Genomic DNA, 144,179 nt, shown 5'->3' on the forward strand with positions numbered 1-144,179 from the left:
CACAGATATGTATGTTTAGCAGAAAGATTTTAAATGTAGAGTCTGATGAAGGAATAGAGATGGAAGCAAGTTTTGATATAGAAGAAAAGAATTGCTGAGCCAGTCTTACTGGATAACCAAGAAGGCAAAGGAAATGTTACTTACAAGGGGTTTTTATGGTTTAGAGCAAAGGATAAATCCACCCCAAACAGAAGATGTTTTTACCAAGCAGAAAGGTAGCACTGGCAAACAAGTTAGCAAAGTTGCAAGTAGAAAAAAAGTCTCATAATTTTCCACTGCCAAAAAAACTGAATAACAACTTCTAGCTTCAACTGTAATGTACTAACTTTTAGTGACTGGAGAACAGTAACCAGAATATGGTAATGATAGTAGTTATGATAGGCTATATATAATAATTAAGGTATAGATTGGTTCTGCTGTATGAAGATGCTCAGCAAAGAAAAGTATATAATGCATATTACTGCAGCAGGATCCCCCTGGGGCAGCCCATGAGATGAACAGGTTAGCAAAACTTGGGAGTCCAGCAATGCTTGTGAAGCTGGGCAGGCCATAGGGGAAGCCGCCAGCAGAGACAGTGACTTAGAGGCTGTCTGCCAAAAAAATAATCTGAACAGTGTTTGTTTCTTGCTGCCTCAGGTTTCAGATACAGAAAACATCCTGGGGATTGTTCAGGCTGAAAACATCAAAATCTCTGCAGAGGTCTGTGATGTTTCTCTGAGCACCGACATGCCTGAAGGTCAGTGGGTGCCTCCCAAACAAAGCAGTCCAGGTGGAGCAAGGAAGAGGAAAATGTCTGATCGTGTGTGTCCTCCCTCTAGCCAGGCCTGGGCTGTCACCCTTGGGACTTGGTGGCCTGTGGGCATGGCAGCCATGCTTGCAGAGCAGTGTGTGCTGTGCTTAGGGATGTGTCAGAGTGTTTCCCTGGAAGTGCTGGGATGGGGAACTGCCTGGGGAACTCCCTGCAGAGGGAGGAAGGCTTGGAGCTAGGAAGCCTTGAACATGCAGGTGTCTGTGCACCTGAGGGGGGCAGGTGGAGCTCCCTGCATGCTGACATGCCTTGCTCTCCTCCTTAACAGCTGTCAGAGTGAATCACATCGACTTTGGGCACTGTCCTGTCGGAGAGCCCTGCTGGAGGGCCTTGACCATCAGCAGCCACGCGCAGACCAAGGCCATGCGCTTTGAGTGGGAGGCAGACGCCCCATTCCACTTCTCCCCCAAGGTGAGCATGGACTGCTCTGCCTCTCCCCATTGCTCAAGCCCTGCCCTGCTGTGCCTGGCAGCTGGCAGGGAGTCCTCACATGCCACTGACAGCCCATTCCAGCGCCATGGAGGAGATGCAGTCCCTGGCTTGGCTGGGCCAAGGCTGCCAGCCTTGCACAAAAGGCTTCGTATTATGGCAGGTGGCACCTTCTGTCACACTTTTGTCTATCAAACTTCACATAAATCCACTCTGAGGTGCAGATTCCTGTTCACCACATCTGTCCCTTCTGCTGTCACTCCTGCCCTTGGCAGTGCTCCCAGTTTGGTCTTGACTCCCTTATTCTCCCTAGGTGGGACACCTCCATCCTGGCTGTGCCAAGGACATCACAGTGACCTTGAGATCAGATGTCCCAGCCACCTTCAGAAGGCACCTGGTGAAATGTAAGGTGACCACAATCAACTTGGAGCTGCCACAAAGGAAGGTTCAGGACTGGGATGACCAAATGACCATCACCATGTGGAAGAATACCACCGGGAAAGACCCGGCAGCCAGGTGGCCTCAAATAGAGAGGGTAAGGAGCAGAACAGCAAAAAAAGCCAACCCAGCTTTTACAAGAAGAACCACCATAACACCATCACTGCTGGCTGAGCAGCTCCTGCTTCCTCTGACATTGGACAGCCGTGAGCTTCACCAGCAGTGCATTCCAGGGGAGAGGTGGATGCACAGTGACCAGATACACTCACACAGGATGGGGAAGCCTTTTGACAAGAGACCTTTAGCCACACACAGCTATCAGTCTGGGCCACGAGCACAAGTGTTGCAGCCCATGCTGAATGGAAGGCAAGGCTTTATGATTTTATCCATTTGATGGTGTCAGAAATCTCTTCATCTGATTCACCTTTTCACCAACAGAGTTAAGTCTACTGCACTCTGCATCTTCTTTTGAAGTGGAGGGAAATCCACTTCTCCTGCATATGCTGGTGAACTGTGAGTTTTGTCTGCATGAGGATTTGGTTGTGGTCTCTGTATTGTGTGGGATATCTCATCATGGAGTAGCCCAAGCACTGTGTGACTCTATGGAGGAGTCCAGAGAAGGATCATCTCCAGAGACTCTTGCTTTTATTGTCATTATTGCCAAACACACTCATCTTGGGTGAAGGTTCTTTCCAAGTTCCTGGACCCTTTTTAGGCCTCTAAACCGTCCCCCTTCCTATCAGAATGTCTGCAGTTGGAGACTTTCCCAGTGAGATCTTTCCCATCCCAAAATGCCCATCCCCAGCTCCCAGCAGTGTGGCTGTTGCTGCAGGCATGACATATGGAGAGCACTTTCTCCTAAGACAAGAAGAACAAGGTGCATTCTAGAACTCTTCAGTCTTGGGCTTCTCCATCCACAGAGCTCCAGCAGGGCAACTTCAGCCTAATTTTGAGACCTGCTGGGTATATAGGGGAGCAGGAAAAAAGCCAGTCCCTCTACAAGGTTGAAGGACAGGGATTGGAATGCAGCTGTAGTCTCCATGGGGATATGAACAGCTGTGGTAGTGACTGCTTGGATCAGTGGCTAGAAATAGCTACTGTAGCAGAACGGTCCCAATTTTGTCATCTTTGCAGGGAAGTAAAAGGGAATGGTTCTTTCTAGTCCCTCTATGAGGCTGAGCTTGGAGGCCAGAAGATTGCCCTTGTGAGCCTGACTTTGTGGGCTCTGCTCAGTGATTCCTCCCTCGTGTGTTTGCAGGTGGTCAAGGCAGTGCCAGAACCAGCTCACACTGTGCTGGAGGAGAGCAGCCAGGAGGTCGAGGTGTACCTCAGTGCCGTTGTTGCCCACGCCCAGTTCCAGCTGAGCACCACCAGGGTTCAGTTCAAGGACACCTTGCCCTTCCAGACAAGGACAGCCACGTGAGTGCTGGAGGCCAGGCACAGCTCCTCCTGGGAGCAGGAGCTGCCTTTGCCCAGGGCTGGCCCAGGGCCTGCTTGCCACAACTCTCTCCCAGCCAAAACTGTCACTGCCTGGGGCTCTATGTACAAATCACAAACGGGATGGGAATGCTGAGGAACACACCTCGAGCTGTTTAATTTCCAGCATCAGTCTCATTACATGGTTATGACAATGGGAAGATGCCACCAGCTCACATCTCCAACAGTAGATAAAGAACTTCATATTACAACTCACTTTCAAAGTTCTTTGACCAATCACACAAAGCAAAAGCACATTTACAGTATTCCATCCAACCACTACGAGCACATGTACCTTTGGTTTAAACAATGCTTGCTTATTTTGAATACAATACCTGCTTGTAAGCCTTAAAACACAACGCACAGAGCTCCGTTATTAAGCTTAGAACTTCCTAATATCTCACTAGCTATACTTTTCTGTAGCGTAGGGAGTTATTCTAGACAAGCATTAATACACAGACCATTGTTCTATTTGTCTTCACTTACTTTCTGCTTCTATAATTTTTCTGCTGACAAATCCTATGGCTACTGCTTAGCTCTAATCACAGTTCTGCTGTCTCTGAGGCTTGCCTTTTGTAGCACTCCCAAAACACTCTGATTTTAAGGATTCCCACCAAAACCAGCACAGGTCCCTTTACGTGCACACAAGGCCAAGCAGGAGATGGTGGTCAGGAGAGGCTCAATGCTGCCGTATCTTTGTGCTGAGAACAGCCATGGCTTTGCTTTCACTGCATGTCACCGGTCCTCATCTGCTCAAGAAGAAGTTTGCAGTCAAAGCAAGACCTAAAGTCCAGAGGAAGCCCCTTAGCTTCAGTGTCCTGGGCACCCTGTTGGCCCTTTTCTCCTAAACTTGTAAACTGTGAAATACTTTCTTGGGCCAGCCAGATCAGCAGTCTGAGCATGGCAGGGTTGCCTGGGGAAGAAGATGCTCCTCAGGAGAAACTGGTACCAGGAATCCATCAGACAATATCACTGTACTCTTTGCTTTATACTTAAAGGACTTTTTTTTTTAATTCTCCTTCTTGTTTTTCAGTTTCATGATGCACAACACAGGGGAGGTAGCCCTGAAATACTCCTGGGAGAAAGCTCAAGAGAGTGAACCAGTGAAGAAGCCATTCCCAACCACTCTGATGCGTAAGAGCATTTCACTTGGTAGCTGAGGGCCTGGGGAGAAGACCCTGCCACTTGACTGCAAAACATGAATTGCTTTTTCATCCTTGTCCCCACATCCACTTTCATCAGGATCTTCCCAGCCGCAGCTCTGGAGAGTTTTCTCCAGGTCCCCCTCTGCCTTTCAGCCCCTTCTGTTCTTGCCCTGCCACTTCTGCTGTGCAGAGGAGCTGAGCCAGGCTCTGGGGACAGCCACGTGCTGGGTCAGGACTGGCAAGGGAGACATCAGGTCATCTCTTGGAGAAGTCTGAGAGTGGGAAAAACAGTGGTGTAAGGAGTGAGCTGCCCTGAAGTCCTTGTCTGTGTGCAGTTCTGCACTCCAGGACAAATGCAAAGTCAGTGTCTAAAACCAGCTCTCCTGCTTTGGCACAGGAGTGTGTGCTGCAGGCAGAGACCCTGCTCCCAGACGCTCTATTTCCTGCTAGAATAAAGGACATGGCCAGAGATGCCCCAAGTGCATCCCAGCTCTCTCCCACCCACCTGCAGCAGGAGGCAGAGCAGCTGGGAACACAGGATTTTGTCTTTGAAAGGTGTCCTCTTCCTCCCTGCAGGTCGGTTCCTCTCCTACAATCCCGTGAAGCAACAGAAAAAGCTGCTGTGTCTTTTCTGGTCAGAGCAGGACCATCCTGCTGAGAGGTCTCCTAAAGTGTGGCAGCAGCCGGATTCTGGGAAGCAGCAAGAGGAGCAGATTTCCAAGCAGCAGGAAGAGCAGGTTTTCCAGGAGGAGAAGCCTGAGCAGCAGGACTGCTCCAAGAATCTGCGCTGCTCAAAACAAAAGAACCTCTCTCCAAAGCGTGCCAGCTCCTCCCTGGAAGCCTTCCCAGATGATTCCCATGACCTGTTCTCCATCAACCCCTACTGTGGCAGCATCCCTCCTGGCCACAAGCAGACCTTTCACCTGCAGTTCTCCCCAAAGCACACAGGGAAGTTTAAGGCCACCCTGCTGTGCAGGTGGGAAACGTTGAGGCACTTGCCAACTCCTGCTTCTGATGGGTGTCACTGAATGACGGGGTGGGACAGGGTGGAAGGGAGCACAGTAGGTCATCTGGTCCCACCTCCCTGCTCAGGTGGGCTCATCCCAGAGCACATGGCACAGGGTTGTGTCCAGAGGGCTCTGCAATAATTCCAGTGGGGGACACTCCACACCCTCTCTGGGCAACTCATCACCTGCACAGGAAAGTTCTTGCTCAGGTTCAGGGGGAATTTCCTGTTCAGGTTCTGCCCATTGCCTCTTGTCCTACTGCTGGGCATCACGAAGCACAGCCTGGTTCATCCCCTAACACCCTCCCTTCAGTCCCTCTGACTGGGATGGGGAGGTGGGAGACAGGCAGCCCCAGAGAGGCAGCAGAAGCACCCACAGGAGCACAGCAAGATCATCATCTGGCCTTGGTAGGGAGGCACTGGGAAAAGACACTGCATGGAACAGTAAGCTCCTGGAGGGTTGCTGTCAGTTTCTCTGGGTCTGGATTGAAGGCACTTGAGATGGTAGTTCATGTTTGGACTCAGGTGTTTATTATTTCTTATCAGTAAAGCAGTCTCACAACCATGAGTTCAGCAGCTTCTCATTAGCAAGGCACAAAATGGCTATCTCTTGTTACAAGGTCTTTTAAGACTAAACTCTCCAATTAAGACCTGACTCCTCGATTATTTTCCCTTTTAACCCAAGAACTGATCCCACAGAGCCTGCAATGCAGACTTTTCTGTCCAATTACAAAACATCACCCAAAGCCATGAAGAAGAAGGAAGAAGCAGCATGAAGAAGAAACTCAGGATGACACCCTGTGCCCTCCATCTTCCTTCCATCCACAACATGCTAAAATCCCAAAACCTAAATTTCTCACAAAGTGATACACCTACACTACTCTGTACAATCTCTTTCACTCTTTTGTGGATTCTAGTCTATCTTGAAGGCTAGAAAACTTTCTCCATGAAGGAGGGTCAAAGTCAGTGCTCCCCTGGGGGTCGGGACACCCCAGAGCAGACAAATATTCCCAGTGCCCTGGGTTTCCACAGTTGCAAAATCTGGAACGAGAGATCCAGGGAGCAGCCAGTCCCCAGCTCTGCTTCCTTTTGGGACAAGCAAGGCCTGCTTCTCTCCATGGAACCCCACGTGCTGTAGTTGGTCCCCAGGCATTGAACTGGTCATGTTCCTGCCCTTGCACCTCTGCAGCCTCCATGCAGCCAGTGCAGTTGTTGAATTTGCTGCTCGCTGCTTGCACAGAGAGAGGATGCAACACTGTGTGCTCTGCAAGGAGACAGAGAAGGGGCTGGCTGGAAATGTTTGTCTGGCTAATAGCAGTCCCTTTTTTCCCAGGATTCCTAACCTGGAGCCAGCTCAGAGGATGGGGCAGGTGATTGTGGAAGGCAGAGTCCAGGAGTGGAAGAATCTTGATGAACCATGAGAGTAGAGGGAGAAAGGCCAGGGAGCCAAGAAGGAGGCACTCTGGAGAGCACCACCCGAGGGACAGCGCTTGTGTCAGCTGGAGCATCTGGCAGGAGTCGGCGGCATTGTGCCTTCTGCTGCTGATGGTCTCCCACCCTTCACCAGAGACCTGCCAAGCTCCAGCTTACCTTTTAGTTAGCTACGTTAATTAACTGTTTGTTAGATAGATAAGTAGTTGATAATTGTCAGTTAATTGTTAATAAACAGTTGTTAATAAATTGTTCATTGTTGGCTTGTCTTGGTTTGAAAGGCAGGTGTCTGCGTGACCTCTCTGGAATGGAGAATGTGACCCCCTTCCCTCCAAATTGTTATAACTTTGAAATTAAGGGGCTTTCAGGCAAAGATGTGGGAAAAGGAGTAAAAGTTCTTTGCCAGTACAACAAGGCAAACAAACACCACCACCGGCAGCAACAACAAACAGAACCAGATACCAAGCACAGCCTTCCCTCGGCTGCAGGCACTTTCCCTTTGGTGTCGTTCCTGTCATAACCAGGCAGGGAAGGCAGGCAAATAATGAATAAAGTGATTACTAGAGAAACCTGAATTATTATTGAGGGCCCAGAAGGGGACACAGCACTCGAGGTGAGGCCTCACCAGCGCCCAGCACAGAAGGACAATCACTGCCCTTGTTGGGAAGGATGAAAGTTTGACAAAAAAGTCTCACAGATATGGATGCTTGGCAGAAAGATTTTTGAATGTAGAATCTGAAGAAGGAATAGAAATGAAAACAAGTTTGGATAGACAAGAATTGATGAGCCAGTCTTACTGGATAACCAAGGAGCCAAAGAGTGTGTTATTTAGAAGGGGCTTTTATGACTTAGAGAAAAGGATAACCCCACCTTAAACAGATGATTTTTTTTTAGCAAGTAGAAAGATAGCAATGGCAAACAAACATGCCAATGTTGCAAGTAGAAAAAAAGGTCTCACAATTTCCCACTGCAAGAAAACTGAAAAACAACTTCTAGCTTAAACTGTGACATCCTAACTTTTACTGATTGGAGAATAGTAGCATGAATATGGCAATGATAGTAGTTATGATAGGCTACAGGAAAAAGTTAAGGTATACATTGGTTCTTCTGTATTAAGATGCTCAGCAAAGAAAAGTCTATAATGCATTGTAACCAAAACCAAAGGGTCTCCAGGCCTGCCTGCAGCTGGAGCTGACAGCTGTAGGCACAGGCTCTGTCACCCACAACCCTGGACTGCTGTAACCTCTTGGATAGAATAAACTGCATTTTGGAGACTGCCTGCAGTCCCACATCCCTCATTCAGGCTCTTACTGTCCTGGTCCTGCTGGCTGCACTATTGCTGATCCAGGCCTGGTGCTATTGGCCTTCCTGCCCACCTGGGCACACCTGGGCTCAGGTTCAGTTGTTGTCAATTGGCTTCCCAGCCACTCTTTCCACAGCTGGGAGCTGCAGAGGGTTCATGTGGCCAAAGTGTACGACCTGGCAATTGGTCCTGTTTAACCTCATGCCAGTGGTCTCAGCCCACGGATCCAGCCTGTTCAGGGCCCTCTGCAGCCTTCCTGTCCTCCAGCAAATCCGCCAAAAAATATTATTGCAAGCACTGATTGGCGAGGGGCGGCATGTCCACCGCCAGCAGTCCCAAAGCCCAGGGGTGGGGAGAGAGGATCTTTATTTTCCAGCCAGGCTCCCAGCCAAGAGCAGCCAAAGCCGAGGGAGAAGAGAGATGTTGTGAGGTGGCCAGGAATTCAGGGCAAAGCTTCATTTTCTCCAGAAAAAAAACCCAAACAACATTTAAACTGTAAGGGGAAAGTCTTGTTCCAGCCCCAGCCTCGGCCAGAGAGTGTATGTGCCATATCGTCCGGGAATTGAATGTAAGGAATCCAGATATGCCGTGTTATCCAAGAATCACATGTAGGAAATCCATGAGTGACCTGTTATCTAGGAATCACACACTGGGAGCCAGACACAGCCTGTTGGACAGTGATTGTATGCAAGGAATCCAGATGTGGCACATCAGGTGGGGCTGGATACAAAGAATCCAGATGTGGCACATCAGATGGGGGCTGGATCCAAGGAATTCATATGTGCTGTGTTATCCCAGAGCAGCACAGGGGGTGTGCCACAGGCAAACACACAGAGGCTGCACCTTCTTTGGGAGTGCTTGACCTCTGAGCCAGCTTGGCATCATCCAAAGATGAGCTTGGAGCAAGTGCAGAGAAGAGAAAGGAAGTTGATGAAGGGTCTAGAGAAGAAGTCTGATGAGAAATGGCTGTGAGAGCTAAGGGAGCTGGGGAGGGCTCAGTCCTGAGCAAAGGAGGCCCAGAGGGAACATTGTCCCTCTCTACAGCACCCTGAGAGGAGGCTGGAGTGAGATGGGGATCGGGCTGTCCTCACACACAACCAGGGACAGGACAAAAGGACACAGCTTAAGCTGCGCCAGGGAGGTGAAGTTGGACATCAGAAGGAATTTCTTCACAGAAAGGATTCTTCAACATTGAAGGCACTGCCCAGGGAGGTGGTGGAGCCACCATCTCTGAAGGTGTTCAAGGACCAGCTAGACGTGACACTCGGTGCTCTAGTCTGGTTGACAAGGTGGTGTTTGGGCTAAAGCTTGACACAATGATCTCAGAGATCTCTTACAACCAAATTGGTTCTGGGATTCTCTGAAATGAACACCTGGTAAAGACAGGAAAGCCATTCAAGTTAGGTATGAAAAACGATAAGGTTTTGTAAAAGGATTTCACAGGAGCTCACCTATTCCCCTGACCCAAGTATATGATAGACATATGTCCCTAGAATTGTTAACTGTTCTCTGGTCGTTTTATCCACAAAGCACATGGTATTCTGTGAGGAGTGACTCAGGGACTTGCAGTTGTTTATCCTGGAGAAGAGAAGGCTCAGGGGAGACAGGGCAGTGTCAGGGCACAGGTTGGACTTGATGATCTTCAAAGTCTTTTCCATCCTTGCTGTTTCTGGGATTCTCTGGAACCACCATGCAGCAGTTGCAGGATGAGCCCTGGGCCTCCTCTTCAGAAGCTCCAGCAGCCCAGGTCCCTCAGCTTCTCCTGCCAGCCCCAAAGCCCATCCTGTCAGTCCTGCAGAGCCTCTGCAGCTCCTCCTCACTGCCCAGAACAGGGAGCTCCAGAGCCAGACAGAGCAGCCCAGATGTGCCCCCCTGGCCTGGGGTGCCTCTGGCAAGGGAGCAGCACCAGGCACTGCAGGAGCCTGTAGACAATTCCTGCAGCACTTGCAGGATGATCCTGCTGCCCAAGGGACGTTCCCATGGTGCCAAGGCAGGAACTGCAATGGGGAGTGGGGCCAGAGAGGAAAGGGCAAGCAGGGGTGGGCTGTTTGCAGGGCAGGGAACAGGGGTGGGCAACAGGAAGAAATTTCAACCAGGGAAAGAGGAAAGAAAGCAAAGGTGAAGCCAAGGAAATGCTTGGGGCAGTTTGGGGGTGGCTGCCAGGCAGCCCTGCCTCTGAGCAACAGCATCTGCAATGGGACAGGAAACTCCCAGCTGATGGGAACAAACTTTCTGCCTGACTGCAGAGGCCACGACAAACCTGGGTGGTTTCCCTGGTGTCCCTCATCCCTTGCTGGCCCCAGGGGTTGATGGCATTTGTGCTCCCTCAGGTTCATGTCCCCACACCAACAGCATGGGGGTGCTCCCCCTGCTCTGTGCAATGCAAACAGGGGCTCCTGAGCCAGTGCTGCCGTGGTGTCTGTGCCTGCAAGGATGGGGCACCTGTGTGAGCTGGGGAGAGGCCAGGGCTGCAGAGGGGGGATGTTGTTGGCAGCTCCATGAGGACGCTCTGGGACGCTGCCCTGGGCTGTGCAGCGCACTGGGGATGGATCAGCCCCTGCTCTGCTGCTCCTTCCCGTCTGCCCCAGGGCCCTTGCAGAGCCCCAGCCATGCTGTTTGCCCCCAGCCTGCCCACGGCCAGCCTAGGGCTGCTCACAGGGCTTTTCTGTGCTGAGCATTGGCCTGGGTGTGTTTTGAGAGAGCCTGGGCAAGGAGCCTGGAGCCCCCAGGCCCTGGGCTGAGGCGTCAGCGCTGCCCCAGCAGTGCCCATGGCCTGTCCCTGCTGCAGCCCGGGCACTGCCACCTCCAGGGCTGTGCCCGGCCCTGAGAGCACTCAGGCCCTGCAGCAACACCAGGGCCACCAGGGCAGTGGGGCAGGGACACGGCAGCAGCACTGGCAACACCAAGTGCTGCTGCTGCTGGGCACAGCTGCTGGGCCAGCACTGATCTGCCCCCAGCTCTGCACACAGACATTGCTGCTGCAGCTCCAGAGAGGGCAACCAAAGGGGCGTCTTCAGTGAAAACTTTGCTGGGAGATCCTTTAGTTCCTTTACAGCCACCAAGAACGCAACCCCTCATTGACACAGTCTGTGGCCACAGGGAAGTGGGAGAAAGCAAAATGAGAAATGGCACAAACAATGACATTTCTTTGTGGGCAATATGAAAAAAACTAAAACAAAGGAAAAAAACCACTACCAAACAAGAAGTATCAAAGATTAGTTTTATTACAAGTGATTTGCAGAAATTGGCCGGCAGTTTAATGTTCCTGAAAGCATCCAGTCATCAGTCTCTACACTGCAGCCTTGAGCTCCTGGTTCCTCAGGCTGTAGATGAGGGGGTTCAGGGCTGGAGGCAGCACCGAGTACAGAACTGACAGGGCCAGATCCAGGGATGGGGAGGACAAGGAGGGGGCCTTCAGGTGAGCAATTGTGACAGTGCTGAGGAACAGGGAGAGCACAGCCAGGTGAGGGAGGCAGGTGGAAAAGGCTTTGTGCTGTCCCTGCTCAGAGGGGATCCTCAGCACAGCCCTGAAGATCTGCACATAGGAGAAAACCATGAACACAAACCAGCTGAGTCCTAAATAGGCACAAACTGCAATGAGGTCAAGTTCCCTGTGGTTTGAGTGTGAGCAGGAGATCTTGAGGATCTGTGGGATTTCACAGAAGAACTGGCCCAGGGCATTGGCCTGGCACAAGGGCAGGGAAAATGTATTGGCTGCGTGCATCAGAGCATGGAGAAAGGCACTGGCCCAGGCAGCTGCTGCCATGGGGGCACAAGCTCTGCTGCCCAGGAGGGTCCCATAGTGCAGGGCTTGGCAGATGGACATGGAGTGGTCACAGCACATGATGGTCAGGAGGGAAAGCTCTGCTGAAATGAAAAAGACAAAAAAAAAAAGAGTTGGACTGCACATCCTTTGTAGGAGATGGTGCTGGTGTCCCAGAGGGAATTGTGTCTGCCAATGGCAGCAGGAGGAAGTGCCTGATGGAGCTGCTGTTGGACATTTGCTGTGGCTGGGCATTGGGTTCTGCCATGGGGAAAAAAGGCAGTGAAGGGTTAGAGGAGATAACTATACCCAAAATCAAAGCCATTTCTCCATCTCATGGCTCAGCAGGAGTTTCTCCAAGAAAGAAACAAAGCTTTTGTCTGAAGCTCCCACTGTGCCCATGACAGGAACCCCTGTGAGTGTCTGGGACATCCCGGCTCTTTGGCAGCCTGGGCACTCCTGGAATGTCACCATGTAGCCCCCATGGGTGCCTGTGACAGATGGGTGCCTTTGCAGACCTAGGTGCCCTGGGATATCACCATGGAATGACTGTGACTGCCTCTGACCACAGGGCTCTTTCCCATCCCCAGAAAGCCCTGGGAGGTCTCCATGGAGCCCCTGTCTCTGTGTGGGACATTCCAGGTCTTGAACAGCCTGGAGATTCTTGGAAAGTGCCCATGGAACCCCTCTGAGGGCCTGTGGCAACTCAGTTCCTAAGCAGGTAAACAACACCAGGCCCCGCTGTTGCTATGGTGTGTTAGTTTTGCATGGGAGGCACTTACAAAAGGGATGCAAAGAGAAGCTGCTAGCAGTTTCCTCCGTGTCTGACACAGAAACCAATCAGTAATTAGCTTTGAGAAATGACAATCTGTTAAACCGCTGAGAAAGCCAATGTGCCTCTGTGAACATGCATATAAAAAGCGAACAGTTCTGGGAAACCCCTCTCTCTTTTCCACCTGGCACAGAGGTCACTGGCCATCCTGGCCCCCGTCTTGGCCGGGGCGGGCTGGGCTGCCCCTGCCGCGGGCTGGGCCCTTCCTGGGGAGCCCCCAGGCCCCATGGGGTGCTGGGCAGGGCCAGGGGAGGCCGTGGGGCCGAGGCCGGGCTGGGCCGAGGCTGGGGCTGCTGTCATCTGGCCACTACTGAGCCCTGCCCTGCTGCCAGGCCAGGCTGAGCCAGGACCTGCAAGGCCCCAGGAGCAGCCCCAGGCCGGGCCAGATCAGCCAAGATTCTGCCTCAGTTGAGATTTGTCCATGTGCTCGGGTGACGGTATGATGATTGTATCCCCAGTCGTGTGTTCTGTTTATGATGGATATTATATTCTGTGCCTTCAAGACTGGCTGAAAGTGAAGGTGGGGATAAGAAGCACAGAGTTTGTTATCAGGGTCTGGACTCACTCCTCCACAGTCTGCTGGAACACTGCTGTTTTCGGGGCACAGACAGGGCAGAGCACCATGCTCCTTTTGCTTTTGAGTTAGTTTAGCTAGCTGAGGCAGTCCGAGTTTTCCCTGCATTATTTTTTCTTTCCATTTTCTCGGAACCATTTGAACATTTCCCTGCAGACCAGGACCCAGGGAAACACCAAGAGCTCACACTTTGCATCCTGCTGGAGGCCTACTCTGGGCAACAGCCTTTGCCAGCACCGGAGGGTCTGATAACAGAGCAACCACTCCCCGGAGAGACTTTCTGAATTTATCATCTCTTCAGAGCAGTGAATGAGGTTTGTCATCCACGATTGTTCATTTTGTGTGCTGGGGAGTGCTTGGCCTGTTAAATAAACAGGTTCTTTCCACTTCTCCCCCAGGAAATTTTTCCCGAATGCAGTGGGGGGAGAGGCCGCATGTGTTGGCTTTCTGCAAGAGCCCCTTTTGGAGGTTTTCTCCCAAATTTGCCCTAAAAGTTGGGAGAAACCCTAAAACCCAAAAAGGACAGTCCAAACCCACCAGGCAGGTGGAGGAGAAGCCAGCGGCTCCTGGCCATGCTGCTGCTGTGTTCTGGCCTGGCTGCTGAGATCCTGGCCCTGCCCCAGCGCAGCCCATCCTGACACAGCCCCAGCGCAGCCGCTGCAGAAACCTCCATCGTAAAACAGCTGCGGCCGCAAGAGCTGTGCCCCTCTGGGGCTCCATAGACGGACATCCCAGCTTAGTTCTGCTCTCAGAAGAGGTTTTGGTGTCAGCAGCTGAATCCAGCACCTGCTGTCCTTCCCATGAGCTCAGGACACGTGTCAAGAGAACAAGAGGTTTAGGCTAAACACATCTTGACTTCTGCACTTTCAGGTTAAAAGACACTTGAGTCCAATTGAATTGGTTCAGGTCATTGTTTCCTCTTGCATGATGTTCTCCATGCCAGCTATGTCCTGGCAGAGAGGAAAGAGTGCTTGCGAAGAGTTGGTAGAGAATGGCTTTTGCCTAGGAAGAGAGAAATGAAGGGCTGAGCTGGGATCAGAGAGGTTTGCAGTGTCCTGATCCTCCCCCTACCTTCCTCCGAACTGGTGAGGGGACACCAGGTCTACCCCATCTCCAGGAGGAACCCAGGTCTAGCCTGGCTCCGGAGAGACACCAGGTCTACCCCCGCCACCGCAGACGGCAGCAAACGGGCTCCCTCGCACCGCGCTCCCGGCAATGGCAGAGCCGCCGCCGCCGCCTGCGCAGCCAAGCCCCCGGCCCGCGTCTCGGGGAGCCGCGCCGAGGAGAGCGCCAAGGCGGGACCGCGCTGGGTCCCCGTCGGCCCCGGCCCGCCGAGAGAGACCTCGGAGCAGGAGGAGGAGGAGGCGGAGCGCGCCCGCAGGCCGGAGCGGCAGGCCGGCTGCTGGTGCAAGAGAGAGAGCGACAAAAGCTTGTGTGGAGGGCTGATTGTCAATAGATGGCAGCGAGGGAGCTGCTGTGCTCCGTCCGAAAGCCTGCGGCAGAATCAGGTGCTTTAGGGATGATTTAATCCGGGTGCTCCAGGATGATGCGGTCCGCGCCGGGGCAGAGGCGGGCCCGGAGCCGGCCGGCCCGGCGGTGCCAACCTCCTAGGGTGACGCAGCCGGAGGCGGCCGACAACAGCGACCCCTTGGTGAACTTGCGTAGCCGGCCATGACAACAGTTCTACCCGGCACCCGCCGAAATTTGACTAAGTCCCGCCGGAGCGAGGTAGACCTGGTGTCCCGCCGGTGCTGTGGTAGACCTGGTGTCCCCGGCCAGCGCCTGCCACCAGAGGGAAAGGCTGACTCCCGGCGGCTCCGGAGCCGGGGTAGACCTGTTGTTTTGTTTGCTTGCTCAATTGTGCCTGTCTCCTGTCATCTGAATCATCTGCTGCAAGCATGGGCTACAGGTGCACAGCCTGAAAGGCCAAGAGGGGCACGAGAGCTCCTTGATGCCCTTGAGCATGCTGAGGGGGAGCCCCGGGACATTGCCATGTGGATCTCAGCATTCAAGCAAGTGTGCCTGACTGAGGAACTTTGCCCGCAGTGCTGCCCTGAATCCAAGTGTCCCAGGTGAGCTGTTGGCACTGGGGTTCACCATTTGAGGAAAGTGAAGAGAGACGACCACATCCTGATTGATGAGCATCGATCTCCGATTTATTGATCCCACTTACACACTTTTATAGTAGTGTTAATTTTAAGTTCATACATATTGCAAAACCGGAGCTCATCATTGGTTACAGATTACACACCAACCTCTCCTTGTCAATACCTGTGGTTTCTTGTTGAGGCTAATACTTGTTTTTCTCATCCTGCTGTTGACTTGGTATTGACCATTCTCAAGGCCTCCATGTTTTCCACCATGTTTTTCTCATCACTTTACTCAAGGACATGGTGTTTATTGTTTTTAAGGAAAAAGCCTGAGAACTTGCTGCTTACAGCTGCCTTTTACTTTTTAACCATCTGTATGTAATCATGGCCTTTTCCTATAAGCCATGTCTGAACAAAACTCTGCAACACACATCCAGGAAACACTGCCGGGGCCCCCGGAGCCCTTCTGAGGTGGGGGAACCAGGCCTGCCCCATGGCATGTGCCCGGGCAGTTGAGATGCTGGGGATCAGGGTGCACTTCAGCCCAGCCTTTGGCAGCAGGGACACAGCTGCCAGTGCCAGGAGAGCCTCCTGCTCCTCTCCTGGCCCAGCATGACGGGAAGGAGTGGAGAGTGGTGCTACCAGAACTAATGCACAGCCCCAGCTAAGCAGGGCATTCATTTCTTGATCTTGGCAATGGATAGAGCGTGGAGCAGGGGGTACCCACAGGGGATGGGTCTGTGCAGGACCTGGGGCAGCTGCAGACTGTCTCCCTGTCATTTTCTCCTGCCAGGCAGCGCGTCCAGCTCCTAAGCAGGAACATGCACGCATGCTGAGTGATTCCCTCCCTGCACAGCCAGTGCCCATCAGCTTTGGGCCAAGGCTGCCCAGCTGCCAACACCATGACACGCAGAGGTTCAACAGACAGAATCCGCCTTGCCTCTAAAGGCCTATTCTGCCGTGAACCTCCACTCTCCACAATGTCCCTTTTGCCACAACAGCTTCTGTTTCTTCACTTCCCAATCCTCCATGCTTCCACAAGTCTCACCAAGATGTCGTGCTAGAGTCAGTGGTCATCTCTCTCTTCCTGCTGGCTGCAAGGACCTCTTTGTTGCTGAGGGAAAGGTGAGTGATTTGTGGAGATGGAGTCTGGAGTTGCATTCTGCTGCAGGGCTGTTGCGGTCTGACTGCTGCTGCTTTAGGATGGCCAGGTGCTTAGGCCATTTGCCAGGCAGCTGAGTCTCTCAGTCTTTTCTTTTCTTACCTGAGGCATGAAAGCTGAGAAGATGAGAAAGACTTTCTCCAAGGGGTGACTGCCCTCCAAGAGGAAAGCAGGGAGGAGGAGATCAAGTGCAGCCCTGTGCCAGGCACACGTTGGCTTCCATGCTGTGGGCACAAGAAGCGAGGCTCTGAGCTGGCTTGAACGCAGCCAGCACAGCTGCTGCACACTCTGGCTGCGCACAGCTGCTGACAGCTCCTGGGAAAGGGCATTTACAGTTCTTTCTGCTGGGCTTGGAGAATCCCTGTGCCAGTGAGGTGAGCGGGTTCAGCCCATCATCTTGACAGAAGTCAGAGCACAGAAGGGCAGTATTGTTTCTTCTCTATAAAATTCTTTGTCTGGCCTGCCAAGGTCCATTCAGCAGGTTAGACAGAGGCACTCTGGCTGCCCTCAGGGTGGTGGTATTTTTTATACTAAGAACTACGTGTACAATATTTACAATTACTTTCCAAGACCTATCACCTATGTTAGACAGTGAGCTTCTACTCTAAACCAATCCAAAAGTGCCACCATAACAGCAGAAGTTGGAGGCCAAGAAGAAGAAGGAGGAGGAAGACTGGACACACCCAGATTCCTCCACCTTGCTTCTCCAATCCCCATTCTAAAAACCCCAACAATTTATTTTTCACCCCATTGACAAACTATTATTTTACTTAGAATTTCGTAGCTTTCAGATCCTCATAGAAGGCTGGTATTTTTTTTTCTGCATGGGTCATAACCAAAGTCACAGTGTCTTGGGCTCTGTGCCAAGGTATCTGAGCCCCCCGGGCAGGGCCTGGAGCCCTCCAGGGCAGCCAGAGGAATTTCCTGAGTTCTGACACTTACCAGGAACTCTGTGTGGGGGTTTGCATCCCTTGTCAATAACCCGAAGAAAAATAATTTAAATGATGCCTTCACTAACGCCAGGGATCTTGCCTCGAGTCCCTGAAGGGGTAAAGTTGAGGTTCCCCCTGAAAATTCCTCAGTGCTGGTTGGAGATCCGTAGATTCAGTGAAGTCTAGGCTGATCTTCTGGCTGGCTCTCCAGTTTACTGCCACAAAATCTCTTTTTGTGACTTGGCCTGGGTCTGACTGCTGCCATAGACCTGATGCAAGACAGAATCATCCACAGCAATGACCCCACAGGGAGGGTCAGAGTCTGGACACAGAGCCCAAAACCCTTTCCCCAACTGTCTCCAGGCAGCAGCAAGTTCCCAGCCACGAGGCTGAAGTGATGACAATGAAAGACAGAGTGAGTACTGTCACAGGCACCTTTGCAGAAAAATCCTTTCCTTAGTATAGCTTTAATATAAATATATTATATTAATATAACATAAATATATTAAAACTATACTAAAACAATAATATAATAAATATAAATAATAAATAATATAGAGATAATATAATAAATGTATCATATTAATGTAACATAAATATATGAAAATGATACTAAAACAACAATAATATAATAAATATAAATATTAAATACTATAAGAATATAAAAATTATAATATATATATAATATTAATATAATATAAGCATATTATGTTAATATAATACAAGTATATTATATTAAAACTATACTAAAAGAATGGAAGAAAGGATTTCATCAGAAGGCTAGCTAAGAATAAAAAAGGAATGGAAGGATAACAAAAGCTTCTGTCTCAGACAGAGAGTCTGAGCCAGCTGACTGTGATGGGCCATTAATTAGAAACAACCACATATATCATAGAATAATAAATCAAGCCTTCTGAAACAGGGAGTCAGATCCTCATTTCTTCCCTCATCCGCAGACTCCTGTGAACACCGTCACAGAGTTCCACCTCCTTCCTTCAGGTGATGCACAGAGCCCTCTGTCTCTGGGAGCCAGTCCAGAACCTTTCCCAGTCCCACATACAATCTCAGCAATTCCTGTCCAGGTGATATTTACAGAACCGCTGCCCATTGCACGAGGGCAGTGTTTTGGAAAATTAAAAGCCAGGGACCAAGACCATAAGTTAATAAAAGAAGTTCTTAGTACAGTTCAAGATAAGCGTCTTTAGCTTTCAGTTGTATACAAGCACAGTTATGGAGAAAGCAACAGCAGCTCTGATCATATAGGAAAGGGGTGAAAGTAATTTTCCCACTGAAATTCAGCAAGTTGTCTAAGATAATGCAGTTGATTTTGAAAAGAAGTTTCAACCCCAGTAGACTATAGTAAATTTCACCTATGATCCTGATTCTAATGTAGCCATTGTCTTTGTGCTTACCATACATAATGCCACTGTTTACGTTATCCACTCCATCATTGCATTAAGATTAAATCATGAAAAAACAGCACTCCTACCCTTCAGAACATAGAGCGTGTGGAACCCTGGAACATTTCCACTCTGCCCCAGCAGATCTCTCCCAAAGCTGTTGCTCTGTTTCCTCCATGCATGCACAGCCCAGCTCGTGCTGGCAGAGGAAAGGTGACAACAGCCCAGAACCAACGCCATGTGCTGGTAGAGTCTGTCCCCACATGCTCTGGCCCCAGGCTGCAGCTCAGCCCCTGTGGCCTTGGGCATTTTCCTCCTCTCTGCTTTCACTTCTCCTTGATTTCCACTCTAAAGCAGAGGGCAGCAGCTGAGGATGTGGGGACATGGATAGGCTGGAGGGGAAAATCTCTCCTTGTTGATTCTGAAACCAGGAACTGCATCAAAGATGTGGGGTGAGATTTGGGGGAAACAGGGCTGGGATTTCATGCCTAACTCAGTCCTGACCCCAAGGGATCTGCTGGGCAGGCTTTGTCCCTCCCAGAATGGAAGCAAGGGCTCACTTTGTGCTTTTTGCCCCCACCAGGCTCCAGCATCACCCACACTGCACAAAACAGGGTGAGCTGAGGCACAGAATCACAGAATCACAGAATTTCAAGACTGGAAGAGACCTATAAGATCATCTAGTCCAGCCGATGTTCTAACTGTTCAACTAGATCATGGCAGCAAGTGCCACATCCAGTCTTTTTTTAAATTCTTCAAGGGATGATGCCTCCACCACCTCACTGGGTAAATGATTCCAGTTTCTGACCACTCTTTCTGTGAAGTATTTTCTTCTTACTTCTAACTTACATCTACCTTGACGCAACTTGAGACTGTGTCCTCTTGTTCTATCCGTTGTCGCCCGGAGAAAGAGGCCGACCCCCAGCTCACTACAGCCACCCTTCAGGAAGTTGTAGAGAGTGATGAGGTCACCCCTTAGTCTCCTTTTCTCCAGGCTGAACAACCCCAGCTCCCTCAGTCGCTCTTCATATGGCTTGTGATTGGTGCCAAAGCAGAGAGCAGGTCCCTGGGGACAGGATGTGCCTGTCAGGGTCTGTGTTGGTGGCTTGGGCTGGGGAGTACCACAGGGCCCCCAAAACTCCTATCGAAGCCTTTGCAGATATAAACATTTATTAGATATTTTTTCCTCAAACCATTTTGTAATTTATTTTCTCAGGATCTTCTGCAAATTAATTAGCTATAAAAATGTTACATACTGAAATTTGAAATTTACAATTTTCGGTGTCTTCAAGTGGGAAAGAAAATCAAACAAAAACTGAAGAGAAAAGGTCCAGCTACCTGCAGAATTCCTCGAGCCCAGGTCTTTCTTCTCTCTCTCATCCTTGAAGGCAGTCAAAGAACAGCATTTTCTTGGTCCATTCTAAGAGGAAAGGCCCTGTGTCACTAGTGGAACAAGACCTAACCTCAGGGGAGGAAAATTCATCTTTCTGAAGGTCAGTGTGTCTCTACAGGCAAGCTGACCAAAAAATCCTTTGGCTTTTGTCAGAATGGGTAGAACTTCCTTGGGAGCAGCTTTTATGTCCCAGTCACGTGGAATACCTTTGATGCTGAGGTGATAACTGGATGTGGTCAAGTTCCTCTTCTCTCCCTTGTTGTAGAAGGGAGTGAAAGAGCAGCAACTTCTTGGTCCTTTTTAAGAGGAAAGCTCTGTGTCATTAGAGGGACAAGACCTCAGCTCAAGGCAGAAAAAAATGATTGTCCCAGTGACACCAGGAAGGACAGTGGAGGCAAGTGTCACAGGTTCTGTGAGGATGATAAACCTCTTTAGTTCATTCAATGATTTCCCTAATGCAGCAAAATGTTGTTGTATTTCTTGATTTCCAATTTGTTCCTTGGATCCAGGGAAAGCTGCAACAGAATGTGGTTTCCCAAACAGCAACTCATACAGGCTCACTTTCAGACTAGTTTGAGGTTGTGTTTTAATTTGTAACAATGCTAATAGTAACACCTGTGGCCATTTCCTGACAGTTTCCTGACATATTTTACCAAATTGGCTCTTTAAGTTTGATTCATTCACTCAACCTTTTTGTTAGACTGAGGTCTCAACAGAGATACAAATTGGGATATAAATCCCAATTAATACCCGACTGTTTACTAATTGATGTAACACTTCAGATATAAAGCTGAGTCCCCTTTAAGATGGCATCCCCAAAGGCACCCCAAACCTGGGCATGATTTCTTTGAGAAGTGTCTTGGTTACTTCCCAAGCCTTGCTGGTGTGGCAGGGGAATGCTGCCAGATCAGAATCCGGCAGATATCAGAAAATATATCCACTAATACCAGGAGATGCCTGTATCCTTGCTGGCGTGGTAGCTCAAAAATCAATTTACCAGTAACCTCTGGGAGTGTTTTCTCTTTTAGTGATATCTGAAGGTGGCCTTTTTAAGTTCAAAGCATTATTTTCAAGACATATCAGGCCTTTTTCTGTAACAGACTTGACAATTTTTGTCATAAGAGCACTGGGTGTTTGAGTCCACAGACTACTTGCCATATCACCAAAATCCCAGTGGGTTTGCTGGTGTTTCAGCTTGAGAATTTGCAACACCAGTTGTGGTGGGACTCTGACTGGATTGTTGGGAGTTACCAGCCATTCTGCTCTTTATTCTGGGCTTTGTAAACAGCTAATTTTAAATCTGCTTGACTCTATCCAGGGCTATGTTCTGGGAGAGAAATGGCTTTCTCAGGTATTAACACCAGGTTGTGCAACCTCTTGTGCAGCTTTATCTGCACATCTGTTCCCTGCATGAATCTGGGAATCCCCTGTTGGTGTTGTTCTTTGTAGAGTAGTGCAGCCACTTCTCTGGGCAGCTGAATAGCATCTAGGAGGAACAATATTTCTTTTTTGATATTTAATTGGAAATCCAACTACACACCCATAATCCCAGTGCTATTAATCAATTTTGGAAATTTTCTCCACAGCCCCAGGTCAAATGCAGTGTTCTCTTGCGAGCCTTTCAGCACAGAAAGTTTTAAATTCTCAGCATCCAGGATTCCAGCAGCCAGGTGTTGTCATGCCACCCCTCCTGGTAACAGCTTTCCCTCCTCCCAAATGCCAATGCCAGGGGTACAGGTACACAGCCTCCTTCCACCTGTCCTGGCTACCAAAATCCTCTCTGGGCAACCATTTGGGAGGGAAGGGGACTGTGGAGAGAAGAGAAGACATCTAAACAACAAATCACAATAACATAACTATACATCAATAAAACTTCTCCTAACATTCACATAATATCCATCCTTTAATTGCAAGAGCCAGCCATGGCATTACCCATCCCATAACAGCAATTCATTCAATTTCCCTTCTCTTCTACAAAACAATGTCAGCTGTAAAAGTGTCTTATAAACTAAGGTACCATCCTCTGGCCACTTAGCCTGGGAGTTGAGCTTGCATGCTGACCACCACTGATTACAAGATTGGAGTAGGTTTAGTTAGTGGGTCTTCTCCTATCTGTTTCCAGTTTTTCAACAAACATTTCAGTGGAGAATTTTAAATATCATCTTCCACTTTGGTTTTAGAAGAAACTGACCCCATATTCAATAATTACAAATATACAAGTTACCTTTGTAAGTTGTAATGGTGTTTCCAGCTTTGCAATGGAGGGGGAGAGGGGAAGAGGAAGGGGACTGCCAAACCTGCAGTCACTAAAACTGACAAAAGAGGGTGCTTATAGTCCACAAATGCCATCTCAGCCAGGCACACAAAAATAAAGCAACTCCAAACCACCAGCAAACACTCAGCCATGCTCCAACACTCTCAACACTCTCTCTGCAAATGAATTTTTATATCAAGGGCATCCCCATGTGGATATGCTGGCAAACTCACATTAAGCTACCACTCTCACATGAGCACACTCTCAGAGTTGAAGAAGAATGCAGGGAATGGGAGGAATGCAAAGGAATTAACCAATCTTCATCACAAAAGTGGCTCCAGAGGAAGCTGTGGCCAGGTTTCGGTTGTAAATGGGAATGTTGTTTGTTTGTTTTTCTTCTTTCCTCCATCCAAGTCAAGATGGAGGCAGCCTATGCTACAAGACAGCAGAACAAGGATTTTTCTTTAAATATGATCTTGGCCTGGTACAACAATTCCGGATACTGTTAGCATTCAGGAACACATAATCACAGAATGATTATATGCAGGTGCTTTTATTAAAGACCTCTGGGTGTCAGGAGACGCTAACCCAAATCTGATTCTGACATGCTTTGGGACAAAACATGGTTTATATTCAATCATTATATAACTTACATATCAGTTATTAAACTTACATTGTTCTATTGTGTACATTGATATCATCCAGGCATGGATTCCTCGTGGATCCCTCAAACCTCCAACATAGTTTCTCATGGTTCTTTAAACAATAATTATATCGAATCACACCTAACAAGTATATAATTTATCATACACTGACTACACAGGAGCAGTTTGACATCATCTAGCAAATACAAGGTCTAACATTTCCCAGGGCCTACCTTTAACATTTTCCCAGGGCCTACCAAGCCTAACTCCCTTTTGAGCTCCCCGAATTTTGTGATTTTAAAATCTTTTACTATCAATACCTCCCGGGGACAACCTCTAGTATTTCCTAGGGAACTCGTACCCCTGATAATTCTTGGGGACTTGAACTCCAGACAGTGGAAACTCTGACTCCCTGAGGTCAGGAACTCAAACTTCTGCCTGATAACCTAACCCAGGGACTCAAACCCCCCTTAGCTCTCAGAGTCTCTGCTGGGCAGAGTGACCCCAAGATAGGTTAGAAAGTCTCTTTTCCCAGCCTGGTGGTCAAAGAAGGAGTCAGAGCTCTTCAGTTATTATTCTCAAGGTTGTTTATTGTTTCTTATTTATAAAATTCTTTCTCCTGGCCTGCCGAGGTCTGCTCAGCAAGACAGAGGCACACTGACACCCTCAGTGTGGTGTTATCTTTTATACTAAAAACTACATGTACAATATTTACCATAACTTCCCAATACCTATAACCTATGTTAGACAGTGAGTTTCTACTCTAAACCAATATAAAAATGCCAACATCATCCAGAAGATGGAGGCCAGAAAGAAGAAGAAAAAAGGACGAGGCACGCCCAAATTCCTCCACCTTGGGACCGTGAGCCCCATCCTAAAAACCTCAGAAATCGATTTTTTACCCTTTATGAATTCACTATCATTCTACTTAAACTTTCTTGACTTGTAATTCTTCCTATAAAGGTTGGTAATTTTTTCCATAGGTCAAGATCAAAGACATGGGGGTCTTGGGCTCTGTGCCAAGGTCTCTGAGCGCCCCCCTCGCCCAGGCAGTAACTCTGTGTGGGGATGTGCATCCCTTGTCAATAACCCGAAGAAAAATAATTTAAATGATGCCTTCACTTACGCCAGGGATCTTGCCTTGAGTCCCTGAAGGTCTAAAGTTGAGGTTCTCTGTGAAAATTCCTCAGTGCTGGCTGGAGATCTGTGGATTCATTGAAGCTCTAGGCTGATCTTCTGTCTGGCTCTCCAATTTACTGCCACAAAATCTCCAAAATGTTGGAACACAACTCCTTAACACTGATTTGGTTTAAAAAGGCATAATTTATTCAGGCCTGAGGTCACACAAAGGATACTCCTAACCATTTATGCACACATGATTTTGCAAATAAGCAATTTACACATTACAACTTACCCATTAACCAGTAAGCCCAGATTCAGTCCTTGTTTTGTCTATTCCTACATTCTTGAGCCAGATGTCTTCTTCTTCTCTTCCAGCTGTTCTTGCTGGGAAAGCAGTTTTTGTGTGCCTTGTTTCTCTGTTCACAGGCACAGTAAAAACTAAATTAATTCCTTTGCAGTCACATAGCATGGCAGCCTCTCTCCAGCTTCGTTCCCTGAGCACTCCTGCTCCTGCAGAACCACCCTGATAATGGACCTCCATGTGTTGGACATGGTGGCTTCACCTTGGCGTGGCCAACACTCACCTGGACGGGCTCCTGGCAGGTGTCCAGGGTGACGTGGCAGCACGCAGTGCTCCCGTTGGTGGTGAAGGACGTCCTCATCTGGGACATGTGGCTGTAGGTGTCCTCCAAGCTGCCCAGGTGAGCTTTGAGCAGGGACCAGGCCCAGCTCCATGGCAAAGGGGTTGTAGTCCAGGGGGCTGGAGAAGAAGATGGCCATGGTGAAGGTGGTGGCCTCATAGACCAGGACTCCACAACAGGCGCGGAACAGGGGGCTGGAGAGCTGGCAGGTGTCAGAGGAGCCTGGGGGCACAGGGGGCCTGGGGGGGACGAAGCTGTGCCCGCTGTAGAACTAGGTCCTGGGGAGGAGAAACGGGGCTGTGTCATCAGGGGAGCATGGTGAGACCACCAGTGCCACAGACATTTTTTAATGAAAAACTCTTTCTTTAGGATTTTTCCTCTTGAGAAGCTGAGAGGCTCAGGAACAAAATGTAAACAACGATTATCTGCTGCTGTGAGATGCAACAGGTGGATCTGTGATTGGTCTCATGTGGTTGTTACTAATTAATGGCCAATCACAGTCAGCTGGCTCGGACTCTCTTTCCAAGACAGAAGCTTTTGTTATCATTCCTTTCTTTTTCTATTCTTAGCTAGCCTTCTGATGAAATCTTTTCTTCTATTCTTTTAGTATAGTTTTAATATAACATATATCATAAAATAATAAATCAAGCCTTCTGAAACATGGAGTCAGATCCTCGTCTCTTCCCTCATCCTGAGACCCCTGTAAACACGGTCACACACCAGGAGATCATTGTGGAGCAAGTGGCGGGTGGTGGAACCAGCAGGAGACAGTCTCACCAGCAGTGGGAGGTGCTGGGGGCATTACTGGGAGGTGATGGGGGCATTACTGGGAGGTGATTGAGAACCACTGGAAGGTGCTGGAGCACTGGGAGGTAATGGGAGCACTGTTGGGGGGCACTGAGAGCACTGGGAGGTGCTGGGGGCATTGCTGGGAGGTGCTGGGAGCACTGGCGGACAAGTAAGAGATGGACCAAGCTCTAGGAGATGCTCCCATCGTGGGATGATGACCCCACACTCTGGTGGTGTTTGCAGGGGTCTCAGGATGAGGGAAGAGATGAGAATCTTGACTTTATATTTCAGAAGGCTGATTTATTATTTTATTATATATATTATGTTAAAAGAAAATGATATATTAAGAGCTGCTAAAAGAATAGAAGAAAAGATTTCATCAGAAAGCTAGCAAAAAATAGGATAGAATGATAATAAAATCTTGTGACTGACTAGAGAATCCGAGATAGCTGGACTGTGATTAGCTATTAATTAAAAACAAGGACATGAGACCAAAGATGCACTTGTTGCATTCTACAGCAGTAAATAATTATTGTTTACATTTTGTTTCTGAAGTCTCCCAACTTCTCAAGAGAAAAAGTCTTAATGAAAAGATTTTTCATAAAATATGTGTGTGACACCACCCTGTCCTGGTTTGGAACGGGAGGAAAATTCAGGGAAGTGATGCAAAGCTTTTTGTGTAACTGACGGGCTGCTGAACCACTGAGAAGCTGGGCAGAACTCTGTGAAACACACATGTTAAAAACCAAAAAACCCCAAAACTCTCTCTTTCCTTTCCAATCAACAAAAAAGCAACAAACTCCAACCTCAACCCCCATCTTAGCCAAACCAAGCCAAACAGTGTCACTGTGATATTTTATGGAAAATTCCCTCACTGGGATTTCTTCCCCTGGGAAGCTGGGAAGCTTCAGCTTCTCCCTGTTTTGCTGCTTTGGAGAATTGTTTACCCAGCATGTGAATTGTTTTAATTAATGACCAATCCCAGTCCAGCTGTGTCAGGACTCTGGTCAGTCACGGGTTTTTATTATTCATTCTATTCCAGCCTTCTGATGTATCCTTTCTCTTTCTTCAGTATAGTTTTAGGATATAATTTCTTTTAATATAATATTGAGGGAACCCAGGAAATTGCTCTGGCTGCCCTGGAGGTCTCCAGCCCCTGCCCGGGGGGCTCAGAGCCCTTGGCACAGAGCCCAAGACCCCTGTGCCTTTGATTTAGCCTTTGAAAAAAACAATTACCAACCTCTATAGGAAGAATTTGAAGACAAGAAAGTTTAGGTAGAATAATAGTTAGTTTGTCACTGGGTAAAAAATAGTTTTTTCAGATTTTTAGAATGGGAACTTGAAGTCCCAAGACAGAAGAATTGTCCTCTTTCCTTCTTCTTCCGTACTTCCTTCCCTTCCTTTCCTTCTTCCTCCATTTTTTAAGTGATGCTAGCACTTTTAAAATTAGTTTAGAGGAAAAACTGATTGTCTAACATGGATGATAAGTACTGAGAAGTTCTTGTAAATACTGTACACATAGCTTTTAGTAGAAAAAGATAACACTACCCCAAGGACAGGCAGTGTGCCTCAACCCGACCTGCCAGACAGACTTTGGCGAGTCAAAAAAAGAATTTTATAGATAAAAAAACCAATAAACAACCTTAAGAACAAGAATAGAAGAGTTCTTACTCCTTCTTCAACTGCTGGGCTGGGAATAGAGACTTTCTAACACATCTTGGGGGCACTGTGACCAGCAGAGATTCTGAGATAACAGAATATCATAAAATAATAAATCAGCCTTGTGAGAACATGGAGTCAAATTCAGCATAATGTTAACCCTTACACTGCCTCAATCCTCCCTCAAATAGGAAAAAAACTCCAAAATACCAACATGTAAAAGAACATGAAAAAGACATCAAAGTCAGTGTCGAAAAAGTTAAGTCCCAAATAACAAAGAAAAATAAAAACCTTGTTTCTTAGAGCTGAAATCCTCTTATAAGCTATAAAGAGAAGACTCTTTTTCCTTATAGTACATAAAACTATAAAGAGATAAAAGTGTTCTAATTGCTATCAAACAAAAGCCTTCATACTAAAAGAAACAAATGCTAAAATAGCTGTAATCCCATATAAAGTTAAACAGAAAAAAAGAGCAGCCCTTTGCTTCCAAAGAAAAGAAAATCTCTATTCTCAAAAATAAAAATAGACAATAAAGAGAACTTTTGCCTTTAAACAACTCATCTTTAAAACAATACCCCATAAATCAACATAACCCATCAACAAGCTATAAAAAATGCTTATAACAATAAAAAAAACTTAATCATAGCAACATTCCCCAAAGAACTGCTGTTTGTAACAAAGTAAGAACCACAAAAAACATGTTTTCTTTCCTCTTATGAAAAAGTGTCCATAACCTTAACAAAAAATACTACTTTCCCTCAATAAACTAAAGAAAAACTACTTTAAAAGTCATAAACTAACTAAAAATCTTAAATGCAATTTTTTACATTATCAGTGAGGAAGAAAAGTTGTGAGAAGAGGAAAAGTGTTCTAAAAGGCTTGTTTTCATTCTTTCTTACTACTTTTTTCCTTTTAATTACCTCTAATAAAATTTTCTTTATACCCTCCTAAAGTTTTAAACCTGCCTTACCTTTCTTCTAATCCTACCTCACAACAAAAAGTAAGTGTATCAGTAATCAGCCGACACCAAACCTACCACATTCTTGACAGCATCAGCCAAAAAACTTCAAATTAAAAAAATCTTAAATTAGCAAACCTAAACCACAACACAAAATTAGTGTTTCCACCCAATTTCAAACTAAAACCACCACACACCCTGCACCCCAGGGGCTCTCCTGCACCTTCCCCTCACCTGGGGTTCTCCAGGGTGACATTCCGGGTGCTGTTGGATATCTGGATCTCCACGGTCCTCTCCAGGAAATTCCACATCTTGGCACGCGATTGGCTGCTCCAGGGGGACAGAATCTACTCCTCCAGTCTGGGGTGTGCTCAGCTCTGGGATTTTCTCCCTGGAGACAGAATTTTCTCAGCTCTGGAGTCTCCTTGAATCCGTGATCTTCTCATTCCAAGGTCTCCTCCTCAGCTCCAGAGTTTCTTTGTTCCAGAATCATCTTCTTGGATCCAGGATCTTTTCCTCAGCTTTGGGGTGTCTCCTTGGATTCAGGATCTTCTCAGCTCTGGAATCTTGTTCCTGTCTCTGGAAATGTCTTGGATCCACAATCTCTTTGCATCTGGAATTTTCTCAGATTGGGTGTCTCTTTGGATCCAGGGTCTCCTCAGCACTGAAATCTTCTCCTCAGATCTGGGGTCTCCTTGGATTCAGAATCTTCTCAGCTCCGGAATCTTGTTCTTGTCTCTGGAAATTTATTGGATCTGGAATCCTCACAGATTGGGTGTCTCTTTGGATCCAGGGTCTCCTCAGCACTGAAATCTTCTCAGCTCTGGGGTCTCCTCTGTCCCAGGCTCTCCTCAGCACTCCTTGGATCCAGAATCTCCACCTTGGTCTCCTTGGATCCAGGTAGACCCTGGATCCAGCATCTCCATCCCAGCCCCCAAATTTCCCTGTGGTCTCCCGCTCTGAGCACCTTCTGGGTCTCCATTGGTGCTGGGAATGTCCTGGGGCAGACAAATCCCTCCCATGCCTGGAAAAATCCTAAATTACAACTTCCTGGTGGTTAAACAGACCAACTTCCTGGTGGTGAATCCAGGGCAAAATCCCCCAGGGCCTGGCACCTTTAGCTGGGGTAACTGGTTTAACTGGCTGAATTGTCTAATTGATTTCTCTAATTTATGTAATTTAATCCAGTCTATCTAACTCAGCTGGTTTAAATGTTTTAAATTATTTAAATGGTTCCACAATGAGTTTATAACTGGTTCAACTGGTTTAATTCGTTCATCTAATTGAACGAGTTTAATTGTTTATCTAGTTAAGCTGATTCAATTGTCTCACTGCCTGAATTGGTCTAAGTGGTGTAGCAGACAAGAGTGGGGGTGATTTGTGGAAAAAAAAAACTCCACAACTTGTAAAAGTTGTAAAGCTGGAATTATTTATTTCATTGCTGGACATGCTCCCCAAGGACATGAGCACCCCCAAAATTCCTGAGTCTACTTTATCCCCTAATGTTGCATTTGCATAATGTTGCATTTGCATAAAATCATGACTATGTATTAAACGTATCAATTTTATGAGCCTGTACAGTTTTTCAGTCCCATAGTTGTAATGCGGTGTTTATAACCCAGATTCAGTTTTTCTGTTTGCTTCAGTCTCAAAGTCAGCAGGGAGCCTCTTCTCATCTCTCTTCAGCTTGTCTTTCTTGTCACATTTCTATTTTCTGAAAAGTCCCTTCACCCAGAATTTTTCTCCTGAGAAGCTGAGAAGCCTCAGAGAAAAAAGAAAACAATAATTATCTGACTTGCTTCTCCAATGTTTTGCTGCTTTGGAATGTGTTTGGAGATTGTTTATCCAACAGGTGATTCATTGTTTTCATGTGAATTGTTTTGACTTATTGGCCAATCAATGTCAAGATGTGCTGGGGCTCTGGAAAGAGTCACAGGTTTTCATTATTATCTTTTTAGCATTCAGTATGTATCCGTTCTGTATTCTTTAGTATAGTTTAGTATAGTATTCTTTAATATAATATAGTATTATAAAATAATAAATTAGCCTTCTGAGAACATGGAGACAGATTCATCATTCCTGACCTGCAAATACAATATTTTCTGAGTAGCCTCGAATCTCCTTTGTTCTCTCTCTGCAGGCGTTTTGGTGAGCACACAAGTTAAAAGACTAAAGAAAAAAAATCCAAAATTGCTTTCTACCCTGAGTTAAATTTCCAATCCCCTGTTTCATTCCCCCCTTTTCTAGAAACAAGTAAATTATTTTACTTAGTACAAATTTCTACGATCATAGGTGTCCCTTAATGCTTTGCCATGTACATTTGATAATGAGGTCAACACTGCTATTTGCTGCAGTATTCTCCAATTCCAAATTACCACTATAAAAGATAACCCTAAACTCACCCTAGCTAATACCAATAAATTTGTAAGGCTGCCAACAAGAGTCTCCTTGGTTCCACAGTGTTACAATGGACCCTTTGCTCCATGACGTTCACTAGTGTAACATGGACGCCTTGATTCCATGAGGTTGTGTAGTGTCACAATGATCTCCTTGGTTCTGCGGCCCTGCCGTGGCTGCTGTGTAACAATGGACCTGTGGTACCATCACGTTCCATAGTGTCACCATGGTCCCTTTGGTTCCACAAGGCCTTGCTGTGCCACAATGGCCCCTTGGTTCCATGAGGTTCTGTACTGTCAACAATGATCTCTTTGGCTCCCCAGTGTCACAATGGCCCCTTGGTTCCATGGGGTGCCTGGCTTCCCACAGCCCCTCACAGACCCTTATGGCCCCTCATGGCCCCTCACAGCCCCTCGCAGCTCCCTCACAGTTCCCCATGGTCCCTTATGGCCCCTCACAGCTCATGGCCCTTCATGGCCCCTCACAGCCTCTCACAGCTTATGGCCCTTCATGGCCCCTCACAGCCTCTCACAGCTCATGGCTCCTCATGGTCCCTCACAGCGCCTCATGGCTCCCCCACAGTTCCCCATTGCCCCTCATGGCCCCTCACAACCTCTCGCAGCTCATGGCTCCTCACGGACCCTCATAGTTCCCCATTGCCCCTCATGGCCCTTCACAAACTCTCACAGCTCATGGCTCCTCACGGACCCTCATGGTCCCCCATGGCCCCTCATAGTTCTCCCCGGCCCCTCATGGTTCCCCGTGGCCCCTCACGGCTCCTCATGGCCCCTTATAGCTCCCCATGGCCCCTCACGGCCCCTCACAGCTCCTGGCCCCTCATGGTTCCCTCACAGCTCCCCAAGACCCCTCACAGCCCCTCACTGTGGATGCCATGCAACAGAGATAAACAGCGAGCATTTCTCACAACAGGTTGCGAGAATTTTTAGGCAGTTGTAAGGATGTGAGAACTTGTTCTTCTACTTCATCTTTCTCTTTGTCTCAAGGACGGTGTGTAAAGAATGTGTTTTGTTAACTAGCCAATCAAATAGAATATCTCGTCTCACTCTATAAAAAACCTGATGGTTCTCTTGAATAAAACTTTCTTTTACTGTTTCTGCAATACTGCCTCCTGCCTGTTCCTGTGTCATTCTCGGCGCAGGAGTGACACCTCACAGCCCCTCATGGCCCCTCTCGACCCCTCACGGTCGCCCACAGCTCAAGGCCCCTCACGGCCCCAGGCGTGAGGCAGCTCCGGCCCCGCCATTGGCGCCGCTCTTTGCTGCCCGCCAATGGCGCCCCGAGTCTTTGGTGCCATCATCGGTCGCCGGGCAAAGGGAGGCCTGGTGGTGAGGTGCCCCGGGCTGGCCCGGAATGGGGTCCAGGGGTCCCCGGGCTTATGGAAACGGGGGATCCAGGGGCTGGGAGAGTAGGATACCCGGGAAAGGGGGTGCAGGGTGTGTCGGGGCCGAATAAGGGGGTGCAGGGGGTCCTGCAGCTGGGGAAGGAGATGCGGGGGATCCCAGTTCCCAGGAATGGGCATTCAAAGGGGTCCCCGGGAGGTTCCCCAAAGCCCCTCCCGGGGGGCAGCAGGAGCTTGCTCAGGAGCTCTGAGCAGAGAAAAGAGGGTGACCCCGGCTTGGGGGCACATGAGGGACTCACACACACTCCCGGGGGGAACGACCCCGGGGACCCCCCCTCACCTTGTCCCGCAGGGGAGGCCGAGCCCCAGCCCGGGCAGACGAAGCCCCCGAGCCCCGGCAGCATCCTGGGGGCGCGTGCGGGGCCGGGAGGGGCAGGATCCGGGAAACGGCGGCGGCTGCCGGGGGCCGCGGTTGCCTGGGAACCGCGAACGCGGCGGCGGCGTCTGTGACAGCGGCGCGGCCTCAGTTGCCTGAGAACGCGGCCCTGGCTGGGTGTGCGCAGCCTGGGCTCCTACAGGCGGCTTCCTACACCCGCAGAGTATTGGCCTCTGCAAAAGAATTCCTACACCCGCAGAGTATTGGCCTCTGCAAAAGGTTCCTGAATTTCCTTTGAAGGTAAAGATTAACTCAAGTTGAACGTTTTGGTTTTGTCTCATCTGCACTCTGAGAGAGAATGCCAGAGGGAAATACAGGATGGGATAATGCCCGTCCTCTGGTGCAGCAGTTCAGTGGTATGCACTGTCACAGATATGTTTTATGAAAAATCCTGTGCTTGGGATTTTTTCTCCCGAGAAGCTGAAAGGCCTCAGGAACAAAATGTAAACAATGATTATCTGCTGCTTTGGAATGCAACAGGTGCATCTGTGATTGGTCTCATGTGGTTGTTTCTAGTTAATGGCCAGTCACAGTCAGCCAGCTCAGACGCTCTGTCCAAGACAGAAGCTTTTGTTATCATTCCATTCCTTTCCCATTCTTAGCTAGCCTTCTGATTAAATCCTTTCTTCTCTTCTTTTAGTAAAGTTTTACTATAATATATATCATAAAATAATAAATCAAGAGTCAGATCCTTCCTTATCTCTTCCCTCATCCTAAGACCCCTGTGAACACCACCACAATGCCCAGCTGAGAGGATGAACAGTATATGCTCTACTGATTGTGCTTTTTTTTGCACTGGAGAAATGCAACATTTTCTAAATGTACTGGTCTATACATTTTCTTTGTCTATAGTGATTGCTTAAACTTCTTAAAGGTGAATGAATTCTGTTCAAGTTTCAGTGAGTTGTTATCATCTGGGTACTAAAATGATTAGGGAGATGCCTCTGAATTGAGGTGCAAACGAGACCATATGCCAAAGTCAATAGTCTGGATTTTATGTGACAGTAAATGTGAGGAAGAGAGAGAGAGAGAAAGGAATAGAAAAAGAAGCGGGGGGAGAAAGAGAGTGACAGAGACAGATTAAGTAAAAAATATCATCATTCCATGGATCCCATTGGCATACCATAAAATCCTCTTCTGGTCTTCTCTGTCTTGTCTTAAGTTCCCTTGGGCAGCTTAACTCACAGTGCCAAGTTCCAGTCAGGGAATTTTCTGGGAAGGGTGGGCTTGGGTGGTCGCAGCTTCTTTATTCAGTTTTGTCACAATGGGCAGAAAGTCCTTTATAGCAATATTTAAGCCATTAGCCATAACATTCCAGTCTCTCCCAAGTCCTGTGAGGAGCAGCTGAGAGAGCAGGGCTGCTTTAGCCTAAAGAAGAGGATGTCCACTTTAGGTATTTTCAAGTAATATTTAAGCTGCAGCTTTTTCTGGTCTAACAGCTATTAGTGTTCAGATTTTTAGCTCCAGGTTTCAGTATGATCCATCTTAGAATTGCACAAGGTAGCCATATGGTTCAAATAAAGTCCAGCTAGAGGCCTACTAGCTGCTTACACCAAACAAGCACTCAGCTACTTTCAAATCATAGAAAATTTTTAGCACCAGTATATCTCTTGACTGTGGCATGCATCGGGCTGTGAATTTTCAGACTTCCATTATTGCTTCTTCCGGTTTTGTTGAGGTGTTGTCACTCATCTGGGAGATCCTGCCTTCAAAATGCCTTCTGCATTCCCAAAGAGGACCTCAACACCCTGACTTTTGTCCAGGGAAAGACTGACATCTTTCAATGTAAGTACCCACTGGGCTGTGTTAAGGCTGGAAATTGCCCTGGTGTCCCTGCTCTCCCTGCCCCAGCTTTAGTGCAAGCAAGAAAATTCTCTACATAGGTAATAAGCAGAAATATTATAGTAAGGCTACGAAATGCAAATAATAAACGACATGGTTATGAAAGCTTCTTTTTAGGTGAACAGAGAGGGGGAATTGTGGAATCTATAAAATCAGAGGGTTTTGGGAGAGCTGCAAAAGGCAGGCCCCAGAGACAGCAGAACTCTGATTAGAGCTAAGCAGCAGCCATGGGATAGGTCAGCAGAAAAAGTATTTAAACTGTAGAAAAGCAAGGACAATTAGAACAATGGTCTGTGGATTACCACTTATCTAGAATAACTCCCTAAGCTACAGAAAAGTTTATCTAGGAAGTTTGAAGCTTAGTAATGAAGCTCTGTGCGTTGTGTTTAAGGCTTACAAGCAGGTATTGTATTCAAAATAAGCAAGCATTGTTTTAACCAAAGGTACGTGTGCCTCTAGTGGTTGGATAGAACTACTGTCAATGTGCTTTTGCTTTGTGGGATTGGTCAAGAAGCTTATAAAGGAAGTGGTAACATTAATTTTTTTTTCTGCTGCCTGAGATGTGAGCTGGTGGCATCTTCCCATTGTCATAACCATGCAATGAGACTGATGCTGAAAAATAAAACAGCTCGAGGCACATTCCACAGCAGCTCTGTCCTGTTTGTGATTTGTACAGAGCCCCCTGCCACTGTCAAGACCAAGCTGCCCTTGGGCGCCTGGGCATGTGGGGGGGAAGCTGAAACTCTGCCCAAAGCCTTGTGAGACAGGGCTGGTCCCAGCTGGAAGAGCTTCCAAAGCAGCTGTTCTCTCTCAGCTCCTGTGTGGGCACAGATCCAGCCCTGCTGACACAGTGTACAGCAGAGCAAATTATCTGCTGCAGCACATCCAGAAGATAATGTCTCAGCACCTTTGTGTTGCAGACATCTTTTATGAAAATTTCTTTCCTTAGGATTTTTCCTCCCGAGAAGCTGAGAGGGCTCAGGAACATAATGTAAACATTGGTTATCTGCTGCTGTGGAATGCAACAGGTGCATCTGTGATTGGACTGTGTTGGATGTTTGTAATTAATGGCCAATCACAGTCAGCTGGCTTGGACTTTCTGTCCAAGCCACAAGCCTTTGTAATAATTCTTTCCTATTCTATTTTTAGCTAGCCTTCTGATGAAATCCTTTCTTCTATTCTTTTAGTATAGTTTTAATACAATATATATCATAAAATAATAAATGAAGCCTTCTGAAACATGGAGTCAGATCCTCGTCTCTCCCCTCATCTGCTAAGACCCCTGGGAATATAGTCACTCCTTTGTTCTGCAGGATGGTGGAAATCTTCCTGTGCTGGGAATTCTCCCCTGATTTTGGTTGGCCATGTGTTGATGGTGTCTATCCCAAAGGAGCTGGCTTCTCTTGAAAGCTCTGGATTGGTAGAAATGTTGAGGGCTGTGCAGTTCTTGCCTGCTTACTGGAGTCAGGGCCACAAAAGTCCCTTGGTGTCTGCAGCTCACTTGACTGAAGATGCCCCACTGCTGAGGCTCTGTCAAGGAGATCCTTCTGTTTTCTTCTCTGGGGGTCTCTGTGAGCCCAGACAGAGAAAACAAATGCTAATTAACAGAGAGAACTAAAACTTGGACACATTCCTGTGCTCCTCACTCTTGGTACAACGTTCCTTTCTTGTGTCTCTTGGACTCAGCCAGCAGTGATATCTCCTTGCTGTGAGTTCTCAGTGCTGTACAGGGATGGAGTCAGGGCAGTTCTGAGAGCTCTTCCCACTCTCTGAAAAGGTCACTGCCTCAATCCAATGAAACTAAAGAGGAAACAAATGCCCAAAGAGCAGAAATCCCCAAACACGTCCCATCAAATCATGGAGAAGCCAATGGGACAGAGCCATGTGGTTGGAGTATGTGCATTGCACTCTGTATTAATGATTTATTTGTGCTAAGTATTTCAGCAAGTAATGTCCAGGGCTTCCAGGACTGTCCTGGACAATTTGATCACAAGTTGTTCACCAGTGGCACTTGTTCAAGAAACGCCATTCTGAACAAGCACAACTCTGAGGTTTTTGCTGTTTTATTTTTGCCTTTCAGCTGCTTCCCTCTAAGTTCCAGTGGGAGAAGTTTCTCAACATGAAGAAGGCCATCCCTGGGACGAGTTTTCTGCCCAGAATTGGCCCATGTGTAGACCTGGGGGTGACTCATCCAAAGGTGCCTTTTCCTGCTCTTTTCCTTTCTGTTTGATGTGAAGTTGGAAGAGGGTGTGTGCTTGTGACAGGCAAAATACCTCAGTGTCCAGGTCCTGCTGTTATTGCAAAATGCTGGGAGTGGTGAACTGGGGGTCCTGATCTGCACTACGCCAACCCAGATAAGCTCTGCTGAAGCTGCCATTGCTAAAAGAATGGGGGGAAGGCTGGGGACACAAAGGCACAACATTGCCCTTTGCCATTCTCCTGCTGAAGGAGGCACCTCTTGCTTTGGTGTGGTCGCCATCAAGTGCTTGGGGTCACAGGATTCCTTCCAGAGTGGCAGCGTTGGCCTTTGAAGGCCAAGGACCTGCAGGAATTACTTCAGATTTAACAAAACAAATTGCCTTAATGCTTTGGGCTGGAACAACATGTGGTACCCTGATGGGGTGTTAGATTTTGCAGGCTGCCATATGTGCAGGGGACTTGCCCTGGGCAGAGGGGAATGGATGTGCTTTATCTGGATCAGTGCCTACTCAGAGGTGTGTTCAAAGCTGCTTTTCTGGCAGGACTGGCTCAGTAGAAAGCACAGTCCAAACGGGTGGGTGACTGAGGTGGGCTGTTGTTATGAATGAGGTCTCTATATGTCTAATTTAATAAACCAGCATTAGAATTTAGCAGCAATTTTAATTGAGCAGCAATCAAATATATATATATATATATAATATAATAATGCAATCAAATATAACCAAGCAGATACAAAATAATTTGGCAGTGGTTTGGATAAAGCATAAGCAAAACCAAAAGAATCCAAACGCAACTTATATACTGTATGCTAATACATATTCATCAATAATTTTCTGTAAACCTCCTCCTATTTTTGATTCTTGAAATCGATGTCACTACACTGCACATTGCATGCTCTGCTTGTTTCTAAGGGGTCTTTTGGCTTTTGGTGGTTGCTTCCCATGAAGGCTCCTCCTCATCATCACTGTCCTTTGAATACAAGCTGCAGATGCACCCCAAGTCTTGTGTTATAGAAGCCAGCATTATATTCTAAAAATAAGCCTTATTATTTCATAGATGCCTGGAATTATCCCAATTTTGTCCATTTCAAGGCCGATTCTTGAATTATCCCCAGGCCTATTGCGTTTTGGGATGTTACTTATCTCAAACTACATCCTGCATCCTGTTTTCTCATGAACATCTGAAAACATCTGTTTTGTGACACAAATCACATTAATTTCTCACACTGTTGAGCAGGAAATTGGCAGCAAGAGCCATGTAACACACTGGTTAAGGATTGCCCAGACAAAGCAGGGCAGTGTTTTCTCCAAGCAATGCCTCTGCTCCAGAAGCAGTTGCTGTTGTTGTGTCATTCCAGACGTGCCTCTGCCATGGTATCAATAATACAGGGATAATTACAAGATAGCAATAATTACAAGAAAGCACCCATTTGAAGCACATGGAAAACAGAGATACCAACTCTACTTTTACCCAAGTGTCTGAGAAAATAACTGAAGCTTTTCCTCATTCAGCATTCATTCACCTCATTTGTCTTTTTCTTGACTTCTGTGTTACTTTATTTCTGCCTTTAGCTCTGTTAGAAATGCACTAACTTTTGAATACAATTAAAGGGGACAAAATCATCGAAGCAAAAGGAAACTTTTGTAATGATTCAGCTTTTTTTTTTTTTTTTTTTTTTTTTTTTTTTTTTTATGGCGGACAAGACAGTGTCCCTGCGCTGAGTTGTGCCGCGGAACTGTGCCGCGGAGCTGTGTCGCCGAGCCGGGCCTTGTAGCTGGGCCTCGGAGCTGGGCCGCGGAGTTGTGCTGCGGAGCTGAGCTGCGAAGCCGAGCCGCGGAGCCGGGTCTCGGAGCTAGGCCGCGGAGTTGTGCTGCGGAGCCGAGCCGCGGAGCCGGGTCTCGGAGCTAGGCCGCGGAGTTGTGCTGCGGAGCCGAGCCGCGGAGCCGGGCCTCGGAGCTAGGCCGCGGAGTTGTGCTGCGGAGCCGAGCCGCGGAGCCGGGTCTCGGAGCTAGGCCGCGGAGTTGTGCTGCGGAGCCGAGCCGCGGAGCCGGGCCTCGGAGCTGGGCCGCGGAGTTGTGCTGCGGAGCTGAGCCGCGAAGCCGAGCCGCGGAGCCGGGCCTTGGAGCTAAGCCGCGGAGTTGTGCTGCGGAGCTGAGCCGCGGAGCTGAGCCGCGGAGCCGGGCCTCGGAGCTGGGCCGCGGAGTTGTGCTGCGGAACTGTGCCGCGGAGCCGGGCCTCGGAGCTGGGCCGCGGAGCTGTGCCGCAGAACTAGGCCGCGGAGCTAGGCCGTGTAGCTGTGCCGTGGGGGTGTGCCGCGGAGTTGTGCTGCGGAGGTGAGCTTCGGAGCTGTACCGCGGAGTTGTGTCGTGGAGCTGTTCTGTGGAGCTGTGCCTTGCTCCCTTCCCTGCATTCTGCATCCCTTGAAGAGTCTCTGTTACTACCTTAGCAGCTTTGTGGTGCCAACTTGCTGCTGGAGAATTCCTGGAACTCTGAAACACCGGATTTTTAAATCCTTAATTTCCAAATCTCTGTATTTTTAAACCCCTAGACTCCTGTAACCTCGGATTTTAGAATCCTTGGATTCCTAAACTCTCGGATATCCTGAATCCCCGGATTCCTGAACCTCCGGATTTTGAATCCCCTGCCGTCTGGTTGTTTCTGGGGTGTTTGTTAATAATGGTTTCTACAAGATCAAAAGCTGTGGCTGGTGTAAGTGATCAAGTTGGGCCCTCCAAAAAGGACGTGAGTGTACAGACGCACCCCTGCTCAGAATGTTTGAGTTTATTGGTGGCATCAGGGAGTGCTGTGGAGGAGAACTGTTTACGCTGCGAACAAGTGAATGACCTCCTTTTAATGGTGGCTGAGCTTAGGGAGGAAGTAGAAAGATTAAGGAGTATTAGGGAAAGTGAAAGGGAAATAGATTGGTGGAGTTCAGCCCTATCATCTTTAAGGGAGGTTACTAACCAAGAGACTGAGGATTTATATACCTCCCACTCTCAGACGCTAGAAGGGCATTTGGTGGATGAAGAGGAATGGGAATGGGTCCCTGTGAGGGGTAAAAATGGAAAAATCTGTCCCCCTCCATCATCCAGCCAAGTACCACTACAGAACAGGTATGAGATATTGGATCCAGAGATACAACTAGATGGTTTAGGAGAGAATTGTCTGCCTAGTGAACCTCCTAATTATGTTTCACCTGCAACACGAGTTATTACCTCTAGTACCAAGAAGAAAAGAAGGGTAATCGTCGTAGGTGATTCCCTCCTGAAAGGAACTGAAGGTCCTATATGCCGACCAGACCCATCCCACAGGGAAGTCTGTTGCCTCCCTGGGGCCCGGGTACAAAATATTACTGAGAGACTTCCTGGACTGATTCAGCCCTCTGATTATTATCCACTGCTGATAATTCAGGCTGGCAGTGATGAGATCGAGAAGAGGAGCATTAAGGTAATCAGGAAGGACTTCAGGGTACTAGGTCAGGTAATTGACAAGGCAGGAGCACAGGTAGTGATGTGCTCAGTCCCTTTGGTGGCGGAGGATAAAGATGGAAGAAATAGGAAAATTCGTATCATTAACAAGTGGCTTAAGGGTTGGTGTCATCGACATAATTTTGGATTTTATGACCATGGCGAGACTTTTACAGCATCTTCTTTGCTGGAATCAGATGGGGTACACCTCTCCGTTAAGGGCAAAAGGATTTTAGCTCATGAACTGGCAGACCTCATTGAGCGAGCTTTAAACTAAGCTCGAAGGGGGAATGGGAACCAGCTGAGCTAATTGGAAGCAGGCCCAAGAATTGTAAACGTAAGATAGGGGTGAACTCAGTTGCCCAGATGAAGTGCATGTATACAAATGCACGAAGTTTGGGCAACAAACAAGAAGAGCTGGAGGCCATGGTACAACTGCAAAGCTATGATGTAGTTGCCATCACGGAAACGTGGTGGGATGACTCATATAACTGGAGTACTACATTGGCTGGATACAGACTCTTCAGGAGAGATAGAAAAGGAAGAAGAGGAGGTGGCGTAGCTCTTTATATTAAGCAAACCTTCGATGCCATTGAAATTGAAACAAAGGAAGAAGGTGTCGAATGTTTATGGATAAGAATTAAGGGGAAGGCTAACTACGCCGACATCACATTGGGAGTCTGTTATCGTCGACCTGATCAAGAAGAAGAAGTCGACGATCTATTCTATAAGCAGTTGTGCAACGTTTCAAGAGCATCAACCCTTGTTCTTGTTGGTGACTTTAATCTACCAGATATCTGCTGGGAATTTAACACAGCAGTCAAGAGGCAATCAAGAAAATTCTTAGAAACTATGGAAGATAACTTTTTGTTACAACTGGTAGATGAACCCACCAGGGAAGGGACTACATTAGATTTGTTATTTACAAACAGGGATGGGCTGGTGGGGGACGTGATGGTTGGAGGTCGTTTAGGGCAGAGCGATCATGAAATAATAGAGTTTTCAATACTTGGCGATGTTAGGAGGAGCACGAGTAAAACTCGTACATTGGACTTCCGGAGGGCGGACTTTGGCCTGTTTAAGAGATTAATTCAGAGTGTCCCTTGGGAAGCCGCCCTTAAAAATAAAGGAGTTCAGGAAGGGTGGGCTTACTTCAAGGCAGAGATCTTGAAGGCGCAGGAACAAACCATTCCTGTATCCCGAAAGATCAGTCAACGGGCCAAACGTCCAGCCTGGCTGGGTAAGGAGATCTTGGAAGAGCTTAGGAATAAAAAGAGGACGTATCAGAGTTGGAAAAAGGGTCAGGTCTCCAAGGATGTATTCAAGAGGGCTGCTAGAGTATGCAGGAAAAAAATTAGGGAGGCCAAAGCCCAGTTTGAACTCAGGATAGCGACCGCTGTTAAGGATAACAAAAAATGTTTTTATAAATATATTAATAGTAGGAAAAAAGGTAGGACCAGCCTTTGTTCCTTAATGGACACAGGTGGGAATTTAGTATTTACAGATGAGGAGAAGGCAGAAGTGTTCAATGCCTATTTTACCTCGGTTTTTAAAGAGAAGATGACTTGCCCTCAAGACTCCCGTCCGTCTGGACTGGTAGATGGTTTTAGGGAACAGAATGGTCCCCACATTATCCAAGAAGAGGCAGTTATAGAACTATTGAAATGTTTGGACATTCACAAATCTATGGGACCAGACGGGATCCACCCCAGGGTGATGAGAGAGTTGGCAAATGAGATTGCAAAGCCACTCTCTATCATTTACCAACAGTCGTGGATTACTGGTGAGGTTCCGGATGACTGGAAGCTGGCCAATGTGATACCCATTCACAAAAAGGGCGCAAAGGATGATCCTGGCAATTATAGACCAGTCAGTCTAACATCTATACCTGGCAAAATAATGGAACAGTTCATATTACGTGCCATCATGCAAAATTTGCAGGATGGCCAGGGTATCAGACCCAGCCAGCACGGATTTAGGAGGGGTAAATCATGTCTAACTAACCTGATCACTTTTTATGACCAGGTAACCCGGCTAGTGGATGCAGGGAAGGCTGTAGATGTTGTTTTTCTGGATTTCAGCAAGGCCTTCGACACTGTATCCCATAGCATACTCCTACACAAGCTAGCTGGCCGTGGTCTGGATAGGAATACCCTTTGCTGGGTTCAGAACTGGCTGGATGGCCGGGCCCAGAGAGTGCTGGTGAATGGTGTCACATCTAGCTGGCGACCAGTCACCAGTGGTGTCCCTCAGGGGTCTGTGTTGGGACCAGTTTTGTTCAATATTTTTATTGATGATATGGATGAGGGCTTAGAGTCTTTTATTAGTAGTTTCGCTGACGATACCAAATTGGGAATGAGTGTAGATCAATTAGAGGGGTGTAGGATTCTTCAGAGAGACTTGGAAAGGCTGGACATATGGACAGAATCAAACGGGATGAGCTTCAATAAGTCCAAGTGCCGAGTATTGCACTTCGGCCATAATAATCCCCTGTACCGATACAAGCTGGGGATGGAGTGGCTGGATAGTGCCCAGGTGGAAAGGGACCTGGGGGTGCTGGTTGACAGTCGATTGAATATGAGCCAGCAGTGTGCCCAGGTAGCCAAGAGGGCCAATGCCATCCTGGCCAGTATCAGAAATGGAGTGGCCAGCAGGAGCAGAGAGGTCATTCTTCCCCTGTACTCGGCACTGGTGAGGCCTCACTTAGAGTATTTTATCCAGTTCTGGGCCCCTCACTTCAGGAGGGACGTCGAGTTACTTGAGCGTGTCCAGAGGAGAGCAACGAAACTAATAAAGGGCTTGGAACACAAGCCATATGAAGAGCGACTGAGGGAGCTGGGGTTGTTCAGCCTGGAGAAAAGGAGACTAAGGGGTGACCTCATCACTCTCTACAACTTCCTGAAGGGTGGCTGTAGTGAGCTGGGGGTCGGCCTCTTTCTCCGGGCGACAACGGATAGAACAAGAGGACACAGTCTCAAGTTGCGTCAAGGTAGATGTAAGTTAGAAGTAAGAAGAAAATACTTCACAGAAAGAGTGGTCAGAAACTGGAATCATTTACCCAGTGAGGTGGTGGAGGCATCATCCCTTGAAGAATTTAAAAAAAGACTGGATGTGGCACTTGCTGCCATGATCTAGTTGAACAGTTAGAACATCGGCTGGACTAGATGATCTTATAGGTCTCTTCCAGTCTTGAAAATTCTGTGATTCTGTGATTCTGTGAGTCTCCCTCCCCCTGGAGATGAACAAACACAGCCTCTGAGAAAATGGCAATCTTTCTGTCCCCTTTATACCCAGCCAGGGCTGCCCCTGTCCCCTTTTCCCTTGGATGGGTACTTGGGAACTTCCATTCTCTCAGCTCTCCAGCTTTTCTTTCCCCTCTCCTCTCCCCTGGCTTCCTTTTGGTCAGGTCTTCAACCCTGTCCCTCTCCCAGCTCACAGCAACACCCAACAAAGCAACCTGAACAATTCCAAACAATCCAAACAACAACACACAGAGCCAACAACTTTCATTTTTTGACTCAATAACCTTTTGGCTTCTGCAAAATATCACCTCATCTCTCACATCTCCTCTGGTACTGCTCTCTTCTTACTGATGCCTAAGTTCTAGATCAAAATGGATATTTGCAGTTGTGTGGGCCTTGGTTTCCCTGTCTCAGAGTAAAGGACATCCCAAAATCATTTCCCATGGAGTTTGATGTAAATTTGTGGGTTTTTCTCACTCCACGAGTGCTCAGGCAGTGCCCCAGAGCTCTGTGACCACATGGGCACAGGGCTGTGTTTTAGGAAAGTGCAGCCTGGCATTCTGGAGAAGAAAACCTGGAGAAATCCATGCCAAAAGAGCAGCTTGACTTGAGCCTGCTCTGTGTGGCCCAGCAGCTGTGGATGAGCTCAGAGCAGAGGTGGGTGAGCCACTGTTTGCCCAGATTTGCTCACCCAGAGCCTGTACTTCAGTGGGGATCAGTGTAAGGGATCCTTCATGAACCTTCCTCCTAGCAGCTGAACCTCTCCCTGCTCTCTCTGTCCTCTCCAGCTGCCGTCAGATCCCCTGAAGCCGAAATTGTTGCAAGTTTCCCCACCAGAGGTGGAATTTCAGAACTTCAACCCTCGTGGTGTCTCTGAAATGGCTCTGTCTCTCACCAATGTGGGCAAGGTGAGTGCTGGGACGTGGAGCTTTCTTGGTTTCTCTGGGTCTGGATTGAAGGCGCTTGAGATGGTAGTTCATGTTTGGACTCAGGTGTTTATTATTTCTTATCAGTAAAGCAGTCTCACAACCATGAGTTCAGCAGCTTTTCATTAGCAAGGCACAAAATGGCTAACAATCTCTTGATACAAGGTCTTTTAAGTCTAAACTATCCAATTAAGAACTGACACCTAGATTATTTTCCCTTTTAACCCAAGAACTGATCCCACAGAGCCTGCAATGCAGACTTTTCTGTCCAATTACAAAACATCACTCAAAGCCATGAAGAAGAAGGAAGAAGCAGCATGAAGAAGAAACTCAGGACGACACCCTGTGCCTTCCATCTTCCTTTCATCCATGACATCCTAAAAATCCCAAAACCTAAATTTCTCACTGTGTGATACACCTACACTACTCTCTATAATCTGTTTCACACTTTTGTGGATTCTGGTCTATCTTGAAGTCTGGGAAACTTTCTCCATGAATGAGGGTCAAAGTCAGTGCTCCCCTCGGGGTCAGGACACCCCAGAGCAGACAGAGAAATATTCCCAGTGCCCTGGGTTTCCACAGAGCTTTAACACTGTGCTGAAAGAGGAGAGAGGTGTAATTCCCAGAGTGTACAGCAAAGCAAGTTATCTGCTGCAGCACGTCCAAAAGAAAATGTCTCAGCACCTTTGTTCTGCAGGATGGTGGAAATCTTCCTGTGCTGGGGATTCTCCCCTGATTTTGGTTTACCATGTGTTGACGGTATCAATCCCAAAGGAGTTGGCTTCTCTTGAAAGCTCTGAAATGGTGGGAATGTTGAGGGCTGTGCAGTTCTTATCTGCTCTTGTGCTTTGCCTTGAGTCTGTACCTCATCCTGTGTCTCCTTGGTTAATCTTGGCTCCTCTGCCTCTCTCAGCCTGTTTGGCTCACTTTGTGCAGCTCACAGCCAAAGCTCAGGGACTGAGCCTTCTGCACTTTATGCTGGAATCACTGTTCATTCATGGCATTGGCACTGCAGGAGGTGTGTTCTGAAACAGCCCTGCAATCAGACTGATGGAGCAGAAGCAGTGAGAGGCCTTTAGGTGCCACTCCAGGCTCCTGCTCAGCTTCATCCAGCTCTGCTCAGCTTTTCCAAAGGCAACACGGTGCTCTGCTTTCCCTTTGCAGAAGCACAGCACATCCAAAGCCATGTGCTCCTGGAGGTTTCCACCTTCACTTGAACAAATTTGGATTATTTTGCAGTTTCCCAAGAGAGCTGAGAGGGAGAATGTTGAAAAATGTCAGCAGTTGTGTTCCACTCTAAAGAGGAAAACAGAGACCACTGGAATTTCAGTCCGGGAAACATTTCCTCAAATGAAGCTTGTGCCAAGAGTGGGCTGGTGGGAAGAGACAGGAGGGAGTCCAAATCATCTGGTTTAGACTTTTGGAGAGCATTTTGGTTCTTGGCGGTGGATATCTATGTGCTAGGAAATGCCTGTGTGCTGTGTCTGTGTATCCCAGAGGGCATAACCTGGCCTGCTGGCTGCAGGCAGGAATGCCCAGCAGCCCAGCTTGCCTGCACAGGCAGCAAGAAGCCCTGGAGAGCCAAGACTGGCTTTTCATACTGGAACCACACTGTCAGTCAGTGCTGGTCCTGTTTCTCCAGGCAGAAAATGCCTTTAAAGCCCATGGTGATAGGCACAGCCTGTCTGTGTTTCTGTCACTTTTGGCAAGCTGGTTGCTCTCATGGTTTTATGATTCTCCCTTGCCGCTTTACTGCCCATTTAAATTCTCTTTGCCATCTCCTTGTTTTAGGGGATGTCTTGCTTTCTTCCTTCGTTTGCTTTTCAGGTTTGCTTTTATTCCCAGCAAAGCCACAGTGTTTGGTCTCCTGTCTGGCTGCTCTGCCTGCCTGACTCTATTCCCAGAACGTCCCTACCCAAACCTGATCTGCCAGAAGGGAATTTCTTCCTTCTCCCACAACAATGTGCTGGTTTGCTTTCAGGTAGCACATTCCCCCTCTGGAACACGACTGCATGGCTGTGTGCAGGCAGAAGCCAGCAGGTTTCCTGGCCTTGTTGAATTTGCAGTTTACCACCAGCCAGGGGCTATGTACAAATCACAAATGGGACGGGGCAGCTGTGGAACGTGCCTTGAGCTGTTTTATTTTTCAGCATCAGTCTCATTGCATGTTTATGACAATGGGAAGATGCCACCAGCTCACATCTCAGGCAGCAGACCAAGAACTTCATGTTACAACTTCCTTTATAAGTTTTTTGACCAATCCCACAAAGCAAAAGCACATTGACAGTAGTTCTATTCAACCACTAGAGGCACACGTACCTTTGGTTAAAATAATGCTTACTTATTTTGAATACAATACCTGCTTGTAAGCCTTAAAACACAATGCACAGAGCTCCATTATTAAGCTTCAAACTTCCTAATACCTTGCTAGATAAACTTTTCTGTAGCTTAGGGAGTTACTCTAGACAAGTGCTAATCCACAGATCATTGTTCTATTTGTCTTTGCTTTTCTACAGTTTAAGTAATTTTTCTGCTGATCTATCTCATGGCTGCTGCTTAGCTCTAATCAGAGTTCTGCTGTATCTGAGGCCTGCCTTTTGCAGCTTTCCCAAAACCCCCTGATTTTGTAGATTCCCACAGAGATGACTTGGTTCAGGTGCTCTGTCTCCATTCTGCTGGTGCTGACCTGCTCAGCCCTTCCTTGCCACCGGGCACTGCCCAACTGCCCCTGGCCAAAATGCTGGAGCCAGACAGAAGGGGTTTGAGTTCACCCATGTGAAAGATGTTCCTGAACCTGCACAGCGGAAAGTGCTTTGGAAAAGGGGTCAAGGAGGGATGTCAGCAGGGCATGCACAAGTCTCCTCTCGTCCTGTTTCCACCAGTGGCAAAATCATTTTTTCATTGTTGGGAAGGATGAAAGTTTGACAAGAAAGTCTCACAGATATGTAGGCTTAGCAGGAAGATTTTTAAATGTGAAGTCTGATGAAGGAATAGAGATGGAAGCAGGTTTTGATATAGAAGAAAATAATTGCTGAGCCAGTCTTACTGGATAACCAAGAAGGCAAAGGGTGTGTTACTTAGAAGGGGTTTTTCTGACTCAGAACAAAGGATAAACCCACCTCAAACACGAAGATGTTTTTATCAAGCAGAAAGATAGCACTGGCAAACAAGTCAGCAAAGTTGCAAGTAGAAAAAAGGTCTGAGAATTTTCCATTGCAAGAAAACTGAATAACAACTTCTAGCTTCAACTGTAATGTACAAACTTCTAGTGATTGGAGAATAGTAAGATGAATATGGTAATGATAGTAGTTATGATAGGCTATAGGTAAAAGTTAAGGTATAGATTGGTTCTTCTGTGTGAAGATGCTCAGCAAAGAAAAGTATAGAATGTATTGTAGCCACAATTAAAGGGTCTCCAGGCCTGCCTGCAGCTTGACCTGGCAGCTGTAGGCACAGGCACTGTCACCCACGGCCCTGGACAGCTGTAACCTCTTGGATGGAATAAACTGCATTTTGAAGAGCTGCCTGGAGTCCTGCATCCCTCTTTCAGGCTCTTACATTTCATGTCTTTGCTGCAGGTTCCTCAGGTGGTGAAGGTCTCCATGGAGAGCTCCCCTTACTTCCAGCTCTCGTGCTCCAGCGATGTTTTCCGTCTGGTGCCGCCGGGCGCCTCTGCGTCTGTGCGCATCCGCTTCACTCCCAGCGAGAACAAGGTGGGACTGGAGGAGCCAAAACACAGAATGATCTTGTCTTGGTTTGAAAAGACAGGAGTCTGCTAAGGAAGACAGGAGCCTCTTCTGAAATAGAGAATGTAAACCCTCTGCACCCCTCCAAATTGCTATAAATTTTAAATTAAGAGGCTCTCAGGCAAAAATATGGGAGCAGGAAATAACAGTTCTTTAATAGGGAAAAGAATGCAGTTCACTAGAACAACACTGACAGAGTCAGAACACAACCTGACACCCTGTGGGGTGTCTCAAAATGTCTGGATTATATCTGGGTAGCAATGCTTGCCTCCTCCCTCTGGGCAGAGCATCTCACAATGGGATGTCTGTTCTTCTCAGTCATGCAGTGACATTCAATAGTCTGTTATCAGCAGATGTCCCCTCCTGAGGGAGGTGTGAATGTGGTCACTCAAAGAGAGAGATAAAGCAAACTGCCCACTTGACAAAAGTAATCTGCCATACAGATGGTAATTGAAAACATCTTGCATTGCAATCTTCAACATATCTCCACAGCCACTGTTCTCCCTGCACTCTGGCTCCAGCCCATTCCATGCTGCGAGCCGGGCTCCAGTCCATGGGCAGGCAGCCTGCAGCCAGTCACACCTTGGCACTGCTGGCGGGCACTGCAGCCAGGCCTGACAGGCTCTGCTTCCCTCGCTGCACATCCCTGAGCATTGCCAAGGAAAGATGCACAGGGAACAGGATGAAAGTGACAGAGGGCTGTTGATAGATCTTTGGCCATCTCTAGGTGTGACAGTGTTCACAGGAGTTCTTGGATGAGGGAAGAGACAAGGATCCGACTCCATGTTTCAGAAGGCTTAATTTATTATTTTATGATATATATTGTTTTAAAACTATACTAAAAGAATAGAAGAAAAGGTTTCATCAGAAGGCTAGCTAAGAATAGAATAGGGAGGAATGATAACAAAGGCTTGTGGCTTGGCTCTCTGTCCAAGCCAGCTGACTGTGATTGGCCATTAATTACAAACATCCAACATAGTCCAATCACAGATGCACCTGTTGCCTTCCACAGCAGCAGATAACCAATGTTTACATTTTGTTCCTGAGGCCTCTCAGCTTCTCAGAAGGAAAAATCTTAAGGAAAGGATTTTTCATAAAAGATGTCTCTGACAGCCCCATGTTCCTTAGAAGGGACTTAGGAATTCTTTAACATCATTAAAATTTAGAGTAAAAATTGTAGTAGCCTAGGGCAGTTCTCTGGATGACCCAAGTGACACAGGAGTTGAATGCCACTGAGACAGGTTTTGCAAAATGCACTGGTACCTTTAAAATGTGACATATTAGTAGAACTTAGTGCTCATTTGAGGGTGCAGTAGGTAAATTTTTGCCCTTGAAGGGTTATAGAAATGGTTTTTCTTCTACCACGGGGATGGCACTATATGTCCTGTGCTGAGCCAGTTTCTTTTCCTGCAGGATTATTCCCACGAACTCGTCTGTGTCACTGAAAATGAGAGGACAGTTGTGCCAATTCGGGCCATTGGTGCCCGAGCTATCCTGGACCTCCCTGCCCAGCTGGACTTCTCCAAGTGTCCGGTCAAGGTCAGCACCCAGCAGACTCTGCTGGTGCGCAATGTCGGTAACCAGGCAGCTCGTTACCAGCTGAGCACCCAGAGGTGAGGATCTGTCCTTGTGCAAAACACCTTTGGTGATAACAGGGCTGGGGAAGAGCAACAGAAGGAACTAGGCTTCTCCATCAGCCAGCAGTGATGTTCTTACCAGTGGGAATGGGAACAGGTCAGGCCCATCATCGCAGCAAGAGATCCTTAATGAGCTGAACGTGCAGCAAGTTCATCAGCTGTCACTGCTGACATGAACAAAGCTCAACTTGCCAGGTGTTCTCCTTATTTTTATGTGTGATGGTTCATCACCAATCTCTCCAGAAGACACTTTTGAGTGACAGAGTGACCACCAGCAAAGCAGCAAGGCACAACAAAAGGAACTTTTGTTTCCTCAGCGGGGTAGAAGAGCACAAAGCCCAGCAGCTGCTGGGCGGGAGCACATTTCCCCTGAGCTGTCCCTGAGCATCAAAGCACAGAGTCTTGTGTTAGTCAGGCAAGAGCTGCTCACCTGGTGACAAATCCTGATTGCTCCTGTTAAATCCAAAGTGCACCAAGACATCTGCATCATTATTTCCAACACATTGCACAGAGTTTGTCTGGTTGGCAAGCAAACAGTTACCAGCCTGCATGACAGCCCAGAGTCCCTGACTGCATTGCTGGTAAACACACAGAAACCTCCGGTTCTGCTTCCTTGATGTGCTCCTGCTCATGGTGCTTTATTTAGCTGGAATTGGACCCTTCAGACTGTAAATGGCATCCTCCTTTTGGGTTTCCCTGTCACTGTATTGCTCTAATCTGCATTTGCACTCTCTCAGAGTTTTGATTGCTCCTTTCCTTAGAGCTTTCATTGAAATGCTGATAAAATGTGCCCTTTTTAGGCTAAATCGGGATGTTTTCAAGGTAAAATAAACCAAAAGAACCACACTGCAAATTCAACAGTAATTTTTCCTTGGTCTCCAAGGAAAAGTTCCTTCTACCTGTCTGATTCCTAGGCTGTAATCTCCCAAGACAGGGAGTGCTCTAACATTTGCATCTCTTGAGTTGAGCTTTATAAACAGCAGGAAAAGAGAAATTCCTGAGGCAGTCAGTGTCAAGTTGTGCATGCAGATGGCTCTGATGCCTCTCTGTGCTTTTCACAAACCATTCTCTGATGGGACTGCTGGCAGTGGGACCCTTGAGTCTCCTTGCAGAGGGCTGGATGCACAGTCTGGGGGAGGTGAGGTCATTTTACCCCACAGCATCTTCTGAGGGCTGGATCTCCTCAGCAGTGGCTCAGTTGCCCTTTCTGACCCTGCCCTGTCTTCTGCTGACTGTGGTTGGTTTGCTCCCTGCTTGCTCCACTGTGAAAAACACCAATCACTTGTGTTAAAATTTTAAAAGTTTAACAGTAATAAAATAGTTATAACAAGAGTAATAAAAATTAGAGTGATAAGAATTTAGACAATCAGAGTAAGGACAATAAAAAAGCAAAGAATTATGGACATCCAGGCGTTCTGCTCCGGCAGAGAACATGTTTTGCTAACAAAGGATTAATCCTTAAAAGCAATTGCCTGTTGCATATTCATATATCTGATATGTGATGCAAACATTCCTTTCAAATTAGGGATTTTTCTGTTTATTGTCAGCTTCCCCCCCCATCTTGTACATCAGTCATCTCAGTCCCCACAAAGTCTAGTTCTTCCTGATAAGGAGGCAATAATTCTTCTCTTGAGGTTTTGGGTGTCGTGTTGCTGTTATCTCTGTGTGAATAATTTCTTGATTATCTTATCCAGTTCATAAGCTAGTTAGAACAAGTATCTTACAACACATAGTTTCTATTTTAATATTATGTTCCAGCCTAAAACGACATTTAGCACACTACTTAAAAAGGATGAATACAGTACTACAAAGCACCTTCCCAACATAACATATATAGTATGTGTTATGTTTATTTAAAAATACAAATTTATAAATTTATAGATATAAAAATATTTTAAATATAAATTATAAATGTATATAAATTTTAGTGTAAAATTTAAATAATTTTAATTATAAATTAATATAAAATTTATTTAAATATATAAAATTTTAGATTTTTATATACATTTTTATAAATTATATAAATATATAAAAATATATGTATTTAAAATAAAATATATTAAATAATAAATATAAAATATATAAAATTAATTATATTTAATTTTATTTATAACTTTATGCATTTTTATAAAGATAATTTTTAATTTTATTAAAATTATAAATATAAATTTTAATATTTGCAAAGAGCCAATCATATAGTATGCATTTTTCACACCAAGTGAGCTGAGGTGAGTTGCACTGAAGAAGGAATCTCATGCCCAGGTGTCCCCCCAGCCCTGATCCCTCTCTTTGTGCTGCAATCCTTTCTCAGTGGTGCATTTTGGGTGTCTTGTTGCTGTTAGCTCTGTGTGAATAATTTCTTGATTATTTTATCCATTTCTTGAGCTAGTTAGAAAAAGTATCTTCCATCACATAGTTTCTAATTTAATATTATGTTCTAGCCTAAAATTACATTTATCACACTACTTAAATGGATTAATAGAGTACTACAAAATAACTTCCCAACATAACCCACATAGTATGTATTCTGTTTATTTATAAAGATAAATTTATAAATTTATAAATATAAAAATATTTATAAATATAAATTTTTATATAAATTATAAATGTATATAAATTTTAGTATAAAAGTTAAATTTTTTATTATACTATTATATAAAAATATATAATTTATATAAATATAAATAAAATGTTTAGATATTTATATAAAATTATATATGTAAAAATATATTGAAAAATATATAAATATGTAAAATTAAATATATTTAACAATAAATATATAAAATTAAATAAAGAAAATTAAATTATATTTAATAATATTCATATTTTTATATAATTTTATAAAGGTAAATTTTTATTTTTACAAACATTTTATAAATATAAGAATATGCAAATATATAAATATAAATATAAATATCAGTATAAATATACATATACATATACATATACATATACATATACATATACATATACATCTCATGCCCAGGTGTCCCCCCAGCCCTGATCCCTCTCTTTGTGTTGCAGCCCTTTCTCCGTGGTGCCAGCCATAGGAATTCTGGGTGCTGGTGACACTGTGCAGGTGACAGTGGAATTTCACCCGCTGACCAAGGGTGACCATTGCAGCCTCCTGAGCTGCAGTGTAGGTGAGTGCTGGGCCCTGCACTGTGTCTTGGTTTGGAAAGACAGGAGTCTGCTAAGGAAGGCAGGAGCCTCCCCTGAAATGGAAAACGTAAACCCTCTCCACCCCTCCAAATTGCTATAAATTTTAAATTAGGAGGCTCTCAAGCAAAAATATGGGAGCAGGAAATAACAGTTCTTTAATAGGGAAAAATAAAAAAAAAGGATAACATCAACAATACAGTAAACTAAAACAACACTGACAGAGTCAGAACACAAGTTGATACCCTGTGGGGTGTTGGTAGCAATCCAATTGGAAATGTGGCTGCAGTCCTCCTGCAGTGTCAGGTGTGGTTCTGTTGGAGCAAGTCAGATCTGTAGAGAAGGATGTATTCTTCCTCCGAAGGTCCAGTGGAGGAAGAAGCAGCTGCTGTTCCTCTGGGAAATCCAGTGCAGAAAGTGGTGCTGGTGTCTCAAAACCTCTGGATTATATCTGGGTAGCAATGCTTGCCTCCTCCCTCTGGGCAGAGCATCTCACAATGGGATGTTTCTGTTCTTCTCAGTCATGTAGTGACATTCAATAGTCTGTTATCAGTAGATGTCCCCTCCTGTGGTAGAAATGATTGTGGTCACTCAAAGAGAGAGATAAGGCAAACTGCCCACTTGACAAAGATATTCTGCCATACAGATGGTAATGGCAAACATCTTGCATTGCAATCTTTAACACACAGCTAAAAGCTGTGAGACTTCCTTCTGTGCCCTGTGGTTTGCTCTGTTCCTTGTGCTTCCATCAGCAACTGAGCTGAGCAAAGACTCTCCTTTGCTTTGTTCCAGGTGAAGAAAATATCCACACAAACCTGCATGGAGAAGCTGTAGATGTCAATGCTGGCTTGAGCACAAATTCTGTGGAGTTTGACAAGACTTTCATCACCATGTCAAGCCACAGAACCCTCTTCATTGAAAACAGGAGCAACATCACAGCCCACTTCCAGTGGAAGGCTTTTCCTACTGAGGAAGAAGAGAATGAAGAGAAGAGGAGGTTGGTTTGAAAGATGCATTTCAGTGAGACCCATGGCCCAAGACTAAAACTGATGCGTGGCCTCAGAGGGGTGTTGGTGCTTCTGAATGGTTTAGGCCAAATAAACCATGCCTGGCACTGGGGCGTGTGTCCCTGGGCTTCAGGAGCTCAGCACTCAGCATTCCAGTTCCATTTATACTCCAGCCAGGGATGAAAAGGGATTTTGGGAAGGAAAAGTTGGTTGCAATGACTGGATTTCCTCAAGTTCTAATTGGGCTTTTGCCTCTCTAATCTTCTTCCTGCATGACCTGGCAACATCCTTGAACAATTCACTCTCTTTCCATAGGTGATACACCCTCTTTTTTCCCTTGGTTCCTTCAAAAGCTCCTTGTCCATCCAGGCTGGTTGTCAGCTTTATCTTTCCACACACAGGGACAGTCTGTTCCTGTGCCTTCCAGACTTCTTTCTTGAAGTGTGTCCATCCTTCCTGGACCCCTTTGTTTTTAAGGCTGTTGCCCAGGGTACTCTCCAAATCAGTCTCTTGAACAGGCTTCCCTCCACAAGTCCACAGTGGAAGTTTTCTTGATGCCCCTCCTTGTTTCACCCAATATTGAGAACTCTATTATTTCACAGTCACTGTACCCCAGACAATGGTGAACAGATGAAGTTCATTTAGTCATGAGGGAATTTCCTGGTGATATCCAGTACCTGGAGCCCAGGGAGGCAGCAGACTGCCCTGTGGAATGGATCCAGTTGACACCCAGGGCCCTCAGTTCCCCTTAGAAGGGACTCACCTACTACCACTCCCCTTCTTTTCTTCTCAAGACCTGAGGCTGTGATCTGTGTGACAGACTAAGTGCAACTGGGAACCTCTGCAGACAGAATTTGTTCTTTAGTGTCATCTGCCTGACGCTCTGGAGCCAGGGCTGTTCTGTCAGGGCGCCTGGGCAGGTGATGGGGGTCAGGATTAAGAGCCTGAATGAGGGATGCGGGACTCCAGGCAGCTCTCCAAAATGCAGTTTATTCCATCCAAGGTGTTACAGCAGTCCAGGGTCATGGGTGACAGTGCCTGTGCCTACAGCTGTCAGCTCCAGCTGCAGGCAGGCCTGGAGACCCTTTAATTGTGGCTACAATGCATTATATACTTTTCTTTGCTGAGCATCTTCACACAGAAGAACCAATCTATACCTTAACTATTATCTATAGCCTATCATAACTACTATCATTACCATATTCATGTTACTGTTCTCCAATCACTAAAAGTTAGGATGTCACAGTTGAAGCTAGAAGTTGTTTTTCAGTTTTCTTGCAGTGGAAAATTCTCAGACCTTTTTTCTACTTGCAACTTTGCTGACTTGTTTGCCAGTGCTATCTTTCTGCTTGATAAAAACATCTTCATGTTTGAGGTGGGTTTATCCTTTGTTCTGAGTCAGAAAAACCCCTTCTAAGTAACACACCCTTTGTCTCCTTGGTTATCCAGTAAGAGTGGCTCAGCAATTCTTTTCTTCTATATCAAAACTTGCTTCCATCTCTATTCCTTCATCAGACTCCACATTTAAAAATCTTCCTGCTAAGCCTACATATCTGTGAGACTTTCTTGTCAAACTTTCATCCTTCCCAACAAGGATGGCATTTTATTACCTCTCCAGCAGAGACCCATTTCCATTCTCCACTGTCTCCTAGGTCTCCTCCTTCTGCCTGATCCCAGGAAGGGCAGGGCTCCTCTGGCTCCTGCTGAGCTTCTCTCAGGGTTGGTTTTATTTCTGTTTCACTCTCCCTGATGCTCCTGAGCCTTTCCACTGCTTCCTTAAGCTCTGCCACTGGACAGAGCAGAGCATGCAGCTGCTCACAGCACACGCAGGTGTCTTTGGCACTGTCCTCTGATCTTAGCACCAGGCTCAGAGCCTCCCTGCAGCCAGGGGCTGGACAGCTGTGTCCTTCCTAGGGGTTCTCTTTGAGTTATATACTCCTCCTGGCAGCAGCAATGGCTTTGCATAATTTGTGAACCATAGCTGGGAAAGGGGAGAAGGAGGGAGGGAGGGGAGGAAGGGAGGGGGGGGAAGGGAGGGGAGGAAGGAAGGAAGGGAGGAAGGAAGGGAGGAAGGGAGGGAGGGAGGAAGGGAGGAAGGAGGAGGAAGGGAGGAAGGGAGGAAGGGAGGAAGGGAGGAAGGGAGGAAGGGAGGAAGGGAAGGAAGGAAGGAAGGAAGGAAGGAAGGAAGGAAGGAAGGAAGGAAGGAAGGAAGGAAGGAAGGAAGGAAGGAAGGAAGGAAGGAAGGAAGGAAGGAAGGAAGGAAGGAAGGAAGGAAGGAAGGAAGGAAGGAAGGAAGGAAGGAAGGAAGGAAGGAAGGAAGGAAGGAAGGAAGGAAGGAAGGAAGGAAGGAAGGAAGGAAGGAAGGAAGGAAGGAAGGAAGGAAGGAAGGAAGGAAGGAAGGAAGGAAGGGACAAGCACCTCAAAACCAGCAAAAAGACACAACCCACTACACAAGGAGGGTGGGTGGCTGCAGCCTTTTGGCTCAGCCTGCTTGTGCCAACTGCCACGCAAAACCTGACAAACACCGTGCCAAAACTGCTGTGCCAGAACTGCTGTGCCAGAACTGCCAGGCCAGAACTGCTGTGCTAAAACTGCTGGGCCAAAACTGCCGGGCCTAAACTGCTGTGCAAAACTGCTGTTCCAAAACTGCTGGGCCAGAACTGCTGGGCCAAAACTGTCGTGGCCAGCCCCTGTTTGCTGCGGGCCAGGTTGCTTGCACTCCCCAGAGCCATTTTAAATTGCCTGCAAAGGACCAGGAGAGTGACCCTTGCCCACCTGAATGGCTGGTAAGAGGGTCCTTTAGTGCCCTGGGCTTCTTGGTTTTCCACTGTTCTCCATCTCCTTACACAGTGTCTGACTCCCATACAAGCTCTGTGTGTTAAAAGAAAACTCCATGACCTTCTCTGGCTACTTCCCTGGGCTGTTTATTTCCATTTTTCCCACTTACCTGCCTTAGCCTGGACCCCAGGTGATCCATTTTCCCCTCAGAAGCAACTAGGCTTCCCAAAGTAAACTTCAGCCTGGTTTTGGTTTTGTAGGTTTTTTCCCAATTCCATCAGTTTTCATGCCAGTTTTTGTCCTAGACTGTCACCAGGACATTTTGTTCTTCCTTATTTCCAGTCTTAGGCATGGCTGTAGCTCCGAGGCCACTGCCCTGTTGTCAATGCAGCTTTAGAGATCTCAGAGCAGAGCAGAGAGGACTTTTTAATGAGAGGAGATAGTGTAGGATCCTTTCCCTCTCAGGACCTTCTACTGCCATGCACTGGGATGGGAGCCAAAAAGCTCTGGCTCATGGAAAGGTCTCTCCAGGAGTTTGCCATCTCCCTCCTGCACAACAAAGTCCCTTCCCCTCTCAGAGCCTCTGTTTTCATGCATATAAAACCTTGAATGTCACTCTGAAGGGTTGTAGTGCCTGAATTCATCAATTTCCTTTGGAAGTGCTCTGGGATGCTCTTGTGAAAGGTCCAAAATGGAAGGAGCAAAGAGTGATGCTTGTGAAAAATGCCAATCACTTGTTTTCAAATTTTTAAAAGTTTAACAGTAATAAAAATTAGAGTAATAAGAATTTGGACAATTAGAGTTAGGACAACAAAGGGACAATAAAAAAGCAAAGAATTTCAGACAGCCTGTTGCATATTCATATATCTCATACATGATGCAAACATTCTTTTCAAACAAAGGGTGTTTTCTGGTTATTGTCAACTTCTTCCCTCATCTTGAAAATCAATTGTCTTGGTCCCTCAAAGTCTGGTTCTCCCCAGTAAGGAGGCAATAATTCTTCTCTTGGGATTTTTGGTGTGTTGATGCTTATCTCTTCTTGAGCTAGTTAGAAAAAGTATCTTACATCACATTGTTTCTGTAGCCTAAAACGATATTCACCACACTACTTAAAAAGATTAGCACAGCACTACAAAAAAAGGATTAATACAACATAACTTTCCAACATAACACATATAGTATTCATTTTAATATTTGCAAAGAGCCAATCACATAATGCACATTTTTCACAGTGCTGGTAACACGTAGCTGCGACCCAGCTTCGTCTCCCCTTCCCAGGGAAGTCCTGCTCCTTGACCATTTGTCCTAGTTCAGAGCAAATTTGGCAAATTCAGAGCAAATTTATCTGCCTCCCCCAGGAGCTCAGTGGTAGGAAAAGCCTGACATGGCTGGTGGATTCTCCCTCAGTTTTTTGGCAGAGGCTTTGAGCCAGGAGGTTCTCTGGAGGGACGCTGGCTTTGGAAACCTCTCCGGAGCTTGCAGGTGTGGAGTAAAACTCCCTGCTGGGCCAGTGAACAAGTTATCCTCTGATCCATCTGGAACCCCCATGGCTGGGGGTCAGCCCTTGCTGGGGAGCTGCTGCTTGGGAGAAATAGCCACTCCCTTTTTATAAGTTTAGAAAGGTTTATTCAACCTTATCAAAAATACAAGAGAAGACTGAATCGAGAAAATGTTATGGCGCCTGGAGCAAAAGATTTTTCCCACCATGTGCTCACCCACACAATGGAGGTTTTGCCTTTTAACCCTTTAGCCCCTCCCAAAATTCTGTCCATTGACCCCTTCTTCACTGTCCAGTGGGGGAGTTTACTTCCTCAAATCTTGATTGGAGGTCAGATGTCACTGTAGTGACAAGCTGACCCTCCCAAATATCCCAACCCCAGCTGTCCCTTGATAACAACTCAGGGTTTAAAAAAAATTTTCTTAACCTCTATACATGATATTTGTCTGTTAATTGTGAGAGTCAATCATCGTGGTATTCACATTCTCTGAACAGAGAGACATAATTCTCTCTCGCAGGGTTTTTTCCTGGATAAGCACAGAGAGAACAAAGAGAAAACAATCCTTATCTCTACCTACTGCTTCTGTTGTTTTTGCACATGTGGAATGTATTAGGAAGATTGTTTACCTGAAATGATTTGTCAGTTGGGTTCTGCTGAGGATTGTTTTGTTTCCTTGGCCAGTTGGAAAAAGCTGTGTCCGGGCTGTCTGGGGACAGTCATGAGTTTTCTTAGTATTCTTTCTGGTATACTATGTATCTTTAATAAAGTATAGTATAATGTGTGGGAATCTACAAAATCAGAGGGTTTTGGGAAAGCTGCAAAAGGCAGGCCCCAGAGACAGCAGAACTGCGATTAGAGCTAAGCAGCAGCCATGAGATTGGTCAGCAGAAAAAGTATTTAAAGTGTAGAAAAGCAAAGACAATTAGAACAATGATCTGTGGATTAACGCTTGTCGAGAATAACTCCCTAAGCTACAGAAAAGTTTATCTAGCAAGATATTAGGAAAGCTGAAACTTGATAATAGAGCTCTGTGCATTGTCTTTTAAGGCTTACAAGCTGGTATAGTGTTCAAAATAAGTAAGCATTGTTTTCACCAAAGGTACATGTGCTTCTAGTGGTTGGATAGAACTACTGTCAATGTGCTTTTGCTTTGTGGGATTGGTCAAAAAACTTATAAAGTAAGTTGTAACATGAAGTTCTTAGTCTGCTGCCTGGGTTGTGAGTGGTGGCATCTTCCCATTGTCTGATCCATGCAATGAGACTGATGCTGGAAAATAAAACAGCTCAAGGCACATTCCACAGCAGCCCCGTCCCGTTTGTGATTTGTACAGAGGCCCTGGCTGGTGACATCATGAAATGTATTATAATTTAATAAAGCAACTGTTCAGCACTGTGAATCAATAGAGTCAGCTGCCAATCATTCCCTGCCCTGGGGCATCCTGCTTTTCCATAAATCATCTCCTTACTTATCTCTCACACATTGCTGCTCCTCCCCAGGTGCTTTGCTTTCCTGCACTCACATTTCTCTCTGCTGGCTTTGTCCCTCCTGTGGCTGCAGGCAGCATCGATTCCTGCAGACACAGAGAGAGCTGTGGCTGGAAAAATTAAAGGAGAGAGAAGCAGGGAAGGAGAAGGGCTCTGGTGAGGATCGCGCTGCCCTCCTGAGGCTCCCGGGGGAGATGGCAAAGCTGCACCAAGACCCCATGCTGTTCTCCGATGACATTTTTTTCATTGAGCCAATGGTAAGTGATCGCTGATGTTATTAATCAGAAGCTTGACTAGGCCAATATTCAAGCAGCAATCAATTTATTAATTAATATGGAAAAGTATGAGCAATACAGCGCTGGGTACAGTGGGGGAAGTTTTCTCTCCAACTGCACAATGATAGTTGAGGCTTACAGGTATTTATGGGGGTACTCAAAAGCTCTCTCAGCAATTTCTATTCCAATTTTTACTCATCAGCAGTTTCTATTGCCAACATTTACATCACAATTCTATACGCTATTGTGATTTAGTTTTTCTCAGGATGTATCCCAAAAGGAGTATTCCCAGATAGTCGTGGTCCAGTTTCTGAATGAAGGAAGATGAATCCCATCTGGTGAGATCCAGCTCCCCAGATGTGTGTCCACCTTTTGATTGCAAGGACTATAAATCTCATAACAGTGATGTCCAGCGTCCCTTGGTCGAAACTATAAATCCATTAGTTGATGTTCATCTTCCTTTCTCAAGCTTTTCTCTGCTTTATTAAGGTGTGAGATAAGCATATTTCTTTTATATGTATTCCAAAGCTATAGTTTCAAGAATACAAGCAATATTCTAAAATTGTACTTCAAAAGGTTATTATTGCAGAACTCTTTAAGGATTAACTACAAGCATAAAGCAACATCCTTAACGCTTTAATTCCAATGCTCCTAAATCAGCCAAAGTTAATTGCAAACAAAAGACATGTTCAAAGGCTTTCTACCATGCTTTACTTTCCTCAGTTATTATTAGGATTTGTCTTTATAACTGTCCCATGGTTGGTTTCCACACATATCACAATCAGAAATACACACATTGCTTGTATGCACCTGACACGAAACACAGCTTTGTATTTCACACTGAGAACCCCATTTTCCTCCTCTTCTTCCTCCTCTTCTTCCTCCTCCTCCCACCCACTCTACCCCTGGCTGCGGTCACTGGGCAGATCCTCAACTAGCTCCATGTGCTGGGAGGGAGGACATTGAGTTTCTGGTGCAGCTGCAGAGCTCACCTAAAAATGCTAAAATGCTAAAAGCATTTCTGCCCTGGAGGCTCAAGGCAGGGCTGGGAGCCTGACAAAGCCCAGCTCTGCTGCCAGGCTCGAGCTCAAGGCACTGCCTGCGTGTCCCTGCAGTGTCACAGGGAGCAGTTCTTGTAGGGAGGGGCTCCCCACACATGTGGGGTTCAGCAGAGGCTGTTGGAGCACTGCCAGCTCACACACTGACCTGAAGCTTGCAATGGTTTGCTGGCAAAAGGAGGCCAAATGTGGGCATCTACAAAAAAATCAGAGGGTTTTGGGAAAGCTGCAAAAGGCCCCAGAGACAGCAGAACTGCGATTAGAGCTAAGCAGCAGCCATGAGATAGGTCAACAGAAAAAGTATTTAAAGTGTATAAAAGCAAGGACAATTAGAACAATGATCTGTGGATTAACGCTTATCGAGAATAACTCCCTAAGCTACAGAAAAGTTTATCTAGCAAGATATTAGGAAAGCTGAAGCTTGATAATAGAGCTCTGTGCATTGTCTTTTAAGGCTTACAAGCTGGTATTGTATTCAAAATAAGCAAGCATTGTTTTAACCAAAGGTACATGTGCTTCTAGTGGTTGGACAGAACTACTGTCAATGTGCTTTTGCTTTGTGGGATTGGTCAAAAAACTTATAAAGTAAGTTGTAACATGAAGTTCTTAGTCTGCTGCCTGGGTTGTGAGTGGTGGCATCTTCCCATTGTCATAACCATGCAATGAGACTGATGCTGAAAAATAAAACAGCTCAAGGCACATTCCACAGCAGCCCTGTCCCATTTGTAATTTGTACATATACCCCCAACCAGCAATAGCCAAATTCAGCCCAAGGTTAATGACAGAAATGCCAATCCCCTCCTGTAAGCATGCCTTGCACTATTTCTGAGTGTCCCTTCCAGTGTCCTCTGTGAGCCTGGACACGAGGGTGGAAGGTTCAAATGGGCCTTTGGAGTTCTCCTGCACATAGGGACAGAAAACCTTTTCCTTTTCTGTTTGTGCAAGCAAACCACTATTTGCTCCCATCACCCTGAGCCCTGATTCTGAGTACTGGCATTGCGAGAGACGATGAATGCCTCGTGTCTCACAGTGCAACATCCCTTCTCATCCTGGAGTAAAGCCCAGAATAATGCCAAGCTCTGCTTTCTTTCAAAGGAGGTTAAACTAATATTTGTATTTCCAAGGAAGGGGATCATGTTCTCTTCTTGTGAAGAGCCAGCAGTGCACAGTGGCAGTTACAACCCACTGTAGCTGACAGCAGCATGATGTGAGCAAGAGCTTGTTGTCAGAGCAGCAGGAATACTGTGGAGAGTGGGCGACGCTGGCAAGGGGTTTATTTACAGATGCAAACAGGACGGGGCTGCTGGGAAAGTGCCTCGAGCTATTTATTTTTTCAGCATCAGTTTCATTACATGATTATGATAATGCGAAGATGCTAACAGCTCACAATCCAGGCAGCAGGCTAGAAAAATTACTTTATAAGCTTCTCGACCAATTACAAAAAGCAAAAGCATGTTGACAGTAGTTCTATCCAGTCATCATAAGCACACGTAGCTTTGGTTAAAACAATGGCTGCTTCTTTTGAATACAATACCCATTTGTAAGAGACAACCCACCGAGCTCCATTCTTAAGCTTAAACTTCCTAATATCATGCTAGATAAACTTTCTGCAACTTAGAAAGCTATCTCGACAAGCATTAATACATAGGCTATTGTTCTATTTGTCCTTGCCTTTTCTACAGTTTAAATAATTTTTCTGCTGACCTATCTCAGGAGTGTTGCTTGAGCACTGTTCACAATTCTGCTGTCTCTGAGGCCTGCCTTTTGCAGCTTTCCTAAAACCCTCTGATTTTATGGATTCCCACAATTCCCCCTCTCTGTTCACCCAAAAAGAAACCTTCATAATTGTGTCGTTTATTACTTGTGTTTTGTAGCCTTACTATAATAGTTTTGCTTATTATCAGCTTAAAGCATGTTCTTGCTGGCACTAAGCATTGCTATATTACAACACAGCAATTTAATGCTGTGAAGGTCTAGTCAGTGGAAAGGGCATAATTCATGCCTGACAATAGTTACAAGTCATTGTTCCAAAAACTCTGTGGATTCCCGGGTCCTAACTCAAAACCTTCCTCCATTTCTATACTTTCATCCACCATCTCCGTGAGATTTCGAGCACTTTCTGTGAATCTACTTCTTACTTCTCTCTCTTGTATGATAAAAACTTCTTTGACAGTTTTGTTCATCATTCGTCACACACACTGAATTATACAGGGTAGAACTATTAATACTACTACCAAAACAGCACTGTGTTGAGCTGAGTTTGGAGTGTTTCCTTGGCTCCTTGTGTTGTTCACTCATCACTGATGCTCTAAACTAAGGCTTACAGGGCTGTGGTTGCAAACAAGCAATGTGAAGTTTGAAGAGAAGTGTTTTGCTGTCTCTTTCTGTTGCAGGAGGGAGAAATCGGGCCGAATTGTTCGGCCGAAATCAAGGTGACTTTCAAACCCCTGGAAGGACTGGAGTACCTAAGTGTGGCTTACTGCAGCATCTCAGGTGCAGCTCCTTTGCTTCTCTCCCCCTCAGTGAAGCCATGGTGCAAGCCTGAGCCCACTGGGCTCCCATGGAAGGTCTGGGAAGAGTCCCTGGTCAGCAGGGCAGTGCTGGCACATCTCCCCTGGCCCTGCAGCTCCCAGGGAGTCTCCCGTGCCAGGCCAGGGCTCAGGATCCTGTCTGGATCCCAGAACAGCCCAGGCAGTGCAGGGAGAGATTTTCATGCCATGGCTCTGCCAGCATTCCCTCAAAGGCCAGAGAGCTCCAGAGCAGAACAGCTTCAGTGAACAAGCACTGAGCCCCTCCATGTGATTGTGTTCACAGGGGTTCGAGGATGAGGGAAGAGACAAGGGTCTGACTCCATGTTTCAGAAGGCTTGATTTATTATTTTATGATATATATTATATTAAAACTATACTAAAAGAATAGAAGAAAGGATTTCATCAGAAGGCTAGCTAAGAATAGCAAAAGAAAGAATGATAACAAAAGCTTCTGTCTCGGACAGAGCGTCTGAGCCAGCTGACTGTGAATGGCCATTAATTAGAAACAATTCTATGAGACCAATCACAGATCTACCTGTTGCATTCCACAGCAGCAGATAATTATTGTTTACATTTTGTTCCTGAGCCCTCTCAGCTTCTCAGGAGAAAAAATCTTAAGGAAAAGATTTTTCAGAAAATCTCATGGCCACACCTCCAGGATGGGTCCATTTGACATGGATCCATCATCAGGCAGCAGGAGCTGAGTTAGAAATGGGCTCCCTGAGCCTGGATCACCTCCCACTGCCCAGACACCAGCAGAGCAGAGGTGACTGAGCCCCCCTGAGCCCAGGGTGTTGGTAGAGGGAGCAGCCTTGGCTAGCAGCTGCTTCTCTCCCTGTGTGGGAATTGAGCCCTTGCAGCTCTGTGGAAACAGAACACAGTGCTGAGTGTCAGGAGTTGGGGACTTTGGCAACAAAGTCCTGTGCTCCTGGGCCAGGGAGTTTGGTAATTGCCAAACTCTTTATGAGCTCTGTGCCTTCACTGAATGGATTTCAAAGCTCCTCTAAGTGCATGGGAAGGAAAGCACAGAATCACAGTATGTTAAGAATGGAATGGACCTTAAAGGCCTCTGTGCAGGGACACCTCCCACTAGATCAGGCAGCTCCAAGCCCCATCCAGCCTGGCTTGGAACACTTTCAGGGCTGGAACCTCCACAACGCCCCTGGGCAACCTGCTCCAGTGTCTCACCACCCTCACAGTAAAAAAATTCTTCCTAATATCTAACCTAAATTTTCTTTCTTTCAATTTCTACCTGTTAGTCATTGGCCTGTCACTACAGGGCAGCAGAGATGTTTTAAACTCAGCAGACTGGTGGCTGAAATGGGAAAGCAGCCCAAGGAATGGGTTAGAAATTGCAAGTGAGGGAAGAGAAGGGTCCATATCTTCTCCTGCAGCATCAGGAGCTGGTTGCATCCAGCTCAGAGTCAGGGACTAGCACTGAGGCAGCCTGGAAAATCCAGTGGAGCAGAGGGAATGATTGTACTGCAATGGACATCTCTCCCCAGGCCGTGAGAGCAGGCTGCCCCTGCACCTCTCAGGGGAAGGCCAAGGACCCTTGATTGAATTCAGCTCTCCTACTCTGAACCTTGGGAACATTTCTATTGACAACTCCTATGTCTATGAGGTGAGCAGCAGGGCTTGGGGTGGATCCTGATGGCTCCTGAGGCAGCAGCAAGCCTGGTGGAGCTGTGGAATTGCTGCCAGCCTGGGCAGTTGTGAGCCGGGAATATTTGATGTACTGGTGAAATCTGGGGGGGTCTGAAAGGTGTCTGTTGTTCCTGAAGCCCCAGTTCCTTCTTTGGGGATCAGCTGGGAGGTTTCCTGCAAAACAACCCCTTGGCACATGAAACCAAGCCTGGGTCAAAAAGGGATGTTCAGAGGCTTTTGTGGCAGTGCCAGACACAAGGCACCTTTGGACTGGGCTGTTCAGAAGCAGCTGCAACAAACTGGCTGCCTTTGAGCTTCAGCCCACTGCCATCAGCTCCCAGTCAAGTGTCTCCTGATTATTGCTGCAAGTCACAGGAAAGCCATCCAGCCTCCTGGCTCAGTGCTGGCCCTTGCAAAGGGCTTGGGAGTTCTTTCCCTTGCTGACCAGTCCCTCATCACACTTCAGCTTCGGTGCATCTCTGGCTCTAGAAAGAGAAAAGTGTTCCTGGGAATAAAGCAAATGATTTTTCTACCTATTTGCCTCCCTCCCAATAGTGTCAAGTTTGCAAAAAAAACCAAAGAGAGAGCAGCTGAAAGAGGTACAAAATGAGGCACTACATCATGCGAGACAATTCCAAAAGCTTGGCTGTGGGAGGCAAAGACACGCTGAGTTTTCTTACCAAAACGTGGTGCTGTCTGTACATTTTGATGCTGATGCCTCATAATCAATGTATTGTTTTCATGACATGGGAAAAGGTGGATGAGTAGATGGTGCTGTTGGAGCTGTGCTCACTGGGGCAGCAGCAGCTCTGGGGTGATTCTGCAATCAGCCCACGTGGCTCTCAGGGCCAGCTCTCAATGCGCTTGGTGCTGCTGAGCAGAGGGGCACTGCTCTGTGTCCATGGGATAAGCCAGGGTGACTGCAGTTCTGTGGAGTTACCACTGCTCTGCATGAAAACCCAAAGGCAGAACTCGTCCTGTTGTATTTTTTTTGCCATTCAAAGCATCGTCTGCCCTTTCTGTGTGTTAATTGCATCATTAAACAGTAACTCACAAGAAGGGAAGATTCCACATGTATTTCCATTTTGCTCTCTTGCTGCTGCAGGTGGAACTGATGAACCTAGGAGCTATTGATGCTCCCTTCATCTATATCCCTTCAGCTGCAAACGTGGGCTTCTGCTTCAAGTTTGCACCCGAGCAGGGCATCATTGCAGCAGGTGGGAGCCAGATTATTCATATCTTCTTCAGTGCCACTGTGGTTGGGAGGTTCCAGGAGGAATTCCAGTTCAGCGTGGCTGGATCTTCTATGTCTGCAATCCTGGCTGTCAGGTGAGGACCCTGGAAGCTGGGTGGGCACATCTGTGGCTGTTGCTGGGACATCCCCCACCTACCTCCTTTTGGGGTTGAGCAGAGAAAAGAGGTGTTTCCTGAGGTCTGAATCTCTGCTGTGATCCTGGCATTGCCTTAGTGTGAGGATGTTAGCGTTCAGAAACACATAATCACGAGAATGATTCTATGCAGGTGCTTTTATTGAAGAGCTCTGGGTGTCAGGGGTACAAACCCAAATCTGACTCCTGACATGGGTTCAGGATGAACATGTTTTTATATTCTGTTGTTATATAACTTTCATGTTAATTATTAAACTTATATTGTTCTATTGTATACATAGATTTCATCCAAGCATGGGCTACTCGTGGTCCCTCTCAAACTTCTAACATAGTTTCTCATGATTCTTCTTATGATTAAACAATAATTATATTCAATTACTAAACAATCATCACATCTAACAATTATATCATTTATCATATACTGCTTACTGCAAGTTCACGTGATCTGGCAAACACAAAGCCTAACATTTTCAGAGTCTATTTTTAACATTTTTCCAGGGCCCCACTAAGTCTAGCTTCTTTCTAATTCCCCAAATTTTATGATTTTAAAACCTTTTACTATCAAGGATGCCTGCTGCCCTGTGTGGTACCTGGGAGCTGGAATGACTCCTCCCTGCAGGGATCTCCCTGTGCCTTGGGCCATGGCAGGCAGTGGGATGGATCAGCTTTGGGCAGCAGCTGCTCTGGGATGTCCCACCTGAACACCCAGCAAGGCTCCCAGGGCTTTGCAGATGGGCCAGCCTGGCTGATTCTGCAGCAGCAGCAGTGTTTGTAAAACCTTGTGTGAATAATCCATGCCAGATGGGCAGCAGCAGCAGTGTTTGTAAAACCTTGTGTGAATAATCCATGCCAGATGTGCAGCAGCAGCAGTGTTTGTAAAACCTTGTGTGAATAATCCATGCCAGATGGGCAGCAGCAGCAGTGTTTGTAAAACCTTGTGTGAATAATCCATTCAGATGGGCAGCAGCAGCCTCAGCTCACCTCTCATGGCCATGCTGTGGGGCACAAGCTGTGCCCCCACCTCCTGTGCCCAGAGGGCTCTGGTGCCTCCTTTGCACAGCCAGCAAAGCGCTGATGTGGGAGTCAGGAGCTGTGCCAAGGACATGGGCACCATCCCGTGGGCTGGTGCCATGGACAGAGACAATCCTGGCCCAGCCACAGGGAGAAGGGCGGATCATAGGGGAGGCAGAGCTCAGTGCTCAGCACCACAGCAGCACTGGACTTGTCCCTGCCAGCCTGAACCATGTGCTGCCAGGATAATGGAGTGGAAGCAGGAGAGCTGATGCTGGCTGCTCTGCAGCTTTGGAGCTGGGCTGCTGCTCTTGGGCTCAAGGCAGTGAAGGAATGAAAGGAAACTGCAGTCAATTATACCAATGAGATGAGGGAGATGGATTTTAAAAAGCAAGAAAGTTATTACTGAGCAAAAGTGGTGAGTAGGTCTGCCCATAGTGGAGAAACAAGTCTGCTGGCTTTGTTTTTGGAGGAAAAGTGCTGCTTTTTTACTTTGGAAATCAAGAGGGAACCTTTCACCATGAAATAATTGATTCTCCTCTGTCCCACCCCCAAACTGCTCATGGGGTGTTTCTGCATAAGCAGCTTTCTCCTTGAGCAGGGGCAGGTGTCTCTTGTTGAGATGTGCAGAGCAGAGCCAGGGGCAGTCCTGTGAATACAATAGAGGACACAGTTCACTGGTTCTTGATTTTGAACCAAAAGGCAGAGTAGGCACTGATTGGCATCAATCATGAAATCAACTGGTGAGTGTTCTGCAGCTTCAAGTGCTGATTTCAGTGGATGTTGGTGGCTTTTGGAGACTGAGTTCAAGGACAGGTGAGGTGCTGTGCTAGATTCACAACAGACAAGTTTGGTTGTTGAAGCTCTTGCTCTTGGCTATGCCAGCTGGTGCACTGGTGACAAGCTGGTCCTTTCCTCTAGGATTCATCTGTCCCTGGGTAGAACTGTTGCTGCTCTTTTCAGAGGATGTTTGGGGCTCCCCTGGATTCATGTCTCAGAACTCTGTAATGATTGTATGGGTCAAACTCTCCTGAGAAAGCTCCTCCATGGGAACAGCAGTTCCAGTTAAGTAGGAGCAAAGCAGGAAAGGCTGCTTAGAGAAGTTTCTGGGGACACCTCTATGTCCATCACATTACAGATGGGGAAACTGTGTCGCTGGCTTGGGGCTATTTACAAATCAGAAACAGGATGGGGCTGCTGTGGAACGTGCCTTGAGCTGTTTTATTTTTCAGCATCAGTCTCATTGCATGGTTATGACAATGGGAAGATGCCACCAGCTCACATCTCAGGCAGCAGACTAAGAATTTAATGTTACAAGTTACTTTATATGTTTCTTGACCAATCCCACAAAGCAAAAGCACATTGACAGTAGTTCTATCCAACCACTAGAGGCACACGTACCTTTGGTTAAAACAATGCTTGCTTATTTTGAATACAATACCAGCTTGTAAGCCCTAAAACACAACGCACAGAGCTCCATTATTAAGCTTCAAACTTCCTAATATCTTGCTAGATAAACTTTTCTGTAGCTTAGGGAGTTACTCTAGACAAGTGTTAATCCACAGATCATTGTTCTAATTGTCTTTGCTTTTCTACAGTTTAAATACTTTTTCTGCTGACCTATCTTATGGCTGCTTAGCTCTAATCACAGTTCTGCTGTCTCTGGGGCCTGCCTTTTGCAGCTTTCCCAAACCCTCTAATTTTGTAGATTCCCGCAAAACGGAGGCACAGAAACTCAGTGGGTGTTTGCTCAGAGTCCTTCATGGGACCACCAGCAGCTCAGGGGCTTTTCCTGCCTGCCCTGTGCCCAAAGCCCATCAGGGGCTGTTGGCTGCTGCCACTTGGCTTCAGCTGCCTCCTGTGCACAGGGCACTGTGCTGAGCACATGGTGCTGTGTTGGTTGGAAACACACAGTGCCCTGGCACGAGGTTTTACACCCCTGAGCCACAAGAGCTTTGCTTTAATTCCCTTTAACCAAACCATTTCCTCCTGTGTCCTGGCCATGCAGGGGCTGTGTCACCGGACTGAGTTCACGCTTTGAGGTCAATGAGCTCGACTGTGGGGACATCTCCCCTGGTGAGTGTTTCCTGATCTGTGCCTTCCAAAATGGAGCACTTGAACATAAAAGCATCCCTCACTCATGGTCTGCCACAGCAGCCTCTTCAAGGTGTGAACTCCAGGGCTGCTGGGTGCCTCAGGTAGCATTTTGCCATTGTGAGATCCAATAGAAGCAAGGAATAGAAATTTTCTGGTGTCCCTGTCCTGCTTTAAAAGACACATGTCTGCCAAGGAAGGCAGGAATCTTCCTGGAATGGAGAGATGAGTCCCTCCCTCCAAATTATTATAGCCTTGAAATTGCAGGGCTTTCAGGCAAAAAGATGGGGAAAGGAATAACAGTTCTTTACTAGAATATGTCAGCACGAACAACAACAAAACAACAGAAGTTTCCAACCTGCCAAGTGCTGTTTTTCCCCTTTGGTGTAGTTATGATCACAGGCAGGAGGAGCTGTGGGAGAGGAGAGGAGAGGAGAGGAGAGGAGAGGAGAGGAGAGGAGAGGAGAGGAGAGGAGAGGAGAGGAGAGGAGAGGAGAGGAGAGGAGAGGAGAGGAGAGGAGAGGAGAGGAGAGGAGAGGAGAGGAGAGGAGAGGAGAGGAGAGGAGAGGAGAGGAGAGGAGAGGAGAGGAGAGGAGAGGAGAGGAGAGGAGAGGAGAGGAGAGGAGAGGAGAGGAGAGGAGAGGAGAGGAGAGGAGAGGAGAGGAGAGGAGAGGAGAGGAGAGGAGAGGAGAGGAAAAAGCCCACAGCCAAAACCCCTATCCCCCTTCCCAGGCCAAGGGGAGCATTCACTATGAAGCCTAAACCCTGAACAATGAAGTTCATGAACTTTTTAAGAAAACTAATTGTCTTTCCTGATCTGCTTCTTCCTCACCCCGCATCAGCACTGAGGCAGTTGTTAAATTGCCTTTTGAATAAATGAAACAAGAAAGGCAGCAGCAATCCCAGTGGCCAGCATGGGTGTGAGCTCATGTTGACTCACCCTTTGTGTGTCTTGAAAACAGTGGGAGTGTTGGCAGGCTGAACAGAGAATTTGACAGCTTGAATTCTCACAGTAAATGCTGGGTCTGGGTGCACACTCATCACTGAGAGAGAACTGGTGCTGGTTTGGGGCAGGGGAGGGAGCTCCTCCCCATCAGAGAGAGAGAGAAGCTTGCAGTGTTCAGCAGGGCTGGGAGTGGGCATTTCCAAGGCTGCAGCCTGGAATCAGTGTCAGAGGGAACTCAGTGACCATTAATTCCTCATGCAGCTGTAGTTCAGATAACAAAGAGCTGAACTCAAATCACACTTTCACCCTTTCAGGCTATTCACAGCAGCAGTCATGCCATAATTGGTACCTAAATGGATATTGACATTTGTGTCCTTTTCCTAGGCTCTACCTACACTGTGACCTCTTCCCTCAGTAACACCTCCCCGGTGTCCTGTGCCAGCCTTTGGGGAGAAGCCCACTCCCCAAATCTCCAAATCCAGCCCAGCACCCTGGAGTTTGGCTGCCTGGTGGGTGGCACTGCAGAAGAAAAGTGTTCTCTGGAGATGACCAAGTGCAGCTCCCTCCCTGTCCAGCACCACTGGTCAATCTGTTCCAGCAGGCAGGAGAACAGCTTGAGGTATGTGCACCTTTGCCCTGTCCTCAAAGCTCTTCTTGCTGGTGTGTCAGGAAGGATGAAAGTTTGACAAGAAAGTCTCACAGATATGAATGCTTAGCAGAAAGATTTTAAAATGTAGAGTCTGATGAAGGAATAGAGATGGAAGCAGGTTTTGATATAGAAGAAAAGAATTGCTGAGCCACTCTTACTGGATAACCAAGGAGACAAAGGGTGTGTTAGGCAGAAGGGGTTTTATGGCTTAGAGCAAAGGACAAACCCACCTCAAACAAGAAGATGTTTTTACCAAGCAGAAAGATAGCACAGGCAAACAAGTCAGCAAAGTTGCAAGTAGAAAAAAGGTCTGAGAATTTTACACTGTAAGAAAACTGAATAACAACTTCTAGCTTCAACTGTAATGTACTGACTTTGAGTGATTACATGACTTTGAGAACAATAACATGAATATGGTAATGACAGTAGTTATGATAGTGTTAGCGTTCAAAAACACATAATCACGGGGACTATATGCAGTGCTTTTTATTAAGAGCTCTGGGAATCGGGGTATATTCAACCCAAATCTGGTTCCGACCATACATCCGAAATGATCATGTTTTATACTCTATCATTACGTAACTTTCACGTTATTAAACTTATATTGTTCTATTGTATACATAAATTTAGCCCCTCTCTGAATTTCCAACATAGTTTCTCATTATTCTCCTTATGGTTATATAATAATTACATTTAATTACTAAACAATCATCGCATCTAACAATTACATAATTTATCATACTGCTTACGCAGGTGCAGTTGATCTGGGAAAGCACAAAGCCTAACATTTTAGATTCAATCTTTCACTTTTTCCAGGGCTCCACTATCATTCTCCCCCCTTTGAAAGCATTTTCACTTCACTATAGGTGTAAATGTTTTCACTTGATACAGTCCTTTATTCCTCAGTTCGTACTTGGTTCTTCAAATCCCGAGTTGATGTAAACGTTGTCGTGGATGCTGTTACGAACTGGAGAACCAGAAGATGGTGGGCGTGGATCTCGTGTTAGTGCCTTTATTATCCTCTGGTTCCAGGATGTTTTCTTCTGTATCTCTCCCTTTAAGATGCTGTGAACTAACCAAATTGCTAAGAATACAATTAGTAAGACTATCACACTCTCAATGATAGATTTAATCCATGAATTCACATTCCACCCTAATCCTTTAAAGATTTTTCCTAACCAGCTTGTAGCCAAATCCTTTTGCTCTTCTTGTGCTTCATGCTCTATTTGTTTCAACTGATTGATGTCGCATTCTACATCTGCAGTTACATTTGGGATATGAACGCAGCAATGATCAACTTGTCCCTTTAAAAATCCACATACTCCATGCTCTTTCAGGAGTAACATATCTAGGGCTAATCGATTTTGTAAAGTCATTTTTGTGGTGGCTTGTAATTGTATATTTAATTCTTTAAATCCTTCCTGGGTGACTCTTGCCAGTCTACCTACCTGACCTGTAAGTTTGTACAGCATCTTTCTACTCTGATAGTTTGCTATAGGACCGAGCAATGACTCTAGGGCCCATCCAAATTTCACTCCACTAGAGGGTTCTTGCCAAGGGTCATCTGGATTTTCATTGTCTGGAACTTCTTGTCTTGCTCTTATCTGCAAAAGTTCATGTTTTCCATTAAATGGGGACTTTTTCCAAATTGGACATGAGGTTGGGAGGCCTAAAGTAATCTCCTTTACTTTCCTGTCTACAGGCAGATGTGTTGTCCAGGTACCATCACTTGCTGCCCATACAAATTGTCCTGGACCTCAGACTGTAACCCTGGTACACCCTATAATTACTCTATAATTCACTCTGCCTTGTTTATGTTTGATCCCTCTGCAAGCACAACCAATTTGTAGGGCTATTGCCAGGGGTGGCATCTGTTTTATCTCTTCTTCATCTGAAGTGCAGTCGTAAGTTTTATTACATGCCCACCAACTTACTTTGTCTGCCCTCGTTCTGCTACTAATGTCAGTGTTCGTTATTGCTGGATCTGTTTCATTCTCGGGGCCTTCCCACTTAATACACCAAGGGGTGTTTGCCATATATTGGAATCTTTGAAGAATACTCACAGACCACGCACTGTCCCAAGGCTCTATCTGATCTTTTCTATCCTTGGCCTCACATTTCCATACCAGAGTGGTTTCTGTAACTTGCCTCGATTCGGGTATCTGTTTACATGTAATTGTTTTGTTCTTTTGTATTTCAGGTAGTTTTGATGTTATGATTCCCCAATTTACTGGATCTCCAGCTGCCTTTGGTATTGGCAGACAGGCAGTTATTTGACTGGTATTTTGCATTTTGGCAAAATCTTTGACTAATCCAATCATTACATTCTCAGCCCAAACTGCATTAGAAACCTTTATCACCTGTGTTTCTGTTTGTACCTCTCTCTTCATTCTAGAAGCAGAATTTGCATTCCACATCCCAAAGATACTAATAACCATAACGTTAGCACAATTACTGATAGCATTCTGAAAGCAATTAAACACATCTTGTCTGCAGCCTTTGTTCATTCTGTGATCCAGGATGGACTTTCTTCATTCGGGTATAGTGGATCCAGGGTTCCGCGCCGGCTACTTTGACTGCTGTAAAGGTGGTCAGTAGTACCTGATGGGGTCCACTCCACTTTTCTTTCAGCGGTTCCTCGTTCCAGTTCTTGATGTACACCTCGTCTCCTGGATGTATATTATGAACTGGGTTCTCGAGAGTCAGTGGTCCATTCTACGCGATGATACTCTGGAGCCGAGCTAAAGTTTTCCCGAGAGACAGAACATAATTATACACTTCCTGCTTTCCTGTGACGTGTACATTAGGGTTAGGCTCAGAAGATTCATATGGTTTCCCATACAATATCTCATAAGGACTGAGTGACATCCCACTCCTAGGCTTTATCCGAATCATCAACAGTGTTATTGGCAGAGCCTGGGGCCACTGCAATTTGGCTTCTTGGCATATTTTACTGATTTGCCTTTTTAGTGTCTGATTCATCCTCTCTACCTGTCCACTTGACTGGGGTCTCCACAGTGTGTGGAGGTCCCAAGTTATCCCCAGCAATCTACTTACCTCTCTTACTACTGTAGCTATGAAATGGGGTCCCCTATCTGATGATACCCCTAGGGGTACCCTGAATCTGGGAATAATCTCCTCTAGTAACCACTTAACTGTTTCCTTTGCTTGGTTCGTGTGACAGGGACGGGCTTCTGGCCACCCAGAGAATGTGTCAACCCCCACTAACAGGTATTTGTATCCTCGAGTCCTTGGTAGTTCGACAAAATCTACCTGCCAATAGTCTCCTGGCTCTATTCCTATCTGAATTCTTCCTAGCTGTGCCTGTCGCCTGACCACCAGGTTGTTTTCCAAGCAGATATCACATTTTGACATTACTGATTTTGCCATTGTTAACATCCGTACTGAAATTAAACTCTGCTTTAGCAATTTTACCAATGCTCTGCTCCCCAGTGACATTCATTATGTTTAATTTGTAGAACTTCTCTCATTATCAAGGGAGGGTACCACTATTTGTCCTTGTACAGTCACATACCATCCCTCTGAATTCTTTTGTGCATTTAGCAAACGTGCCAGTCTCTCATCTTCTACTGAATATTTTGGTTTTGGAGGCAAATTGAATTGGGATACATTAAGCTTCAAAGGTATCAATGCCACTGTTGTTTGTACCTCTCAAGCAACCTGTCGGGCTGCCCAGTCTGCCTTTCGATTTCCCTCACAGATTTTGGAGTTTCCTGATTGGTGTGCTTTGCAGTGTATGATTGCCACTTGTTCAGGTTTTGGTACTGCCTTTATCAATGGCAGGACTGCATCCTGATGTTTAATGTGCGTACCCGAGAAGATAACAGTCCTTTTTCTTTCCACAGTGCTCCGTGTACATGCACCACTCCAAAAGCATATTTTGAGTCAGTCCAGATATTTACCTTTTTCCCTTCACTTAATTCTAGTGCCCTGGTTAAAGCAACCAGTTCTGCCTTCTGGGCAGATGTATTTGGTGGTAATGCCTTTGCCTCCACTGTTGTATTGACTGTTGTTACCGCATATCCAGTGTATCTGGTTCCATTTTCCACGAAGCTACTCCCATTTGTAAACAACTCCCATTCCGGCTGCTCTAGTGGGATGTCTTTCAGGTCTTCTCTTGCTGAATAGGTGTACTCTATTACTTCTACACAGTCATGTTCTAATGGGCCTTCTTCAGTTGTGGTACATAGGAACAAAGCTGGATTCAAAAGGTTAGTTGTTTTTAATGTGACATCATCCTGCTCAGTCAGGACTACCTGGAATTTCATCATCCTGCTGGGAGATAGCCAATGGCCCCCCCTTTTGTTCTAAGACAGTGGTTACCATGTGTGGTACATAGACATCTATGTGCCTTCCCATAGTAAGTTTCCTGGCTTCTTGTATCAGGATCACAGTAGCTGCGACTGCCCGCAGACAGGGGGGCCACCCGGCACTTATGTTGTCGAGTTGTCTGGAAAAGTAGCCCACCGGCCTTTTCCAGCTTCCCAGACATTGGGTCAGGACTCCTAGTGCTAGGCGCAGCATTTCATGTACAAACGGCTGAAAATCTTTAGACAGATCAGGTAACCCTAATGCTGGAGCAGTTGTCAGTGCTTCCTTTAATTTTAGGAAGGCTTCTTTCTGTGGTTTGCCCCAGGTGAATGGCTGCGCCTTCTGAGCTTCATACAGGGGTTTTGCAATCAGTCCATAGTCCATGATCCACAAGTGACACCATCCTGCCATCCCGAGGAAGACTCGCAGCTCATGTAAATTCTGGGGCTCTGGAATAGCACAAATAGCTAGGATACGTATTACCGCGCCTGAGTGGGTCGCAGCTGGTGAGAGAGAGACGGTGAATCTTGTTTCTTGAATCAGAAGGCTTGATTTATTAAGATATTATATATAATACATTATGACTATACTAAATAAGAAAAAGGAGAGAGGTTTGCAGAGCAGCTAGGCTAGGCTAAGAATCGATAGAAAGAATCTACAACAAAATTGTGGCCAAGGACTCAGTCCCCTGGCTTGCACTTTGTGATTGGCCCTTAATTATAAACATAGAAAATGAGCCAATCAGGAAACTCCTGTTACATTCCACAGCATCTGATAATAATTGTTTACCTTGTCCTCTGAGGCCTCTGGCCTCCAGAAGATGCAGAAATCCAAAATAAAGGATTTCTATGGAGAAATGTCTGCGACATCTCACCTTTCTAAATTGTATAAAATAAAAGAAAAATGCTCATGTGGAATGAACAGGGAATTCCTTCACCTATAAAATATAGGATACTAATAAATCACTAAAACAATGCTACAATATAAGAAAAAGGCAAGAAACAATGCAAAGAAAATTGAAGTCCATGCAGCTGAGTTTCAGGACAGTCCATCAGCTGAAGTTGTTTCTTTTGGACATCTGAGAGTCCTTTTTGTCCTGAAACAGCATAACACAATTTTAAACAATTTAAAACAATTTTAACAATTTTTAGAATGTCCTTTACTGGCCCTTCAATGCTTCAGCGCTTCAGAGCTGCTGCCCACTATTTTCAATCTTTTTTTATTTAATTTTAATTTTTTTTTTTAATTGAAAAACAAAAGAGCAGCAGCCGAGCAGAGCAGTGCCAGAGAAGGAAAGGCCTTGGGGGCCCTGGCCCATGCTGGACCAGGAACCCCAAAAACTGGCTCACAAAGGGGGACCAGGACCTGTAGGAGAAACCAGAGTCCCCAAAAACATTAGGAGGCCACGCAGTGGGGCCAGCCCAGGAACTATCTGAGCCCAACGGCCCAGGCCAAACCCATAAGGAAGGCTCTGCATATCCACAGGCCTGAACCCTGCTGCCAGCACAATGGCAGCACGCGTAATGAGACGCTTCCTTTCCCTTAAATGACTGAGGCATGCCAGCAGTGAGGAAATAGAAGCTGCCCTGAGAATCTTCATCTCGGGTCTGGGAATGTTTGTTTCCCACAGCAACACGGCACCACCCCCACCGGGCTGGGGACCAAAGGCAGAACTTTCGGGAGCCCCCTCCCCCTCGCCCCTAGGGCCCAAGAGGGGCGGCAGAGATGGCAGCCTCCATGGGACAGCAACCGAAACACCACCCCCCAAACCGCCGAGAACGCCGAACTTAAAAACCGGCAGCTGGACTGCCACAAGAGTCAGCTGGCGGGCAGCCCCCGCTCCACTGAAGGAGAGACCTCCCACCGGGGCGGCTGCTGGGGCAGCTGGCCTGGGACGGCTCGAGCTTGAACAAGCCGCCGGTGCCATGGCAGTCTCTGACAACGGCAAAGCCGTTAGGATGTCCGGTGGAAGCAGTGGGGGGGAAGCCGGAACTGGGGAGGGAATCACGCTGATCGTAAGATCAGACGCGGGCTGCTCCGAGGGTCGCGTGGGTTCAGCGCCGTTTTCTGCCGCTGACTCTGGGACTGTCTCGGCTTGAGGCGGCGAGGACGCGCAGGAACACACCGCCGCCGCGTCCCCTAGCCCTGAAAGTGGCGGCAGGCACGGCACGGGGCCGGCGCCGTCCCCCGCCGCTGACTCCAGGGTCCGTTGCGGAGGCGCAGTCGCAGTCTCTGTCACAGCGCAAACAGGCAGCAGCGGAGCCGGGAGAAGCGGCGGAGCATTGCTGTTGCTTAGCAACAGGTCAATCGCCGGAAGTGCTGTCTCTTCTGCCTTCTCCGACACAGGCTCTTGCGGGGGCAGGGAGGCCGATGAAACCGTGGGCTTGACTGCCTGGAGAGGCGGAGATGGGATCTCCTGGAGGGACGGCTCTGGCAGGGGCATGAAGGAAGCCTCAGAGACCGGTGCCGCCCCCATGTCTGAAGGCGGAGTCTGAGAGGCCGGCTGTGGCTTGAGCGGCCATTCCCATCTCCCTGGAGAGAGAGAAGGGGGGGAAGGAGAAAACTCCATCTGAGCATGCTCCGGAGCAAGAGTAAAAAAAACTTCTTCATGCGGCGCAGTTTCGCCCCCCCCCGCCGTGAAGCAGGGGGGGGTGGGAAGCAGAATGTCCTCCCCCACCGCGTCTTCTGCCAAAGGCGGTGGAAACGGAGCTTGGCCATAACAGTTAGAGATCCATTGGAAAAACGCTGCTCTGCGTTTCAAAACTGGGAAAAGCTTTATAAATGCTGGGTAGATAGAAGGCAACACGCGTCCCTGACTGTAGACGCACTGGATAATCGAGTCCATGCACTCCCAGACAAAAACATCTAAAGCGTACAGGACATCAGTAAAGAACCCAAAAAGCTTTGCCCATCTAAAGAATCCATAGATATCTGTTTCTGACAAAAGGAAACGGTCTTCCCTGCACCAATGTTTCCAGAGGGCAATAAGGTTCTCCTCTGAAGGGGAGAATTGAATCTCTTCTGGCAAGGCATGTGTCTGCCATATGAACAGCCACAAGCTACGAAGGGCTGGTTCATCAGGGATAGAAAAGTGAACAGTACCTTTTTCAAAAGTCCAGCTTGCTCTGGCCAGCTCCACAGGTCTGCTGCTCTTTTCCATCATCTCTCCTGAAGGTTTTCTAGAAGGTTCTCTTTGTGGTCAGCCTTGACTGTGAACTCTGTCCAAATCAGGATCTTCAGTTCTTCAGCTCCTGGCTTGAATCCACTTTTGTGGTCACTTCAAAGCAACCATCAAACGCCATACATACAGGATTTTACCCAGTGCAGCAATTTTGCTCCTCTGGTCTTATCAGAATAATTTCTGCTCTGACACGTCGGGTCACCAGATATTACTGCGCCTGTGTGGGCGCTGGTGGTGAGAGAGAGACGGTGAATCTTGTTTCTTGAATCAGAAGGCTTGATTTATTAAGATATTATATATAATACATTATGACTATACTAAATAAGAAAAAGGAGAGAGGTTTGCAGAGCAGCTAGGCTAGGCTAAGAATCGATAGAAAGAATCTACAACAAAATTGTGGCCAAGGACTCAGTCCCCTGGCTTGCACTTTGTGATTGGCCCTTAATTATAAACATAGAAAATGAGCCAATCAGGAAACTCCTGTTACATTCCACAGCATCTGATAATAATTGTTTACCTTGTCTTCTGAGGCCTCTGGCCTCCAGAAGACGCAGAAATCCGAAAGAAAGGATTTCTGTGGAGAAATGTCTGCGACAGATACGGTTAGTACCTAGTTTTCGTTGCCCTTGTGAAATTTCACATCCCAGGTAAATCACAGCCTGTTGTGTAATTTGTGCCTTTCCTCTGGATACTTTATAGCCTCTCATTCCCAGTGAATTTAAAATCTCAATGGTTACCTTTATACAGGTTGCTCTTTCTTCTGTAGTTATTAGTATATCATCAACATACTGCAACAATAAGTATTGGTCTCTTGGTACTTGCCCATTTTTGGTCCAAATCTCCAGTTCCTTTGCCAGTTAGTTTCCAAATAGGATTGGCAAGTTCTTGTCGTGTCCAGGTGAGCTGGGTCTTTCTTCCGTTCCCTGGGTTTTTCCACTCAAAGACAAACGGTTTCCTACTTTCTTTGTCAAAGGGTATGCAGAGAAAGGCATCTTTAAATCAATTACAGTAAACCACTTATATATATCCTTTATGGATGTTAGCAATGTGTGAGAATTTGTTACCACTGGATAAATGTCCTTTTTATTTATTGCTCTCAAATCCTGCATTAATCTTTATTCACTTATTTGGTTTCTTTACTGGAAATATTGGTGGGTTAAATTCTATTATATATTTGTAGCGATTTCTTGAACCTGTTCCACAGGTTCAGTTAGTTATATTCTCCTAACACCATGGCTTTGGCAGCGTTTCCCTGCTGGAACTGATTGTCCTGGTGAAATAATTCTGGACAATCTCGCTTCCAATGTCCCACCCCATTGCAATATGCACATTGATTCAGGCTTAACCCCTGGGTAACTGGCCTCCTACCCCGACCACTCCTGCTACGTCCCCTGAAATTTGGGTTCCCTTTCCCCTGTATTACTGCTAAAAGATTCTGCTGCTGCCTTTTACTAGCTTCTTTTTCCCGATTGTTATATACCTTCCAAACAACCTCAAGTAACTTATCCAAATTCCTTAATTCTTCCCCTTCTAAATTTTGCAATTTTCTACGAATGTCGTCCTGTGATTGGCCCAAGAATATGAGAGCGAGCTGAACCTTTGCTTGCTCTGTATCCATTTGGAGGTCTGTATATTTCCTTGCTACCTCCTTAAGCCTCTCCAAAAACACAGTGGGAGATTCCTTCTTTTCCTGTTGAACCTCATATAGTTTGGACCAATTTATAGTTTTGGGCACAGCGTTCTGAACTCCTATTTGGATCCACTCTTGATATTTCCGTAATTTCCTCATATTGCACAATAAATTAGGGTCCCAATTTGGATCCTCAATTGGGAAAGTCACATCTAAATTCCCTGTTACCAGCCCATTTCTAATATCTTCTCTTGCCCTCTCTTTGGCTGCCTTAAGTACCATTTCTTTTTCAGTAGAATCCATCAGAGTATCTAATATTACTTGTATGTCATCCCAGTCAGGATTTTGAGTTTTCATAACCATTTTTACTACGCGTGCCACTTTATCAGGATTTTCTCTATAAGTTGCAGCTGACTGTTTCCAAATAACTAAGTCTGCCAGGGAAAAAGGCACTTTTACAAATACTGGCCCTTCCACTCCGACCCCTTGTCGCAAGGGGCAATCTCAGTCCGTTTTTGTTTGCTTATGCCTTTTCTATGCACAACTGGAGCAAGTTTTGCCCGACCCCGGGTTCTATGGGCTATTGGGGTCACTGATTCATTACCATTGCTATCTTTTTCACTTGCATACCTCTTTCCCCTTTTTATCACAGTTAAGTTTTGCTCATCTTCCGAGGAAGAGGGATCAGGTGATGATGGGAGAGGAGGATAAAGAGGAAAAGGTGTCTTAGACGAGACAGGTTAAGGACTAGGTGGGTGAGGAGCAGGTAGTGGGATAGGGACAGATGAAACAAGTGGGATAGGGTTAGGTTCTCTAGTAGTTCCTATTGGAGCTACATGTAAATCAATATGTATGTAATTTTCCCTACTCAAGCTTTCTTTTAACACCAAGTGTTCTAAACAACGTTCCTCACAAACCCCACACTTTGCAGATGTTTTAACCACTAATAATCCACATTCATCCTGCCATTCTGGCTTTCCCCATAAATAGAAAAACAGATCAACATATGGTACTTCATCCCATTTTCCTTCTTGCTTACAAAACAACATTAAACACGAAATAGTGTTATATTGCAGAGTACCGTATTTTGGCCATTTTTCGCCATTCTCCAAGGCATATTCTGGCCACCATGAATTACAATAATCAATCAACTTAGTTTTATGTAATTCTTCCACAAAGTTACCTTGTTTCCAATGTGCTAATAAGCACCCCAAAGGAGAATTTTGCGGGATAGGGGTGTTACTGCCCAAAATCCCTTGAAGTTTCTCCATTTCAAATACACCACAAATGCTGATCCCGCAATGCTTTCGCGATTGTCTTACGGAACGGCGCCTAGGCTTGTACCAACAGGAATTCCTTTAGCCCAACCAAGCGTAGTTTTCGCTGCGTCTTATTTGGCAGGCAGCCAAAACCAAACCAAAGTAAAAAACACCTTCCCTTTTTCCCAGGGACGTTTGTGAGCGGTGGGAGCTGTCACGGCCGATGGGCTCCCCGAGAATCCCTCAGTGCCGGCTGGAGCGTGATCGATTCGCGAACTCGCTCAGCAGCACTCACAAGGATTCCATCTGGGTTCACCAAAATGTTAACGTTCAAAACCACATTATCACGGGGATTATATGCGGTGCTTTTTATTAAGAGCTCTGGGAATCGGGGTATATTCAACCCAAATCTGATTCCGACCATACATCCGAAATGATCATGTTTTATACTCTATTGTTACATAACTTTCACGTTAATTATTAAACTTATATTGTTCTATTGTATACATAAATTTAGCCCCTCTCTGAATTTCCAACATAGTTTCTCATTATTCTCCTTATGGTTATATAATAATTACATTTAATTACTAAACAATCATCACATCTAACAATTACATAATTTATCATACTGCTTACGCAGGTGCAGTTGATCTGGGAAAGCACAAAGCCTAGCATTTTAGATTCTATCTTTAACTTTTTCCAGGGCTCCACTATCAATAGGCTATAGGTAAAAGTTAAGATATAGATTGGTTCTTTTGTCTGAAGATGCTCAGCAAAGAAGAGTATATAATGCATTGTAACCACAATTAAAGGGTCTCCAGGCTTCTCTGCAGCTGGAACTGACAGCTGTAGGCACAGGCTCTGTCACCCACAACCCTGGACTTCTGTAACCTCTTGGATAGAATAAACTGCATTTTGGAGAGCTGCCTGGAGTCCCACATCCCTCATTAATGCTCTTACCCTGGTGCCCTGCTTGTACTTGGCAAAGAACAAAGCTGTTTGCCTGGGATCTGACAACAACACTGACCAGCTGTGCTCAGGCTGGATGCACAGGGAATAGCTTTTCCACCAATTTGATGCTGCACAGCCCCCATAATGGTTTCCCTGGGAAGGCAAGCTGGGGTCAAAGCTGCTTTCTCAGACCTCTGTGGCCTGAGGCCATGTCCCCCTTGATGAAGGTCTCCCAGTCCCAGCTCCCACCGTGCTGCTGGAGACCCTTCTGGCCCCTGTGCTTTGGGATGGGGCCTCTCTGCAGGAGCTGCTCTCTGCTCCTTGCCTTCCTCCATTGCATTGTGCTGGAGGATGCCCAGAAAGTCCCAACACCAGAGGAAGAGCTACCCAGTGCCTGGGCTGATGCTGAACATCCTGTTCCCTTCCCTTTCCTTCTTTTTGAGACAACTCCGTTAGTGCCAGGACAATTTCTTTCCCAGGGGTCGGCCTTCAGTGGACACCTTGGATTCTTCACTCCCTTTTTTGGTGACACTTGTTACTCTTTTTGACTTTTCCCCTGCAACATGTCCCTTATGGGTTCTGTACTGCTTGACAGCAGGACTTGCTCATCACATCATCTCCTCTCCCTGCCTCCCAGAGAGTTTCTACTTTAGAGTGTGTGGCCATGTTCACAGGGGTTCTTGGATGAGGGAAGAGATGAGGATCTGACTCCATGTTTCAGAAGGCTTGATTTATTACTTTATGATATATAGTATATTAAAACTATACTAAAAGAATAGAAGAAAGGATTCCATAAGAAGGCTAGCTAAGAATAGAATAGCAAAGAATGATAGCAAAAGTTTGTGTCTCGAACAGAGAGCCTAAGCCAGCTGGGCTGTGATTGGCCATCAATTACAAACATCTAACATGGGCCAATCAAAGATCCACTTTTTGCATTCCACAACAGCAGATAATTGTTTACATTTTGTTCCTGAAGCCTCTCAGCTTCTCAAGAGGAAAAATCCTAAAGAAAGGATTTTCCATAAAAGATGTCTGCGACAAGAGTGAAAAATGGCATTGTCTAGGCACCATGGTCCTGGGAAGGTTCCTCAAACCATTCATTAAAACTAAAGACAGTGGAATGGATGATTAGGGATCTCTTGGGGGTTATGATGAGACTGCCCCCCCAATCCAGAAAGGAAACCCAGCCTTAGGTCACAAGTTTGAAAGCTAAAGACAGTGATTCTTTGGGGAGCAGGTCACTGAAGGCCCTGAATGCCTGTCTGGCAATGGAGCATCCCAGGTCATGTTTGACTGTGGGGAGCACTTGCAGCTCAGCAGGGTGAGAGGCAGGCACGGCTCACCTGTGTCCCTCACGTGGAATTAGAAACACCAGCCGAGTTACCCTTAGCTTCAATTTAAAATGGGGAATGTGACCTGAGTCACCTGGGAGTGTTGGAAAATGCCAACCAACCCACCAACAGTGTCAGGGGAACATTCCTGATAAATCCCTGGTGGAGCTGCAGAGTTTCTGGTGTTGGGCACTGGGGTTTGCTGTGCTGGCTGGGCACTGGCTGGGTCTGCCGCTTGGTGCCTCAAATCTCTCACCTTTTTGCCTCAAATCAAACCTTTTTACTTGCCTTCTCTGTCTTTCCCGCTCCCACTGTGCTTTTTGCATCCCCACAAGGTGCTCATCTGTGACAGTGTTCACAGGGGTTCTTGGATGAGAGAAGAGACCAGGATCTGCCTCCATGTTTCAGAAGGCTTGATTTATTATTTTATGATATATATTACATTAAAACTATACTAAAAGAGTAGAAGAAATTATTTCCTCAGAAGGCTGGCTAAGAATAGAAAAAGAAAGAATGATAACAAAAGGTTTGTGGCTCAGACTCTCTGTCTGAGCCAGCTGGGCTGTGATTGGCCATCAGTTCGAAACAACCAACACGGGCCAATCACAGATCCACCTGTTGCATTCCACAGCAGCAGATAATCAATGTTTACATTTTGTTCCTGGGCCTCTCAGCTTCTCAGGAGGAAGAATCCTAAGGAAAAGATTTTTCATAAAAGATGTCTGTGACATTCATCCCCGTCCTCTGCAGTTGCTCAGTGCAAGCATTTGCAGCTGCCTGCACTGCTGCTACCTCAGTGTCATCCCTGGGCTGCCTTTAGAACAGACCTGCTCCAGCCTGGGTTGGGAAGGGCTGGATCAAACCATTTCTCAGTTCAATGCAACAGCACCCAGCCAGGGGCTGCATCCTAGCCAGGAGCTGCTCGTGCAGGTGTCCCTCCCTCCCACTGCAGCTCCCTGTTTATAGTTGTGTTATTTTCCGGATATGAGCCATAGTTCTGTTATTTTCCAGATGTGAGTCTTACCCATCTAAATTCCAACCCCAACCACCAAAGGGGAAGAGACCCAGTTTGGATTCCTCGGCATCTCTAAGGAGACGCTTCAGGATTAGAAATGTGGAGGAGCCAGCCACAGCCCTGAAAGAATCGTGGGATTTAGCCCAATCTCCAGGAGCAGAGGTAGATCTTCTTGCACATCCAGGGCTTGTGTTGCCTCCCCAGCCTGCCAGCACCAAGTCATGCTTGTGCTGACCTCCCTTTCTGCTGCCCTGCTGTGCTGTGCCCTGACAGTGGGCTGGGCAGCAGGGCCAGTGGCTGGGTATGGGCTGTGTGGGAGGGAGAAATAGGAGAGTTTTCCTTGGAGAAGCTGGCTCAGATCCTACAGTCCTGTGTTGAGTGTGGGATTTTTTGGCCTGGTTTTCTTCACAATGTAAGATGAGGCTTTTCTCTGCATCATCATGGTAACACCTCCAGCTTCCCTCCCAGAGCAAGCTGGGATGATCCTGATCTCCATGGAGTCTCTTCCCAAGGCAGCCAGACTCCCTGTTTGCAGGCCTCTGCTTCCACCCAAGGGCTGGCATTGCACTGCTGGCCCTGAAGTGTCACTATAGGACACAAAAGAACACAGGCACACACTGCTGTTCTCAAGGTGAAGGAAAAGGGAAGTTTATTTTCTGACTCCAACATTAATAGTTTTCTAAGAGTGACAGTGGATTGGAGGGTGACAGTGCCACCTCTCCAATGACACTGGACAAACCAAGAGTCCATCAACTTTCCCCTCCTCCATAAAGGAATGCAAAACAATGAGTTATTTACAGAAACTGTGTAAGAAAGTTCACCACAAGAATGTCAACATCAGAAGGCTTAGAAAATCTTAAAAAACCAGGGTGACACTGAAGCTGTCTCATAAATTGAGACTTTGCAAGGTGGCTGTCTCTTCCTCCTGGCACAGAAAATGGCTTGTTTTTCAGGTGCCTCCACAAACTCCTGAGCACCCTCAGCTCCCAGCAGAGCTGGCAGGAATCTCGTCCTCCCTGGATGTGCCGCACACTCCCCTGGAAGCAGAGAAGGTGAGAGGGAATCTGTCTCACTTGCCCATTGTCAGTGGGGCAAGCAGGGCTGCAGCTCCCAGTGCTACTGGGGGCCCTCAGCTGTGACAGTGTTCACAGGGGTTCTTGGATGAGGGAAGAGACGGGAATGTTGACTCCATGTTTCAGAAGGCTTGATTTATTATTTTATGATATATATTTTATTCAAATTATACTAAAAGAATAGAAGAAAAGGCCTCATCAGAAGGCTAGCTAAGGATAGAATAGAAAGGAAAGAATGATAACAAAGGCTCTGTCTCGGACTGTCTGTACGAGCCAGCTGGGCTGTGATTGGCTATTAATTATAAACATCTAAGATGGGCCAATCAAAGATCTACCTGTTGCATTCCACAGCAGCAGATAATCATTGTTTACATTTTGTTTCTGAGGCCTCTCAGCTTCTCAGGAGCAAAAATCCTAAGGAAAGGGTTTTTCTGAAAAATGTCTGCGACATTCAGCATTGACCACAGAGGGGCCACACGTCCCTCCAGGCCCATCACAAAGTGCTGCTGAAGCAGCTGCTCGTTGGAGAGGCTGTGCAGGACACGTTGTAGGGCTGCCCAAGGATGCTGTGCAGCACCTGTGGAGGGCACTGCTCCCCCTGGACTATTGCTGGCCGGGGGCTTAGTACAAATCACAAACGGGATGGGACTGCTGTGGAATGTGCCTTGAGCGGGTTTATTTTTCAGCATCAGTCTCATTACATGGTTATGACAATGGGAAGATGCCAGCAGCTCACATTCCAGGCAGCAGACTAAGAACTTCATGTTACAACTCACTTTATAAGTTTTGTGACCAATCACACAAAGCAAAAGCACATTGACAGTAGTTTCTATCCAATCACCATAAGCACACGTACCTTTGGTTAAAACAATGCTTGCTTATTTTGAATACAATACCAGCTTGTAAGCCCTAAAACACAATGCACAGAGCTCAATTATTAAGCTTAGAAATTCCTAATATCTTGCTAGATAAACTTTTCTGTAGCTTAGGGAGTTAGTCTAGACAAGTGTTAATCCACAGACCATTGTTCTATGTGTCCTTCCTTTTCTACAGTTTAAATACTTTTTCTGCTGACCTATCTCATGGCTGCTGCTTAGCTCTAATCGCAGTTCTACAGTCTCTGAGGCCTGTCTTTTGCAGCTTTCCCAAAACCCTCTGATTTTGTGGATTGCCACACTGGACCTCAACAGGAGGTCCATAGGAAATTTTTGCAGGATCTTTTGCTGAGGCACCTTGAGAAAGCAGCATTTAAATCAGAGAGAGAGAGAAAAAGCCTCAGGAGTCGGATGAGCAGGGCTGGAGTCCTTCCCTGAGCTCCAAGAGCTCTCACTCTGAGTCTCCTCCTTTTCTAAAAGCAGTAAGAAATGCTTTTTAAAGGCAAGCTGTGCATCAGAGAGAATTTCTAGTGCCAGGAGACATCCCAGCTCACTTTAATGTAGTGTATGAATGAATGCATTGATCCCTGTCTATGGGAGAATATTTTCCCCATGGTCCCTCCATTGGTCAGTGGCACAGATGCAGGATGAGATTAGGGTGATTCTGGCTGTGTTTGGGGAATTGGCCCCTGTCACGATCCACTCGTACAAACGGGGGTTGTGATGGTTCATTAACTGATCTCAGAGTGCAAAAAACCAACACAGAGGGGATTTCAGTAATAATCAAATCACCTGATATTGAGTGCCCACAGCAAATGTGAGTGAAGGATTGGAAAGGAGATAAAGGAAAGAGAGAGAGAGAAAAGGGGGGAATAGCTACCAATGGAGAGATGAAATCCTCATGGTCCAGCCTATAGATCTGTCTTGTCACACTGGTGAGAATCTCCAAGTCTTGGTTAACTCAGGAGTCTTTTATAGTCCTCTGCTGAGGGAGGAACAGTGAAAAGACAATGGAGAATAAGTTTATTGACAATGGGTACAGATAGTCCATGTTCCCAAACAGGATAAGTCAATCTCAGCAGTGGGTGGGACCATTGTTTCAGGACTGGCTCCCATGGGAAACCAGTCTTGGTGCAGCAAACACACCTGCAGGCAACACTTGGCAGAAATCCTAGAAATCCTGCTTCAGTCAGGCCCGCGCCCCCTGTGTTAGAATTACAGGGGTCTCAGTCTCAGCCCTTGGGAGGGGGCTTCAATCTCCCTCTGTCACGGCAGTCATGAGGCAGATTGTTGGGAAGGATGAAAGTTTGACAAGAAAGTCTCACAGATATGTATGTTTAGCAGAAAGATTTTAAATGTAGAGTCTGATGAAGGAATAGAGATGGAAGCAAGTTTTGATATAGAAGAAAAGAATTGCTGAGCCAGTCTTACTGGATAACCAAGAAGGCAAAGGAAATGTTACTTACAAGGGGTTTTTATGGCTTAGAGCAAAGGATAAATCCACCCCAAACAGAAGATGTTTTTACCAAGCAGAAAGGTAGCACTGGCAAACAAGTTAGCAAAGTTGCAAGTAGAAAAAAAGTCTCATAATTTTCCACTGCCAAAAAAACTGAATAACAACTTCTAGCTTCAACTGTAATGTACTAACTTTTAGTGACTGGAGAATAGTAACCAGAATATGGTAATGATAGTAGTTATGATAGGCTATAGATAATAATTAAGGTATAGATTGGTTCTGCTGTATGAAGATGCTCAGCAAGGAAAAGTATATAATGCATATTACTGCAGCAGGATCCCCCTGGGGCAGCCCATGAGATGAACAGGTTAGCAAAACTTGGGAGTCCAGCAATGCTTGTGAAGCTGGGCAGGCCATAGTGGAAGCCGCCAGCAGAGACAGTGACTTAGAGGCTGTCTGCCAAGAAAATAATCTGAACAGTGTTTGTTTCTTGCTGCCTCAGGTTTCAGATACAGAAAACATCCTGGGGATTGTTCAGGCTGAAAACATCAAAATCTCTGCAGAGGTCTGTGATGTTTCTCTGAGCACCGACATGCCTGAAGGTCAGTGGGTGCCTCCCAAACAAAGCAGTCCAGGTGGAGCAAGGAAGAGGAAAATGTCTGATCATGTGTGCCCTCCCTCTAGCCAGGCCTGGGCTGTCACCCTTGGGACTTGGTGGCCTGTGGGCATGGCAGCCATGCTTGCAGAGCAGTGTGTGCTGTGCTTAGGGATGTGTCAGAGTGTTTCCCTGGAAGTGCTGGGATGGGGAACTGCCTGGGGAACTCCCTGCAGAGGGAGGAAGGCTTGGAGCTAGGAAGCCTTGAACATGCAGGTGTCTGTGCACCTGAGGGGGGCAGGTGGAGCTCCCTGCATGCTGACATGCCTTGCTCTCCTCCTTAACAGCTGTCAGAGTGAATCACATCGACTTTGGGCACTGTCCTGTCGGAGAGCCCTGCTGGAGGGCCTTGACCATCAGCAGCCACGCGCAGACCAAGGCCATGCGCTTTGAGTGGGAGGCAGACGCCCCATTCCACTTCTCCCCCAAGGTGAGCATGGACTGCTCTGCCTCTCCCCATTGCTCAAGCCCTGCCCTGCTGTGCCTGGCAGCTGGCAGGGAGTCCTCACATGCCACTGACAGCCCATTCCAGCGCCATGGAGGAGATGCAGTCCCTGGCTTGGCTGGGCCAAGGCTGCCAGCCTTGCACAAAAGGCTTCGTATTATGGCAGGTGGCACCTTCTGTCACACTTTTGTCTATCAAACTTCACATAAATCCACTCTGAGGTGCAGATTCCTGTTCACCACATCTGTCCCTTCTGCTGTCACTCCTGCCCTTGGCAGTGCTCCCAGTTTGGTCTTGACTCCCTTATTCTCCCTAGGTGGGACACCTCCATCCTGGCTGTGCCAAGGACATCACAGTGACCTTGAGATCAGATGTCCCAGCCACCTTCAGAAGGCACCTGGTGAAATGTAAGGTGACCACAATCAACTTGGAGCTGCCACAAAGGAAGGTTCAGGACTGGGATGACCAAATGACCATCACCATGTGGAAGAATACCACCGGGAAAGACCCGGCAGCCAGGTGGCCTCAAATAGAGAGGGTAAGGAGCAGAACAGCAAAAAAAGCCAACCCAGCTTTTACAAGAAGAACCACCATAACACCATCACTGCTGGCTGAGCAGCTCCTGCTTCCTCTGACATTGGACAGCCGTGAGCTTCACCAGCAGTGCATTCCAGGGGAGAGGTGGATGCACAGTGACCAGATGCACTCACACAGGATGGGGAAGCCTTTTGACAAGAGACCTTTAGCCACACACAGCTATCAGTCTGGGCCACGAGCACAAGTGTTGCAGCCCATGCTGAATGGAAGGCAAGGCTTTATGATTTTATCCATTTGATGGTGTTAGAAATCTCTTCATCTGATTCACCTTTTCACCAACAGAGTTAAGTCTACTGCACTCTGCATCTTCTTTTGAAGTGGAGGGAAATCCACTTCTCCTGCATATGCTGGTGAACTGTGAGTTTTGTCTGCATGAGGATTTGGTTGTGGTCTCTGTATTGTGTGGGATATCTCATCATGGAGTAGCCCAAGCACTGTGTGACTCTATGGAGGAGTCCAGAGAAGGATCATCTCCAGAGACTCTTGCTTTTATTGTCATTATTGCCAAACACACTCATCTTGGGTGAAGGTTCTTTCCAAGTTCCTGGACCCTTTTTAGGCCTCTAAACCGTCCCCCTTCCTATCAGAATGTCTGCAGTTGGAGACTTTCCCAGTGAGATCTTTCCCATCCCAAAATGCCCATCCCCAGCTCCCAGCAGTGTGGCTGTTGCTGCAGGCATGACATATGGAGAGCACTTTCTCCTAAGACAAGAAGAACAAGGTGCATTCTAGAACTCTTCAGTCTTGGGCTTCTCCATCCACAGAGCTCCAGCAGGGCAACTTCTGCCTAATTTTGAGACCTGCTGGGTATATAGGGGAGCAGGAAAAAAGCCAGTCCCTCTACAAGGTTGAAGGACAGGGATTGGAATGCAGCTGTAGTCTCCATGGGGATATGAACAGCTGTGGTAGTGACTGCTTGGATCAGTGGCTAGAAATAGCTACTGTAGCAGAACAGTCCCAATTTTGTCATCTTTGCAGGGAAGTAAAAGGGAATGGTTCTTTCTAGTCCCTCTATGAGGCTGAGCTTGGAGGCCAGAAGATTGCCCTTGTGAGCCTGACTTTGTGGGCTCTGCTCAGTGATTCCTCCCTCGTGTGTTTGCAGGTGGTCAAGGCAGTGCCAGAACCAGCTCACACTGTGCTGGAGGAGAGCAGCCAGGAGGTCGAGGTGTACCTCAGTGCCGTTGTTGCCCACGCCCAGTTCCAGCTGAGCACCACCAGGGTTCAGTTCAAGGACACCTTGCCCTTCCAGACAAGGACAGCCACGTGAGTGCTGGAGGCCAGGCACAGCTCCTCCTGGGAGCAGGAGCTGCCTTTGCCCAGGGCTGGCCCAGGGCCTGCTTGCCACAACTCTCTCCCAGCCAAAACTGTCACTGCCTGGGGCTCTATGTACAAATCACAAACGGGATGGGAATGCTGAGGAACACACCTCGAGCTGTTTAATTTCCAGCATCAGTCTCATTACATGGTTATGACAATGGGAAGATGCCACCAGCTCACATCTCCAACAGTAGATAAAGAACTTCATATTACAACTCACTTTCAAAGTTCTTTGACCAATCACACAAAGCAAAAGCACATTTACAGTATTCCATCCAACCACTACGAGCACATGTACCTTTGGTTTAAACAATGCTTGCTTATTTTGAATACAATACCTGCTTGTAAGCCTTAAAACACAACGCACAGAGCTCCGTTATTAAGCTTAGAACTTCCTAATATCTCACTAGCTATACTTTTCTGTAGCGTAGGGAGTTATTCTAGACAAGCATTAATACACAGACCATTGTTCTATTTGTCTTCACTTACTTTCTGCTTCTATAATTTTTCTGCTGACAAATCCTATGGCTACTGCTTAGCTCTAATCACAGTTCTGCTGTCTCTGAGGCTTGCCTTTTGTAGCACTCCCAAAACACTCTGATTTTAAGGATTCCCACCAAAACCAGCACAGGCCCCTTTACGTGCACACAAGGCCAAGCAGGAGATGGTGGTCAGGAGAGGCTCAATGCTGCCGTATCTTTGTGCTGAGAACAGCCATGGCTTTGCTTTCACTGCATGTCACCGGTCCTCATCTGCTCAAGAAGAAGTTTGCAGTCAAAGCAAGACCTAAAGTCCAGAGGAAGCCCCTTAGCTTCAGTGTCCTGGGCACCCTGTTGGCCCTTTTCTCCTAAACTTGTAAACTGTGAAATACTTTCTTGGGCCAGCCAGATCAGCAGTCTGAGCATGGCAGGGTTGCCTGGGGAAGAAGATGCTCCTCAGGAGAAACTGGTACCAGGAATCCATCAGACAATATCACTGTACTCTTTGCTTTATACTTAAAGGACTTTTTTTTTTAATTCCTTCTTCTTGTTTTTCAGTTTCATGATGCACAACACAGGGGAGGTAGCCCTGAAATACTCCTGGGAGAAAGCTCAAGAGAGTGAACCAGTGAAGAAGCCATTCCCAACCACTCTGATGCGTAAGAGCATTTCACTTGGTAGCTGAGGGCCTGGGGAGAAGACCCTGCCACTTGACTGCAAAACATGAATTGCTTTTTCATCCTTGTCCCCACATCCACTTTCATCAGGATCTTCCCAGCCGCAGCTCTGGAGAGTTTTCTCCAGGTCCCCCTCTGCCTTTCAGCCCCTTCTGTTCTTGCCCTGCCACTTCTGCTGTGCAGAGGAGCTGAGCCAGGCTCTGGGGACAGCCACGTGCTGGGTCAGGACTGGCAAGGGAGACATCAGGTCATCTCTTGGAGAAGTCTGAGAGTGGGAAAAACAGTGGTGTAAGGAGTGAGCTGCCCTGAAGTCCTTGTCTGTGTGCAGTTCTGCACTCCAGGACAAATGCAAAGTCAGTGTCTAAAACCAGCTCTCCTGCTTTGGCACAGGAGTGTGTGCTGCAGGCAGAGACCCTGCTCCCAGACGCTCTATTTCCTGCTAGAATAAAGGACATGGCCAGAGATGCCCCAAGTGCATCCCAGCTCTCTCCCACCCACCTGCAGCAGGAGGCAGAGCAGCTGGGAACACAAGATTTTGTCTTTGAAAGGTGTCCTCTTCCTCCCTGCAGGTCGGTTCCTCTCCTACAATCCCGTGAAGCAACAGAAAAAGCTGCTGTGTCTTTTCTGGTCAGAGCAGGACCATCCTGCTGAGAGGTCTCCTAAAGTGTGGCAGCAGCCGGATTCTGGGAAGCAGCAAGAGGAGCAGATTTCCAAGCAGCAGGAAGAGCAGGTTTTCCAGGAGGAGAAGCCTGAGCAGCAGGACTGCTCCAAGAATCTGCGCTGCTCAAAACCTCTCTCCAAAGCGTGCCAGCTCCTCCCTGGAAGCCTTCCCAGATGATTCCCATGACCTGTTCTCCATCAACCCCTACTGTGGCAGCATCCCTCCTGGCCACAAGCAGACCTTTCACCTGCAGTTCTCCCCAAAGCACACAGGGAAGTTTAAGGCCACCCTGCTGTGCAGGTGGGAAACGTTGAGGCACTTGCCAACTCCTGCTTCTGATGGGTGTCACTGAATGACGGGGTGGGACAGGGTGGAAGGGAGCACAGTAGGTCATCTGGTCCCACCTCCCTGCTCAGGTGGGCTCATCCCAGAGCACATGGCACAGGGTTGTGTCCAGAGGGCTCTGCAATAATTCCAGTGGGGGACACTCCACACCCTCTCTGGGCAACTCATCACCTGCACAGGAAAGTTCTTGCTCAGGTTCAGGGGGAATTTCCTGTTCAGGTTCTGCCCATTGCCTCTTGTCCTACTGCTGGGCATCGCCAAGCACAGCCTGGTTCATCCCCTAACACCCTCCCTTCGGTCCCTCTGACTGGGATGGGGAGGTGGGAGACAGGCAGCCCCAGAGAGGCAGCAGAAGCACCCACAGGAGCACAGCAAGATCATCATCTGGCCTTGGTAGGGAGGCACTGGGAAAAGACACTGCATGGAACAGTAAGCTCCTGGAGGGTTGCTGTCAGTTTCTCTGGGTCTGGATTGAAGGCACTTGAGATGGTAGTTCATGTTTGGACTCAGGTGTTTATTATTTCTTATCAGTAAAGCAGTCTCACAACCATGAGTTCAGCAGCTTCTCATTAGCAAGGCACAAAATGGCTATCTCTTGTTACAAGGTCTTTTAAGACTAAACTCTCCAATTAAGACCTGACTCCTCGATTATTTTCCCTTTTAACCCAAGAACTGATCCCACAGAGCCTGCAATGCAGACTTTTCTGTCCAATTACAAAACATCACCCAAAGCCATGAAGAAGAAGGAAGAAGCAGCATGAAGAAGAAACTCAGGATGACACCCTGTGCCCTCCATCTTCCTTCCATCCACAACATGCTAAAATCCCAAAACCTAAATTTCTCACAAAGTGATACACCTACACTACTCTGTACAATCTCTTTCACTCTTTTGTGGATTCTAGTCTATCTTGAAGGCTAGAAAACTTTCTCCATGAATGAGGGTCAAAGTCAGTGCTCCCCTGGGGGTCGGGACACCCCAGAGCAGACAAATATTCCCAGTGCCCTGGGTTTCCACAGTTGCAAAATCTGGAACGAGAGATCCAGGGAGCAGCCAGTCCCCAGCTCTGCTTCCTTTTGGGACAAGCAAGGCCTGCTTCTCTCCATGGAACCCCACGTGCTGTAGTTGGTCCCCAGGCATTGAACTGGTCATGTTCCTGCCCTTGCACCTCTGCAGCCTCCATGCAGCCAGTGCAGTTGTTGAATTTGCTGCTCGCTGCTTGCACAGAGAGAGGATGCAACACTGTGTGCTCTGCAAGGAGACAGAGAAGGGGCTGGCTGGAAATGTTTGTCTGGCTAATAGCAGTCCCTTTCTTCCCAGGATTCCTAACCTGGTGCCAGCTCAGAGGATGGGGCAGGTGATTGTGGAAGGCAGAGTCCAGGAGTGGAAGAATCTTGATGAACCATTAGAGTAGAGGGAGAAAGGCCAGGGAGCCAAGAAGGAGGCACTCTGGAGAGCACCACCCGAGGGACAGCGCTTGTGTCAGCTGGAGCATCCGGCAGGAGTCGGCGGCATTGTGCCTTCTGCTGCTGATGGTCTCCCACCCTTCACCAGAGACCTGCCAAGCTCCAGCTTACCTTTTAGTTAGCTACGTTAATTAACTGTTTGTTAGATAGATAAGTAGTTGATAATTGTCAGTTAATTGTTAATAAACAGTTGTTAATAAATTGTTCATTGTTGGCTTGTCTTGGTTTGAAAGGCAGGTGTCTGCGTGACCTCTCTGGAATGGAGAATGTGACCCCCTTCCCTCCAAATTATTATAACTTTGAAATTAAGGGGCTTTCAGGCAAAGATGTGGGAAAAGGAGTAAAAGTTCTTTGCCAGTACAACAAGGCAAACAAACACCACCACCGGCAGCAACAACAAACAGAACCAGATACCAAGCACAGCCTTCCCTCGGCTGCAGGCACTTTCCCTTTGGTGTCATTCCTGTCATAACCAGGCAGGGAAGGCAGGCAAATAATGAATAAAGTGATTACTAGAGAAACCTGAATTATTATTGAGGGCCCAGAAGGGGACACAGCACTCGAGGTGTGGCCTCACCAGCGCCCAGCACAGAAGGACAATCACTGCCCTTGTTGGGAAGGATGAAAGTTTGACAAAAAAGTCTCACAGATATGGATGCTTGGCAGAAAGATTTTTGAATGTAGAATCTGAAGAAGGAATAGAAATGAAAACAAGTTTGGATAGACAAGAATTGCTGAGCCAGTCTTACTGGATAACCAAGGAGCCAAAGAGTGTGTTATTTAGAAAGGGGCTTTTATGACTTAGAGCAAAGGATAACCCCACCTTAAACAGATGATTTTTTTTTAGCAAGTAGAAAGATAGCACTGGCAAACAAACATGCCAATGTTGCAAGTAGAAAAAAAGGTCTCACAATTTCCCACTGCAAGAAAACTGAAAAACAACTTCTAGCTTAAACTGTGACATCCTAACTTTTACTGATTGGAGAATAGTAGCATGAATATGGCAATGATAGTAGTTATGATAGGCTACAGGTAAAAGTTAAGGTATACATTGGTTCTTCTGTATGAAGATGCTCAGCAAAGAAAAGTCTATAATGCATTGTAACCAAAACCAAAGGGTCTCCAGGCCTGCCTGCCAGCTGGAGCTGACAGCTGTAGGCACAGGCTCTGTCACCCACAACCCTGGACTGCTGTAACCTCTTGGATAGAATAAACTGCATTTTGGAGACTGCCTGCAGTCCCACATCCCTCATTCAGGCTCTTACTGTCCTGGTCCTGCTGGCTGCACTATTGCTGATCCAGGCCTGGTGCTATTTGCCTTCCTGCCCACCTGGGCACACCTGGTCTTAGGTTCAGTTGTTGTCAATTGGCTTCCCAGCCACTCTTTCCACAGCTGGGAGCTGCAGAGGGTTTGTGTGGCCAAAGTGTACGACCTGGCAATTGGTCCTGTTTAACCTCATGCCAGTGGTCTCAGCCCACGGATCCAGCCTGTTCAGGGCCCTCTGCAGCCTTCCTGTCCTCCAGCAAATCCGCCAAAAAATATTATTGCAAGCACTGATTGGCGAGGGGCGGCATGTCCACCGCCAGCAGTCCCAAAGCCCAGGGGTGGGGAGAGAGGATCTTTATTTTCCAGCCAGGCTCCCAGCCAAGAGCAGCCAAAGCTGAGGGAGAAGAGAGATGTTGTGAGGTGGCCAGGAATTCAGGGCAAAGCTTCATTTTCTCCAGAAAAAAAACCCAAACAACATTTAAACTGTAAGGGGAAAGTCTTGTTCCAGCCCCAGCCTCGGCCAGAGAGTGTATGTGCCATATCGTCTGGGAAATGAATGTAAGGAATCCAGATATGCCGTGTTATCCAAGAATCACATGTAGGAAATCCATGAGTGACCTGTTATCTAGGAATCACACACTGGGAGCCAGACACAGCCTGTTGGACAGTGATTGTATGCAAGGAATCCAGATGTGGCACATCAGGTGGGGCTGGATACAAAGAATCCAGATGTGGCACATCAGATGGGGGCTGGATCCAAGGAATTCATATGTGCTGTGTTATCCCAGAGCAGCACAGGGGGTGTGCCACAGGCAAACACACAGAGGCTGCACCTTCTTTGGGAGTGCTTGACCTCTGAGCCAGCTTGGCATCATCCAAAGATGAGCTTGGAGCAAGTGCAGAGAAGAGAAAGGAAGTTGATGAAGGGTCTAGAGAAGAAGTCTGATGAGAAATGGCTGCGAGAGCTAAGGGAGCTGGGGAGGGCTCAGTCCTGAGCAAAGGAGGCCCAGAGGGAACATTGTCCCTCTCTACAGCACCCTGAGAGGAGGCTGGAGTGAGATGGGGATCGGGCTGTCCTCACACACAACCAGGGACAGGACAAAAGGACACAGCTTAAGCTGCGCCAGGGAGGTGAAGTTGGACATCAGAAGGAATTTCTTCACAGAAAGGATTCTTCAACATTGAAGGCACTGCCCAGGGAGGTGGTGGAGCCACCATCTCTGAAGGTGTTCAAGGACCAGCTAGACGTGACACTCGGTGCTCTAGTCTGGTTGACAAGGTGGTGTTTGGGCTAAAGCTTGACACAATGATCTCAGAGATCTCTTACAACCAAATTGGTTCTGGGATTCTCTGAAATGAACACCTGGTAAAGACAGGAAAGCCATTCAAGTTAGGTATGAAAAACGATAAGGTTTTGTAAAAGGATTTCACAGGAGCTCACCTATTCCCCTGACCCAAGTATATGATAGACATATATCCCTAGAATTGTTAACTGTTCTCTGGTCCTTTTATCCACAAAGCACACGGTATTCTGTGAGGAGTGACTCAGGGACTTGCAGTTGTTTATCCTGGAGAAGAGAAGGCTCAGGGGAGACAGGGCAGTGTCAGGGCACAGGTTGGACTTGATGATCTTCAAAGTCTTTTCCATCCTTGCTGTTTCTGGGATTCTCTGGAACCACCATGCAGCAGTTGCAGGATGAGCCCTGGGCCTCCTCTTCAGAAGCTCCAGCAGCCCAGGTCCCTCAGCTTCTCCTGCCAGCCCCAAAGCCCATCCTGTCAGTCCTGCAGAGCCTCTGCAGCTCCTCCTCACTGCCCAGAACAGGGAGCTCCAGAGCCAGACAGAGCAGCCCAGATGTGCCCCCCTGGCCTGGGGTGCCTCTGGCAAGGGAGCAGCACCAGGCACTGCAGGAGCCTGTAGACAATTCCTGCAGCACTTGCAGGATGATCCTGCTGCCCAAGGGACGTTCCCATGGTGCCAAGGCAGGAACTGCAATGGGGAGTGGGGCCAGAGAGGAAAGGGCAAGCAGGGGTGGGCTGTTTGCTGGGGGAGGGAACAGGGATGAGGAATAGGAAGAAATCTGGATCAGGAAAGAGGAAAGAAAGCAAAGGTGAAGCCAAGGAAATGCTTGGGGCAGTTTGGGGGTGGCTGCCAGGCAGCCCTGCCTCTGAGCAACAGCATCTGCAATGGGACAGGAAACTCCCAGCTGATGGGAACAAACTTTCTGCCTGACTGCAGAGGCCACGACAAACCTGGGTGGTTTCCCTGGTGTCCCTCATCCCTTGCTGGCCCCAGGGGTTGATGGCATTTGTGCTCCCTCAGGTTCATGTCCCCACACCAACAGCATGGGGGTGCTCCCCCTGCTGTGTGCAATGCAAACAGGGGCTGCTGAGCCAGTGCTGCCGTGGTGTCTGTGCCTGCAAGGATGGGGCACCTGTGTGAGCTGGGGAGAGGCCAGGGCTGCAGAGGGGGGATGTTGTTGGCAGCTCCATGAGGATGCTCTGGGACGCTGCCCTGGGCTGTCCAGCGCACTGGGGATGGATCAGCCCCTGCTCTGCTGCTCCTTCCCGTCTGCCCCACGGCCCTTGCAGAGCCCCAGCCATGCTGTTTGCCCCCAGCCTGCCCACGGCCAGCCTGGGGCTGCTCACGGGGCTTTTCTGTGCTGAGCATTGGCCTGGGTGTGTTTTGAGAGAGCCTGGGCAAGGAGCCTGGAGCCCCCAGGCCCTGGTCTGAGGTGTCAGTGCTGCCCCAGCAGTGCCCATGGCCTGTCCCTGCTGCAGCCCGGGCACTGCCACCCCCAGGGCTGTGCCCAGCCCCGAGAGCACTCAGGCCCTGCAGCAACACCAGGGCCACCAGGGCAGCAGGGCAGGGACATGGCAACAGCACTGGCAACACCAAGTGCTGCTGCTGCTGGGCACAGCTGCTGTGCCAGCACTGATCTGCCCCCAGCTCTGCACACAGACATTGCTGCTGCAGCTCCAGAGAGGGCAACCAAAGGGGCGTCTTCAGTGAAAACTTTGCTGGGAGATCCTTTAGTTCCTTTACAGCCACCAAGAACGCAACCCCTCATTGACACAGTCTGTGGCCACAGGGAAGTGGGAGAAAGCAAAATGAGAAATGGCACAAACAATGACATTTCTTTGTGGGCAATATGAAAAAAACTAAAACAAAGGAAAAAAACCACTACCAAACAAGAAGTATCAAAGATTAGTTTTATTACAAGTGATTTGCAGAAATTGGCCGGCAGTTTAATGTTCCTGAAAGCATCCAGTCATCAGTCTCTACACTGCAGCCTTGAGCTCCTGGTTCCTCAGGCTGTAGATGAGGGGGTTCAGGGCTGGAGGCAACACCGAGTACAGAACTGACAGGGCCAGATCCAGGGATGGGGAGGACATGGAGGGGGCCTTCAGGTGAGCAATTGTGACAGTGCTGAGGAACAGGGAGAGCACAGCCAGGTGAGGGAGGCAGGTGGAAAAGGCTTTGTGCTGTCCCTGCTCAGAGGGGATCCTCAGCACAGCCCTGAAGATCTGCACATAGGAGAAAACCATGAACACAAACCAGCTGAGTCCTAAATAGGCACAAACTGCAATGAGGTCAAGTTCCCTGTGGTTTGAGTGTGAGCAGGAGATCTTGAGGATCTGTGGGATTTCACAGAAGAACTGGCCCAGGGCATTGGCCTGGCACAAGGGCAGGGAAAATGTATTGGCTGCGTGCATCAGAGCATGGAGAAAGGCACTGGCCCAGGCAGCTGCTGCCATGGGGGCACAAGCTCTGCTGCCCAGGAGGGTCCCATAGTGCAGGGCTTGGCAGATGGACATGGAGTGGTCACAGCACATGATGGTCAGGAGGGAAAGCTCTGCTGAAATGAAAAAGACAAAAAAAAAAAAAGAGTTGGACTGCACATCCTTTGTAGGAGATGGTGCTGGTGTCCCAGAGGGAATTGTGTCTGCCAATGGCAGCAGGAGGAAGTGCCTGATGGAGCTGCTGTTGGACATTTGCTGTGGCTGGGCATTGGGTTCTGCCATGGGGAAAAAAGGCAGTGAAGGGTTAGAGGAGATAACTATACCCAAAATCAAAGCCATTTCTCCATCTCATGGCTCAGCAGGAGTTTCTCCAAGAAAGAAACAAAGCTTTTGTCTGAAGCTCCCACTGTGCCCATGACAGGAACCCCTGTGAGTGTCTGGGACATCCCGGCTCTTTGGCAGCCTGGGCACTCCTGGGATGTCACCATGTAGCCCCCATGGGTGCCTGTGACAGATGGGTGCCTTTGCAGACCTAGGTGCCCTGGGATATCACCATGGAATGACTGTGACTGCCTCTGACCACAGGGCTCTTTCCCATCCCCAGAAAGCCCTGGGAGGTCTCCATGGAGCCCCTGTCTCTGTGTGGGACATTCCAGGTCTTGAACAGCCTGGAGATTCTTGGAAAGTGCCCATGGAACCCCTCTGAGGGCCTGTGGCAACTCAGTTCCTAAGCAGGCAAACAACACCAGGCCCCGCTGTTGCTATGGTGTGTTAGTTTTGCATGGGAGGCACTTACAAAAGGGATGCAAAGAGAAGCTGCTAGCAGTTTCCTCCGTGTCTGACACAGAAACCAATCAGTAATTAGCTTTGAGAAATGACAATCTGTTAAACCACTGAGAAAGCCAATGTGCCTCTGTGAACATGCATATAAAAAGTGAACAGTTCTGGGAAACCCCTCTCTCTTTTCCACCTGGCACAGAGGTCACTGGCCATCCTGGCCCCCGTCTTGGCCGGGGTGGGCTGGGCTGCCCCTGCCGCGGGCTGGGCCCTTCCTGGGGAGCCCCCAGGCCCCATGGGGTGCTGGGCAGGGCCAGGGGAGGCCGTGGGGCCGAGGCCGGGCTGGGCCGAGGCTGGGGCTGCTGTCATCTGGCCACTACTGAGCCCTGCCCTGCTGCCAGGCCAGGCTGAGCCAGGACCTGCAAGGCCCCAGGAGCAGCCCCAGGCCGGGCCAGATCAGCCAAGATTCTGCCTCAGTTGAGATTTGTCCATGTGCTCGGGTGACGGTATGATGATTGTATCCCCAGTCGTGTGTTCTGTTTATGATGGATATTATATTCTGTGCCTTCAAGACTGGCTGAAAGTGAAGGTGGGGATAAGAAGCACAGAGTTTGTTATCAGGGTCTGGACTCACTCCTCCACAGTCTGCTGGAACACTGCTGTTTTCGGGGCACAGACAGGGCAGAGCACCATGCTCCTTTTGCTTTTGAGTTAGTTTAGCTAGCTGAGGCAGTCCGAGTTTTCCCTGCATTATTTTTTCTTTCCATTTTCTCGGAACCATTTGAACATTTCCCTGCAGACCAGGACCCAGGGAAACACCAAGAGCTCACACTTTGCATCCTGCTGGAGGCCTACTCTGGGCAACAGCCTTTGCCAGCACCGGAGGGTCTGATAACAGAGCAACCACTCCCCGGAGAGACTTTCTGAATTTATCATCTCTTCAGAGCAGTGAATGAGGTTTGTCATCCACGATTGTTCATTTTGTGTGCTGGGGAGTGCTTGGCCTGTTAAATAAACAGGTTCTTTCCACTTCTCCCCCAGGAAATTTTTCCCGAATGCAGTGGGGGGAGAGGCCGCATGTGTTGGCTTTCTGCAAGAGCCCCTTTTGGAGGTTTTCTCCCAAATTTGCCCTAAAAGTTGGGAGAAACCCTAAAACCCAAAAAGGACAGTCCAAACCCACCAGGCAGGTGGAGGAGAAGCCAGCGGCTCCTGGCCATGCTGCTGCTGTGTTCTGGCCTGGCTGCTGAGATCCTGGCCCTGCCCCAGCGCAGCCCATCCTGACACAGCCCCAGCGCAGCCGCTGCAGAAACCTCCATCGTAAAACAGCTGCGGCCGCAAGAGCTGTGCCCCTCTGGGGCTCCATAGACGGACATCCCAGCTTAGTTCTGCTCTCAGAAGAGGTTTTGGTGTCAGCAGCTGAATCCAGCACCTGCTGTCCTTCCCATGAGCTCAGGACACGTGTCAAGAGAACAAGAGGTTTAGGCTAAACACATCTTGACTTCTGCACTTTCAGGTTAAAAGACACTTGAGTCCAATTGAATTGGTTCAGGTCATTGTTTCCTCTTGCATGATGTTCTCCATGCCAGCTATGTCCTGGCAGAGAGGAAAGAGTGCTTGCGAAGAGTTGGTAGAGAATGGCTTTTGCCTAGGAAGAGAGAAATGAAGGGCTGAGCTGGGATCAGAGAGGTTTGCAGTGTCCTGATCCTCCCCCTACCTTCCTCCGAACTGGTGAGGGGACACCAGGTCTACCCCATCTCCAGGAGGAACCCAGGTCTAGCCTGGCTCCGGAGAGACACCAGGTCTACCCCCGCCACCGCAGACGGCAGCAAACGGGCTCCCTCGCACCGCGCTCCCGGCAATGGCAGAGCCGCCGCCGCCGCCTGCGCAGCCAAGCCCCCGGCCCGCGTCTCGGGGAGCCGCGCCGAGGAGAGCGCCAAGGCGGGACCGCGCTGGGTCCCCGTCGGCCCCGGCCCGCCGAGAGAGACCTCGGAGCAGGAGGAGGAGGGGGCGGAGCGCGCCCGCAGGCCGGAGCGGCAGGCCGGCTGCTGGTGCAAGAGAGAGAGCGACAAAAGCTTGTGTGGAGGGCTGATTGTCAATAGATGGCAGCGAGGGAGCTGCTGTGCTCCGTCCGAAAGCCTGCGGCAGAATCAGGTGCTTTAGGGATGATTTAATCCGGGTGCTCCAGGATGATGCGGTCCGCGCCGGGGCAGAGGCGGGCCCGGAGCCGGCCGGCCCGGCGGTGCCAACCTCCTAGGGTGACGCAGCCGGAGGCGGCCGACAACAGCGACCCCTTGGTGAACTTGCGTAGCCGGCCATGACAACAGTTCTACCCGGCACCCGCCGAAATTTGACTAAGTCCCGCCGGAGCGAGGTAGACCTGGTGTCCTGCCGGTGCTGTGGTAGACCTGGTGTCCCCGGCCAGCGCCTGCCACCAGAGGGAAAGGCTGACTCCCGGCGGCTCCGGAGCCGGGGTAGACCTGTTGTTTTGTTTGCTTGCTCAATTGTGCCTGTCTCCTGTCATCTGAATCATCTGCTGCAAGCATGGGCTACAGGTGCACAGCCTGAAAGGCCAAGAGGGGCACGAGAGCTCCTTGATGCCCTTGAGCATGCTGAGGGGGAGCCCAGGGACACTGCCATGTGGATCTCAGCATTCAAGCAAGTGTGCCTGACTGAGGAACTTTGCCCGCAGTGCTGCCCTGAATCCAAGTGTCCCAGGTGAGCTGTTGGCACTGGGGTTCACCATTTGAGGAAAGTGAAGAGAGACGACCACATCCTGATTGATGAGCATCGATCTCCGATTTATTGATCCCACTTACACACTTTTATAGTAGTGTTAATTTTAAGTTCATACATATTGCAAAACCGGAGCTCATCATTGGTTACAGATTACACACCAACCTCTCCTTGTCAATACCTGTGGTTTCTTGTTGAGGCTAATACTTGTTTTTCTCATCCTGCTGTTGACTTGGTATTGACCATTCTCAAGGCCTCCATGTTTTCCACCATGTTTTTCTCATCACTTTACTCAAGGACATGGTGTTTATTATTTTTAAGGAAAAAGCCTGAGAACTTGCTGCTTACAGCTGCCTTTTACTTTTTAACCATCTGTATGTAATCATGGCCTTTTCCTATAAGCCATGTCTGAACAAAACTCTGCAACACACATCCAGGAAACACTGCCGGGGCCCCCGGAGCCCTTCTGAGGTGGGGGAACCAGGCCTGCCCCATGGCATGTGCCCGGGCAGTTGAGATGCTGGGGATCAGGGTGCACTTCAGCCCAGCCTTTGGCAGCAGGGACACAGCTGCCAGTGCCAGGAGAGCCTCCTGCTCCTCTCCTGGCCCAGCATGACGGGAAGGAGTGGAGAGTGGTGCTACCAGAACTAATGCACAGCCCCAGCTAAGCAGGGCATTCATTTCTTGATCTTGGCAATGGATAGAGCATGGAGCAGGGGGTACCCACAGGGGATGGGTCTGGGCAGGACCTGGGGCAGCTGCAGACTGTCTCCCTGTCATTTTCTCCTGCCAGGCAGTGCGTCCAGCTCCTAAGCAGGAACATGCACGCATGCTGAGTGATTCCCTCCCTGCACAGCCAGTGCCCATCAGCTTTGGGCCAAGGCTGCCCAGCTGCCAACACCATGACACGCAGAGGTTCAACAGACAGAATCCGCCTTGCCTCTAAAGGCCTATTCTGCCGTGAACCTCCACTCTCCACAATGTCCCTTTTGCCACAACAGCTTCTGTTTCTTCACTTCCCAATCCTCCATGCTTCCACAAGTCTCACCAAGATGTCATGCTAGAGTCAGTGGTCATCTCTCTCTTCCTGCTGGCTGCAAGGACCTCTTTGTTGCTGAGGGAAAGGTGAGTGATTTGTGGAGATGGAGTCTGGAGTTGCATTCTGCTGCAGGGCTGTTGCGGTCTGACTGCTGCTGCTTTAGGATGGCCAGGTGCTTAGGCCATTTGCCAGGCAGCTGAGTCTCTCAGTCTTTTCTTTTCTTACCTGAGGCATGAAAGCTGAGAAGATGAGAAAGACTTTCTCCAAGGGGTGACTGCCCTCCAAGAGGAAAGCGGGGAGGAGGAGATCAAGTGCATCCCTGTGCCAGGCACACGTTGGCTTCCATGCTGTGGGCACATGAAGCGAGGCTCTGAGCTGGCTTGAACGCAGCCAGCACAGCTGCTGCACACTCTGGCTGCGCACAGCTGCTGACAGCTCCTGGGAAAGGGCATTTACAGTTCTTTCTGCTGGGCTTGGAGAATCCCTGTGCCAGTGAGGTGAGCGGGTTCAGCCCATCATCTTGACAGAAGTCAGAGCACAGAAGGGCAGTATTGTTTCTTCTCTATAAAATTCTTTGTCTGGCCTGCCAAGGTCCATTCAGCAGGTTAGACAGAGGCACTCTGGCTGCCCTCAGGGTGGTGGTATTTTTTATACTAAGAACTACGTGTACAATATTTACAATTACTTTCCAAGACCTATCACCTATGTTAGACAGTGAGCTTCTACTCTAAACCAATCCAAAAATGCCACCATAACAGCAGAAGTTGGAGGCCAAGAAGAAGAAGGAGGAGGAAGACTGGACACACCCAGATTCCTCCACCTTGCTTCTCCAATCCCCATTCTAAAAACCCCAACAATTTATTTTTCACCCCATTGACAAACTATTATTTTACTTAGAATTTTGTAGCTTTCAGATCGTCATAGAAGGCTGGTATTTTTTTTTCTGCATGGGTCATAACCAAAGTCACAGTGTCTTGGGCTCTGTGCCAAGGTATCTGAGCCCCCCGGGCAGGGCCTGGAGCCCTCCAGGGCAGCCAGAGGAATTTCCTGAGTTCTGACACTTACCAGGAACTCTGTGTGGGGGGTTTGCATCCCTTGTCAATAACCCGAAGAAAAATAATTTAAATGATGCCTTCACTAACGCCAGGGATCTTGCCTCGAGTCCCTGAAGGGGTAAAGTTGAGGTTCCCCCTGAAAATTCCTCAGTGCTGGCTGGAGATCCGTAGATTCAGTGAAGCTCTAGGCTGATCTTCTGGCTGGCTCTCCAGTTTACTGCCACAAAATCTCTTTTTGTGACTTGGCCTGGGTCTGACTGCTGCCATAGACCTGATGCAAGACAGAATCATCCACAGCAATGACCCCACAGGGATGGTCAGAGTCTGGACACAGAGCCCAAAACCCTTTCCCCAACTGTCTCCAGGCAGCAGCAAGTTCCCAGCCACGAGGCTGAAGTGATGACAATGAAAGACAGAGTGAGTACTGTCACAGGCACCTTTGCAGAAAAATCCTTTCCTTAGTATAGCTTTAATATAAATATATTATATTAATATAACATAAATATATTAAAACTATACTAAAACAATAATATAATAAATATAAATAATAAATAATATAGAGATAATATAATAAATGTATCATATTAATGTAACAAATATATGAAAATGATACTAAAACAACAATAATATAATAAATATAAATATTAAATACTATAAGAATATAAAAATTATAATATATATATAATATTATTATAATATAAGCATATTATGTTAATATAATACAAGTATATTATATTAAAACTATACTAAAAGAATGGAAGAAAGGATTTCATCAGAAGGCTAGCTAAGAATAAAAAAGGAATGGAAGGATAACAAAAGCTTCTGTCTCAGACAGAGAGTCTGAGCCAGCTGACTGTGATTGGCCATTAATTAGAAGCAACCACATATATCATAGAATAATAAATCAAGCCTTCTGAAACAGGGAGTCAGATCCTCATTTCTTCCCTCATCCGCAGACTCCTGTGAACACCGTCACAGAGTTCCACCTCCTTCCTTCAGGTGATGCACAGAGCCCTCTGTCTCTGGGAGCCAGTCCAGAACCTTTCCCAGTCCCACATACAATCTCAGCAATTCCTGTCCAGGTGATATTTACAGAACCGCTGCCCATTGCACGAGGGCAGTGTTTTGGAAAATTAAAAGCCAGGGACCAAGACCATAAGTTAATAAAAGAAGTTCTTAGTACAGTTCAAGATAAGCGTCTTTAGCTTTCAGTTGTATACAAGCACAGTTATGGAGAAAGCAACAGCAGCTCTGATCATATAGGAAAGGGGTGAAAGTAATTTTCCCACTGAAATTCAGCAAGTTGTCTAAGATAATGCAGTTGATTTTGAAAAGAAGTTTCAACCCCAGTAGACTATAGTAAATTTCACCTATGATCCTGATTCTAATGTAGCCATTGTCTTTGTGCTTACCATACATAATGCCACTGTTTACGTTATCCACTCCATCATTGCATTAAGATTAAATCATGAAAAAACAGCACTCCTACCCTTCAGAACATAGAGCGTGTGGAACCCTGGAACATTTCCACTCTGCCCCAGCAGATCTCTCCCAAAGCTGTTGCTCTGTTTCCTCCATGCATGCACAGCCCAGCTCGTGCTGGCAGAGGAAAGGTGACAACAGCCCAGAACCAACGCCATGTGCTGGCAGAGTCTGTCCCCACATGCTCTGGCCCCAGGCTGCAGCTCAGCCCCTGTGGCCTTGGGCATTTTCCTCCTCTCTGCTTTCACTTCTCCTTGATTTCCACTCTAAAGCAGAGGGCAGCAGCTGAGGATGTGGGGACATGGATAGGCTGGAGGGGAAAATCTCTCCTTGTTGATTCTGAAACCAGGAACTGCATCAAAGATGTGGGGTGAGATTTGGGGGAAACAGGGCTGGGATTTCATGCCTAACTCAGTCCTGACCCCAAGGGATCTGCTGGGCAGGCTTTGTCCCTCCCAGAATGGAAGCAAGGGCTCACTTTGTGCTTTTTGCCCCCACCAGGCTCCAGCATCACCCACACTGCACAAAACAGGGTGAGCTGAGGCACAGCCTTGGTGCCAAAGCAGAGAGCAGGTCCCTGGGGACAGGATGTGCCTGTCAGGGTCTGTGTTGGTGGCTTGGGCTGGGGAGTACCACAGGGCCCCCAAAACTCCTATCGAAGCCTTTGCAGATATAAACATTTATTAGATATTTTTTCCTCAAACCATTTTGTAATTTATTTTCTCAGGATCTTCTGCAAATTTATTAGCTATAAAAATGTTACATACTGAAATTTGAAATTTAAAATTTTGGGTGTCTTCAAGTGGGAAAGAAAATCAAACAAAAACTGAAGAGAAAAGGTCCAGCTACCTGCAGAATTCCTCGATCCCAGGTCTTTCTTCTCTCGCTCACATCCTTGAAGGCAGTCAAAGAACAGCATTTTCTTGGTCCATTCTAAGAGGAAAGGCCCTGTGTCACTAGTGGAACAAGACCTAACCTCAGGGGAGGAAAATTCATCTTTCTGAAGGTCAGTGTGTCTCTACAGGCAAGCTGACCTGTCGGCGGAAGGGAACCAGGACATCAATTTGATCATCACAGGCTCGATTTTATTGATCAGTACGGCGGGTTAAATACAGTTAATAATGAGCTTCATACATATTGCAAAAGTTGAGCTCAGGATTGGTCAGCTTACATATCAGCACCTACGCCTACTTCTACATTCCTATGGTTCTACTTTTGATACTTTCTACATATTCTTCGGATATATTCAGGACTAATCTCAACTCCCTATCCTCATGTTGCAGCAAGGTCGCTGCTGACTCTTCCTTTCAGCTTGCTGACTGCTGACTTTTCTCCTTCAGCTTAACCAGTGGCATTATATCAGTGTGGCCTTTCTCAGCTAACCAATTATTAATAATGCTCTCCACATTTCCCCCGTTTTCTTCTTGTGCAAGAAGATTAGTTTGCCATGTTTTTGCTATTGTACGGCTGACCGTGTTTTGAATACAGTTAAAGATACAAGGCAAAATAAGCAAAAACAGTAAAATTACACCCAGCAGTCCTATAGCATAGATCACAAGGTTCCTCAGCCACGGTCCGAGTCCCAAGCCTTTAAGCCATTCGTCAATTCCTAAACCATCTTCTTCCTTAAGTTTGTGAAGTCCCTGTTGCAATTCTTTTATCTTAGTGTGAATGGACACCGAATGATCAGACAGATTCATGCAACACATTCCCTCGAACTCTTCACATCCATGTCCTTGTGCTAAGAGCAAAAAATCTACAGCAGCTCTATTTTGCAAAACAGCATGGTTAACACTTTGCACAACTGCAGTTAACATGTCTAGAATTTGTGATGTCTTGTTCAGCTCATCCCTTGCCCAGCATCCTAATTGTTTTGCTAAATTCATGGCTTTATTGGCAGATCCTCCTGGTAAGATAGTTGAAACCACCACCTGTTTGAATGTGCCCCAAAACCGTGGATCTCCTATCTTGCTGCAGTCTAAGTCATGTATGCTACGTTTTCTCCTGTTTGAATTTTGACTCAGCTGCATTAGCAAGGACACATTAGGATGAAACAGTGACAATTTTTCCAAAATACAGGGTCCACCCTGTGGTTTAGCTGGTATACCATTCCATGCCCTGTCTCCACAAATCAGAAATATTCCTGTGGGTAATTTCATTGGTGCTGTGATATTTGTGCCGTTACATTGACTGTAATGCTGTGGAGAGAATTCACTCACATTCAGGGATGAATCTAGGGTGGCCCATGTTTCTTTAGGTTGGTTTAAATTCTGAGCACCCGAAAGTTTGAAGCTAAACCATCCACCAGCTGTAGTGTTAGATATGCTGGCATTTGTACTTCCAAAAAGATCCAATTCTTCAGGAGGAGAATGCAAAGAGGTGTTAAGTGATTGGATTAGTAAACATTGACGATAGCCATCACTCTGACCTGCATTATACCCTTGTTGCACCGGCAATGTGATGTTTGACATGTCAGACATACATAAGGTTTGATTGTTTATCAAACTGCAAAATTCTCCAGGAGACCACACCGGAAGTCCCACCAGGCATGTTCGAAATGGGTTAGTGACTCCTCCAAGACTAAGACAAAGTGATGATTGGTTAGTTTGATTAGCAAGTGTTACCCATAAATTTTCCCTTGGTTGACTAAAGTGTGTTACTCCTACTGCTTCACTTGCTACAGCATTGAGCAGTATTACAAAAACAAACCTCATTTTTCTTTCTGCTTGCTTTGCTTCTCCTTTTCTTCCTTCTGCTTACGTTGTTTTTCCTTTCTTCGCTGTCTTTTCCCTGGTTTGCTAGATTGTTTATTGTAAGGCTGAGTCAATTTTTGAATATACTGATCTAATTCTAAATCAGCATCCTTGCTCACAAGTATAGCATGAGGTAAGTTTGAAGGCAAATCAGCTTTGCAGCGAGCTGCTATGATGCGTGAGGCTTTAGTAATTTCAAATATTCTAAGGTTTTCCTGTAACTTCCACCTAAGATATGCTATAACCACTTGTTCTGCACTCTCAAAGAGCTGTAATCCTGTCCGTCCTGGCAGGCCAGTACTTTGTTCAAGAGCTCTAACCCAGATATGATTTCGAATCCACTTTCCAAAACAAGATGTACACCATAAATATCCCAATGACTTCTGTGGATACCAATAAACCTGATTACAATCTGCACAATGCAAAGCTACCCATGCATAGCATTTATCTTTATCCTTTTTGCAAACATAACAAGGAAGCGAATGTAAGTAAGGACCAGTATAAAATTCTGTTTCTTCAACCCAATGCAACCAATTCAATGGTGGTGATCGCAAAGCCTCTTCAGCCTTTTTACTATATGAGGCTAACAGCTCAAGGTCTTTCTTTAACACAAGGTGTATCTTATTTCGTAATCGTAGTTCTTGTTCGTTATCCTCCTCAACAACTATATCCTCCCGAGGGTCCCACAACAGTAAAATTGTTCTAATCATAGAAAATTAATTAGCAATCACTGATACCCCTATTCAAATGAGACCGTTCCCTTTTTTGCCTTCTTTTTCTTATCTGTCTTCAATCTTGCTGCTCCTAATTTCACTGGTCCTGCCACTTTCAAACTTAATTTTTGCAGCTTATCAATGCAGCAATCTAATGCTCTATCAGGATCCCCTTGGAAGGGTCCTACAACTGAATGCTGTGTTAAAGGCACTAATTTCCTACACCTTATAGAAACTATACGTGATTTACTTTGAACCCTAATTCTATTTACAATACATTGTATTTCCCATCGATAATAAGCAAGAACCTTCTGTTCAGGAGACTCATAAAGATTTAAAGCTATATATGCGTTTTGCCCCGTTTGTCTCCTTAATTCATCTTGCCAGCTTTTTCCCCACGTATGCTCGTGTTCACAAGTATGACACCACAAATCCCGTAATAATGATTGTTCTATCCAAAAAGTTCTTTTACAACCCCCACAACATAGAGCTATCCAGGCAGCACAATGTGGATTGTGACAGTCAAGGCAATGTAGTTTCGCTGGATCTGTTAAATGAAAAGTTGATAATGAGTCAATGAAACGAATCAACTCCTGGGCCGTCCGGTAGTGACATGTCAGTGCTCTGTCCACCGCTTCCGAGTACCCCTTCAATTGTAACAGTAGTGGTTGTAGGACTAGAAGCAGTTTCTTCCCCAGTCGCTCCTTGTCCTCCTCCGTAAGGCGATCCACCAGAGGCTGCATCAAAAACAGGTTTAGTCCACTTAGCAGGCACCCACAAAGGCCCTGTAGGTGAGGAAACACAAAGATACCCCCGACCCCAATATAATACTTTTGCAGGTTTTTCCCATAATCCTGTACTTGGGTTCTTATACTTAACCCAGACCTCTGTTTCCTTAGTATTTTCCTGACCTGACCTCGGATGATGTTTCATTGCAGGGGGGTTATCATCTTCCCCAAAAATGCATAAATGATTAATCACATATAAAACCTTAGCCAAACATGCTTGTGGATCTGTCAAATCTTGATGTTTTTCAATATACTGCTTAAGGGTACCGTTTGCTCTTTCCACTATTGCCTGTCCAGTAGAAGAGTGTGGAATACCTGTCACATGCTTAACAGACCACTGATTCAAAAATTTCCGGACCCTAGCACTTACATAACCTCGACCATTATCCGTTTTGATACTCTTTGGAACTCCCATAACAGCGAAACAACTTAACAGATGTCTGATAACCTGTATAGCTTTCTGTCCTGCCTGAGCTGTAGCCCATATGTAATGACTATATGTATCTATAGTGACATGCACATGCTTGACCTTACCGAATCTAGCTATGTGTGTAACATCCATTTGCCATATCTCATTTATTTCTAAACCTCGAGGATTAACCCCGATGCCTAGACCTATCCCACCATTATGATAACTACATGTTGGACATGCTCTGACAATGGCCTTAGCTTCTGACAAACTCAGCTCAAAGTGTTTTGCTAAACCTCTTGCATTTTGATGATATCTACTATGTGCTTCTCTGGCCAATGTGTGCTTGTCAATAGGACAAGAATTATCAATGGGTAGGGTAACCAATTTATCTGCACATTCATTCCCTTCTCCTAAACCTTCAGACCACTTATGGCTCCTAATATGAATCACAGAATATGCTGCATTTCTTTCTCGTAAAGCCTTCCTTAACTGTATCAGTAACTCATACAATCGTTTATTATTCACTTCCTTAATTGCTGCTTCCTCTATTCGTTTGACTACTCCTGCAACATACATAGAGTCTGTGACCACATTTAAAGGCTCCTGTAAGTTGGACACCGCCCATACTACTGCTAACAATTCCAAAGTTTGTAAGCTATCTGCAGGGTCTGCTGTGAGGAGTTGATGCTTCCATTGTCCTTTTTCTTGCCAGGTAACAGCAGCACGCCTTGATTTCTTTCCTGCATCTGTAAAAACTGTAATAGCTCCTTCTATGGGGTTTTCTTCTCTCAAAGGTCGAGTAATCCAGTTCCATTCTGTCATCCATTGCAAAACTCTAGGCACTAATTTACTAGTCTCTACTTTAGCAGGTGACATCAATAATGCTTCTTGTAAATTCTTTGAATTTATCAAGTACCAGCCCAAGGTTTCTTTTTCCATAGGCAATCTAATAGTAGCAGGTTCTCTACCATCCACTTCAAGAATTCTGAGATGCCCCTTTTTGATTAATGCAGCCAATTGTTCAATTTTTGAAGATATTGTTTTCTTATGCTGTAGTGGTGGTGATAACCATTCCAACACCCGTATCTCCCCCGTTTTCTTTTGCAACTGAGAGAGAGCACCAAGCAAGTGGCAAGGGCTATTCCAGATAGTAAGGTCAATGGGGTGGTCGAGTTGTCGACGAGACACATACCCTTGCTGTACACAGTTACTAATTTGCTGCAAGGCAAGATGATGCTCCTTTGTCAGGTGTACAGGAGTAGTAGGGTCCACGCCTCTTAACAAAGGCCGTAGGGCTTCTAATAAGTGATTTGGTATTCCCACAATAGGCTTCAGCCACTGTAAGTCTCCCAGCAACTTCTGTGCATCATGTAGAGTTTTAATGTCCAATTGTAATTCCAATTTTTGTGGTATCACTATTTGATCCGTCAAAGTCCATCCCAAATATTTCCAGGGCTTTGTAGTCTGAATTTTCTCTGCAGCAATAACAAGTGAATATGCAGCAAGAGTATTTATAATGGTGTTAATCTGTAAAGAGGAGAATGGCTGTTGCTGTGCAAACAAAATATCGTCCATGTAATGATATATTATAGTTGCTGGCCATTTACGACGTAGTGGCTTTAATGCAGCATCAACATAAAGCTGACATAAAGTGGGGGAGTTGCGCATGCCCTGCGGAAGAGATGTCCATTCAAATCTTTTATCTGGTTCCCCACGATTTATTGCTGGTAAAGTAAAAGCAAATCTCTTAATGTCATCAGGATACAGGCCAATAGTGAAAAAACAGTCCTTCAGGTCAATAATTAAAAGTGGCCAGTGTTCTGGAATCATAGCCGGATTTGGAAGACCAGGCTGTAAGGCCCCCATTGGTTCCATTTGGTCATTTACAGCCCTCAAATCATGTATCAAACGATATTTCCCTGATTTCTTTTTGATTACAAAAATAGGTGTATTCCAAGGGCTTGTGGACAGTCGCAGGTGTCCCTTTGTATATTGTTCCTGTACCAATTCATGGGCATGCATAAGACTCTCCCCTTTTAATGGCCATTGCTTAACCATCACCGGTGTATCCGTTTTCCAGGTGAGTGGAATGGGGAAAGTCCAAGCAATGGCAATTACCCCAAAGGGTGCTGATTAGTTAACACCACTCCCAATTGTGTTAAAATGTCCCTTCCAATTAAACAGGAAACTGTAGGAGGCAGTTGAACAATTGAAAACACAGCAGATATTTGTTGATTCTCAATGCACACAGACAAAGACGGCGACCTGCTTGCCAATGTAAATCCTCCCACTCCTGTAAGCATGTTTGATGAAGGAAACAGAGGCCAATGTTGTGGCCAGGCTTCTGGAGAAATGATGCTAGTATCTGCTCCTGTATCCAATAATCCATAAAGGGTTATGCTTTGATGCCCATAGGTAATTTCAACCTTTTGCTTTGGTCTATTTTGTAAATCCACAGTTAAAAGTGTAACACCAGTAGAGCCAAAACCTTTTTCATCCCGTGCTTGCCCAGTAAATGATTGTATTCCTGATGTCATTTGTGACAGTGGTACCAATTGTGCAATGCGTTGTCCTTTTGTAATTTTAATCGGAGGATAAAGGGTGTAAGCCATAATTTGTATTCCCCCTGTAAAGTCCGCATCGATAACACCAGGCAAAACAAATAATCTCAACATAGTTATAGAGGAACGTCCCAGCAATAATGCTCCATATGTTTGTCCATTTAATATAAGAGGACCCTTTACTCCAGTGGGTATCCTCTCAGGCCGGTTCGTCATTAGTGTGACGTCTACTGCTGCTGTTAAGTCCAAGCCGAAGCTCCGTGTTGTTGCGGGTTGCAGACAGGAGGTAGCAACGATGTTACGGCAGCAGCTGGTGTCTCCGATGTCACGGTGGTAACTTGTGTCTGTCCCTCATTGCCGCATCGGTAACACTTGATGAATGGTCTCGAGCCTCTTTACGTGACTGCCAGTGAGCCGCTTTGGAGAGGAGCAAGAGCAGCTAACACCTGATTTTGAGTAGACTATGCTATTTTGCAACCCTAATCTTAATTCCTTTAAGGCTTCTGCTATAAATGCCTGTGAAGCTGTTGGCATTAATGCCATTCGCTCTAATGCTTCCTCAATAGTCCAATTTGCCCCTAAAGTAGCTAACACTCTTTGGGTTGCTGGATTGCTATTTTGCAAAGCACACTGCTTCAATAGCGCCCTGCAACACCAGCCCGATCTATAGCAGTAGCTGTTCTATCAATAAAATTTTCAAATGATTCTTCCCTACCTTGTTTAATACCCATATAAGCTGGTAACCCTCCTGGCTCTTTAACCATGTCTATTGCAGCACGCACTAACCACATAGACTCTGTAAAGTTTATCTGCTCCCGATATCATCTGTGCTTCTGTACGCAAATATGCCCCTAAGCCCATCAGCTCCTCTACTGTCACCCCATGTAATGGGTCTCCCTGGGCTCGTTGTGCAGCAACCGATTCATTTACCAACGCGTGCCAATGGGCATTAAATAATAACTGCTGATGCTGAGTGAATATCAACCGAACTATTCCTCTTAAATCATTAGGACATAAAACCTGAGTATTAAAAAGATAATCTAACATTTGCTTAACAGGTTCACTTTTTACTCCAAACTGACTAACCGTAGAACGTAGCTGAGTTAACAGCTTCCAATCTAAGGGAGTATATTCTGCTATATTATGCGTAAGGTTCCCCTGTGCATCATACTGTGGTGTGTATGTGACCGGACATGCAAGACTAGAAGCTATTTCCACCGCCTCACCATCCCCCATTTGCATTACTTCTTTCGCCAAAGCAGCCCAAGCTTCCCTCCTCTGTTTAGCCATCTCCCCCCATGGATCACGGTGTGCCCCTGGGATGGGATCTGGCCCTTTAAGGGTGCTATGCTGCTGGCGCTTCGGTGCAGACACCGAGTTTTCGCGCGGGGGGGGCAGTGAAGCAGGGGCTGGCTCATGCGGGGGAAGCAGGGGCTAGCTCGTGCGGGGGAAGCACCCCCCCCCGCTGGAGCTGACAGTGAAACCGGAGCCGACTCAAGCGGAGCCGGCCTGCGGGGGGCAATCCGCCCCCCCGCTGGAGCCGGCTCGTGCGGGGAAATGGGCCCTTCCCCCGCCGAAGCTGTAACCTGAGCCGGCTCACTGAGGGGCAGCGGCGGAGGCAAGGCTGGTGGCGGAGGCGAAGCTGGCTTGCTCCCACCCCCACCATCCGACCCGCCTGAAGCTGGTGGCGGAGGCAAAGCTGGTTTGCTCTTACCCCCACCATCCGACTCGCCCTCCCCTTCTGACAGGAAAGGTGCAGACGGTTCCACTGCGCCTATAGAGAAATCCTCCACACCACTTTGCTGGGGACTCTTAGGCATAAGTACCTTAGTTACAGAAGGTGCCAGGGGATCATCTTCACGACCATACCCTATATTCCTCTTATGAGCTTCTGTTGCCCTTTCTGCTGCCTTTCTCTCAGAGACCTGCTGAAGTAATGTGTTATACACCACCCGCCATAACTTCCCGAATTTCTTTGCTGACTTATCATCATCTAGTACTGTATCCCACAATATTTCCCCAAACTTTCTCCACTCTGATAACTCATGAACTGTATGAGGATTAGAAAAGATACCCTTAGCATGGCCATAAGCTAATAACCCTGGTAACTCCTTTTTTAAATCTATCCCTTTTATCCCACGCCGCTCTAAATAGGTGGTAAATAAATCATATGCCGCTTGCCTATCCATACCTATTAATCAGCGCGCGCTGTTGCAGCTCTCCAGGCTCCGGCGGACACGTATTGGCTTAAGTCACCGTTGTGAACCTTAAGGGTGCTTCAAATTCCGGCACCATCCCAGCTGCAAGGACCCAAACCCAACTTCCTCGCCCGTGGCGTAATCCCCTTTTTCTTTTAATCCGAGAAAAAGGGCAGAGATTCGGTTATGCCCGCATTCTCCACCATTTGTCGGCGGAAGGGAACCAGGACATCAATTTGATCATCACAGGCTCGATTTTATTGATCAGTACAGCGGGTTAAATACAGTTAATAATGAGCTTCATACATATTGCAAAAGTTGAGCTTAGGATTGGTCAGCTTACATATCAGCACCTACGCCTACTTCTACATTCCTATGGTTCTACTTCTACATATTCTTAGGATATATTCAGGACTAATCTCAACTCCCTATCCTCATGTTGCAGCAAGGTCGCTGCTGACTCTTCCTTTCAGCTTGCTGACTGCTGACTTTTCTCCTTCAGCTTAACCAGTGGCATTATATCAGTGTGGCCTTTCTCAGCTAACCAATTATTAATAATGCTCTCCACACTGACCAAAAAATCCTTTGGCTTTTGTCAGAATGGGTAGAACTTCCTTGGGAGCAGCTTTTATGTCCCAGTCACGTGGAATACCTTTGATGCTGAGGTGATAACTGGATGTGGTCAAGTTCCTCTTCTCTCCCTTGTTGTAGAAGGGAGTGAAAGAGCAGCAACTTCTTGGTCCTTTTTAAGAGGAAAGCTCTGTGTCATTAGAGAGACAAGACCTCAGCTCAAGGCAGAAAAAAATGATTGTCCCAGTGACACCAGGAAGGACAGTGGAGGCAAGTGTCACAGGTTCTGTGAGGATGATAAACCTCTTTAGTTCATTCAATGATTTCCCTAATGCAGCAAAATGTTGTTGTATTTCTTGATTTCCAATTTGTTCCTTGGATCCAGGGAAAGCTGCAACAGAATGTGGTTTCCCAAACAGCAACTCATACAGGCTCACTTTCAGACTAGTTTGAGGTTGTGTTTTAATTTGTAACAATGCTAATAGTAACACCTGTGGCCATTTCCTGACAGTTTCCTGACATATTTTACCAAATTGGCTCTTTAAGTTTGATTCATTCACTCAACTTTTTTGTTAGACTGAGGTCTCAACAGAGATACAAATTGGGATATAAATCCCAATTAATACCCGACTGTTTACTAATTGATGTAACACTTCAGATATAAAGCTGAGTCCCCTTTAAGATGGCATCCCTAAAGGCACCCCAAACCTGGGCATGATTTCTTTGAGAAGTGTCTTGGTTACTTCCCAAGCCTTGCCGGTGTGGCAGGGGAATGCTGCCAGATCAGAATCCGGCAGATATCAGAAAATATATCCACTAATACCAGGAGATGCCTGTATCCTTGCTGGCGTGGTAGCTCAAAAATCAATTTACCAGTAACCTCTGGGAGTGTTTTCTCTTTTAGTGATATCTGAAGGTGGCCTTTTTAAGTTCAAAGCATTATTTTCAAGACATATCAGGCCTTTTTCTGTAACAGACTTGACAATTTTTGTCATAAGAGCACTGGGTGTTTGAGTCCACAGACTACTTGCCATATCACCAAAATCCCAGTGGGTTTGCTGGTGTTTCAGCTTGAGAATTTGCAACACCAGTTGTGGTGGGACTCTGACTGGATTGTTGGGAGTTACCAGCCATTCTGCTCTTTATTCTGGGCTTTAAGATAAACAGCTAATTTTAAATCTGCTTGACTCTATCCAGGGCTATGTTCTGGGAGAGAAATGGCTTTCTCAGGTATTAACACCAGGTTGTGCAACCTCTTGTGCAGCTTTATCTGCACATCTGTTCCCTGCATGAATCTGGGAATCCCCTGTTGGTGTTGTTCTTTGTAGAGTAGTGCAGCCACTTCTCTGGGCAGCTGAATAGCATCTAGGAGGAACAATATTTCTTTTTTGATATTTAATTGGAAATCCAACTACACACCCATAATCCCAGTGCTATTAATCAATTTTGGAAATTTTCTCCACAGCCCCAGGTCAAATGCAGTGTTCTCTTGCGAGCCTTTCAGCACAGAAAGTTTTAAATTCTCAGCATCCAGGATTCCAGCAGCCAGGTGTTGTCATGCCACCCCTCCTGGTAACAGCTTTCCCTCCTCCCAAATGCCAATGCCAGGGGTACAGGTACACAGCCTCCCTCCACCTGTCCTGGCTACCAAAACCCTCTCTGGGCAACCATTTGGGAGGGAAGGGGACTGTGGAGAGAAGACATCTAAACAACAAATCACAATAACATAACTATACATCAATAAAACTTCTCCTAACATTCACATAATATCCATCCTTTAATTGCAAGAGCCAGCCATGGCATTACCCATCCCATAACAGCAATTCATTCAATTTCCCTTCTCTTCTACAAAACAATGTCAGCTGTAAAAGTGTCTTATAAACTAAGGTACCATCCTCTGGCCACTTAGCCTGGGAGTTGAGCTTGCATGCTGACCACCACTGATTACAAGATTGGAGTAGGTTTAGTTAGTGGGTCTTCTCCTATCTGTTTCCAGTTTTTCAACAAACATTTCAGTGGAGAATTTGAAGTATCATCTTCCACTTTGGTTTTAGAAGAAACTGACCCCATATTCAATAATTACAAATATACAAGTTACCTTTGTAAGTTGTAATGGTGTTTCCAGCTTTGCAATGGAGGGGGAGAGGGGAAGAGGAAGGGGACTGCCAAACCTGCAGTCACTAAAACTGACAAAAGAGGGTGCTTATAGTCCACAAATGCCATCTCAGCCAGGCACACAAAAATATAGCAACTCCAAACCACCAGCAAACACTCAGCCATGCTCCAACACTCTCAACACTCTTTCTGCAAATGAATTTTTATATCAAGGGCATCCCCATGTGGATATGCTGGCAAACTCACATTAAGCTACCACTCTCACATGAGCACACTCTCAGAGTTGAAGAAGAATGCAGGGAATGGGAGGAATGCAAAGGAATTAACCAATCTTCACCACAAAAGTGGCTCCAGAGGAAGCTGTAGCCAGGTTTCGGTTGTAAATGGGAATGTGGTTTGTTTGTTTTCCTTCTTTCCTCCATCCAAGTCAAGATGGAGGCAGCCTATGCTACAAGACAGCAGAACAAGGATTTTTCTTTAAATATGATCTTGGCCTGGTACAACAATTCCGGATATTGTTAGCGTTCAGGAACACATAATCACAGAATGATTATATGCAGGTGCTTTTATTAAAGACCTCTGGGTGTCAGGAGACGCAAACCCAAATCTGATTCTGACATGCTTTGGGACAAAACATGGTTTATATTCAATCATTATATAACTTACATATCAGTTATTAAACTTACATTGTTCTATTGTGTACATTGATATCATCCAGGCATGGATTCCTCGTGGATCCCTCAAACCTCCAACATAGTTTCTCATGGTTCTTTAAACAATAATTACATCGAATCACACCTAACAAGTATATAATTTATCATACACTGACTACACAGGAGCAGTTTGACATCATCTAGCAAATACAAGGTCTAACATTTCCCATGGCCTACCTTTAACATTTTCCCAGGGCCTACCAAGCCTAACTCCCTTTTGAGCTCCCTGAATTTTGTGATTTTAAAATCTTTTACCATCAATACCTCCCGGGGACAACCTCTAGTATTTCCTAGGGAACTCGTACCCCTGATAATTCTTGGGGACTTGAACTCCAGACAGTGGAAACTCTGACTCCCTGAGGTCAGGAACTCAAACTTCTGCCTGATAACCTAACCCAGGGACTCAAACCCCCCTTAGCTCTCAGAGTCTCTGCTGGGCAGTGACCCCAAGATAGGTTAGAAAGTCTCTTTTCCCAGCCTGGTGGTCAAAGAAGGAGTCAGAGCTCTTCAGTTATTATTCTCAAGGTTGTTTATTGTTTCTTATTTATAAAATTCTTTCTCCTGGCCTGCCGAGGTCTGCTCAGCAAGACAGAGGCACACTGACACCCTCAGTGTGGTGTTATCTTTTATACTAAAAACTACATGTACAATATTTACCATAACTTCCCAATACCTATAACCTATGTTAGACAGTGAGTTTCTACTCTAAACCAATCTAAAAATGCCAACATCATCCAGAAGATGGAGGCCGGAAAGAAGAAGAAAAAAGGACGAGGTACGCCCAAATTCCTCCAACTTGGGACCGTGAGCCCCGTCCTAAAAACCTCAGAAATCGATTTTTCACCCTTTATGAATTCACTATCATTCTACTTAAACTTTCTTGACTTGTAATTCTTCCTATAAAGGTTGGTAATTTTTTCCATAGGTCAAGATCAAAGACATGGGGGTCTTGGGCTCTGTGCCAAGGTCTCTGCGCACCCCTCCGCCCCAGGCAGTAACTCTGTGTGGGGATTTGCATCCCTTGTCAATAACCCGAAGAAAAATAATTTAAATGATGCCTTCACTTACGCCAGGGATCTTGCCTTGAGTCCCTGAAGGTCTAAAGTTGAGGTTCTCCGTGAAAATTCCTGAGTGCTGGCTGGAGATCTGTGGATTCATTGAAGCTCTAGGCTGATCTTCTGGCTGGCTCTCCAATTTACTGCCACAAAATCTCCAAAATGTTGGAACACAACTCCTTAACACTGATTTGGTTTAAAAAGGCATAATTTATTCAGGCCTGAGGTCACACAAAGGATACTCCTAACCATTTATGCACACATGATTTTGCAAATAAGCAATTTACACATTACAACTTACCCATTAACCAGTAAGCCCAGATTCAGTCCTTGTTTTGTCTATTCCTACATTCTTGAGCCAGATGTCTTCTTCTTCTCTTCCAGCTGTTCTTGCTGGGAAAGCAGTTTTTGTGTGCCTTGTTTCTCTGTTCACAGGCACAGTAAAAACTAAATTAATTCCTTTGCAGTCACATAGCATGGCAGCCTCTCTCCAGCTTCGTTCCCTGAGCACTCCTGCTCCTACAGAACCACCCTGATAATGGACCTCCATGTGTTGGACATGGTGGCTTCACCTTGGCGTGGCCAACACTCACCTGGACGGGCTCCTGGCAGGTGTCCAGGGTGACGTGGCAGCACGCAGTGCTCTCGTTGGTGGTGAAGGACGTCCTCATCTGGGACATGTGGCTGTAGGTGTCCTCCAAGCTGCCCAGGTGAGCTTTGAGCAGGGACCAGGCCCAGCTCCATGGCAAAGGGGTTGTAGTCCAGGGGGCTGGAGAAGAAGATGGCCACGGTGAAGGTGGTGGCCTCATAGACCAGGACTCCACAACAGGCGCGGCACAGGGGGCTGGAGAGCTGGCAGGTGTCAGAGGAGCCTGGGGGCACAGGGGGCCTGGGGGGGACGAAGCTGTGCCCGCTGTAGAACTAGGTCCTGGGGAGGAGAAACGGGGCTGTGTCATCACGGGAGCATGGTGAGACCACCAGTGCCACAGACATTTTTTAATGAAAAACCCTTTCTTTAGGATTTTTCCTCTTGAGAAGCTGGGAGGGCTCAGGAACAAAATGTAAACAACGATTATCTGCTGCTGTGGGATGCAACAGGTGGATCTGTGATTGGTCTCATGTGGTTGTTACTAATTAATGGCCAATCACAGTCAGCTGGCTCGGACTCTCTTTCCAAGACAGAAGCTTTTGTTATCATTCCTTTCTTTTTCTATTCTTAGCTAGCCTTCTGATGAAATCTTTTCTTCTATTATTTTAGTATAGTTTTAATGTAACATATATCATAAAATAATAAATCAAGCCTTCTGAAACATGGAGTCAGATCCTCGTCTCTTCCCTCATCCTGAGACCCCTGTAAACACGGTCACACACCAGGAGATCATTGTGGAGCAAGTGGCGGGTGGTGGAACCAGCAGGAGACAGTCTCACCAGCAGTGGGAGGTGCTGGGGGCATTACTAGGAGGTGATGGGGGCATTACTGGGAGGTGATGGGGGCATTACTGGGAGGTGATTGGGAAACACTGGAAAGTGCTGGAGCACTGTTGGGGGGCACTGAGAGCACTGGGAGGTGCTGGGGGCATTGCTGGGAGGTGCTGGGAGCACTGGCGGACAAGTAAGAGATGGACCAAGTTCTAGGAGATGCTCCCATCGTGGGATGATGACCCCACACTCTGGTGGTGTTTGCAGGGGTCTCAGGATGAGGGAAGAGATGAGAATCTTGACTTTATATTTCAGAAAGCTGACTTATTATTTTATTATATATATTATGTTAAAAGAAAATGATATATTAAGAGCTGCTAAAAGAATAGAAGAAAAGATTTCATCAGAAAGCTAGCAAAGAATAGGATAGAATGATAATAAAATCTTGTGACTGACTAGAGAATCCGAGATAGCTGGACTGTGATTAGCTATTAATTAAAAACAAGGACATGAGACCAAAGATGCACTTGTTGCATTCTACAGCAGCAAATTTATTATTTTATTATATATATTATATTAAAAGAAAATGATATATTAAGAGTTACTAAAAGAATAAAAGAAAGTATTTCATCAAAAAGCTAGCGAAGCATAGAATAGAATTATAAAATCTTGTGACTGACTAGAGAATCCGAGATAGCTGGACTGTGATTAGTTATTAAATTAAAACAACTACATGTGACCAATCAAAGATGCACTTGTTGCATTCTACAGCAGTAAATAATTATTGTTTACATTTCGTTTCTGAAGTCTCCCAACTTCTCAAGAGAAAAAGTCTTAATGAAAATATTTTTCATAAAATATGTGTGCGACACCACCCTGTCCTGGTTTGGAACGGGAGGAAAATTCAGGGAAGTGATGCAAAGCTTTTTGTGTAACTGACGGGCTGCTGAACCACTGAGAAGCTGGGCAGAACTCTGTGAAACACACATGTTAGAAACCAAAAAACCCCAAAACTCTCTCTTTCCTTTCCAATCAACAAAAAAGCAGCAAACTCCAACCTCAACCCCCATCTTAGCCAAACCAAGCCAAACAGTGTCACTGTGATATTTTATGGAAAATTCCCTCACTGGGATTTCTTCTCCTGGGAAGCTGGGAAGCTTCAGCTTCTCCCTGTTTTGCTGCTTTGGAGAATTGTTTACCCAGCATGTGAATTGTTTTAATTAATGACCAATCCCAGTCCAGCTGTGTCAGGACTCTGGTCAGTCACGGGTTTTTATTATTCATTCTTTTCCAGCCTTCTGATGTATCCTTTCTCTTTCTTCAGTATAGTTTTAGGATATGATTTCTTTTGATATAATATTGAGGGAACCCAGGAAATTGCTCTGGCTGCCCTGGAGGGCTCCATCCCCTGCCCGGGGGACTCAGAGCCCTTGGCACAGAGCCCAAGACCCCTGTGCCTTTGATTTAGCCTTTGAAAAAAACAATTACCAACCTCTATAGGAAGAATTCGAAGACAAGAAAGTTTAGGTAGAATAATAGTTAGTTTGTCACTGGGTAAAAAATAGTTTTTTCAGATTTTTAGAATGGGAACTTGAAGTCCCAAGACAGAAGAATTTTCCTCTTTCCTTCTTCTTCCTTACTTCCTTCCCTTCCTTTCCTTCTTCCTCCATTTTTTAAGTGATGCTAGCACTTTTAAGATTAGTTTAGAGGAAAAACTGATTGTCTAACATGGATGATAAGTACTGAGAAATTCTTGTAAATAGTGTACACATAGTTTTTAGTAGAAAAAGATAACACCACCCCAAGGACAGGCAGTGTGCCTCAACCCGACCTGCCAGACAGACTTTGGCAAGTCAAAAAAAGAATTTTATAGATAAAAAAACCAATAAACAACCTTAAGAACAAGAATAGAAGAGTTCTTACTCCTTCTTCAACTGCTGGACTGGGAATAGAGACTTTCTAACACATCTTGGGGGCACTGTGACCAGCAGAGATTCTGAGATAATAGAATATCATAAAATAATACATCAGCCTTGTGAGAACATGGAGTCAAATTCAGCATAATGTTAACCCTTACACTGCCTCAATCCTCCCTCAAATAGGAAAAAAACTCCAAAATACCGACATGTAAAAGAACATGAAAAAGACATCAAAGTCAGTGTCGAAAAAGTTAAGTCCCAAATAACAAAGAAAAATAAAAACCTTGTTTCTTAGAGCTGAAATCCTCTTATAAGCTATAAAGAGAAGACTCTTTTTCCTTATAGTACATAAAACTATAAAGAGATAAAAGTGTTCTAATTGCTATCAAACAAAAGCCTTCATACTAAAAGAAACAAATGCTAAAATAGCTGTAATCCCATATAAAGTTAAACAGAAAAAAAGAGCAGCCCTTTGCTTCCAATGAAAAGAAAATCTCTATTCTCAAGAATAAAAATAGGCAATAAAGAGAACTTTTGCCTTTAAACAACTCATTTTTAATACAATACCCCATAAATCAACATAACCCATCAACAAGCTATAAAAAATGCTTATAACAATAAAAAAAACTTAATCATAGCAACATTCCCCAAAGAACTGCTGTTTGTAACAAAGTAAGAACCACAAAAAACATGTTTTCTTTCCTCTTATGAAAAAGTCTCCATAACCTTAACAAAAATACTACTTTCCCTCAATAAACTAAAGAAAAACTACTTTAAAAGTCATAAACTAACTAAAAATCTTAAATGCAATTTTTTACATTATCAGTGAGGAAGAAAAGTTGTGAGAAGAGGAAAAGTGTTCTAAAAGGCTTGTTTTCATTCTTTCTTACTACTTTTTTCCTTTTAATTACCTCTAATAAAATTTTCTTTATACCCTCCTAAAGTTTTAAACCTGCCTTACCTTTCTCCTAATCCTACCTCACAACAAAAAGTAAGTGTATCAGTAATCAGCCGACACCAAACCTACCACATTCTTGAGAGCATCAGCCAAAAAACTTCAAATTAAAAAAATCTTAAATTAGCAAACCTAAACCACAACACAAAATTAGTGTTTCCACCCAATTTCAAACTAAAACCACCACACACCCTGCACCCCAGGGGCTTTCCTGCACCTTCCCCTCACCTGGGGTTCTCCAGGGTGACATTCCGGGTGCTGTTGGATATCTGGATCTCCACGGTCCTCTCCAGGAAATTCCACATCTTGGCACGCGATTGGCTGCTCCAGGGGGACAGAATCTACTCCTCCAGTCTGGGGTGTGCTCAGCTCTGGGATTTTCTCCCTGGAGACAGAATTTTCTCAGCTCTGGAGTCTCCTTGAATCCGTGATCTTCTCATTCCAAGGTCTCCTCCTCAGCTCCAGAGTTTCTTTGTTCCAGAATCATCTTCTTGGATCCAGGATCTTTTCCTCAGCTCTGGGGTGTCTCCTTGGATTCAGGATCTTCTCAGCTCTGAAATCTTGTTCCTGTCTCTGGAAATGTCTTGGATCCACAATCTCTTTGCATCTGGAATTTTCTCAGATTGGGTGTCTCTTTGGATCCAGGGTCTCCTCAGCACTGAAATCTTCTCCTCAGATCTTGGGTCTCCTTGGATTCAGAATCTTCTCAGCTCCGGAATCTTGTTCTTGTCTCTGGAAATTTATTGGATCTGGAATCCTCACAGATTGGGTGTCTCTTTGGATCCAGGGTCTCCTCAGCACTGAAATCTTCTCAGCTCTGGGGTCTCCTCTGTCCCAGGCTTTCCTCAGCACTCCTTGGATCCAGAATCTCCACCTTGGTCTCCTTGGATCCAGGTAGACCCTGGATCCAGCATCTCCATCCCAGCCCCCAAATTTCCCTGTGGTCTCCCGCTCTGAGCACCTTCTGGGTCTCCATTGGTGCTGGGAATGTCCTGGGGCAGACAAATCCCTCCCATGGCTGGAAAAATCCTAAATTACAACTTCCTGGTGGTTAAACAGACCAACTTCCTGGTGGTGAATCCAGGGCAAAATCCCCCAGGGCCTGGCACCTTTAGCTGGGGTAACTGGTTTAACTGGCTGAATTGTCTAATTGATTTCTCTAATTTATGTAATTTAATCCAGTCTATCTAACTCAGCTGGTTTAAATGTTTTAAATTATTTAAATGGTTCCACAATGAGTTTATAACTGGTTCAACTGGTTTAATTCGTTCATCTAATTGAACGAGTTTAATTGTTTATCTAGTTAAACTGGTTCAATTGTCTCACTGCCTGAATTTGTCTAAGTGGTGTAGCAGACAAGAGTGGGGGTGATTTGTGAAAAAAAAACTCCACAACTTGTAAAAGTTGTAAAGCTGGAATTATTTATTTCATTGCTGGACATGCTCCCCAAGGATATGAGCACCCCCAAAATTCCTGAGTCTACTTTATCCCCTAATGTTGCATTTGCATAATGTTGCATTTGCATAAAATCATGACTATGTATTAAACGTATCAATTTTATGAGCCTGTACAGTTTTTCAGTCCCATAGTTGTAATGCGGTGTTTATAACCCAGATTCAGTTTTTCTGTTTGCTTCAGTCTCAAAGTCAGCAGGGAGCCTCTTCTCATCTCTCTTCAGCTTGTCTTTCTTGTCACATTTCTATTTTCTGAAAAGTCCCTTCACCCAGAATTTTTCTCCTGAGAAGCTGAGAAGCCTCAGAGAAAAAAGAAAACAATAATTATCTGACTTGCTTCTCCAATGTTTTGCTGCTTTGGAATGTGTTTGGAGATTGTTTATCCAACAGGTGATTCATTGTTTTCATGTGAATTGTTTTGACTTATTGGCCAATCAATGTCAAGATGTGCTGGGGCTCTGGAAAGAGTCACAAGTTTTCATTATTATCTTTTTAGCATTCAGTATGTATCCGTTCTGTATTCTTTAGTATAGTTTAGTATAGTATTCTTTAATATAATATAGTATTATAAAATAATAAATTAGCCTTCTGAGAACATGGAGACAGATTCATCGTTCCTGACCTGCAAATACAATATTTTCTGAGTAGCCTCGAGTCTCCTTTGTTCTCTCTCTGCAGGCGTTTTGGTGAGCACACAAGTTAAAAGACTAAAGAAAAAAAATCCAAAATTGCTTTCTACCCTGAGTTAAATTTCCAATCCCCTGTTTCATTCCCCCCTTTTCTAGAAACAAGTAAATTATTTTACTTAGTACAAATTTCTACGATCATAGGTGTCCCTTAATGCTTTGCCATGTACATTTGATAATGAGGTCAACACTGCTATTTGCTGCAGTATTCTCCAATTCCAAATTACCACTATAAAAGATAACCCTAAACTCACTCTAGCTAATACCAATAAATTTGTAAGGCTGCCAACAAGAGTCTCCTTGGTTCCACAGTGTTACAATGGACCCTTTGCTCCATGACGTTCACTAGTGTAACATGGACGCCTTGATTCCATGAGGTTGTGTAGTGTCACAATGATCTCCTTGGTTCTGCGGCCCTGCCGTGGCTGCTGTGTAACAATGGACCTGTGGTACCATCACGTTCCATAGTGTCACCATGGTCCCTTTGGTTCCACAAGGCCTTGCTGTGCCACAATGGCCCCTTGGTTCCATGAGGTTCTGTACTGTCAACAATGATCTCTTTGGCTCCCCAGTGTCACAATGGCCCCTTGGTTCCATGGGGTGCCTGGCTTCCCACAGCCCCTCACAGACCCTTATGGCCCCTCATGGCCCCTCACAGCCCCTCGCAGCTCCCTCACAGTTCCCCATGGTCCCTTATGGCCCCTCACAGCTCATGGCTCCTCATGGCCCCTCACAGCCCCTCATGACTCCCTCACAGTTCCCCATTGCCCCTCATGGCCCCTCACAACCTCTCGCAGCTCATGGCTCCTCACGGACCCTCATAGTTCCCCATTGCCCCTCATGGCCCTTCACAACCTCTCACAGCTCATGGCTCCTCACGGACCCTCATGGTCCCCCATGGCCCCTCATAGTTCTCCACGGCCCCTCATGGTTCCCCATGGCCCCTCACGGCTCCTCATGGCCCCTCATAGCTCCCCATAACCCCTCACGGCCCCTCACAGCTCATGGCCCTTCATGGCCCCTCACAGCCTCTCACAGCTCATGGCTCCTCATGGTTCCCTCACAGCTCCCCAAGACCCCTCACAGCCCCTCACTGTGGATGCCATGCAACAGAGATAAACAGCGAGCGTTTCTCACAACAGGTTGTGAGAATTTTTAGGCAGTTGTAAGGATGTGAGAACTTGTTCTTCTACTTCATCTTTCTCTTCTTCTCAAGGACAGTGTGTAAAGAATGTGTTTTTGTTAACTAGCAATCAAATAGAATATCTCGTCTCACTCTATAAAAAACCTGATGGTTCTCTTGAATAAAATTTTCTTTTACTGTTTCTGCAATACTGCCTCCTGCCTGTTCCTGTGTCATTCTCGGCGCAAGAGTGACACCTCACAGCCCCTCATGGCCCCTCTCGACCCCTCACGGTCGCCCACAGCTCAAGGCCCCTCACGGCCCCAGGCGTGAGGCAGCTCCGGCCCCGCCATTGGCGCCGCTCTTTGCTGCCCGCCAATGGCGCCCCGAGTCTTTGGTGCCATCATCGGTCGCCGGGCAAAGGGAGGCCTGGGGGTGAGGTGCCCCGGGCTGGCCCGGAATGGGGTCCGGGGGTCCCCGGGCTTATGGAAACGGGGGATCCAGGGGCTGGGAGAGGAGGATACCCGGGAAAGGGGGTGCAGGGTGTGTCGGGGCCGAATAAGGGGGTGCAGGGGGTCCTGCAGCTGGGGAAGGAGATGCGGGGGATCCCAGTTCCCAGGAATGGGCATTCAAGGGGGTCCCCGGGAGGCTCCCCAAAGCCCCTCCCGGCGGGCAGCAGGAGCTTGCTCAGGAGCTCTGAGCAGAGAAAAGAGGGTGACCCCGGCTTGGGGGCACATGAGGGACTCACACACACTCCCGGGGGGACACGACCGCGGGGATCCCCCTCACCTTGTCCCGCAGGGGAGGCCGAGCCCCAGCCCGGGCAGACGAAGCCCCCGAGCCCCGGCAGCATCCTGGGGGAGCGTGCGGGGCCGGGAGGGGCAGGATCCGGGAAACGGCGGCGGCTGCCGGGGGCCGCGGTTGCCTGGGAACCGCGAACGCGGCGGCGGCGTCTGTGACAGCGGCGCGGCCTCAGTTGCCTGAGAACGCGGCCCTGGCTGGGTGTGCGCAGCCTGGGCTCCTACAGGCGGCTTCCTACACCCGCAGAGTATTGGTCTCTGCAAAAGAATTCCTACACCCGCAGAGTATTGGCCTCTGCAAAAGGTTCCTGAATTTCCTTTGAAGGTAAAGATTAACTCAAGTTGAACGTTTTGGTTTTGTCTCATCTGCACTCTGAGAGAGAATGCCAGAGGGAAATACAGGATGGGATAATGCCCGTCCTCTGGTGCAGCAGTTCAGTGGTATGCACTGTCACAGATATGTTTTATGAAAAATCCTGTGCTTGGGATTTTTTCTCCCGAGAAGCTGAAAGGCCTCAGGAACAAAATGTAAACAATGATTATCTGCTGCTGTGGAATGCAACAGGTGCAGCTGTGATTGGTCTCATGTGGTTGTTTCTAGTTAATGGCCAGTCACATTCAGCCGGCTCAGACGCTCTGTCCAAGACAGAAGCTTTTGTTATCATTCCATTCCTTTCCCATTCTTAGCAAGCCTTCTGATTAAATCCTTTCTTCTCTTCTTTTAGTAAAGTTTTACTATAATATATATCATAAAATAATAAATCAAGAGTCAGATCCTTCCTTATCTCTTCCCTCATCCTAAGACCCCTGTGAACACCACCACAATGCCCAGCTGAGAGGATGAACAGTATATGCTCTACTGATTGTGCTTTTATTTGCACTGGAGAAATGGAACATTTTCTAAATGTACTGGTCTATACATTTTCTTTGTCTATAGTGATTGCTTAATCTTCTTAAAGGTGAATGAATTCTGTTCAAGTTTCAGTGGGTTGTTATCATCTGGGTACTAAAATGATTAGGGAGATGCCTCTGAATTGAGGTGCAAACGAGACCATATGCCAAAGTCAATAGTCTGGATTTTATGTGACAGTAAATGTGAGGAAGAGAGAGAGAGAGAAAGGAATAGAAAAAGAAGCAGGGGGAGAAAGAGAGTGACAGAGACAGATTAAGTAAAAAATATCATCATTCCATGGATCCCATTGGCATACCATAAAATCCTCTTCTGGTCTTTGTCTTGTCTTAAGTTCCCTTTGGGCTGCTTAACTCACAGTGCCAAGTTCCAGTCAGGGAATTTTCTGGGAAGGGTGGGCTTGGGTGGTCGCAGCTTCTTTATTCAGTTTTGTCACAATGGGCAGAAAGTCCTTTATAGCAATATTTAAGCCATTAGCCATAACATTCCAGTCTCTCCCAAGTCCTGTAAGGAGCAGCTGAGAGAGCAGGGCTGCTTTAGCCTAAAGAAGAGGATGTCCACTTTAGGTATTTTCAAGTAATATTTAAGCTGCAGCTTTTTCTGGTCTAACAGCTATTAGTGTTCAGATTTTTAGCTCCAGGTTTCAGTATGATCCATCTTAGAATTGCACAAGGTAGCCATATGGTTCAAATAAAGTCCAGCTAGAGGCCTACTAGCTGCTTACACCAAACAAGCACTCAGCTACTTTCAAATCATAGAAAATTTTTAGCACCAGTATATCTCTTGACTGTGGCATGCATTGGGCTGTGAATTTTCAGACTTCCATTATTGCTTCTTCCGGTTTTGTTGAGGCGTTGTCACTCATCTGGGAGATCCTGCCTTCAAAATGCCTTCTGCATTCCCAAAGAGGACCTCAACACCCCGACTTTTGTCCAGGGAAAGACTGACATCTTTCACTGTAAGTACCCACTGGGCTGTGTTAAGGCTGGAAATTGCCCTGGTGTCCCTGCTCTCCCTGCCCCAGCTTTAGTGCAAGCAAGAAAATTCTCTACATAGGTAATAAGCAGAAATATTATAGTAAGGCTACGAAATGCAAATAATAAACGACATGGTTATGAAAGCTTCTTTTTAGGTGAACAGAGAGGGGGAATTGTGGAATCTATAAAATCAGAGGGTTTTGGGAGAGCTGCAAAAGGCAGGCCCCAGAGACAGCAGAACTCTGATTAGAGCTAAGCAGCAGCCATGGGATAGGTCAGCAGAAAAAGTATTTAAACTGTAGAAAAGCAAAGACAATTAGAACAATGATCTGTGGATTAACACTTGTCTAGAGTAACTCCCTAAGCTACAGAAAAGTTTATCTAGCAAGATATTAGGAAGTTTGAAGCTTAATAATGGAGCTCTGTGCATTGTGTTTAAGGCTTACAAGCAGGTACTGTATTCAAAATAAGCAAGCATTGTTTTAACCAAAGGTACGTGTGCCTCTAGTGGTTGGATAGAACTACTGTCAATGTGCTTTTGCTTTGTGGGATTGGTCAAGAAGCTTATAAAGGAAGTGGTAACATTAATTTTTTTTTCTGCTGCCTGAGATGTGAGCTGGTGGCATCTTCCCATTGTCATAACCATGCAATGAGACTGATGCTGAAAAATAAAACAGCTCGAGGCACATTCCACAGCTGCTCTGTCCTGTTTGTGATTTGTACAGAGCCCCCTGCCACTGTCAAGACCAAGCTGCCCTTGGGCACCTGGGCATGTGGGGGGGAAGCTGAAACTCTGCCCAAAGCCTTGTGAGACAGGGCTGGTCCCAGCTGGAAGAGCTTCCAAAGCAGCTGTTCTCTCTCAGCTCCTGTGTGGGCACAGATCCAGCCCTGCTGACACAGTGTACAGCAGAGCAAATTATCTGCTGCAGCACATCCAGAAGATAATGTCTCAGCACCTTTGTGTTGCAGACATCTTTTATGAAAGTTTCTTTCCTTAGGATTTTTCCTCCCGAGAAGCTGAGAGGCCTCAGGAACAAAATGTAAACATTGGTTATCTGCTGATGTGGAATGCAACAGGTGCATCTGTGATTGGACTATGTTGGATGTTTGTAATTAATGGCCAATCACAGTCAGCTGGCTTGGATTTTCTGTCCAAGCCACAAGCCTTTGTAATAATTCTTTCCTATTCTATTTTTAGCTAGCCTTCTGATGAAATCCTTTCTTCTATTCTTTTAGTATAGTTTTAATACAATATATATCATAAAATAATAAATGAAGCCTTCTGAAACATGGAGTCAGATCCTCGTCTCTTCCCTCATCTGCTAAGACCCCTGGGAATATAGTCACACCTTTGTTCTGCAGGATGGTGGAAATCTTCCTGTGCTGGGAATTCTCCCCTGATTTTGGTTGGCCATGTGTTGATGGTGTCTATCCCAAAGGAGCTGGCTTCTCTTGAAAGCTCTGGATTGGTAGAAATGTTGAGGGCTGTGCAGTTCTTGCCTGCTTACTGGAGTCAGGGCCACAAAAGTCCCTTGGTGTCTGCAGCTCACTTGACTGAAGATGCCCCACTGCTGAGGCTCTGTCAAGGAGATCCTTCTGTTTTCTTCTCTGGGGGTCTCTGTGAGCCCAGACAGAGAAAACAAATGCTAATTAACAGAGAGAACTAAAACTTGGACACATTCCTGTGCTCCTCACTCTTGGTACAACGTTCCTTTCTTGTGTCTCTTGGACTCAGCCAGCAGTGATATCTCCTTGCTGTGAGTTCTCAGTGCTGTACAGGGATGGAGTCAGGGCAGTTCTGAGAGCTCCTCCCACTCTCTGAAAAGGTCACTGCCTCAATCCAATGAAACTAAAGAGGAAACAAATGCCCAAAGAGCAGAAATCCCCAAACACGTCCCATCAAATCATGGAGAAGCCAATGGGACAGAGCCATGTGGTTGGAGTATGTGCATTGCACTCTGTATTATTAATTTATTTGTGCTAAGTATTTCAGCAAGTAATGTCCAGGGCTTCCAGGACTGTCCTGGACAATTTGATCACAAGTTGTTCACCAGTGGCACTTGTTCAAGAAACGCCATTCTGAACAAGCACAACTCTGAGGTTTTTGCTGTTTTATTTTTGCCTTTCAGCTGCTTCCCTCTAAGTTCCAGTGGGAGAAGTTTCTCAACATGAAGAAGGCCATCCCTGGGACGAGTTTTCTGCCCAGAATTGGCCCATGTGTAGACCTGGGGGTGACTCATCCAAAGGTGCCTTTTCCTGCTCTTTTCCTTTCTGTTTGATGTGAAGTTGGAAGAGGGTGTGTGCTTGTGACAGGCAAAATACCTCAGTGTCCAGGTCCTGCTGTTATTGCAAAATGCTGGGAGTGGTGAACTGGGGGTCCTGATCTGCACTACGCCAACCCAGATAAGCTCTGCTGAAGCTGCCATTGCTAAAAGAATGGGGGGAAGGCTGGGGACACAAAGGCACAACATTGCCCTTTGCCATTCTCCTGCTGAAGGAGGCGCCTCTTGCTTTGGTGTGGTCGCCATCAAGTGCTTGGGGTCACAGGATTCCTTCCAGAGTGGCAATGTTGGCCTTTGAAGGCCAAGGACCTGCAGGAATTACTTCAGATTTAACAAAACAAATTGCCTTAATGCTTTGGGCTGGAACAACATGTGGTACCCTGATGGGGTGTTAGATTTTGCAGGCTGCCATATGTGCAGGGGACTTGCCCTGGGCAGAGGGGAAAGCACAGTCCAAACGGGTGGGTGACTGAGGTGGGCTGTTGTTATGAATGAGGTCTCTATATGTCTAATTTAAAAAAACCAACATTAGAATTTAGCAGCAATTTTAATTGAGCAGCAATCAAATATATATATATATATATATATATATATATATATATATATATAAAATATAATAATGCAATCAAATATAACCAAGCAGATACAAAATAATTTGGCAGTGGTTTGGATAAAGCATAAGCAAAACCAAAAGAATCCAAACGCAACTTATATACTGTATGCTAATACATATTCATCAATAATTTTCTGTAAACCTCCTCCTATTTTTGATTCTTGAAATCGATGTCACTACACTGCACATTGCATGCTCTGCTTGTTTCTAAGGGGTCTTTTGGCTTTTGGTGGTTGCTTCCCATGAAGGCTCCTCCTCATCATCACTGTCCTTTGAATACAAGCTGCAGATGCACCCCAAGTCTTGTGTTATAGAAGCCAGCATTATATTCTAAAAATAAGCCTTATTATTTCATAGATGCCTGGAATTATCCCAATTTTGTCTATTTCAAGGCCGATTCTTGAATTATCCCCAGGCCTATTGCGTTTTGGGATGTTACTTATCTCAAACTACATCCTGCATCCTGTTTTCTCCTGAACATCTGAAAACATCTGTTTTGTGACACTGATTACATATCCTTTTCCTCTATTACTTTTTAACAAATGTTTTCTAAAATATCTAAAATATAGTTACAATTGTTAGCACGAATCACATTAATTTCTCACACTGTTGAGCAGGAAATTGGCAGCAAGAGCCATGTAACACACTGGTTAAGGATTGCCCAGACAAAGCAGGGCAGTGTTTTCTCCAAGCAATGCCTCTGCTCCAGAAGCAGTTGCTGTTGTTGTGTCATTCCAGACGTGCCTCTGCCATGGTATCAATAATACAGGGATAATTACAAGATAGCAATAATTACAAGAAAGCACCCATTTGAAGCACATGGAAAACAGAGATACCAACTCTACTTTTACCCAAGTGTCTGAGAAAATAACTGAAGCTTTTCCTCATTCAGCATTCATTCACCTCATTTGTCTTTTTCTTGACTTCTGTGTTACTTTATTTCTGCCTTTAGTTCTGTTAGAAATGCACTAACATTTGAATACAATTAAAGGGGACAAAATCATCGAAGCAAAAGGAAACTTTTGTAACGATTCAGATGAGCCAGGCTTGTCTCCCTCCCCCTGGAGATGAACAAACACAGCCTCTGAGAAAATGGCAATCTTTCTGTCCCCTTTATACCCAGCCAGGGCTGCCCCTGTCCCCTTTCCTCTTGGATGGGTACTTGGGAACTTCCATTCTCTCAGCTCTCCAGCTTTTCTGTCCCCTCTCCTCTCCCCCGGCTTCCTTTTGGTCAGGTCTTCAACCCTGTCCCTCTCCCAGCTCACAGCAACACCCAACAAAGCAACCTGAACAATTCCAAACAATCCAAACAACAACACACAGAGCCAACAACTTTCATTTTTTGACTCAATAACCTTTTGGCTTCTGCAAAATATCACCTCATCTCTCACATCTCCTCTGGTACTGCTCTCTTCTTACTGATGCCTAAGTTCTAGATCAAAACGGATATTTGCAGTTGTGTGGGCCTTGGTTTCCCTGTCTCAGAATAAAGGACATCCCAAAATCATTTCCTATGGAGTTTGATGTAAATTTGTGGGTTTTTCTCACTCCACGAGTGCTCAGGCAGTGCCCCAGAGCTCTGTGACCACATGGGCACAGGGCTGTGCTTAATGAAAGTGCAGCCTGGAATTCTGGAGAAGAAAACCTGGAGAAATCCATGCCAAAAGAGCAGCTTGGCTTGAGCCTGCTCTGTGTGGCCCAGCAGCTGTGGATGAGTTCAGAGCAGAGGTGGGTGAGCCACTGTTTGCCCAGATTTGCTCACCCAGAGCCTGTACTTCAGTGGGGATCAGTGTAAGGGATCCTTCATGAACCTTCCTCCTAGCAGCTGAAACTCTCCCTGCTCTCTCTGTCCTCTCCAGCTGCCGTCAGATCCCCTGAAGCCGAAATTGTTGCAAGTTTCCCCACCAGAGGTGGAATTTCAGAACTTCAACCCTCGTGGTGTCTCTGAAATGGCTCTGTCTCTCACCAATGTGGGCAAGGTGAGTGCTGGGACGTGGAGCTTTCTTGGTTTCTCTGGGTTTGGATTGAAGGCACTTGAGATGGTAGTTCATGTTTGGACTCAGGTGTTTATTATTTCTTATCAGCAAAGCAGTCTCACAACCATGAGTTCAGCAGCTTTTCATTAGCAAGGCACAAAATGGCTAACAATCTCTTGATACAAGGTCTTTTAAGTCTAAACTATCCAATTAAGAACTGACACCTAGATTATTTTCCCTTTTAACCCAAGAACTGATCCCACAGAGCCTGCAATGCAGACTTTTCTGTCCAATTACAAAACATCATTCAAAGCCATGAAGAAGAAGGAAGAAGCAGCATGAAGAAGAAACTCAGGACGACACCCTGTGCCTTCCATCTTCTTTTCATCCATGACATCCTAAAAATCCCAAAACCTAAATTTCTCACCGTGTGATACACCTACACTACTCTCTATAATCTGTTTCACACTTTTGTGGATTCTGGTCTATCTTGAAGTCTGGGAAACTTTCTCCATGAATGAGGGTCAAAGTCAGTGCTCCCCTCGGGGTCAGGACACCCCAGAGCAGACAGAGAAATATTCCCAGTGCCCTGGGTTTCCACAGAGCTTTAACACTGTGCTGAAAGAGGAGAGAGGTGTAATTCCCAGAGTGTACAGCAAAGCAAGTTATCTGCTGCAGCACGTCCAAAAGAAAATATCTCAGCACCTTTGTTCTGCAGGATGGTGGAAATCTTCCTGTGCTGGGGATTCTCCCCTGATTTTGGTTTACCATGTGTTGACGGTATCAATCCCAAAGGAGTTGGCTTCTCTTGAAAGCTCTGAAATGGTGGGAATGTTGAGGGCTGTGCAGTTCTTATCTGCTCTTGTGCTTTGCCTTGAGTCTGTACCTCATCCTGTGTCTCCTTGGTTAATCTTGGCTCCTCTGCCTCTCTCAGCCTGTTTGGCTCACTTTGTGCAGCTCACAGCCAAAGCTCAGGGACTGAGCCTTCTGCACTTTATGCTGGAATCACTGTTCATTCATGGCATTGGCACTGCAGGAGGTGTGTTCTGAAACAGCCCTGCAATCAGACTGATGGAGCAGAAGCAGTGAGAGGCCTTTAGGTGCCACTCCAGGCTCCTGCTCAGCTTCATCCAGCTCTGCTCAGCTTTTCCAAAGGCAACACAGTGCTCTGCTTTCCCTTTGCAGAAGCACAGCACATCCAAAGCCATGTGCTCCTGGAGGTTTCCACCTTCACTTGAACAAATTTGGATTATTTTGCAGTTTCCCAAGAGAGCTGAGAGGGAGAATGTTGAAAAATGTCAGCAGTTGTGTTCCACTCTAAAGAGGAAAACAGAGACCATTGGAATTTCAGTCAGGGAAACATTTCCTCAAATGAAGCTTGTGCCAAGAGTGGGCTGGTGGGAAGAGACAGGAGGGAGTCCAAATCATCTGGTTTAGACTTTTGGAGAGCATTTTGGTTCTTGGCGGTGGATATCTATGTGCTAGGAAATGCCTGTGTGCTGTGTCTGTGTATCCCAGAGGGCATAACCTGGCCTGCTGGCCTGCTGGCAGGAATGCCCAGCAGCCCAGCTTGCCTGCACAGGCAGCAAGAAGCCCTGGAGAGCCAAGACTGGCTTTTCATACTGGAACCACACTGTCAGTCAGTGCTGGTCCTGTTTCTCCAGGCAGAAAATGCCTTTAAAGCCCATGGTGATAGGCACAGCCTGTCTGTGTTTCTGTCACTTTTGGCAAGCTGGTTGCTCTCGTGGTTTTATGATTCTCCCTTGCCGCTTTACTGCCCATTTAAATTCTCTTTGCCATCTCCTTGTTTTAGGGGATGTCTTGCTTTCTTCCTTCGTTTGCTTTTCAGGTTTGCTTTTATTCCCAGCAAAGCCACAGTGTTTGGTCTCCTGTCTGGCTGCTCTGCCTGCCTGACTCTATTCCCAGAACGTCCCTACCCAAACCTGATCTGCCAGAAGGGAATTTCTTCCTTCTCCCACAACAATGTGCTGGTTTGCTTTCAGGTAGCACATTCCCCCTCTGGAACACGACTGCATGGCTGTGTGCAGGCAGAAGCCAGCAGGTTTCCTGGCCTTGTTGAATTTGCAGTTTACCACCAGCCAGGGGCTATGTACAAATCACAAATGGGACGGGGCAGCTGTGGAACGTGCCTTGAGCTGTTTTATTTTTCAGCATCAGTCTCATTGAATGGTTATGACAATGGGAAGATGCCACCAGCTCACATCTCAGGCAGCAGACCAAGAACTTCATGTTACAACTTCCTTTATAAGTTTTTTGACCAATCCCACAAAGCAAAAGCACATTGACAGTAGTTCTATCCAACCACTAGAGGCACACGTACCTTTGGTTAAAACAATGCTTACTTATTTTGAATGCAATATCTGCTTGTAAGCCTTAAAACACAATGCACAGAGCTCCATTATTAAGCTTCAAACTTCCTAGTACCTTGCTAGATAAACTTTTCTGTAGCTTAGGGAGTTACTCTAGACAAGTGCTAATCCACAGATCATTGTTCTATTTGTCTTTGCTTTTCTACAGTTTAAGTAATTTTTCTGCTGACCTATCTCATGGCTGCTGCTTAGCTCTAATCACAGTTCTGCTGTCTCTGAGGCCTGCCTTTTGCAGCTTTCCCAAAACCCTCTGATTTTGTAGATTCCCACAGAGATGACTTGGTTCAGGCGCTCTGTCTCCATTCTGCTGGTGCTGACCTGCTCGGCCCTTCCTGCCACCGGGCACTGCCCAACTGCCCCTGGCCAAAATGCTGGAGCCAGACAGAAGGGGTTTGAGTTCACCCATGTGAAAGATGTTCCTGAACCTGCACAGCAGAAAGTGCTTTGGAAAAGGGGTCAAGGAGGGATGTCACCAGGGCATGGACAAGTCTCCTCTCGTCCTGTTTCCACCAGTGGCAAAATAATTTTTTCATTGTTGGGAAGGATGAAAGTTTGACAAGAAAGTCTCACAGATATGTAGGCTTAGCAGGAAAATTTTTAAATGTGAAGTCTGATGAAGGAATAGAGATGGAAGCAGGTTTTGATATAGAAGAAAAGAATTGCTGGGCCACTCTTACTGGATAACCAAGAAGGCAAAGGGTGTGTTACTTAGAAGGGGTTTTTCTGACTCAGAACAAAGGATAAACCCACCTCAAACACGAAGATGTTTTTATCAAGCAGAAAGATAGCACTGGCAAACAAGGCTACTGATGTGGCAAGTAGAAAAAAGGTCTGAGAATTTTCCACTGCAAGAAAACTGAAAAACAACTTCTAGCTTCAACTGTAATGTACAAACTTCTAGTGATTGGAGAATAGTAACAAGAATATGGTAATGATAGTAGTTATGATAGGCTATAGGTAAAAGTTAAGGTATAGATTGGTTCTTCTGTGTGAAGATGTTCAGCAAAGAAAAATATAGAATGCATTGTAGCCACAATTAAAGGGTCTCCAGGCCTGCCTGCAGCTTGACTTGGCAGCTGTAGGCACAGGCACTGTCACCCACGGCCCTGGACAGCTGTAACCTCTTGGATGGAATAAACTGCATTTTGGAGAGCTGCCTGGAGTCCTGCATCCCTCTTTCAGGCTCTTACATTTCATGTCTTTGCTGCAGGTTCCTCAGGTGGTGAAGGTCTCCATGGAGAGCTCCCCTTACTTCCAGCTCTCGTGCTCCAGCGATGTTTTCCGTCTGGTGCCGCCGGGCGCCTCTGCGTCTGTGCGCATCCGCTTCACTCCCAGCGAGAACAAGGTGGGACTGGAGGAGCCAAAACACAGAATGATCTTGTCTTGGTTTGAAAAGACAGGAGTCTGCTAAGGAAGACAGGAGCCTCTTCTGAAATAGAGAATGTAAACCCTCTGCACCCCTCCAAATTGCTATAAATTTTAAATTAAGAGGCTCTCAGGCAAAAATATGGGAGCAGGAAATAACAGTTCTTTAATAGGGAAAAGAATGCAGTTCACTAGAACAACACTGACAGAGTCAGAACACAACCTGACACCCTGTGGGGTGTCTCAAAATGTCTGGATTATATCTGGGTAGCAATGCTTGCCTCCTCCCTCTGGGCAGAGCATCTCACAATGGGATGTCTGTTCTTCTCAGTCATGCAGTGACATTCAATAGTCTGTTATCAGCAGATGTCCCCTCCTGAGGGAGGTGTGAATGTGGTCACTCAAAGAGAGAGATAAAGCAAACTGCCCACTTGACAAAAGTAATCTGCCATACAGATGGTAATTGAAAACATCTTGCATTGCAATCTTCAACATATCTCCACAGCCACTGTTCTCCCTGCACTCTGGCTCCAGCCCATTCCATGCTGCGAGCCGGGCTCCAGTCCATGGGCAGGCAGCCTGCAGCCAGTCACACCTTGGCACTGCTGGCGGGCACTGCAGCCAGGCCTGACAGGCTCTGCTTCCCTCGCTGCACATCCCTGAGCATTGCCAAGGAAAGATGCACAGGGAACAGGATGAAAGTGACAGAGGGCTGTTGATAGATCTTTGGCCATCTCTAGGTGTGACAGTGTTCACAGGAGTTCTTGGATGAGGGAAGAGACAAGGATCCGACTCCATGTTTCAGAAGGCTTGATTTATTATTTTATGATATATATTGTATTAAAACTATACTAAAAGAATAGAAGAAAAGGTTTCATCAGAAGGCTAGCTAAGAATAGAATAGGGAGGAATGATAACAAAGGCTTGTGGCTTGGCTCTCTGTCCAAGCCAGCTGACTGTGATTGGCCATTAATTACAAACATCCAACACAGTCCAATCACAGATGCACCTGTTGCATTCCACATCAGCAGATAACCAATGTTTACATTTTGTTCCTGAGGCCTCTCAGCTTCTCAGAAGGAAAAATCTTAAGGAAAGGATTTTTCATAAAAGATGTCTCTGACAGCCCCATGTTCCTTAGAAGGGACTTAGGAATTCTTTAACATCATTAAAATTTAGAGTAAAAATTGTAGTAGCCTAGGGCAGTTCTCTGGATGACCCAAGTGACACAGGATTTGAATGCCACTGAGATAGGTTTTGCAAAATGCACTGGTACCTTTAAAATGTGACATATTAGTAGAACTTAGTGCTCATTTGAGGGTGCAGTAGGTAAATTTTTGCTCTTGAAGGGTTATAGAAATGGTTTTTCTTCTACCACGGGGATGGCACTATATGTCCTGTGCTGAGCCAGTTTCTTTTCCTGCAGGATTATTCCCACAAACTCGTCTGTGTCACTGAAAATGAGAGGACAGTTGTGCCAATTCGGGCCATTGGTGCCCGAGCTATCCTGGACCTCCCTGCCCAGCTGGACTTCTCCAAATGTCCGGTCAAGGTCAGCACCCAGCAGACTCTGCTGGTGCGCAATGTCGGTAACCAGGCAGCTCGTTACCAGCTGAGCACCCAGAGGTGAGGATCTGTCCTTGTGCAAAACACCTTTGGTGATAACAGGGCTGGGGAAGAGCAACAGAAGGAACTAGGCTTCTCCATCAGCCAGCAGTGATGTTCTCACCAGTGGGAATGGGAACAGGTCAGGCCCATCATCGCAGCAAGAGATCCTTAATGAGCTGAACGTGCAGCAAGTTCATCAGCTGTCACTGCTGACATGAACAAAGCTCAACTTGCCAGGTGTTCTCCTTATTTTATGTGTGATGGTTCATCACCAATCTCTCCAGAAGACACTTTTGAGTGACAGAGTGACCACCAGCAAAGCAGCAAGGCACAACAAAAGGAACTTTTGTTTCCTCAGCGGGGTAGAAGAGCACAAAGCCCAGCAGCTGCTGGGCGGGAGCACATTTCCCTTGAGCTGTCCCTGAGCATCAAAGCACAGAGTCTTGTGTTTGTCAGGCAAGAGCTGCTCACCTGGTGACAAATCCTGATTGCTCCTGTTAAATCCAAAGTGCACCAAGACATCTGCATCATTATTTCCAACACATTGCACAGAGTTTGTCTGGTTGGCAAGCAAACAGTTACCAGCCTGCATGACAGCCCAGAGTCCCTGACTGCATTGCTGGTAAACACACAGAAACCTCCTATTCTGCTTCCTTGATGTGCTCCTGCTCATGATGCTTCATTTAGCTGGAATTGGACCCTTCAGACTGTAAATGGCATCCTCCTTTTGGGTTTCCCTGTCACTGTATTGCTCTAATCTGCATTTGCACTCTCTCAGAGTTTTGATTGCTCCTTTCCTTAGAGCTTTCATTGAAATGCTGATAAAATGTGCCCTTTTTAGGCTAAATCAGGATGTTTTCAAGGTAAAATAAACCAAAAGAACCACACTGCAAATTCAACAGTAATTATTCCTTGGTCTCCAAGGAAAAGTTCCTTCTACCTGTCTGATTCCTAGGCTGTAATCTCCCAAGACAGGGAGTGCTCTAACATTTGCATCTCTTGAGTTGAGCTTTATAAACAGCAGGAAAAGAGAAATTCCTGAGGCAGTCAGTGTCAAGTTGTGCATGCAGATGGCTCTGATGCCTCTCTGTGCTTTTCACAAACCATTCTCTGATGGGACTGCTGGCAGTGGGACCCTTGAGTCTCCTTGCAGAGGGCTGGATGCACAGTCTGGGGGAGGTGAGGTCATTTTACCCCACAGCATCTTCTGAGGGCTGGATCTCCTCAGCAGTGGCTCAGTTGCCCTTTCTGACCCTGCCCTGTCTTCTGCTGACTGTGGTTGGTTTGCTCCCTGCTTGCTCCACTGTGAAAAACACCAACCACTTGTGTTAAAATTTTAAAAGTTTAACAGTAATAAAATAGTTATAACAAGAGTAATAAAAATTAGAGTGATAAGAATTTGGACAATCAGAGTAAGGACAATAAAAAAGCAAAGAATTATGGACATCCAGGCGTTCTGCTGCGGCAGAGAACATGTTTTGCTAACAAAGGATTAGTCCTTAAAAGCAATTGCCTGTTGCATATTCATATATCTGATATGTGATGCAAACATTCCTTTTGAATTAGGGATTTTTCTGTTTATTGTCAGCTTCCCCCCCTCATCTTGTACATCAGTCATCTCAGTCCCCACAAAGTCTAGTTCTTCCTGATAAGGAGACAATAATTCTTCTCTTGAGGTTTTGGGTGTCGTGTTGCTGTTATCTCTGTGTGAATAATTTCTTGATTATCTTATCCAGTTCATAAGCTAGTTAGAACAAGTATCTTACAACACATAGTTTCTATTTTAATATTATGTTCCAGCCTAAAATGACATTTAGCACACTACTTAAAAAGGATGAATACAGTACTACAAAGCACCTTCCCAACATAACATATATAGTATGTGTTATGTTTATTTAAAAATACAAATTTATAAATTTATAAGTATAAAAATATTTTTAAATACAAATTATAAATGTATATAAATTTTAGTGTAAAATTTAAATAATTTTAATTATAAATTAATATAAAATTTATTTAAATATTTAAAATTTTAGATTTTTGTATAAATTTTTATAAATATATAAATATATAAATATATAAATATTTAAAATAAAATATATTTAATAATAAATATAAAAAATATAAAATTAATTATATTTAATTTTATTTATAATTTTATGCATTTTTATAAAGATATTTTTAAATTTTCATTAAAATTATAAATATAAATTTTAATATTTGCAAAGAGCCAATCATATAGTATGCATTTTTCACACCAAGTGAGCTGAGGTGAGTTGCACTGAAGAAGTAATCTCATGCCCAGGTGTCCCCCCAGCCCTGATCCCTCTCTTTGTGCTGCAATCCTTTCTCAGTGGTGCATTTTGGGTGTCTTGTTGCTGTGAGCTCTGTGTAAATAATTTCTTGATTATTTTATCCATTTCTTGAGCTAGTTAGAAAAAGTATCTTCCATCACATAGTTTCTAATTTAATATTATGTTCTAGCCTAAAATTACATTTATCACACTACTTGAAAGGATTAATAGAGTACTACAAAATAACTTCCCAACATAACCCACATAGTACGTATTCTGTTTATTTATAAAGATAAATTTATAAATTTATAAATATAAAAATATTTATAAATATAAATTTTTATATAAATTATAAATGTATATAAATTTTTGTATAAAAGTTAAATTTTTTATTATACTATTATATAAAAATATATAATTTATATAAATATAAATAAAATGTTTAGATATTTATATAAAATTATATATGTAAAAATATATTAGAATATATATAAATATGTAAAATTAAATATATTTAACAATAAATATATAAAATTAAATAAAGAAAATTAAATTATATTTAATAATATTCATATTTTTATATAATTTTATAAAGGTAAATTTTTATTTTTACAAACATTTTATAAATATAAGAATATGCAAATATATAAATATAAATATAAATA

The sequence above is a fragment of the Melospiza melodia genome, chromosome 30 (assembly GCF_035770615.1).
Source record: "Melospiza melodia melodia isolate bMelMel2 chromosome 30, bMelMel2.pri, whole genome shotgun sequence".
In the NCBI taxonomy this organism is placed as follows: domain Eukaryota; kingdom Metazoa; phylum Chordata; class Aves; order Passeriformes; family Passerellidae; genus Melospiza; species Melospiza melodia.